Source organism: Cervus elaphus, chromosome 16 (assembly GCF_910594005.1).
Source record: "Cervus elaphus chromosome 16, mCerEla1.1, whole genome shotgun sequence".
In the NCBI taxonomy this organism is placed as follows: domain Eukaryota; kingdom Metazoa; phylum Chordata; class Mammalia; order Artiodactyla; family Cervidae; genus Cervus; species Cervus elaphus.
The window spans coordinates 23743624-23887802 of NC_057830.1; positions in this window are offsets into that span (position 1 = coordinate 23743624).

Genomic DNA, 144179 nt, shown 5'->3' on the forward strand with positions numbered 1-144179 from the left:
AGTAATTTTTTGGAGATGGATAAGTGGAGAAGACCCAACTATCAACCCTATGGGCCTGAATTAAAGGTTGTGGTTGGGAAAAACATATTCCTGGTTTAGGCTGCATGTTTATACAGTGGAGATAAAATAATTCAAGGTATTCACATACTTCTGGTTGATCCTGGGACTACACCAGGTGCACAGCGATTCCACGGGGCCCTCAAGGAAAGTAAAACCCTAGCAGACTTGAAAATTGCCTACAGTATTGGTGAGAATGTAAATTGGTACAGACACTAGGAATAAGAGTATAGAGATTCCTTTAAAAACTGGAGTTCCTTTAAAAAATAGAGTTATTATATCATCCTTCAATCCCCTGCTGACTGTATATTCAAAAAAAAACTACAATTTGAAAAGATATATGTACCTCAACGTTCACTGCAGTACTATTTACAATAGTGAGTACATGGAAGCAACCTAAATGGCCATTGACAGATGAATGGATAAAGAACATGTGGTATATATAAACAATGGAATATTACTAAGCCATTAAAAAGAATGATATAATGCCATTTGCAGCAACATGGATGTACCTAAAGATGATTATAGTAAGTGAAGTAAGGGTAAACTCTGGGAGTTGGTGATGGACAGGGAGGCTTGGCATGCTGTGGTTCACGGGGTCGCAAAGAGTCGGACACGACTAAGCGACTGAACTGAACTGAACTGAACTGAATCTATACAAGGACATATATATGATATTTCTTAAGTGTGGAATCTGAAAAAACAAGTTGCACATAAACTTACAAAACAGAAATAGACTCAGAGACATAGAAAACAAACTTGCAGTTACCAAAAAGGAAGTGGGTGGAAGAATAAATTAGGAGGATGGGATTAACATATACACAGTACTATATTTAAAATAGATAATCAACAAGAACCTACAGTGTAGCACAGGGAACTATACTCAATATTTTGTAAAAACCTATAAGGGAAAATAATCTGAAAAATCACTTTGTTGTACACCTGAAACTAACATGACATTGTAAATCAATATTCCAATTAAAAAAAGAAAATTCCTGAACTCTGAATGTTCTCCATTATCTATACTCACAAGGGCTGCACACCACAGGAAATGCAGATGATTTTGGCCCAGCCAAGATATTAAACAATAAACAAACAGCATAGACAACAAATTTCAGGGAAAAAATTAATGAGAACTTGGGTTGCTACAAAATGATGTCTAAAATGTCTTCTTTTCAACAAAAAATAATTGTAAGACAGGAAAAGAACTGAAATGTTTGATCAAGGTAATGGGGTTGGGGGCAGTCACAAAATTGCTCTCTGAAGGGACCCAATTGTTGGATTTAGTCATCAAAGACTTCAAAGTAGCTATGTTAAATATATTCACAGATGGAAGAAAACTAGCTTAAAAGAATTGAAGTATGTTAACAATGAATTGACAAATAGAGATTCTCATAAGAGATACATATTAGAAACTAGAACCAGGGATCAAGACCTTCTCCAAGAAAAAGAAATGCAAAAAAGCAAAATGGCTGTCTGAGGAGGCCTTACAAATAGCTGTGAAAAGAAGAGAAGCAAAAAGCAAAGAAAAAAAGGAAAGATATACCCGTTTGAATTCAGAGTTCCAAAGAATAGCAAGGAGAGACAAGAAAGCATTCCTCAGAAATCAATGCAAAGAAATAGAGGAAAACTATAAAGAAAGCTGAGCACATAAGAATTGACGCTTTTGAACTGTGATGTTGGAGAAGACTCTTGAGGTCCCTTGGACTGCAAGGAGATCCAACGAGTCCATCCTAAAGGAGATCTGTCCTGGGTGTTCATTGGAAAGACTGATGCTGAAGCTGAAACTCCAATACTTTGGCCACCTGATGCAAAGATCTGACTCATTTGAAAAGACCCTGATGCTGGGAAAGATTGAGGGCAGGATTAATATAAATTATTTAATATAAAGATCACAGATGAACAAAAGATTGAAAAAATGAATAATGTTTCAGTGACCAAAGGAGACATCAATTATGCCAACTTAAGTGTAATATGTGTCCCAGAGGAAAAGGAGAAAGGGGAAGAAAGGTATTTGAAGAAATAAGTGTTACCAAGTACAAGTTCACTCTGCTTGCTGCCTGATAGGCCAATGAATATAAGAGATGAGGTGTTGAGGCTAGGAAAATGACTTTTTTTGGAGGGAAAGATGACTGACAGAAAAGATGGAAAACTAATGTCTCAAAATAACTATCTTGTTGGGATCTCGATGTCAGATTCTTTTATGGATCAGAGATGGAGGTAGATGAGGAAATCAAGTAAAAAGGCCATTAATCTTGCAAGTATCTCCTAGAATGGCAAGCCTCAAGTAGAAGTGTTTATGTGTTAATTTCTTTCTTCCTGCCATCTACAGGTGGACAGGGTTATGAACAAAGGCACTTTAACAGTCAGGTAGAGGGGCACAGTTCTCTAAGGCAGGCTATTAAGTATGATTGTAATAACAAAACAGATAAAAATTAAGCAATAAAGTCAAGCAGATCTAGCATGGAGGAGTCAAAAGTGAGTCTTCACACAATGTCAGTTATGTAAGGACTGACCACTTCATAATTTTGATGAATGCATTTTCCCACATGTATAGGAAGCTCAGCAAACTTCAGTGAAAAAAAGCTGTATGCAAAAGTATACATATTGCATAGTTCTATTTACATGAAATGCTTGTAAAAGGTATATTTGTAGACACATAAAGCAGATTAGCTTTTGCTTAGGACTGAGGATGGGAGAAGAGATTAACTGAAACGGGCATGGGAAAATTTTTAGGGTGATGGAAATACCTAAAACTGGATTGTGATGATGACTATACAACTCAAAGCAATGAAAATCTTTCAGTACACATCTACAATGAGTGAATTTGGGAATATGCTTATATTTTGTTCATATTTTTTATTTTCTGTGTATTATGATATATGTATCAATATCTTCAGTTCAGTCACTCAGTCATGTTCAACTCTTTGTGACCCCATGGACTGCAGCATGCCAGGCTTCCCTTTCCTTCACCAACTCCTGGAACTTACTCAAACGTCTGTCTGTCGTCTGTGATGAAGATCCTTTTGGCTGAGGAGAGACTGCCTCTCTCTGGGCTAGTGAATTGTTAGAGCAAAGAGCACAGCCTGGAGCATGTCTTTGATGTGCAAGCCATCGAATCCCAGCCATACCTCCTCCATCTGACCTGAGCATCCCAGGAGGCAATATTCATCTGCTTTAATTATCCCAGATCCAGGTACCCAGTAATCAGGGACCATACCTATAGCTTAGATCCCACCAAAGTTACTCAAATTGGTCCATCCTAAGTTTTATACATTGCCCTGTCTTGCTTTTCCCATGATAATTTCATTAAGACCATGGCCTGGGCTCTCTCCTAAATCCTGCTCCTCTGCAATCTGACTGATGCTGGTGCTTCCCCATGTGTCCCTCTGTGTCATGTCATGCTTCCTGTTTCTAGGATCTGTGAATATTACAAATGTTTTCTAGAGAATTATATTTCATGGCTGCATCTGACTATCACACAACACAGAAAAGTAAACAAATTGTTTACATTTTTATTTTTTTTAATTTTTTTTTAAATTTTTATTTATTTATTTTTTTGTCATACATTGATATGAATCAGCCATAGATTTACACGTATTCCCCATCCCGATCCCCCCTCCCACCTCCCTCTCCACCCGATTCCTCTGGGTCTTCCCAGTGCACCAGGCCCGAGCATTTGTCTCATGCATCCCACCTGGGCTGGTGATCTGTTTCACCATAAATAGTATACATGCTGTTCTTTTGAAATATCCCACCCTCACATTCTCCCACAGAGTTCAAAAGTCTGTTCTGTATTTCTGTGTCTCTTTTTCCGTTTTGCATATAGGGTTATCATTACCTTCTTTCTAAATTCCATATATATGTGTTAGTATGCTGTAATGTTCTTTATCTTTCTGGCTTACTTCACTCTGTATAAGGGGCTCCAGTTTCATCCATCTCATTAGGACTGATTCAAATGAATTCTTTTTAACGGCTGAGTAATATTCCATGGTGTATATGTACCATAGCTTCCTTATCCATTCATCTGCTGATGGGCATCTAGGTTGCTTCCATGTCCTGGCTATTATAAACAGTGCTGTGATGAACATTGGGGTGCACGTGTCTCTTTCAGATCTGGTTTCCTCAGTGTGTATGCCCAGAAGTGGGATTGCTGGGTCATATGGCAGTTCTATTTCCAGTTTTTTAAGAAATCTCCACACTGTTTTCCATAGCGGCTGTACTAGTTTGCATTCCCACCAACAGTGTAAGAGGGTTCCCTTTTCTCCACACCCTCTCCAGCATTTATTGCTTGTAGACTTTTGGACAGCAGCCATCCTGACTGGCGAGTAATGGTACCTATACATAGAAAACTATAAAACACTGATGAAAGAAATCAAAGAGGACACAAACAGATGGAGAAATATACCGTGTTCATGGATTGGAAGAATCAATATTGTCAAAATGGCTATTCTACCTAAAGCAATCTATAGATTCAATGCAATCCCTATCAAGTTACCAATGGTATTTTTCACAGAACTAGACCAAAGAATTTCACAGTTTGTATGGAAATACAAAAAACCTCGAATAGCCAAAGTAATCTTGAGAAAGAAGAATGGAACTGGAGGAATCAACCTGCCTGACTTCAGACTCTACTACAAAGCCACAGTCATCAAGACAGTATGGTACTGGCACAAAGATAGAAATATAGATCAATGGAACAGAATAGAAAGCCCAGAGATAAATCCACGGACCTATGGACACCTCATCTTTGACAAAGGAGGCAAGGACATACAATGGAAAAAAGACAACCTCTTTAACAAGTGGTGCTGGGATAACTGGTCAACCACTTGTAAAAGAATGAAACTAGAACACTTTCTAACACCATACACAAAAATAAACTCAAAATGGATTAAAGATTTAAATGTAAGACCAGAAACTATAAAACTCCTAGAGGAGAACATAGGCAAAACACTCTCCGACATAAATCACAGCAAGATCCTCTATGACCCACCTCCCAGAATATTGGAAATAAAAGCAAAACTAAACAAATGGGACCTAATGAAACTTAAAAGCTTTTGCACAACAAAGGAAACTATAAGTAAGGTGAAAAGACAGCCCTCAGATTGGGAGAAAATAATAGCAAATGAAGCAACAGACAAAGGATTAATCTCAAAAGTATACAAGCAACTCCTGCAGCTCAATTCCAGAAAAATAAATGACCCAATCAAAAAATGGGCCAAAGAACTAAACAGACATTTCTTCAAAGAAGACATACAGATGGCTAACAAACACATGAAAAGATGCTCAACATCACTCATTATTAGAGAAATACATTTTTAAATACATTAGCATAAAACTCATGTATTACAAAAAAAAAAAAAAAAAAACCCAAAAACATTAGATTATAGCTTTCCAAGTCCTCTTACAGAGATTTTCTCATTTGAACACCAAAATAAATATGATCTAATACTATGGAATGAACTCTAGACTTGGACTCATAAATCATGAACTGAAATACTTATTTGATCATTTACTATTTTTATAACATGGGCTAAAACTCACTTAACCTCTTTGAATCATTTTTCTTGTCTTTATGAAAATAAACAAGAATATGCATAAAGCATCTGAAACAGTGCCTGACCCAGTGCTCAATAATAACAGTCTTTGCTTTTTCTTGTATTATGAAAGTTATCTTTCAAGGGCCTCTTTCATAGAATATGGGCTTCCCTGGTGACTCAGTGGTAAAGAATTAGCCTGTTAATGCAGGAAACAGAAGAGATCCATGTTCAATCCCTGGGTTCGGAAGTTCCACTGGAGAAAGAAATGGCAACCCACTCCAGTATTCTTGACTGGGAAATCCCATGGACAGAGGAGCCTGACGGACTATAGTCTATGGGCCACAAAAGAGTCAGACACGACTTAGTGACTGAACAACAATAAGCATAGAATATAAAAGTGGTAGCGATCAGTAGACAACACCTCACCCTTTTTATGGTCTTCCCTGATGGCTCAGATGGTGAAGAATCCACCTGCAGTGCACAAGACCTGGGTTCGATCCCTGGATTGGGAAGATCCCCTGGAGAAGGGGAAGACTACCCACACCCGTATTTTGGCCTGGAGAATTCCATGGACAGAGAAGTCTGGCAGACTATCGCCTATGGGGTCTCAAAGTCGGACACGACGGAGTGACTTTCACTTACTTAATTTATACACCCTTTTTACTTATCTGAAAAAATATGTAGTCTTTTTCACTTCTCTCAAGTATCTGCCTGCTCTCTCTAAGGAAAACTGCACCCATCATCCTATCACTCATCTTCTTCTCTGTTTAAACTCCTCAGATCTGTACTACTGCACAATTTGGTCCATGCATCTATACAGTATGGCCCTCACTACTCTACTTCCTGTTTCCATGTCTATCTCTACTACCAGATTTTAACCTCCTAGAGAGCAGAAGTCATGTTTTCATCTGTTCTGTGTGCTGAATACACAGCACTATGTCAGGCATATTATAAGAATTTACTAAATGTACAATTATCTAAGATGAACTGAAATACAGAGAAATGATGGGATTTTTATGGATGTGACACTCAAGGTCATGGTGACTGCAAGTAGCAACATTCACGGAATATGCAGGAATGGTATTCATAAGTCAACCATTGTTTTCTGAATAACAATCAAATGACACTTTATCATGTGGCACTGCACATCACATACTTTATTTCTCGAAATAACCCACTGAGAGAAGTATTGTTTTCACTATTTCATAAACTCAGAGAAATTATAGTTGTCTAATTAAGGTGACCTATCTAGGAAATGCTAAAGCCAAGATCTGACCCTAGAACTCCCTGATGTCAAAATCATTCTCTGCCATTATGCTGCTGCTGCTGCTAAGTCACTTCAGTTGTGTCTGACTGTGAGACCCCATAGACGGCAGCCCACCAGGCTCCTCTCTCCCTGGGATTCTCCAGGCAAGAACACTGGAGTGGGTTGCCATTTCCATCTCCATGCATGCATGTATGATACCGCTTCAGTCGTGTCCAACTCTGCGCGACCCTGTGGATAGCAGCCCACCAGGCTCCTCTGTCCACAGGATTCTCTAGGCAAGAATACTGGAGTGGGTTGCCATTTCCTTCTCCCCCCTGCCATTATATGCTTTCATTATTCCAAAAATATGCAAATTTTTATTTGATGTGAAGTACAGTTTTATGCTTCCCTTGTAGCTCAGTCGGTAAAGAATTTGCCTGCAGTACAGGAGATCCGGGTTTGCTCCCTGGATTGGGAAGATCCCCTGGAGAAGAAAATGGCCACCTACTCTAGTATCCTTGCCTGGAAAATTTCATGGACACAGGAGCCTGGTGGGCTGCAGTCCATGGGGTCCCAAAGAGTCGGGCATGACTGAGCGACTAACACTTACTTACTCACAGTTTTATGCTGTATCCTTCCCAAAGCACTATTTGGACAATTGAACTTCAGGTGACCAGGGTAGGTTAACTTGTCCCATATTGATTTAGTCATCAGAACACAGACAAAGTTCCAACCAACATAGACAGCATGGATGTGTTCATGAACTTGGAGGCTCCAATGCAACTTCCTCTCTGGGGCTGAAAATCTGTTCCTCATTTTGCTCCCAGTTACCTTTCTCAGTAAGTCCTTCAGGTGCTTTTCTGTCTCTGAATACTGTGTGCTAGGCATTTCATTTACATCAGATTTTAAAGGAAATCAAATATTGTCGAAGCCACCTATGGTGACATTTCTACCTCTGCCCCTTTAATACCATTTCTTTCTCACTGGCTTTGATATGTGATTGTTGAGTATGGCTGGTTCACCTGGCAGGACTTCACTGCCCTGTATGTTCAGGATTTGATCATACTTGATAATGCGCTATTTCTCTCAACCACCTCCATTAGCCTCTTTGCCTCAGTTGGCTCTCTCTCCCAATGCATGAGGGTCTGGCATAACAAACCTCTCTAAAGCATTGCCCACAGCTTTATTTTATTTAATTTATTTATTTTAATTGGAGGCTAATTACTTTACAATATTGTAGTGGTTTGTGCCCTACATTGACATGAATCAGCCATGAGTTTACATGTGTTCGCCATCCCATCCCTCTGGGTCATCCCAGTGCTCCAGCCCTGAGCACCCTGTCTCATGCATCGAACCTGGACTGGTGATCTGTTTCACATGTGATAATATACATGATTCAATGCTATTCTCTCAGATCATCCCATCCTCGTCTTCTCCCACAGAGTCCAAAAGACTGTTCTATACATCTGTGTCTCTTTTGCTGTATCACATATAGGGTTTTCATTACCATCTTTCTAAATTCCATATATATGTGTTAGTATACTGTATTGGTGTTTTTCTTTCTGGCTTACTTCACTCTGTATAATAGGCTCCAGGTTCATCCACCTCAATGGAACTGATTCAAATGTATTGTTTTTAATGGCTGAGTAATATTCCATTGTGTATACGTACCACAGCTTTCTTTTCCGTTCGTCTGCTGATGGAAGTGTAGGTTGCTTCCTTGTCCTGGCTATTATAAACAGTGCTGCGATGAACATTGGGATACTTGTATCACTTTCGATTCTGGTTTCCTCAATGTGTATGCCCAGGAATGGGATTGCTGGGTCATATGGCAGTTCTATTTCCAGTTTTTTAAGGAATCTCCACACTGTTCTCCATTGTGGCTGCACTAGTTTGCATTCCCACCAACAGTGTAAGAGGGTCCCCTTTTCTCCACACTCTCTCCAGCATTTATTGTTTGTAGATTTTTGGATAGCAGCCATTCTGACCAGTGTGAAATGGTACCTCATTGTGATTTTGATTTGCATTTCTCTGATAATGAGTGATGTTGAGCATCTTTTCATGTGTTTGTTAGCCATGTGTATGTCTTCTTTGAAGAAATGTCTGTTTAGATCTTTGGCCCATTTTTTTTATTGGGTCGTTTATTTTTCTGGAATTGAGCTGCAGGAGTTGCTTGTATATTTTTGAGATTAATTCTTTGTCAGTTGCTTTGTTTGCTATTATTTTCTCCCACTCTGAAGGCTGTCTTTTGCTTTGCTTATGGTTTCCTTCTTTGTGAAAAAACTTTTAAGTTTAATTAGGTCCCATTTACTTATTTTTGCTTTTGTTTCCATTACTCTGGGAGGTGGGTCATAGAGGATCCTGCTGTGATTTATGTCAGAGAGGGTTTTGCCTATGTTTTCCTCTAGGAGTTTGATAGTTTCTGGTCTTACATTTAGATCTCTAATCCATTTTGAATTTATTTTTGTGTATGGTGTTAGAAAGTGTTCTAGTTTGAATCTTTTACAAGTGGTTGACCAATTTTCCCAGCACCACTTGTAAAAGAGATGGTCTTTTTTCCATTGTATATTCTTGCTTCCTTTGTCAAAGATAAGGTGTCCATAGGTGCATGGATTTATCTCTGGGCTTTCTTTTTTGTTCCACTGATCTATATTTCTGCCTTTGTGCCAGTACCATACTGTCTTGATGACTGTAGCTTTGTAGTATAGCCTAAAGTCAGACAGGTTGATTCCTCCAGTTCCATTCTTCTTTCTCAAGATTGCTTTGACTATTCGAGGTTTTTTGTATTTCCATACAAATTGGGAAATTATTTGTTCTAGTTCTCTGAAAAATACTGTTGGTAGCTTGATAGGGATTGCATTGAATCCATAGATTGCTTTGCATAGTACACTCATTTTCACTATATTGATTCTTCCAATCCATGAACATGGTATATTTCTCCATCTGTTTGTGTCCTCTTCGATTTCTTTCATCAGTGTTTTATAGTTTTCTATATATAGGTCTTTTGTTTCTTTAGGTAGATATATTCCTACGTATTTTATTCTTTTTGTTGCAATGGTGAATAAAATTGTTTCCTTAATTTCTCTTTTTGTTTTCTCATTGTTAGTGTTTAGGGATGCAAGGGATTTCTGTGGGTTAATTTTATATCCTACAACTTTACTATGTTCATTGATTAGCTCTAGTAATTTTCTGGTAGACTCGGGTTTTCTATGTAGAGGATCATCTGCAAACAGTGAGAGTATTACTCCTTCTTTTCGAATCTGGATTCCTTTTATTCCTTTTTCTGCTCTGATCACTGTAGCCAAAACTTCCAAAACATAGTGGTAAAAGTGGGCACACTTGCCTTGTTCCTGACTTTAGGGGAAATGCTTTCAATTTTTCACCATTGAGGATAATGGTTGCTGTGGGTTTGTCATATATAGCTTTTATTATGTTGAGGTATGTTCCTTCTATTCCTGCTTTCTGGAGGGTTTTTAATCATAAATGGATGTTGAATTTTGTCAAAGGCTTTCTCTGCACCTATTGAGATAATTATATAGTTTTTATCTTTCAATTTGTTAATGTGGTGTATGCATTTACTGATTTGTGGATATTAAAGAATCCTTGCATTCCTGGGATAAAGTCCACTTGGTCATGATGTATGATCTTTTTAATATGTTGTTGGATTCTGTTTGCTAGAATTTTTAAAGAATGTTTGCATCTATGTTCATCAGCGATATTGGCCTGTAGTTTTGTGTGTGGGGTGGGGGGTGGGCATCTTTGTGTGGTTTTGGAATTAGGGTGATGGTGGCCTCACAGAATAAGTTTGGAAGCTTACCTTCCTCTGCAATTTCCTGGAAGAGTTTGAGTAAGATAGGTGTTAGCTCTTCTCTAAATTTTTGGTAGAATTCAGCTGTGAAGCCATCTGGTCCTGGGCTTTTGTTTGTTGGAAGATATCTGATTACAGTTTCAATTTCTATGCTTGTGATGGGTCTGTTAACATTTTTTATTTCTTCCTGGTTCAGTTTTGAAAAGTTATACTTTTCTAAGAATTTGTCCATTTCTTCCAAATTGTCCATTTTATTGGCATATAGTTGCTGACAGTAGTCTCTTATTATCCTTTGTATATCTGTGTTGTCTGTTGTGATTTCTCCATTTTCATTTCTAATTTTGTTGATTTGATTCTTCTCCCTTTGTTTCTTGATGAGTCTGGCTAATGCTTTGTCAATTTTAATTATCTTCTCAAAGAACCAGTTTTTGGCTTTGTTGATTTTTGCTATGGTCTCTTTTGTTTCTTTTGCATTTATTTCTGCCCTAATTTTTAAGATTTCTTTCCTTCTACTAACCCTGGGGTTCTTATTCTTCTTCTTTTTTTTTTTTTTTTTTCTAGTTGCTTTAGGTGTAGAGTTAGATTATTTAGTTGACTTTTTTCTTGTTTCTTGAGGTAAGCCTGTATTGCTATGAACCTTCCCCTTAGCACTGCTTTTACAGTGTCCCATAGGTTTTGGGTTGTTGTGTTTTCATTTTCATTCATTTCTGAGCATATTTTGATTTCTTTTTTGATTTCTTCTATGATTTGTTGGTTATTCAGAAGCGTGTTGTTTAGCCTCCATATGTTGGAATTTTTAATAGTTTTATTTCCTGTAATTGACATTTAATCTTACTGCATTGTGGTCAGAAAAGATGATTGGAATGATTTCAGTTTTTTTGAGTTTACCACGGCTGGATTTATGGCCCAGGATGTGGTCTATCCTGGAGGTTCCGTGTGCACTTGAAAAAAAGGTGAAATTGATTGTTTTGGGTGAAATGTCCTATAGATATTGATTAGGTCTAACTGGTCCATAGTGTCATTTAAAGTTTGTGTTTCCTTGTTAATTTTCTGTTTAGTTGACCTATCCATAGTTGTGAGTGGGGTATTAAAGTCTCCCACTATTATTGTGTTACTGTTAACTTCCCCTTTCATACTCATTAACATTTGCCTTACATATTGCGGTGCTCCTATGTTGGGTGCATATTTTATTTATAATTTTTATATCTTCTTCTTGGATTGATCCTTTGATCATTATGTAGTGTCCTTCTTTGTCTCTTTTCACAGCCTTTATTTTAAAGTCAAATTTATCTGATATGAGTATTGCTACTCCTGCTTTTTTTTTTTTTTTTTGGTCTCCATTTGCGTGAAATATCTTTCTTCAGCCCTTCACTTTCCATCTGCATGTGTCCCTTGTTTTGAGGTAGGTCTCTTGCAGACAGCATATATAGGGGTCTTGTTTTTGTATCCATTTAGCCAGTCTTTGTCTTTTGGTTGGGGCCTTCATCCCATTTACATTTAAGGTAATTATTGATAATATGATATGATACTGTTGCCATTTACTTTGTTGTTTTGGGTTCGAGTTTATACACCTTTTCTGTGTTTCCTGTCTAGAGAAGATCCTTTAGCCTTTGTTGAAGAGCTGGTTTGGGGGTGCTGAATTTTCTCAACTCTTGCTTGCCTGTAAAGCTTTTGATTTGTCCTTCATATTTGAATGAGATCCTTGCTAGGTACAGTAATCTGGGTTGTAGGTTTTTCTCTTTCATTACTTTAAATATGTCCTGCCATTCCTTTCTGGCCTGAAGAGTTTCTATTGAAAGATCAGCTGTTATCCTTATGAGAATCCCCCTGTGTGTTATTTGTTGTTTTTCCCTTGCTGGTTTTAATGATTGTTCTTTGTGTTTGATCTTTATTAATTTGATTGATATGTGTCTTGGGGTGTTTCACCTTGGGTTTATCCTGTTGGGGACTCTCTGGGTTTCTTGGACTTGTGTGACTATTTCCTTCCTCGTCTTAGGGAAGTTTTCAACTATTATCTCCTTGAGTATTTTCTCATGGCCTTTCTTTTTGTCTTCTTCTTCTGGGACTCCTATGATTCGAATGTTGGGGTGTTTCACATTGTCCCAGAGTTCCCTGAGGTTGTCTTCATTTCTTTTAATTCTTTTTTCTTTTTTTCTTCTCTGCTTCGTTTATTTCTACCATTCTATCTTCTACCTCACTTATCCTCTTCTGCCTCTGTTATTCTACTGTTTGTTCCCTCCAGAGTGTTTTTGATCTCATTTATTGCATTATTCATTATTGTTATTATTATTTTTTTTTAGGTCCTTGTTAAACATTTTGTTTTTATTTCTTCTAGGTCCTTGTTAAACATTTCTTGCATCTTCTCAATCCTTGTCTCCAGGCTATGTATCTGTAACTCCATTTTGTTTTCAAGATTTTGGATCATTTTTACTATCATTATTCTGAATTCTTTTTCAGGTAGATTCCCTATCTCCTCCACTTTGGTTTGGTTTGTTGGGCATTTATCATATTCCTTTACCTGCTGAGTATTTCTCTGCCTTTTCATCTTGTTTGGGGTGGCCTTTCTATATTCTGGCAGTTTGGTGGTTCCTCTTTATTGTGGAGGTTCCTCCCTGTGGGTTGGTTTAGACAAGTGGCTTGTCAAGGTTTCCTGGTTAGGGAAGCTTGTGTAAATGTTCTGGTGGGTGGCGCTGGATTTCTTCTCTCTGGAGTGCAATGAAGTGTCCAGTAGTGAGTTTTGAGATGTCTATGGGTCTAGTGTTACTTTGGGCAGCCTGTATATTGAAGCTTGGGGCTATGTTCCTGTGTTGCTGGAGAATTTGCATGGTATGTCTTGCTCTGGAGCTTGTTGGCTCTTGGGTGGTGCTTGGTTTCAGTGTAGGTACAGAAACTTTAGAATGATCTCTTATCAATTAATGTTCCCTGGAGTCAGGAGTTCTCTGGTATTCTCAGGTTTTGGGCTTAAGCCTCCTGCCTCGGTTTTCAGTCTTATTCTTACAGTAGCCTCAAGACTTCTCCATCTATACAGCACTGATGATTAAAACTTCTAGGTTAATGGTGAAAAGATTCTCCACAGTGAGGGACACCCAGAGAGGTTCACAGAGTTACATGGAGAAAAGAGGGAGGAGGGAGATAAAAGTGACCAGGAGGAGAAGAGGGGGAATCAAAAGGGGAGAGTGCAATCTAGCCGATAAACAATTCCCTATGTGCTCTCCACAGTCTGGAACCCTCAGAGAGGCTCATGGAGTTACATACAGAAGAGAAGAGGGAAGAAGGAGATAGAGGTAAGCAGGAGGAGAAAAGGGAGAATCAAAAGGAGAGAGAGAGATCTGGGCAGTACTCTGTTCCCTAAGCGTTCTCCACAGCCTGGAACACACACAGAGATTCACAGAGTTGGGTAGAGAAGAGAAGGGGGAGGGAGGGGATAGAGGTGACCTGGGAGAGCAAATGGAGAGTCAAAAGGGGGAGAGAGTAATCAAGCAAGTAATCACACTCCTAAGTAAAAATGGGTACTGAAGATTGGATTCTTAAATGTACAAAATTGATAACAAATACCAAAAGCAAAGATTAAAAATCTAGAGTAGAGGTTAGACTCTCAAAAGTACAATATAAAAAAAAAATCACAAAAAGTATAAGAAATATATATGAAGTTTGCTTTAAAAATAGGGTCTTTTTTTTTTTTTTTGCAAGGTAAAAGTAGGTTGTAAAAATGAAAATTAAGGGAGTAATAGAGGACTTAAAGAAAAGGAAAAAAAATAATTATAATAGTAAAACTATATTTAGCAATTTCTCTGGAGCTGTTGCAGGCAGTGTGGGATCAGTTCAGTTTCAGATAGTTCCTTCTTCCACCTTATACTTCTCAAGATCTATAGGCCCCTTCCAATGTAGTTGGTGTTAACTATAGGGATTTTAATCTGCTGGACCTGTCACTTCCAGAGGTTCCCTCTGTTTATTTGGCTTCTGTTTGCAGGTCTCTTCAGTGTCTAATTTCCACCCTGAGACAAGGGGGCAAAGGTGGTCTCTTGTTTAGGTTCACTTGTTCAGTGGTGCTGTGGAGAGGGAGGGGCACTGCAGACAAACATCACTGGCGTGTGTGGGGAGTGCTCACACAGCCTCAGCCACACTGGGTTTGCCCCGCTCACGGCCTGTGTGCTTTCCCAGTCTACACTGCTCAGGCTCCAGGTTGCTCTGCAGGGAGCGGGCTCTAGGTTGCATCCATTTCCCAGGTCTAAGCTGCTCAGGTTCAGGTTCTCAGGTACTCCACAAAGGTGCAGACTTGGTTGGGCCTGCATGTGTGCCCTTCCCCGATCTAAGCAGCCCAGGTGACCAGGTGCTTGGCGAGCGCGCTCTCCCCAGGTGGCGAGTACATCTTACCACGTCCCCGGTCCCAGCAGCTCTGATTCCTGGGTGGCAGCGGGCGTGCCCGTCTCCGGTGTGCTGTCTGTCTCTTCTGGGGAGCTGATCTCTGGCTGCGACCCTCCTGGCAGATGTCAACCGTCCAGAATACCAGGAAGTCTTGGTTAGAAACTGGAAGCCTGTTCGTAGTTTGGTAGGGCATGCCATCTCTGGGGCTGAGTTTGCCCCTTTCCGGCTCTGGCTGGCGCCCGCCTGCCCCCTGCCTCTGGTGGGGAATGGGCCGGTCCACAGCCTACTAGCTCTCCTCTGGTGTTCACTCAGTCCTTTGTCCTGTGAGTGGGCCTGATAGGGCCTTAGGTTAGGGCTTTTCACCAGATAGTTCTCTCTCTCTCTTCCCCCCACCCCACCCCTGACTATCCCATAGGTTAGGTTGCTATCTCAAGTTAGCTCCCTCAGATTGCCCTCAGGGCATTCAGGCCTGGTCCTTACCCTAAACAATGCAGCCCACTCCTCCCCCTTCAGCCCTCGCTTGCTGGTGGTGGATGCAAGTGTCTGGGGTACTTCTCTGCTGGGAGTTTCCATTAGGCAGATAATCTGTGGGTTTTATTTATTTATTTATTTATTTTTCCTCCCAGTTATGTTGCCCTCCAAGATTCCAAAACTCCCCACAGACCCGCAGGTGAGAGGGTTTCCTGGTGTTTGGAAGCTTCTCTTCTTTTATGACTCCCTTCCCAGGATGGATCTCCACCACTAACTCTTTTGTCTCCCTTTTTATCTTTTATATTTTGTCCTACCTCCCTTTGAAGACAATGGGCTGCTTTTCTGGGTCCCTGATGTCCTCTGCAAGCGTTCAGTTGTTTTGTGGAATTCACTTAGCATTCAAACGTTCTTTCAGTGAATTTGTAGGGGAGAAAGTGGTCTCCCTGTCCTATTCTGCCATCTTAGGACCACCCTCTCTGCCCACAGCTTTAAAATGTTTTGTTCTCACCAATTATCCATAAAGATCCCTCAGTTTTTTTTCTTAATTTATTTATTTTTAATTGAAGGATAATTGCTTTACAATATTGATTTCATTTCTGCCATACATCAACATGAATTAGCCATAGGTGTACACATGTCCCCTCCCAAAGCTGTGGTACATACAATGGGATATGTAATTCAGCCATAAAAGGAACACATGATTCAGTTCTAATGAGGTTCTAATGATGAATATAGAATCTATAACATGGAGTGAAGTAACTCAGGAAGAGAAAAATAAATATAGTATATTAACGTATATATATGGAATCTAGTGAAAGAGGAGAGTGAAAAAGTTGGCTTAAAGCTTAACATTCAGAAAACTAAGATCATGGCATCTGGTCCCATCACTTCATGGGAAATAGATGGGGAAACAGTGGAAACAGTGTCAGACTTTATTTTTTTGGGCTCCAAAATCACTGCAGATGGTGATTGCAGGCTTGAAATTAAAAGACGCTTACTCCTTGGAAGGAAAGTTAGATACAACCTAGATAGTATTTTAAAAAGCAGAGACATTACTTTGCCAGCAAAGGTCTGTCTAGTCAAGGCTATGGTTTTTCCAGTGGTCATGTATGGAAGTGAGAGTTGGACTGTGAAGAAAGCTGAGTGCCGAAAAATTGATGCTTTTGAACTGTGGTGTTGAAGACTCTTGAGAGTCCCTTGGACTGCAAGGAGATCCAATCAGTCCATCCTAAAGGAAATCAGTCCTGGGTGTTCATTGGAAGGACTGATACTGAAGCTGAAACTCCAATACTTTGGCCACCTCATGCAAAGAGTTGACTCACTGGAAAAGACCCTAATGCTGGGAGGGATTGGGCACAGGAGGAGAAGGGGACGACAGAGGATGAGATGGCTGGATGGCATCACCGACTCGATGGGCATGAGTTTGAGTAAACTCCGGGAGTTTGTGATGGACAGGGGGGCCTGGCGTGCTGTGATTCATGGGGTTGCAAAGAGTCAGACACGACTGAGCAACTGAACTGAACTGAACTGATGGAATCTAGAAAGATGATACTGATGAACCTATTTGCAGGGCAGCAATGGAGATGCAGATATAGAGAATAGATTTATGGATGTGGGGGGCAGGGAGGAAAGACCCCCTCAGTTTTTCACTTAATAAAACTCAGTTCCAACTTGCTCCTCATTCTTTCTCTCATTACTCACTCTCTAACTCGTATGGGTTATTCACTGTCTTGTGTATACACAAACATACACACACCTCTCATGTCCCATCCTCCTTGACAACTCCATTTTCCCTTAGTACAGCCTTGCCTGCCCTTTGAGAATGGATTTCTCTATAAAAGCATTTGCCTCATGAAAATCTCAGTCAGCAAAAGTCTGATGAATGAATTTCCCCAAAATTCATCAACGTCTCATCTATTTAGATGCAATGGAATCTGTATGCTTTTTGAGAGCAAGTGGTGTGCTGCCTTTTTATTAAGTCTTTATTGAATTTGTTACAATATTGCTTATGGATTTTTATATTTTGGCTTTTTGTCACAAGGCATGCGGGATCTTATCTCCTCAACCAGGGATTGAACTAGCACCCTAGTACATAAGAAGGTGAAGCTCTAACTACTGGACCTCCAGGGAAATCATGCAGTTGGTATGCTATGATCTGGGTTATTGTGTTGTTATTTAAGTGTTGAATCAAATGTTGTGTGAGAAAAGGTCCCCAAAGCACAGTCATCTTTTCTACTTCTGTGTATCACCTACTATTAAGAGTAGGAGGCCACACATACCAGAGGCCATCAAATAAATAGGGGGAAAAACAATGTTTAATACTCTGAACCACCAGTTAATCTGTTTGAAACAAGCTTTTCATATTCTCAAGGAAAGCTTTTTCTGCATATTCCTGGATTCCTGCCTCATCCCACAAAATAGGGATTTCTACTGACCCAGAAGTAGAAGGGAGCCAGGACTTGTCATTCTCTCCACAGATCTTTACTTCTGGGTGGAGGGTGCTGTGCGGTCACTGGGTCACTGTCCCTGATTTTGGTTTTTGATTGTTGAGTGTGGCTGATTCACCCGGCTGGACCTCTCTGCCCTGTATATCCAATACAGATGGGAAATAGAAAGTTTTTAAAAAATTATTGGATCTGAGATTAATTTTCCACTCCTCTTTATCAGCAGTGAAGGAGATATTTTAATCCTTGACATTTTGCACATATTTTTAAACTTGTTAGAAACTGGAAGGAGGAAGGAACCCCACACATGTCATAGAATCTTTCAACACATCTTGATTGTAGTGAGACAAGCAGACATTGTCTCAAAAATACTCTCAATGATATTTGTCTTTACAACTTGGAATTCTGCATGATTCTTTCTCAGCATCAACTACCACCTGAAGAGCTATTTTTGAATCCATAGCTAGGAAGAGCATTTTTTTTTTTTTTTTTTTTTTTACTGCTATAGCCTAACTAATCACAAATTGTCACTGCTAATTGCACAGATGCAGCTTCTCACATGTACATCATTTAGTTCCGTAGGATGTCACATTCAAGATTAGCTTGCCTCTCTCAAGTTTATGGCAAAGCAGAAATAACACTGGCTATAGATCAAAGAAATGCCCTTTCAAATAATATCTCACTTAAAAATCTCTTCATCTCTGACATGCAAACTGTGGGTTTTTGCAAAGTCCCCACTGTATGTAGTTAAGTCTTAAAGTGAAAAAAGTGAAAGTGTTAGTTGCTCAGTTATGTCTGATTCTTTACAACCCCATGGACTGTAGCCCACCAGGCTCCTCTGTCGATGGAATTCTCCAGACAAGAGTATTGGAGTGGGTAGCCATTCTCTTCTCTATGGGATCTTCCTTACCCAGGGATCAAATCCAGGTCTCCTGCATCGCAGGCAGATTCTTTACCATCTGAGCCACCAGGGAAGCCCATAAAGACAATGCTTTGTATCTTTGACAGACCAGCTATTCCCTCTTCCAAGCAAGGCTGTGACCTCTGACTTTGATAAATGTCTTCTGGACTGGTATTCTGAGTCCTCCTGATTACATCTGTTGAAGTGGTGCTTGCTTCAGGACACTGGAGGGACAGTAATTCTATACAAGTCTTTCTTGGGAAATGTATCTCTGGAATTGAATCCAAAATCTACTTCTTATTGTCTGTGTGAACTTGAACAAATTATTTTACTTTTCTGTGCCTCAGTGGCTTCATCTGTAGAATGGAAACAATGGAAGAAAAATTCTACATTTTTTTGTATTAAAAGCAAAATCCTGCAGATACTGCCTGCCTAACACACTGTACAGAGTGTTAATCATAGGTGCACTGCCTGCTGCTATTGTTGCTGATTGTTGTTATGAAATCCTCCTTCAGAAAGGGCATATCTTTTGATAGCTCTCTAGATGGGCACTCCTCAAATATTCATTGAGCCTTCATTCATCACTTTGTTAACATAAGATTATTCCCGAAATCTTAATTATGGCAGTCATAACAATGACAACTAATCTATCAACTAAAAGCTATTTTAATCACAATTGCAATTGTGGAAACTCTCATTGTTCTTACTTGTATTTTTTCATTGAATTATATTTGTTTTTCGTAAGTCTTACTTGTTGCAACCATTCTTTATCATCACTTCACTGTGTTACAGAACTCTGTGACAGCAGAATCCACGATATCAAGAAATAAAAACAGGAGAAGGGAAAGGACTGCACTGCTTTAATAAAGCCAGAAAAATAACAGTAATATTGAACCCAAAGAACCACCAGCCCAAATGAGCCCTGGGCCACGGGCTGGGAGGATTTGGGCCAGAAGGAGACGAGCACCAGGCAGCTCACTGATCTTACTCAGACTTCTGTTCCAGGTCATCTTCAGCAGAGAGTGGGTTTAGAACCGGCGGACCAGGCGTGGCTAGTCAATGACCTGATGCTCCTTCCCACTCTCCACTCCCACCTGCAAAGTCTGTGTGATTCAATCCCTACAGTAACCTGCATCAATAAACCCCACTCACCTGAAAGGGCTATGGAGAGGGACTTTTCTGGTGGCCCAGTGGTTAGGAATCTGCCTTCCAATGCAAAAGACATGGGCTCAATCCCTAGTTGGGAAACTAAGATCACACATGCCCTGGAACAACTAAGCTTCTGCACTACAGCTAGGGAAGTCTGCACATGGTAACTACTGAGGCTGCATGCTGTAAAGCCCAACAAGGAAGCCATTGCACCACAACAAGAGAAGCCCATGTGCTGCAACTAGAGAAGTCCTGCATGCCACAACTAGAGAGAAAGCCCGCACACTACAATGAAGACATAATGCAGACTTTTAAAAGGCTATGGTGGGTCTTAAATCATATAACATGCCTTAAAAACATTGGGATGACATCAATGATTTTTCCCCTTCAGATCTTCAATTTCCAGGAGGGTAGTAAAGTTAGATCCTGTAGCTGTGTGTGTACTGAAGAGCCAGCCAGTGCTCAATGGCCCACCGGGGAAGTTGTAATTTTGAGAAAAAAAATCACGAATATGAATTATTAATGAATTCCCAGGAAATCATCCCAGAGGGTTATTTCCTGCCTCTAAGGGTGGGTTTTAAATGTCTCTTGAACTCTTTAAATGTCTCTTCTTGAACTGTATAGGTTCTGACCAGTTTCAGTAAAGTCACCTTAAGTAAATCTGTAGCAGAATTCTTCTAAAGAGTGGTGAGTTTATGACCCAGCAATCCCACTCCTGGGCATACACACTGAGGAAACCAGATCTGAAAGAGACACGTGCACCCCAATGTTCATCGCAGCACTGTTTATAATAGCCAGGACATGGAAGCAACCTAGATGCCCATCAGCAGATGAATGGATAAGGAAGCTGTGGTACATATACACCATGGAATATTACTCAGCCATTAAAAAGAATTCATTTGAACCAGTCCTAATGAGATGGATGAAGCTGGAGCCCATTATACAGAGTGAAGTAAGCCAGAAAGATAAAGAACATTACAGCATACTAACACATATATATGGAATTTAGAAAGGTGATAACGATAACCCTATATGCAAAACAGAAAAAGAGAAACAGAAATACAGAACAGACTTTTGAACTCTGTGGGAGAATGTGAGGGTGGGATATTTCAAAAGAACAGCATGTATACTATCTATGGTGAAACAGATCACCAACCCAGGTGGGATGCATGAGACAAGTGCTCCGGCCTGGTGCACTGGGAAGACCCAGAGGAATCGGGTGGAGAGGGAGGTGGGAGGGGGGATCGGGATTGGGAATACATGTAAATCCATGGCTGATTCATATCAATGTATGACAAAACCCACTGGGAAAAAAAAAAAAATAATAATAATAAAAAAAAATTAAAAAAAAAAAAGAAAAGTGGAAAAAAAAAAAAAAGAGTGGTGAGGGTCCTTTTGAGAAATATAATAAAGCCCAAAACCAAAGTGGTGGTTTTAGACACATTATCTCTGTTTTTGCTGGGAATATTTCTGATACTTGCCTATTAAGACAAAGTTGTCCACATGCTTCTTTAAAATGTCTCTTTCTATCACCCTATTCATGTGTTTGTCATAAAAGGATGTTTAACTTTGCCAAATGGTTTTCACATTTCTGTGGAACTCACATGGCATTTTTTTTTTTTTTTTTTTAATTCCCACATGGAATTGGAGGTAGGGGAAAATACACGGAACAGTGACACAGACATCCATAGCCCCAGTTAGCCCAAAGCAAGATCTGCCAACATTGTGTCATATTGCTTCTGGGATTTTCTCTTAAAGATAGCACAATTACTGCTGGTAAATTTCCACTTAACCAATCCCCATCCCTGGTTCTCCACGCAGAGAACCACTGTCCAATGGATCTCTCCCCCCTTTATAACACTGTGAACTTTAACCACATTGACTGTTTCATATTTACATAAATCATATCATGTGTAGGGTTATTAAGTCATTTGTTCTATCTTTGAGTTAATTTTGACAGCACATTCTGCTAAAATTCAATATTTCCCCTGGATTTGAAGTTTTTGTCCAATAAGTATACAAAAATCTCTTTGCTTGAAAATTCTGTTATCCCATAAATAATAGCCTTTATTATTTCTGAAATGTGTTTCTGTTCATTTCTAAATGGCTTATCAAAGATTTCCTGTTTGTATTATTTCAAGCAAATAAAATCTGCATTTGTATTTTTTTAATTTAATTTTTTTAGAGTAGGAATTAGGGTCTATTGCTGGTTGACTTTTTTTTTTTTTAATTTTTATTGGAGTATAGTTGCTTTACAATGCTGTGCTAGTTTCTATGGTACAGCAAAGTGAATCAGTTATACATATCTGCATTTTAAAACAAGATTACCCTCGCTTTCTCTCCCATTTCATTATTTTGGCCTCTATCTATATTAAGTGTTAATTCTGCTTCTTTCTTTTCATGTTGCTCTGTTTGATTCCTCTTACTGGCTTTGTCCACTGTTAGAAGGCACATTTCAGTCCAAGTGTCCCTACAGTCAGAGGCCCTCCATGCAGGTAGAGACTGATGGGCTGTGAATACCTGTAACCCCATGGTCCTCTAGCATTAAAAAGGTCAGTGAGTGAAAATCTGAGTCCTATGGGCTACTCATGCCCAGAAAAATATAGATGAGAAATTTTAAATAGTAAATGGATACACTAAAGAGCAGCTCGCATATCCCTGAAGGAAACCTTAATGGAATAAAAAATAGAACTGTGAAAACTGCCCAAGAGGAATGGAACCAGGATCTCCTGCATTGCAGGCAGATTTTTTACCAGCTGAGCTACCAGGGAAGCCCAAACTTCATCACAGAGGTAACAAAGTATAAATAAAGAGAAGTTCGAAGGCATCTAGGATAGAATTTAAAAAGTGTGACATAGCTCTAACTGAGAAAAAAGCAATACTTGAAGCGATAACATCTAAGAATGTTCCAAAACTCATGAAAGAGGTGAATCCTCCAGTTTGAAAATTCTATATCATTTATCTGGATTTTAGTGGTAAAAGTGATTTTTTTTTTTGCTAGTATCTATGTTAGAACCAGTAAGTTTGCAATTTAAAAAAAAATTCTCCATGAGACCATAAAATTAAAAAGTTAGAACAAGTTTTCATTGTTCCTGAAAATAAACTTTTATGTTCATCCTCTTGGAGATCAACAGTTGTGCAGGTGAAGAGAAACCTAGATGGAACTTACATCTTACCACCTGGTGTCTTATTCTCAGTGCCTGATTTAGAGCAGCAGCAGGTTCCCTTGTTGAAAGCTTTATGTGTATTTTAGGGAGATATTTATAATTATCCAGTGTTAGGGCAACAGCAGCTCCATTCTGCATCATAAAAGTGTAGTGGGGCCAAGGTTTTATCAGGCTTCACTATTTTTGGCAGATTTCAATTTAGAACACTGAGAAACAAGGTTTATCCACTTGTAATTAAATTTATCTCCTAATTAACAGATATTTGTCAGTGAAAACTATAGAACTTTTTAAAGATATAGCTTTTATACATTAGTCACATTTAGAATTATTTGTATTTTCCCTTGTGACAATGCCTTGACTCCTTTCAAAATTATATTGAACCTTATTCTTTCTCAAAATAAGAGTTTCCTACTAAATATCTAAAAATGAAATTACAAACATGAATGAGCAAAGACAGCTAGGGAGAATAGGTTGAGCTGAGTATTATGGGGCAGAATTTTCTAATCTGTGGATCGTGTTACCAAGATTACTAAAGTGAACTCTTTTAGCCAGTGATTCCTAGACCCTGCCAGCCATCCTAATGTTCTCTGTCCACACTTCATATCATCTAAATCAGAACCTCTAAGTGGTGGGAATGAGTTATTTTTATTTTTATTAAGGTCCTGATGATTATCAAGGTTGGCAGTGGTTCTGAACCTTGACTCTCCACTGCAAAGCATTGAAAAATATCAATCTTTGTTGAGCAGCTTCAGCTGCATGCAACAAATTCCAGTAAGTTCTCTTTTCATTTTTATTCTGTTACAAATATTTTATAATTTTCCTTGATATGGCTTCTTAGATACATCCATCATTTAAAAGTGGACATTTAATTTCCAAAACATGGGGTTTTTTTTCTATGTGTCTTTGATATTAATCTCTCATTTGATATTAATCTCCCAGCGAAATGCTTTCTTCTCTGCAATCCCTCTGTGTTTTTGTCAGTCTTCTAACTTTACTGAGACTTTCAATGGCTGAGTCAAAGATCTCTCTTGGTAAATGTCACATTGTACTTGAAAATATGTGGGTTATTTTCAAATATCTTTTGATATTGATTTCTAACATAATTCCACAGTGATGAGAGAACAGACTCTGTATGATTTCAATACCTTTAGACCATGAAATTTTTGCACCCTGTTTTATATCCCTGGATATGTTTCAGTGTCTCCTAGTTTATAGTCTATGGGAAACTGAATAGAATTTGTATCCTACGGTTATGTGAAAATTGTATGAATCTTAATTATGTTGAATTGGTTCCTGGTGCTTCTCAGGCCTACTATATCCTTCTACTTTTCCATATATTCATTATATTAATTTTTGAGAATTTGATATTGAAGCTCCAACTAAAATTCTGAATTTATCTACTTAAAAAATAATTGTAATATATATATATAATGAAACTATATGAAACTTTGTTGTGTATTTTCCAAGTTTTCTGTAAGCGTGTTATCATATTTTTAGGACCTTTTAATATAAGGTCAAAAATAACAAAAGAAAGAGAAAAAAATAAACAAAAACATCAATGTTTGAACTACATGCCAAATCAATTAAAACAAAACTCTAGGGACTGGAACCCAGGCATCAAATGTTACTTCTTCAGGTGATTCCAGTCTCACAAGAGATGGAGAACCATTACGTAGAGTAGAGCTATTGGATCAAGAACACTTAAAACTTCCAAATATTGCTTGAGTGGCAATGAGAAGACTCATTTATATCCAAAAGTAAGACAAATATATTTCTGGAGCTAAAATATTTAAATTACATTTTTAAAAAATCATATGTGTAAATCTTTTTAGTCTATCTAACAATCCCACCAATGAGATGTTTCACCATTTCTTGTAAGGTTTATACACTCATCTATTAAAAAGCTACCATTTATTTTCTTTTATATGCACATTTATATCCTCCTAGAAGCAACGAAATTAAGTAAATTTTTCCAAGTCAATAATCATGCTTCAGCCGAAAAATTACTAAAATCATGAATAACTATCTAAGCATTTGCAGAATCTCTTTAAGTGAAGTTTTAAAAGAGATTCAGAGAAAAACACAAATATCCACAATTTGCTAACTTGTTCATGTTAAAGTGTAACTGTCAAAAGTAAAAACACAATTGACTTAATTAATGCAAAAACTAGTAAGATTATAAAGCAGATTCGAGTAGTATTTGAAAAGAAGTCTCATCATAGGCAATTTATTAAAAAAATGTTAGTCTATGGTGGTAAGTCATATATAAAACTGTCAAACATTCTTCTGGTTCTATAAAATTGTCTAATATACTGCTAGTTCATAAGCCATATCCTTGGGCATTATCTTCTCTGCCAGACTATCTACAAGTTAGCTGTGACTTCATCAAGTTGGCTGTGACTTCAAGTCTGGGAGCACTAGCTAGCTGTGAGTAAAGCCTGTTTCCCTAGGTAATCCAGCTGAGCTGTTTAAAACTGCCTCCAAGGGACATTGAGGAACAAGAGGCTCACATTTGTCTTATGTTCAAATTTTAAATAATTATTCTCATACCCGCCATACTTATCAGTCTCAATTTAATTTTAATCTCCTTAAGTTACTTTAAGTGGAAACGATATACAAAGTTAAAATAAAGATGCAGGCTGTCTTGGCACTAATGGTACTGTAAAACCCATGACACACGTTATAGATGGATGACCACATTCCCTGACTTGACCTTAAACTTCTCCACTTTGCTCAAGGCAGCTTCCACTTACCAATTGTTCAACTTGGTACAAACCTCCTTTCCGGTGAGTTTTAAAGTGTGCTTTACGTCCTGTGGGAGTTCACATTCTCTGGTGCTATGTGGAGCTAAAGATTATCCACTCAGCTTTCATCCTGTTGCCAACTCCATTTGAGAAATCTTGTATCTATAAGTGCTGAAGTCAGGAAGGTCAGACTCAGGCTTCTCTCTTCCCTCCTTTGTGAGCTAATGTGTGCTCAGTCATGTCTGACTCTTTGAGGCCCCATGGACTGTATGTACCCTGCCAGGTTCCTCTGTCAATGGAATTATCCAGGCAAGAATACTGGAGTGGGTTGCCATTTCCTACTCCAGGGGATCTTCCCAACCCAGGGACTGAGCCTGTGTCACCCACGTCTCGTGCATTGGCAGGCAGATTCTTTACTACTGAGCCACCTGGGAAGCCTGTTTCTGAGAGCTACCTCCTGTTTTATGTGGCTCAAATGACCAAAGAAGTCAAAGAGAACATGCAAGTGACTAAGAGGATGTAGCAAATCTTGTAGCAAATCAAGTGACTAAGAGCTAGTAGCAAATCTTCAAATCTACACTATTACATTTTTCTGTGTCATCCCTGGGTCAGGAAGATTCCCTGGAGAAGGAAATGGCAACCCACTCCAGTATTCTTGCCTGGGAAATCCTATGGGCAGAGGAGCCTGAAGGGCTACAGTCTAGGGGGTCGCAAAGAGGCAGACATGACATAGAAACTCACAGGGGGCAGTCTTTCTAATGGGTAAGCTGAATCCCAAACAATTAAGTTTATTAGTAACATTTTAGAGTAACTGATTAATATGCTTCTTTATTAAGTAATAGTTTGCATATATATTCCTTATGAATTAAACATAATGCCATTTCCTTTCCACTGATATTTTGCCTTCCTCCAGCCCTGGTATTCCCTCCCTTTGCTTACTCCAGTAATTCCTCCCTCTTCTATCCCCTTCAGATCAACCTTCCAGATCAGCCCCTACCTGGAACCTATTCCACTTCCCAGCGCCCCCTTCTGGCCATCCCCTTCCTTGCCCATTCTCCTATGCCTTCCCTAGCTTTGCCTGCAGGCAGAAGATCCACATAGATCTCTCATCCAGACTGGATTTACTCAGATATCCGATTGCTTAAGTGACTAAAGAGCACCTCAGAATCATTACTACTATAGGAAACTGTAAGTTTACACATTTCTCTATTAACAAAAAAGTAACATACTCTTATTACATATAAGAGTTCTTATTACATATAAGAGTTCGGTTTTGTATAACAGCAAGAAATTATCACAGATATGTAATAAAACTATTGTAAAGTCCATTAACCTAAAATCTCTGTGCTCTGTGTTAGTTGATCGGTTGTGTCCAACTCTGCAACCCCATGGACTGTAACCTGCCAGGCTCCTCCATCCACAGGATTTTCCAGGCCAGAATACTGGAGTGAGTAGCCACTCCCTTCTCCAGAGGACCTTCCCAACCCAGTGATCAAACCCAAGTCTCTCTCACTGTGGGCAGATTTTTTACTCTCCTAGCCACCAGAGCTTTTAACCTAAAATAGGCTATAGTAAAGATAATCATATTGCCATTGACTAAGAATTGGCCTAAGATTTCTAGGAAAGAGACCAGCATAAATGCCCATTTGCAAATATTTTTAAATGAGTTTTAAAGAGACAACTTCCTTTAGTTTAACTAGGAAATGACTATAATCTCATATTGACAACTTTCAAAGTACATTGCACCTGCTATAATAAACAGTTTGGAACAAATTGGAGGAAACTGGAGCTCATTAAATCCTCATGACGCCAAGCATGATTTGGTATCACAGGAATAAGCTTACTGAATCTCTGAAGGCACCACCGTCCGCCTTCAGTGGGAGCACAGATGCCATATGTGAGCAGGGAGCAGGCCCTGACAGAGGACACCCCTTAGCTCAGGCTGACAATGAGGGTGCTCAGCGGAGAGACCACACAAGGAGTATTTAAGTCTGCTATGCCTCCCTAAATTAACAAAAAATATAAGATTGATTCCAAGCCAAAATTCCAGAGGCTGATCAAAGGCAGCCATGTGGAAGAAAATACTCACTGACCCAGTAAGTAAAAGTTTTGTGAACTGTAAGCAATTGCTCTAAACCAAATTTACCAATTCAACCTGCTCAAATGGAAATGGGGAACAAAAGGTAACCCACATCCAAATGCGAATAAATTTATAAACAGTTGCTCAGACTCACTGGTGTTCATAGAAAAATGCAAACTAAAAAAGAAGAAAGCATTCTTCACTCATCCTTATTGGTAAAAAATAAAATCATTAATAAGCTCTGATAAAAGCAAGGATCAGACACTGGCACTCTCTTCAAAGACTATTGGTCACTCTATGCATGGTGGAAACCTCATGGGAAAGCAGTCTTACTCTATGCATCAAATTTTAAAATGGGCTTGCCTGTTAATTGAGCAGTTCAATTTCCAGAGTCAGCCTGAAAAATAATTGCATATACATGTTTAGAGCTGTATACCTGGATATTTTTTGCATAGATCAAAAAGCAAGTTCCAGTAGAGTAGGCACTACATCTTATCTTCTGCCATCTGCCAGGTGGGCTCCAAAATCACTGCAGATGGTGACTATAGCCATGAAATTAAAAGACGCTTGCTCTTTGGAAAAAAACCTATGACCAACCTAGACAGCATACTAAAAAGCAGAGATATTACTTTGCCAACAAAGGTCCATCTAGTCAAAGCTATGGTTTTTCCTATAGTCATGTATGGATGTGAGAGTTGTATTATAAAGAAAGCTGAGCCCTGAAGAACTGATGCTTTTGAAATGTGGTGTTGGAGAAGACTCTTGAGAGTCCCTTGGACTGCAAGGAGATCCCACCAGTTCATCCTAAAGGAATTCAGTCCTGAATATTCATTGGAAAGACTAATGCTAAAGCTGAAACTCCAATACTTTGGCCACCTGATGCGAAGAACTGACTCATTTGAAAAGACCTTGATGCTGGGAAAGATTTAAGGCAAGAGGAGAACAGACAACAGAGGATGAGATGGCTGGATGGCATCACTGACTAAATGAACATGACTTTGAGCAGGCTCTAGGAGTTGGTGAAGGACAGGGAAGCCTGGCGTGCTGCCGTCCATGGGGTTGCAGAGTCGGACATGACTGGGCAACTGAACTGAACTGACTTCTTATCTGAGGTGATTGAAAGAAAAAGATAGATCACTTTGTATTGAACTGAATATCTTGCTAAGACATACTGTAAAGTAAAATTAGTAAGTTGCAGAACAATTTATCTGTTAGAGTAAAACACACTTACGAATGTATGTGTGCACATGTATAAAAATGGAAGGGAGGCATGCAAGACAAATTCATGACTATGAAAGCCTCCAGGGAATAAGAGTGAAAGTTGAAGGGGGAATTTCTACTTTTCTCTTGTTGTTTTTTTTTTTTTTATAAGACTTGAATGCTTTCACAAATTTTATATATATATACATGTGTGTGTGTGTAAGAAGAAACAAAGTGGGAAAAAGTGTCAGGACTTCTTTTCCTGCAAACTTGATAATATAATTAAATGAAAATGAGTGTTAATCAGAATAAAACAGAGACGACATAGATATGCAAGTAAGTTCAATAAGAATTTTAAAGTAGCTAAAGGTCAGAAGCTATTAAACTAATTCAAACAGAATGCTTTGTAGAAAGTTGTAAGAGCAAACATGTTTCTTGCACCTATAATGTACAGGGACTATTTATGAGTTGTATAAATATGAATTTATAGAAACCATATGAGATAGGTGTCATTGTCTCCGTTTTACAGATGAGAAAAATGAGGCCAAAAGAGTTTACATAATTTCTGTTATGACTCAGATTTTTAAGTCACAGAGATTGTGACTTGTAAATATGGCTTCAGAGTCTATGATCTTAAGTTCTGCTGTGCAACACTTTCCACACTTAATAAAATAGAAATAGAAGAACACATCTGATTTTAAAACATGATTTTTAAATGATATCAGAACAAACCAACAGCCAGTACTATCCTTAATTATAAAACATCAAATGTTTTTCCACTGCCACCAGTTACAACAAAAATTCCCCAATCATATGTCAATTAAATCTAGCAAGATAATAAAATAAGATGGAATAATATTAGAAAGAAGATAGTAAAGTGGTCATTATTTGCAAATGACAGAATGAAATAACTTCAAGAATGCTCAAGACAAATAACTGAGACCATTGTAAACCAGCAGTTGGTTTATAACATGACAAAATTGATACATAAAATTCAGTTTTATTTGTATCATCAGCACAGCTAGAAGATAAAATAATATTCATTTAAAAAAAGAGTAAAACTAAAGAAAATATCTAGAAATAAATTTAACTATGTACTGAAACTATCAGCCATGTGAATATATGAATAAATGGTGATATAAATGCATAAACTACATGAAAAATTAATAAACATTAGTTTCCTTTTGATAGGAAGATTGACTATTCCAATGATGTCAATATTCTCTAAATTAGTCTAAAACTACAATCTAATCCCAAAGCCCCAAATCGATATTTTTGTCCCTTGGATAATATGCATTCTAAAGTTCATCCAAACAAAGAAGCATTAGAGTGGATGCAGAGGGCAGGATGAGGCTGGGGGAAAAAGAACATCTTAAAAATGGAGAGTAATGAGAGAAGATTTTTTCCCCTACTAGTTAGTAAAATATAATATGAACCTAGTGTGGTATTAGTGTAAGAATTTTCTGTCAAAATAATGAAACAGAATTAAAAACCAAAGGGAATAACAAAAGAAAAAGACAGACACAGACCCAGTTAAACACGATGATGAAAGTAATTCAAATACATTGGAAAAGATAACTCCATAAGTGAGTTTTAGACAACAGTCTAGCCATTACACTGGATTCTTAAATTTATTCTAACATCAACATAAATTCCAGATAAATCAGTATGTAAATGTTAAAAGAAAACCAAACATACAATAAGGAAACATGCATGCATGATTTTATCATTTAAATGGAAATGATTTTAAGTAGCATACTATAAAACTGATAAACTTTACACATAAAGATTTTCACGGATAGCAAATGTATAAATGGGAAACATCATATATGGTTGAAAGAAAATTATAAATGGGGAAAACAAAGTATACCATACATAAGAATTGAATGATTAACTTCTTTCACACGAAAATAGCTCTTCAAAATAAATGAGTGGAGTTTCTGCTTCTGGCCCTAATGGAAACAGAAAGGCTGGATTCCTCATGAATTAAACAGCAAAAGAAATCAAAACAGAATATCTGAAATGATGATTCTCAGATATTGAAAAATTGCATAGGCAGTGTTGCTTAAGAGAAGAGAAACAAATGAGGTGAGGACCGCAAGTGTTCCAGAACCCTGCCAAAGGTGTTTATAGGATGCAGAGCAAAGAGGGAGGTGAAACTCAGACCAGGGGTTCACTAAGCTGAGAAGACAAGAGCTCAAAGTTCAGGCAGGCCAGGTGGCTAGAATTGCAGATCAAAATACTGGAGAGTAAAGAGCTTCAGAGATAACTCCAAATATCTGCATGTTTTTGAACACTGAGCTGGGCATGAAAGTCAGGGAATTACCACATGTGGGGAAAAAACACCACAGAGAAACAGACAAAACTATCTCCAGTGCTCACAGGAGGTTGGGAAGAGTTCCAATTCCCATAACTCATGTGGTAAGGTCCCTAATAAGCAGGGCAGAAATAGAGGAAAACAAAAGAAATAGAGGAAAGCAATAGAATGAGAAAGACTAGAGATCTCATCAAGGAAGTCAGAAATACCAAAGGAACATTTCATGTAAAGATGAACACAATAAAGGATAGACATGGTATGGACCAAATAGAAGCAGAAGATATTAAGAAGAGGTGGCAAGAATACACAGCAGAACTTTACAAAAAAGGTCTTAATGACCCGGATATCCATAATGGTGTGATCACTCATCTACAGCCAGATAACCTGGAGTATGAAGTCAATTGGTTCTTAGGAAGCATTACTACCAACAAAGCTAGTGGAGGTGATGGAATTTCAGCTGAGCTATTTCAAATCCTAAAGGATGATGCTGTGAAAGTGCTGCACTCATTATGCCAGCAAATTTGGAAAACTCAGCAGTGGCCACAGGACTGGAAAAGGTCAGTTTTCATTCCAATCCCCAAAAAAGACACTGCAAAAGAATATTCAAAATAGCACACAGTTGCACTCATTTTACATGCTAGCTAGGTAATGCTCAAAATCTTTCAAGCTAGGCTTCAACAGTACATGAACCAAGAATTTCTAGATGTACAAGCTGGATTTTGAAAAGGCAGAAGAACCAGAGATCAAACTGCCAACATCTGCTGCATCATAGAAAAAGCAAAGGGAATTCCAAAATGAAACAAAACATCTACTTCTGCTAAATCCTTTCACTGTGTGAATAGCAACAAACTGGAAAGTTCTTCAAGGGATGGGATTACCAGACCATCTTACCCATCTCCTGAGAAACCTGTATGTATGTCAACAAGCTACAGTTAGAACCAAACATGGAACAATGGACTGGTCATGACTGTACATTATCACCCTGCTTATTTAATATTAGAGTACATCATGTGAAGTGCTGGATGAAGCTCAAGCTGGAATCAAGATTGCTGGGAGAAATATCAATAACCTCAGATATATAGATGACACCACCCTTATGGCAGAAAGTGAAGAGGAACTAAAGAGCCTCTTAACGAAGGTGAAAGAGGAGAGTGAAAGAGCTGGCTTAAAACTCAACATTCAAAATCTAAAATCATGGCATTTGGTCCCCATCATTTCATGGCAAATAGATGGGGAAACAGTGACAGATTTTATTTTATTGGACTCCAAAATCACTGTGGATGGTGACTGCAGCCATAAAATTAAAAGATGCTTGCTCCTTGAAAGAAAAGCTATGACAAACCTAGACAGTGTATTAAAAAGCAGAGACATCACTTTGCTGACAAAGGTCCATCTAGTCAGAGCTATGGTCTCTGTAGTCACCTCAGGATGTTAGAGTTGTACCATAAAGAAGGTTGAGTGCTGAAGAATTGATGTTTTCAAGCTGTGGTACTGGAGAAGACTCTGAAGAGTCAGTCCCTTGAACAGCAAGGAGATCAAGCCAGTCAATCCTAAAGGAAATCAACTCTTAATAGCCATTGGAAGGACTGCTGCTGAAGCTGAAACTCCAATACTTTGGCCACCTGATACAAAGAGCCTACACTTTGGAAAAGACCCTGGTGCTGGGAAAGATTGAAGGCAGGAGGAGAAGGGGGAAAACTTCTGGAGATGCTAAAATACAATATTTGAAATGAAAAAATCTACCAGATGAAATAGGGCATTGTAGACAAAAAGAGTAGTGAACTTGAAGACACAGGAATTGAAATTATCCAAAATGAGACACAGAGATGAAATTAAAAGACCAGAAAGAGATAAGAGATCTGTGGGACAAGAATAGGCAACAAAGCCTGTGAGTGCACAGTTGTACCAAAAACAGGAGAGAGTGAATATTTAATGAAATTAAGGGCAATTATTTTTCAAAATTTGAATAAAACTATAAACCCAGAGTTTCAAGTTGATCAAAAGCACTCAAACAGAAGATGCAAGAAGAAAGTTACATCAGGGCACATCATAATAAAATTGGTGAAAATTGGTGGAAAAGGGAAAACATTACAAGTAGCCAGAGAAAAAGGACATATTATGTAAAGAGATGAAAATAATCACAGATTAAAAAATTAAAATGTCTCTTAAGAAAAAAAATATAAGCCACAGAGTGGCAGGATTTACACCCAGTCCTGATCAGAAACTCAGGCCCTTACTCAGTGTACTATTTATTAGTTATACAGTGCTGGTACCTCACTGGCTATTTTATAGCTTCTTAAATAGTGGGCTTTTGTCACTGCTAATGTTAAACAGATTATATGATATACAGAGATCAGCTGCTATATTTCTATGAATGTATCCTTTTATTTTAGGAAATGCCTGCTCTCTGAACAATTTAATTTTTTCCACAAAATGATACTTGTTACTGATTCATGTAGCATATCCACCCATTTTCATTGTTGTTGCTGTGGTTATCTGCTTCCTTAGAGATGTTGCAACTCATCTTAGCTTTTGGACCAGGGTACTATTCTTAGTAAATTGTTAAGTAGCTGAAAAGTCTTTCTTTTTTAATCATTGAAAACAAAACAGAATGTTTCTTGGCCCAGTATCATTCAATTAACTCAAGTGGGATAGATTTGGGAACCCCTCCCACTGTTTCTTTAGCACCCAGATTTATGCTGTAAGAAAGGAAATGATTAAGTTTGCTTTTATGTTCTCTATTGTATACAAGAAGAAAACTCTAAGAGGCATTTTGGTTCCTAAAGTTTTCGGCACCAGGAACCAGTTTCATGGAAGACGTTTTTTCCATGACCCTGGAGGGGATGTTTTCAAAATGATTCAAGCACTTTTCATTTATTGTGCACTTTATTTTTTTTTTAAATTTAATTTGTATTGAAGGATAATTGCTTTACAGAATTTTGTTGTTTTCTGTCAAACCTCAACATGAATCAGCCGTAAGTATAGATATAACCCCTCCCTTTTGAACCTCGCTCCCCTTCCTAGTCTTCTAGGTTGATACAGAGCCCCTGTTGAGTTTCCTGAGCGATACAGCAAATTCCTGTTGGCTATCTATTTTACATATGGTAATGTAAGTTTCCATGTTACTCTTTCCATATACCTAACCCTCTCTTCCCCTCTCCCCATGTCCATAAGCCAATTCTCTGTCTATTTCTCCATTGTTGCCCCATAAATGAATTCTTCAGTAACATTTTTCTAGATTCTGTATACGTGCCTTACAATATGATATTTAATGTTCCCATTCTGATTCACTTCACTCTGTATAATAGGTTCTAGGTTAATCCATCTCATCAGAACTGACTCAAATGCTTTCCTTTTTATGGATGAGTAACATACAAGAGAAGACTCTACACTTGGACATTACCAGATGGTCAACACCAAAATCAGGTTGATTATATTCTCTGCAGCCAAAGATGGAGACGCTCTATACAGTCAGCAAAAACAAGACCGGGAGCTGACTGTGGCTCTGATCATGAAATCCTTATTGCCAAATTCAGACTTAAATTGAAGAAAATAGGGAAAACCACTAGACCATTCAGGTATGACCTAAATCAAATCCCTTATGACTATACAGTGGAAGTATAGAGAAATAGATTTAAGGGACTAGATCTGATAGACAGAGAGCCTGATGAACTATGGACGGAGGTTCATAACATTGTACAGGAGACAGGGATCAAGACCATCCCCATGGAAAAGAAATGCAAAAAGGCAAATGGTTGTCTGAGGAGGCCTTACAAATAGCTGTGAAAAGAAGAGAAGCAAAAAGCAAAGGAGAAAAGGAAAGATATTCCCATTTGAATGCAGAGTTCCAAAGAATAGCCAGGAGAGATAAGAAAGCCTTCCTCAGCGATCACTGCAAAGAAATAGAGGAAAACAACAGAATGGGAAAGACTCGAGATCTCTTCAAGAAAATTAGAGATACCAAGGGAACATTCCATGCAAAGATGGGTTCGATAAAGGACAGAAATGGTATGGACCTAACAGAAGCAGAAGATATTAAGAAGAGGTGGCAAGAATACATAGAAGAACTGTACAAAAAAGATCTTCGCGACCCAGATAATCACGGTGGTATGATCACTCACCTAGAGCCAGACATCCTGGAATATGAAGTCAAGTGGGCCTTAGAAAGCATCACTATGAACAAAGCTAGTGGAGGTGATGGCATTCCAGTTGAGCTATTTCAAATCCTGAAAGATGATGCTGTGAAGGTGCTGCACTCAATATGCCAGCAAATTTGGAAAACTCAGCAGTGCCACAGGACTGGAAAAGGTCAGTTTTCATTCCAATCCCTAAGAAAGGCAATCCCAAAGAATGCTCAAACTACTGCACAATTGCACTCATCTCACACGCTAGTAAAGTAATGCTCAAAATTCTCCAAGCCAGGATTCAGCAATACATGAACCATGAACTTCAAGATGTTCAAGCTGGTTTTAGAAAAGGCAGAGAAACCAGAGATCAAATTGCCAACAACCACTGGGTCATCAAAAAAGCAAGAGAGTTCCAGAAAAACATCTATTTCTACTTTATTGACTATGCCAAAGCCTTTGACTGTGTGGATCACAATAAACTGTGGAAAATTCTGAAAGAGATGGGCATACCAGACCACCTGACCTGCCTCTTGAGAAACCTATATGCAGGTCAGGAAGGAACAATTAGAACTGGACATGGAACAACAGACTGGTTCCAAATAGGAAAAGGAGTATGTTAAGGCTGTATATGGTCACCCTGCTTATTAAACTTACATGCAGACTACATCATGAGAAACACTGGGCTGGAGGAAGCACAAGCTGGAATCAAGATTGCCGGAAGAAATATCAATAACCTCAGATAGGCAGATGACACCACCCTTATGGCAGAAAGTGAAGAGGAATTAAAACGCCTCTTGATGAACGTGAAAGAGGAGAGCGAAAAAGTTGGCTTAAAACTCAGCCTTCAGAAAACTAAGATCATGGCATCTGGACCCATAACTTTATAGGAAATAGATGGGGAAACAGTGGAAACAGTATCAGACTTTATTTTGGGGGGCTCCAAATTCACTGCAGATGGTGATTGCAGCCGTGAAATTAAAAGACGCTTGCTCCTTGGAAGGAAAGTTATGACCAACCTAGATAGCATATTAAAAAGCAGAGACATTACTTTGCCAACAAAGGTCCATCTGGTCAAGTCTATGGTTTTTCCAGTGGTCATGTATGGATGTGAGAGTTGGACTGTGAAGAAAGCTGAGTGCCGAAAAATTGATGCTTTTGAACTGTGGTGTTGGAGAAGACTCTCAAGAGTCTTGAGAGTCCCTTGGACTGCAAGGAGATCCAACCAGTCCATCCTAAAGGAGATCAGTCCTGGGTGTTCACTGGAAGGACTGATGCTGAGACTGAAACTCCAGTACTTTGGCCACCTCATGCAAAGAGCTGACTCATTGGAATAGACCCTGACGCTGGGAGGGATTGGGGGCAGGAGGAGAAGGGGACGACAGAGGATGAGATGGCTGGATGGCATCACCGACTCGATGGGCATGAGTTTGAGTAAACTCCGGGAGTTGGTGATGGAGAGGGAGGCCTGGCGTGCTGTGATTCATGGGGTTGCAGAGTCGGACACGACTGAGCGACTGAGCTGAACTGAACTGAACTGAATATTTCATTGTGTATATGTATCACTACTTCTTTATCCATTCATCTGTCCATGGACATCTAGGTTGCTTCCATCTTCTAGCTGTTGTAAGCAGTGCTGCAGTGAACAAGGGGATACATGTGTCTTTTTCTATTTTGGTTTCCTCGGGGTGTATTTCTAGGAGTGGGATAGGTGGGTCATATGGTGGTTTTATTCCTAATTTTTTAAGGAATCTCCATACCATCTTCCATAGTGGTTGCATCAATTTACATTCCCTCCAATAGTGCAAGAATGTTCCTTTTTCTCCACACCCTCTCCAGCATTGACTGTTTGTAGACTTGTTGATGATGGATATTCTGATGGACAGAGAAGGCAATGACACCTCACTCCAGTACTCTTGCCTGGAAAATCCCATGGACGGAGGAGCCTGGTAGACTGCAGTCCATGGGGTCCCAAAGAGTTGGACATGACTGAGCAACTTCACTTTCACTTTTCACTTTCATGCATTGAAGAAGGAAATGGCAACCGACTCCAGTGTTCTTGCCTGGAGAATCCCAGGGATGGGGGTGCCTGGTGGGCTGCCATCTATGGGGTCGCACAGAGTCGGACACGACGGAAGCGACTTAGCAGCAGCAGCAGTAGCATTCTGATGAATGTGATATCTCATTGTGGTTTTGATTTGCATTTCTCTAATATGGTGTTGGAGGAGACTCTTGAGAGTCCCTTGGACTGCAAGGAGATCCAACCAGTCCATCCTAAAGGAGATCAGTCCTGGGTGTTCACTGGAAGGACTGATGCTGAAGCTGAAACTCCAGTACATTGGCCACCTCATGCAAAGAGTTGACTCATTGGAAAAGACCCTGACGCTGGGAGGGATTGTGGGCAGGAAGAGAAGGGGACGACAGAGGATGAGATGGCTGGATGGCATCACCAACTCGATGGACATGAGTTTGAGTAAACTCCGGGAGTTGGTGATGGACAGGGAGGCCTGGTGTGCTGTGATTCATGGGGTCGCAGAGTCGGACACGACTGAGTGACTGAACTGAACTGAACTGAACTGAACTGAATAATGAGCGATGTTGAGCATCTTTTAAGTGTTCATTAGCCATCTGTATGTCTTCTTTGGAGAAATGTCTGATTAGGTCTTTTCCCCACTTTTTGATTTAGCTGTTTGTTTTTCTGGCATTGAGTTGTATGAGCTGCTTGTATATTTTGGAAATTAATCCCTTGTCAGTTACTTCATCTGTTATTATTTCCTCCCCTTCTGAGGGTTTTCTTTTCACCTTGCTTATAGTTTCCTTTGTTGTGGAAAAGCTTTTAAGTTTAATCAGGTCCTACTTGCTTAGTTTGTTTTTATTTCCATCACTCTAGGTGGTGGGTCATAGAGGATCTTGCTTTGATTTATGACATCAAGTATTCTACTTATGTTTTCCTCTAAGAGTTTTATAGTTTCTGGTCTTACATTTAGGTCTTTAATCCATTTTGAGTTTATCTTTGTGTGTGGTGTTAGGAAGTGCTGTGATTTCATTCTTTTACCCGTAGCTGTCCAGTTTTCCAAGCACCATTTATTGAAGAGGCTGTCTTTGCCCCATTGTATATTCTTGCCTCCTTTGTAAAAAATAAGTTACCCATAGATGCATGGGTTTATTTATGGGCTTTCTATGTTGTTCCATTGGTCTATATATCTGTTTTTGTGCCAGTATCATACTGTCTTGATGACTGTAGCTTTGTAGTATCATTTGAAGTCAGAAAAGGGTGATTCCTCCAGCTCCATTCTTCTTTCTCAAGATTGCTTTGGCTGTTCAGGGTCATTTGTATTTCCATATGAATTGTGAAATTTTTTTTCTAGGTTTTGAGTTGTGTTTTCATTGTCATATGTTTCTAGAAGTTTTTTGATTTACCTTTTGATTTCTTCAGTAACCTGTTTGTTATTTAGAAACCTGTTGTTTAATCTCCATGTGTTTGTGTTTCTTACAGTTTTTTTTTTGTTTGTTTTTCCTTGCAATTGATATCTAGTCTAACAGCATTGTGGTTGGAGAAGACGTTTGGTATGATTTGAATTTTCTTAAAATTACTGAGGTTTGATTTGTGACACAAGATGTGGTCTATGCTGGAGAATGTATCATGTGCACTTGAGAAGAAGGTGTATTCTTCTGCATTTGGATGGAATGTCCTGAAGATATCAACGAGATCTGATTCATCTAATGTGTCATTTAAGAACCGTATTTCCTTAATAATTTTCTGTTTTGATGATCTGCCCATTGGTGTGAGTGGGGTGTTAAAGTCTCCTAGTATTATTGTGCTACTGTCAATTTCTCCTTTAATGTCTGTTAGTTTTGTCTTCTGTATTGAGGTGCTCCTATGTTGGGTGCATAGATATTTACAATTGTTGTCTTCCTCTTGGATTGATCCCTTTATCATTATGTAGTGTCCTTCCTTATCTCTTGTAATCCTCTTGATTTTAAGGCCTATTTATCTGATATGAGCATTACTCCCCAAGCTTTCTTTTCCTTCCTATTTGCATGGAATATAGTTTTCCATCCTCTCACTTTCAGTCTATATGTGTCTTGAGATCTGAAGTGAATTTCTTGTAAACGGCATATATATACGGGTCTTGTTTTGTATCCATTCATCCACTCTGTGTTTTTTTGGTTGGAGCATTTAATCCATTTACATTTTAAGTAGTTATTGACATATATTTTCCTCTTGCCATTTTCTTAATTGTTTGGGGTTGATTTTGTAGATCTGTTTTCTTCTCTTTTATTTCTTGACTATAAAAGTCTCTTTAACATTTGTGGTAAAGCTGGTTTGATGGTACTGAATTCTCTTAACTTTTTCTTGTCTGAAAATCTTTTTACGTCTCCATCAATTTTGATTGAGATCCTTGCCAATGAAAGGGTAATAAGCCAGAAGGCTAGGGGTCTCCAAACAGAGGAAATAGCCTGCAAGTGTCAGACATTTTTTCTCTCTCCCTTATGCAGTAGGAAGACACAAGCTACAAATGTCAGATTTTTTTTTTATCTCTATACAAACTTAAAAGTAGGTTTCTCTTAAAATTCTGTGTAGCCATTACAACACCTAGTTCCACCTGAACTCAACTTTTCTCAAACCTTGAGCTAACAAATGCATTTTTCTTATGAAAATGTTTTTCTTAAGCTATGTTAATGAAAGTATGTATTTGCTTTGGAATTTTCCTTTCTTCAAAATGGTTCCACCTAAGACTAACTTTTTCTTTTCTCAAACTTTGAGCTGATAATAGCTCAACAAACCAGTATTCATATCAATTGTTTTAAAGCTGGGGGATGACACATCTCGTGCCATCCCATCTCAAAAATGCGTATTGTGGGAGAGGGGCCTGGTGAAACTCCCTCAGCCTTGAGGTGTCTCTCTCATATGACTAATAGCTCTCTAGCAGACACAAAACATCCAGCTAAAGACTAGCAGGGAAGCACTCTTTTTGCTCCCTTCTGATGTGTATGTCAGAAACTTTGTCTATCTCTTTTATACTTTAATAAAATTTTATTGCACAAAAGCTCTCAGCAATCAAACCTCATCATCATTGGTCCAGGACTGAATTCCTCTCCTCCAGAGGCCAAGAATCCTGGCATCTATCATGGCTCAGTAACAACATTTCATCCAGTACAGCAATCTTGGTTTTACGTTTTTCCCTTTCAGTATTTTAAATATATATGCTGCCATTCCCTTCTGACCTTCAGAGTTTCTGCTGAAAGATAAGCTGTTAAGCCTATGGGGTTTCCCTTGTATGTTACTTGTTGCTTCTCTCTTTCTGCTTTTAATGTTCTTTCTTTGTATTTAGTCTTTGTTAATTCCATTAGTATGCGGCTTGTTTCTCTTTGGGTTTATCCTGTATGGGACTCTTTGTGCCTCTTAGACTTGATTAACTATTTCCTTTTTCATGTTGGGGAAACTGTCATCTATAATCTCTTCAACAATTTTCTCATACCCTTTCTTTTTCTCTTCTTCTTCTGGGACCCGTATTGTTTGAATGTTGGTGCATTTGATATTGTCCCAGAGGTCTCTGAGACTATCCTCAGTTCTTTTCATTCTTTTTACTTTATTCTGCTCTTCAGAAGTTATTTCCACCATTTTATCTTCCAGCTCATTGATTTGTTCTTCTCCTTCAGATATTTTGCTCTTAATTCCTTCCAGAGTGTCTTTAATTTCAGTAATTGTGTTGTTTGCCTCTGTGTGTTTATTCTTTAATTCTTCTAGGTTTTTGTTAATTGATTCTTGCATTTTCTCCATTTTGTTTTCAAGATTTTTGACCATCTTTGCTATCATTATTCTGAATTCTTTTCCAGGTAGTTTGCCTATTTCCTGTTCATTTATTTGGATTTCTGTGTTTCTAGTTTGTTCCTTCATTTGCGTAGTATTTCTCTGCATTTTCATTATTTTTTTTTTTAACTTATTGTGTTTGAGGTCTCCTTTTCCCAGACTTTCTTTCTTCCTTTCTTCCTTTTGGTTTCTGCCCTCCTAAGGTTGGTCCAGTGGTTTGTGTAAGCTTGTATAGTGTGAGATTTGTGCTGAGACTTTGTTAGTTTGTTTGTTTATTCTTCCTCTGATGGGCAAGGCTGAGTGAGGTGGTAATCCTATCTGCTGATGCTTGGGTTTGTATTTTTGTTTTGTTTGTTGTTTAGATGAGGCATCCTGCACAGGGTGCTGCTGGTGGTTTGATGATGTCCAGTCTTGTATTTAAATGGTTTCCTTTGTGTGAGTTCTCACTATTTGATACCCCTAGGGTTAGTTATCTGGTATTTCTAAGGTCTTGGAGTCAGTGCTTCCACTCTTGATCTCTGGTCAGGAACGAAGTTGTTTGTTATGGCATTAGGTGAGATTAAAACAAATATCCAAAAACAAGAAACCAAAGATGAACCACAGACAAATGGCTGTTACAAAATCAGGCAAATAATAATTAAAATAATGGAATATACCCATATACAGATACACCCATGAGTAAAGTCAAAATAGTGCAATAAAAATAAAGTACAATAGATTGACCTGGCAAACAAAGGAAATAAAAAATTATATTCACCAGTTAAGAATAAACTAACTAAAGCACAAACTGAAAAATGAAACTAAAGCAAGGTGCCAAGTGGAGAATGAAGCAATGAAAACAAAACTAACAAATATGTTGAGAGGAAAGTAAAGAAAAAGAAAGAAAGAATAGATATGCAAAGTTATATATAGGTAGATTAAGAAGATTTATATACATTAAGATTAACTGCAAGGGGACAAGAACAGTAGGAAAGGAATACATGTAGAAAAAATATAGCTTTAAAAAATTTTAAATAGTTATAAAAAAGAGGAGAAGAAAAGTGGAAGAAGAAAGAAAAAAGAAAATGTGCACAGAACTGCAAAAGCCCAACCTAGTGGCAGAGGTTTATAACAGCAATAAAAAGTGTGGTTGAATATACACATATACAGATAGACCTATAAGAAAAATCAAAACAGTCCAACAAAAATAAAGTACAGTAAATTGACCCAGCAAACAAAAGAAACTAAAAATTATGTCTACCAGAACCAAACAAATTAAAGCACAAACTGGAAAACAAAACTAAAACAAGGTGCCAAGTGGGGGAATAAAGAGATGAAAACAAAACTAACAAGTATGTTGAAAGGAAAGGAGAGAAAGAAAAGAAAGAAAGAATAGATATGTAAAGTTAAAAAGAGGTAGATAAAGAAGATTTATATACATTAAAGATTAACTGCAAAGGGGGAAGAACAGCAGGAAAAGCACACAAACAAATAAATGTAGAAAAAAATAATGATAAGTTAAAAAAAATTTAAATTAAAATTGAAATAGAGAAAAGAAGAGAAAAAAAGAAAAGGAAAACTGCCCAGAACTACAATAGCCCAATGTAGAGGCAGAGGTTTATAACAACAATAAAAAATGTGACTGAGAAAAAGAAGAAAAAAAAATGCTCAAAAGCTTAATTAGATTTCATAGTGCCAGTAAAATCGACAACTACAACAGAGTGGGGGAAAAAGGAAAAGAAAAAAGAAAAAATCTGAAAGAATCTACAGAACAAGTCAAAACATAAGAATAATAAATAATTTTCTTGAGTCACTGCTGTCAAAGTCGTTTACCTCGCTGGGAGTCGCAGTCCACCTCAGTCATTAGAATGCCCTCCAACACTGTGCTGATCTCTGGACCTGATGTGGGGGCAGCTCAGATTCTATGTGTTCTTGCCTCCAATGTTCATGGCTATCAGAACTAGTGTGTTTTCTTTTGTGGGAGCTCTCAATGACCTTTTATATATTCCACAGACACAGAATCTACCCAGTTGAACGTGTGGATTTAATCAGCAGCTTGTACAACTGGTAGGAAGGTTTTTGGTCTTCTTCCTTAGCCACACTGCCCCTGGGTTTCAATTGGGGTTTTATTTCCACCTCTACATGTGGGTCATCCATTGGGGTTTGCTCCTGAGGCTGCCCTGGAGGACCTGGGTCTGCCCCTGTGAGGGCCAGGTGTGGAGGCGGTGCAGCTGCTTGGGTCACAGGGGTTCTGGCAGCACCAGGTACTCAGGGAATTTGGTGGCTAAGAGAGCAGGAAATATAGTGCTCCAGAAGGGTATGGCAACCAGTACTGGCCAATAAACTCCAGTATTCTTGCCTGGAGAACCCCTCTCCCTGACAAAGAAGCCTGGCAGAACACAGTCTACAGGGTTGCAAAGAGTCAGACATGACCGAAGTGACCCTGTGCACATAGACGCAATAATTTTCTTTTTTGCCTGTGGTGGCTCTGCCCCAGCGAGAGTTGAGCATGAAGGTGGCACAGCTGCTTGGCTTGTGAGGATCCAGGTAGCACCAACTGTGCAGGGACATGGACTGCCTCCTCTGCAGAAGTTATGGTCCTATCAGAGTCTTTTTTCTAGAGCCTCTTGTAGCTGGCAATTAGAAGGCCTCTTTGGCCAGTCTTTCTCTGTAGCTCTGAACGTTCAGGCACTTAGAGGGCTTCCTTTCCTGGGGTCCTCCTCTGTTGTTCCATGTATCAGGCACATAGACAGGAACCCCTGATTGGGGTCCTACTCTGTAGATCAACGCTTCAGGCACTTAAAGGGGCACCCAGGGTGGGGTCCTACTCTGTAGTTCAGTTCCTCTGGTGTTTGATGGGACGGACAACCTATTGTTCAGCTGCCAATACTGGCATGGGGTGGGGGGGAGATAGACTATGGTGATGGCTCCACCCCTAAGCATGACTCAGCAGTATTGCCCTGCTTCCATGGCTGCCCAGCTTTCCTCCACAGGCATTTCCCACCACAATCTCCTCCGCCACATCCCCTCAATCCCTCTGTCCACAGTCAACAGCAGCCCTTGCCCTGGATTGCTCCACAATCCCTAACTCCAGCTCCCAGCTGCTGTGTCTTCCAGGGGACCTGCATCCCTGTCCAGGGTATGTATGGCTGCGGCAAGAATTGTCTGATTCTCATTCCATTTAGGCTGCCACAGATCACTGTTTCACTCTCAGCCTTAAATGTTTCTCCTCTGACTCAGATAGTTGCCCCAATGTGGGGATCTGACCCCTGCTTCAGTTCCCCCACCTGCCAAGGGCAGGTCCAGCCCTAATAACACTCCTGTTTTTCCCCCTAGTTCCTTCATCCTACTGAGTTTTGTGTGGTTCTATATATTCTTTTCCTCTGGTCAGGTACTCCTATCTGCTCTTAGCTGCTGTTCTGCCTGCACTTCTGGGTCTGAAGGTGTATTCCTGATGCATCCTTGGAGAGAGATGTACTCCATGTCCACCTACTCCTCCACCATCTTGTTCTCTCTATTGTGCACTTTATTACCATTATCATTTATTTCAGCTCCACCTCAGATCATCCTGAAGGTTGAGTACCCTTGGCCTAACCAATATCTTTTTTGCTAATCATTCTTGACTCTTCTTCACAATCAGATCATTCAAATTCTGTTTTTTAGTGGAAATTCTAAGCTGGGTATTGTGAAGCAAAAGCTTCAGATAGATTTCCCACTAGTACAAGTAAAATGTGTTAACTATGAGACTTTGATAGTTAGCACTTGGAGGAATGTGATACAAGAAGAAAATTATGTTTTTTTTTCCTCAAAAATATTACAGGATAATATGCAATAATTTTTAACTTGTATGAATGGAAAATCAGAGGAATAAGTGAGTCCTGACAAATAACCTATGTTTAAAGTAATCTATATTTAAAGATATTTCAAGGGACTGGAATTTACTTAAGGCTGTATGGACAGATGGTGTCATTAAATTAAGTCTTTAGCATTTGTTTAAACATGGTTACTGAATGCGTCATTAAAAAAAAAAAGTAGGTAACTACTTACACAGAAAACATTTGCCACTTTGTAAAGTGTGTATATAGTGTGTGTGTGTGTGTAGAGTAATTATCTTGGCTATTTTTTTTACAGAAAATATTTAAGTTCATCATCATCTGAATGCCATATTGATCTTATCCCACTGAAAATTTGAACAAGAACCCAAGAGACTTTGAAAAATGATTTTATTTAAGTGGTGTGATATCACCTAGTTATGCTAGGAATTTGAACAAAATAAGGCAAAGAGGGAAAATAATGTTTGAAATCATGATGCCTTACTTTTGTATGTCTTCTATAATCTCAAGTTATAAGAGGAAATGAGGATAATGAAATAGTGTACCTTTACTTAGACAATTAGCTATTTCATAAAACACTGATTTTCATCAAAATTTTGTTCTTTTAAAAGTTATTGTTAATTTTAGTCATTTTGCAGAAGTCAAATAGGGCTATAATAGAGTTACTTGCAGTAGAGCAACTCTCTCACTGAGAAAACTAGACAATTTGCATGAAAATATACAAAACTTCTGTTGTGAGGCAGCCAGGACCTAAGGAGTCAGATCCAGAGAGATGGGCATCTCGCCCAGCGTGAGCCAACTGCATACAATTTCCTTTTCTCTTTCAAGCATTTTCCAAGTCTTCACATTAAGCCAGAAGCTGAAAAGCCTAACAGAGAGAGACTATCAGGAGTTAGAGCAGCTGGCAGAGATATGCAGTCAGATGAGGGCAAAGGGCAACAATGCTTGAGAGTCAGTTAGCCAAAGCCACCTGGAAATAACAGCCATGGTCCCAAAGATAGGCAACACAGACATTTCCTCACTGAAGGTGCTGGATGGGTTGCACAGAACAAGAGGGCATAAAGACAAACAGAAAGAATCTAAAAAGCTAGAATAAGGGAAGTAAATGTAGAGATGAAGAAAATTAGATATGGATTCATGGGAAACACACTATGCTCTTGGTGTTTGTTTTTGTTTTTTTTTTTTTTCCTGAATAATAAATATTTTTTTCAGATTATGTTTTTGGCTTTACATTTTACATATAAATTTTTCTAGAAGAAATTTTTGAGTACTACATAATCAAGTTTATTTTCTTTTACATTATGGTTTCTAGGTTTAATTTATACATTGTGTCCAATCACAGATTTAAAAAAAGTCTCCACAGTTCCTTATATTAGTTATAATGAATGAAATCAGTCTTTGTGCCTTTCTCCAAAGTAGTTAAGCAATTATATCAGCACCATTTGTCAAAAAAATCATTTTCCTACCCATCCATGATTTGTAATGATACTTTTATCATATACTAAATTTCTGTATACATTTTTGTATTGAGTACTTCTGAATTTTAATTAGATTAATCTTTCAGATAATTTAGGTGTCTATACCATATGTTTCTTTTAATATTTTTTAAATTTTTAAATAGATTAAAATTTGCAAACATTTACAGAGATAATACAGAGTTCCCTCTACCATTCACTAGACTTCTCCCAATGATATATTTACAACCATAGCACATTGTTAAAATAAGTAACTTGATATTGGTGGAATACTATTAACTTCACTGCAGAGATTATTCACATTTTGACATTTGTTGGGAAGGAGAGTGTGTAACTCTATGAAATTTTATATGACATGCATAGATCACCAAAATGGGGATACTGTTCTATTCTATCAACAGAAGAAAGTGATCTTCATGTTACAACTTAACAGTCACACCTACTCCCAGTCCTAACACTGGGCAACCACTGATCTGGTCTCAATCACTGTAAGTGTGACCTCTAGAACATTGTGTACATGAATCACACATTATGCAACATGTTCTTTTATAATTAAACTTTTGAGATAATTGTAGATTCACATGGGTTTGTGAGAGAGAAATAATAGAGAATCCAGGCATTTTTTACCCAATTTCCCTCAATATTAGCATCTTACAAAATCAAAATACAATGTCTCCAAATAGGATATTGACAATGATTCAATACACTGATCTTATTCAGACTTCCTCAGTTTTACCTGTACTTATCTGTGTGTTCTGTGTTTGTTTCTATGCAATTTTGTAACATGCGAAGATTTGTGTATTCATAACCACAGTCAAGATACAATACAGTTTCATCAACACAAAGATTTCTTGTGTTGCCCTTTCATAATAATACTTACCTTCCCTATACCTGTGCCACCTCCTTCTCTAAAACCTTGGAAACCACTACTCTATTCTTCATTTATAAAATTTCAAAAATATTATATAAATTATGTAAATGAAATCATAAAGTATGTAACTTCTTGGGATTGTTTTTTCATTCAATATAATTCCCTAAAGATTCATCCAAGTTGTTACAGATAAAATAGTGTATTCTTTATCATTTCTGAGTAGAATTCCAAAGGATGGATGTATTATAATTTGAAGAACATCTGGGTTATTTCTAGTTTGGGACTAATACGAATAAAGCTTGTATGAACATTTGTGTACAGGTTTTTCTGTGAACATAAGTTTTCATTGCCCTGATATAAATGCCAACGTATGTAATTCTTAGGCCATATGATAATTGAGTGTTCAATTTTGTTAATATAAGAAATTGCCAACATGTTTTCAGAGTGGTTATGCCATTTTACCTTCCCATCAACAATTTATTGATTTTTCTGCATTCTTACCAGCATTAGATGTTGTTGCTTTTTATTCTCATAGGTATGCACTGATAACTTGATGTGGTTTTAATTTGCTTTTCCCTGACCGGTAATAATGTTGAACATCTCTTCACATGCTTATTTACCATGTGTATATCATTTTGTTGTTAGACTATTTTCTATTAAGATTGTTTTTACTGTTGAATTTTGAGAGGGCTATATGCATTCTTTCTATATATGCTGGTCCTTTGTCATATTTGTAGATTCTGAATATTTTCTTTCTGTTTATAACTTTTCTTTCTATTAGCATGAGCTATCTCAGAACAAATGTTTTTAAGTTGAAAGTAATACATTTATCATTTTTCTTTTTTTTTTTTCATTTTATTTATTTATTTATTTTTGTCATCCATTGATATGAATCAGCCATAGATTTACACGTATTCCCCATCCCGATCCCCCCCTCCCACCTCCCTCTCCACCCGATTCCTCTGGGTCTTCCCAGTGCACCAGGCCCGAGCACTTGTCTCATGCATCCCACCTGGGCTGGTGATCTGTTTCACCATAAATAGTATACATGCTGTTCTTTTGAAATATCCCACCCTCACATTCTCCCACAGAGTTCAAAAGTCTGTTCCGTATTTCTGTGTCTCTTTTTCCGTTTTGCATATAGGGTTATCGTTACCATCTTTCTAAATTCCATATATATGTGTTAGTTCATTTTTCTTTTTGTTACTCATGCATATATGTTCACATTTAAAAATTCTTTGCTAGCCTTATATTCCAGAAAAAATATCCTTATGCCTTTTTTGTAAACTTCTACAGTTTGACATTTTACATTTGAGTTTGTGATCTATCTTGATTTGATATTTGTATAATATAAAATGTTTAAGCCTAAGCTCTTTTTCTACCATGAATATTTAGTTTTGATTCCAATATCATTTGCTGAAAAGGTTACCCTTCTTCCGTTGCATTGTTTTTGAACCTGTGTCAATAATTAGTTGGGGGCACTCACTTTCCATCTAGATAAGACTCTATAAACTCCTTTTTCTTTCTCCTCCCCACTAGTTACAATGATGAGCTCTGGAAATAATGCAAGAGGCAACTACATGTGAACTCTGAGTGATGGAAAAAGAAAAGAGAACTGCTTTGGGGTACCAAGAAAAGGCACAACACAGCAGTAGAGTTCTTGCATCTCTCCACCCAATAGAAGAAGTTTGCTTAATCTTAGTGGGTGTTTTTTACCAAAAGAAGGCAGTTTCTACAGGCTATGTCTCCCCAAGATGGAATGGGAGTCCTGAACACAACAGGAGGTGCACCCATCATCCCTGGCAAGGTGAATGACAGTGACCCCTGCTAGTGTAAAGCAACCAGGGGTAGTGTTCTTCTTTACTGCCAGTCCCAAGACTCCCTCCACCTCTGAGAAGTACAAGGGAGTCCAGAGGCACAGTTGGAAGTGTTCAGCCCATGAAGCTGCCTTGTCTACATAGACCAAATACTTTACCCTGACATCCAGGGACAGAGTAGTCAAGGGCCACTGCCCAGAGTTATCCTACCAGAATAAAGAGCCCAAGACCTAACATGCATTCTCGACACTTCTTGAGTAGAGAGGATCCAACCACAGCAAGTTCCTTGTTAGGGGATCTCTTCATCTTTGTAGACTTGAAGATCTCCTTTCACACTAAAAGACACCAGGTGTTCTGGCTGGGGGAAATCCCATCTGATCCCTCATGCTTGATCAGCAGAGCTAAGAGGATGCCCTGTGACACCAAGCAACCCAAGGGGACTAAAATAGGACCACAGAGGTTCTGAAAACTCAATCAATTTTAGAATCATAACCCACAAAGTAGGCATGGAATTTCATGCTTAACTTTAAGAAGGTTAACTATCTGTTAAAGTAAAACCTCATTAGAGTTTTACCTTAGAGTTTTACTTAAAGAATACTCAAAATCTTCCAGCATCACATATAAAATTTCCAGGATATAATACAAAAAAAAAAAATCTCCCATCATATCAAGAACCAGAAAAAAATCTCAATTTGAATGTGAAAAGACAATCAACTGATGTTAACTCTGAGATCAATCAGATATTGGAATTATCTGACAAAGATTTTTAAGTAGTTATCACAAAAGTGCTAAAATAATCAATTACAAATATTCTATAATAAATAGAAAAACTCAGCAATGAAATAGAAGTGATAAATAATCACTTCTTGAATTACTCAATAGTGGAGCAAAAACCTCAAAACTCTGCTCCTCCATAAATATGAGAATATTGGCAAAAAATAGTTAAAATCAGTTTGTTCGATCTGTAGAATTTAACAACATGCTTGCAGCAATCTGAGATGTATTTATTCAAGAAATGGTGGAATTGCTGTGAGAACAATGAGCTTTATTGTTCTTTGTTTGATTCTAATTTCATTCTCCCTAGCTTTGTAGCCTTGAATGCCAACAGTTTTGTAATCATGAAAATAGGAAGCCTAGTAGCCCGTAGAAGGAGTAAATTTGGTTTGGTTTTTCCCAAAAGCCTATCCTCAGAAAATTCTCACCACTTGACCCATCAGGCATATACCTAGAAATTCCCACTCACAGGGCTTACCTTCATTTGACCTGACCCGGAGTCTACTCTGGTAGAATTGTCTTTTGCTCCAATACAGTTTGTGAAAACAGTCAGTGACAACTCCTTGATATCACAACTGCTAGTGGCATTGTTACTGTCGCTGCTGCTGCTAAGTTATTTCAGTCGTGTCCGACTCTGTGCGACCCCATAGACGGCAGCCCACCAGCTGCCCCCGTCCATGGGATTTTCTAGGCAAGAGTACCAGAGCGGGTTGCCATTACCTTCTCTGAGTGACATTGTTAGCCACAGGTAAAACAAGCAGCTGAATAAAAAACCTATAAGAAAAACCTGGGAATGGATGTTTTGAAAGGTTCCAACATACACCTGGGAATCTAGAAGGCCACATGCACATATAGTACTGTGTGCCTGCCCAAGAAAGATATGAGATGATCCTGAGATTTCACCTTGAATGACCTTGTTTCTCTACACAAGTGGAAAGTAAAAACTAAGTAAAGTTGTAACTGAAGGTATATTGGAGGCAGGCATACCCCAATACACACACACACAGCACCTCTCAGTAAAGTCCAAGAAACTTATTGTTGCAAGGTATTTAAGAAAATCAGTCCAATTATCAGCTTATCACTAAAGTAAATAAATAGAGATTTCAGCTGCCACACAAAACAAATGCAAGTTTTACAGTGTTTGTTCAGAAAAGTCATTAAACAAACAGCAGTGACAAGGAACACTGGGTAGGGAAGAGATCTTATTTTCAGAGTTGTCATGTTATATTATTTAGTATGTCCAATTTTTAACACACATTTTGAGCCATGCAAAGTATGACATATTCAGAAGCAAATTTCAGTAAGAAAAACTGTCCTTCAGGAAGCCCAGATATTGAACATACCAAAAACTTTGTCAGCTGTTTTATTTTCAAAGAATGGTGATGTCTAAAGAACTAAAGAAAAGTATGATAACAATCTTACATACAGAATATCAACAAAGGGAAATTAAACAAAAACCAGACATTCTATTGAGGCTCAATAGTAGATATCAGCTGATAGAAGAAAGAATAATCAAACTTAAAGACAAGGGAAATATGATTATCCAGCCTAGAAACAAAAAGAATAAAGAATAAAGAAAAATGAAGGAAATCTAAGGGACTGGTGGAGAACTTGCAAGCAGGCAAATATACATATATAACAGGGATCTCAAAATGAGAGGAGAGAGAAAAAAGGGGGCAGAAGGAATATCTGAAAAAATAATGACTGCAAACTTTGCAAATTACATGAGAAATGTCAATTGACATATCCAAGACACTCAATGAACTCTAAATATGAGAAACTCAAAGAGACTCATACCAAAACACATCACATTCAAACATTGAAAGACAAAAGAATCTTGAAGGCAGCAAGAGAGAAGTGGCTCATTACACAGAAGGAGCCTCAATAAAGGTAAAAGCTAATTATATGTTAGAAACTAAGGAAGCCAGAAAGGAATGGATGCATATGCAAAGCACTTAAAGAAAAAAAGTCAACCAAAAATTCTACATCCATAAAAATTATCTTTCAAAAGCAAATGAGGGAGCTTCCCTTGGTGGCTCAGTGGTAAAGAATCTGCCTGCCAATACAGGATATGGTTCAGTCCCTTCCAGGAAGACCCCACACACTGCCAAGCAACTAAGCCTGTGAGTCATAACTACTGAGCCTGTGTTCTAGAGTCTGAGAGATGCAACTACTGAGCCCATTTGCCACAACTACTGGAGCCCAGCACCTAGAGCCCATGTTCTGCAAGAGAAGCCACTGCAATGAGAAGCCTGTGCACCACCGCTGAAGAGTAGTCCCAACTCACCTCAATTAGAGAAAAAGCCCATGAAGTAACAAAGAGCTAGCACAGCCAAAAAGTGAACAAATTTTAAAAATTAAAAAGCAAAGGAAAAATTAAGGCATTCTCAGATACACAAGTACTAAGGGAGTTACTCACTAAATAAACTATTCTACAAGAAAATATCAAGGAAGTCCTTCAAGCTCAAAAGAAAGGGCAGAACCCAGTCATTGAAATCCACATGAAAAAATAAAGAACACTGTAACAGATAGGCAAAAACAAAAGAGAAAATAGAACTATTCTGTTTGTAAGTTTTTTCTTGCCTACATGATTTAAAAAACAGTTGAATAAAGCAATACAATAAAACTGTGCTGGTAAACTTGTGATGCATAAAGAGCTAATCTGTATGATGATAATAGTTAAAAAAAAAAACAATAGAATGAAATGATTTGCTAAAAAGTACCTATTTAGCACAAAAGGAGATAGTAGTAGAGTAATAAAAGAACAAAAAACAGTCATAAAGCATGAAGAAAATAAGTAACAAAACAGCAAATGTAAAACATAACTTAAAGTTAATTGCAGTAATTTTAAAACATATTGATTTTATAAAGTATGCTTAAGCTATATTTTTCCTACAAAGAAATAGGGATTTAAGCTCAAAATAAAATAAGGTAGGAGAAAATATAAACATTAACCATAAAAACGTTAGAGTGACTACACATATCAGAAAAACTAGATTTTAAAACAAAAAATGTTTTTGAGATAAGTAAAACATAATGGTAAGGTTTTTATAATGATAAAAGGATAAATTTATTGGAAAGATGTATCAATTATAAACACATATGAATCTAAAAATAGAGCCTTAAACTATATGAAGCAAAAATTAACAAAATCAAAGAAAGAGATATTTGAGTATTAATAACTGGAGACTTCAGTACTATATTTTTAAATAATAAGTACAATAATTAAACAGAAGAACTATAAAGAAATAAAATATTTGATCAATACTACACACCAATTAGATCTAACAAACATTTTTAGAATTCTCCTCCTAACAACAGAAGAATAGACATTCTCCCTAAGTGCACATGGAATATTCTCCAGGATAGACCATATATTAGGTCATGATATATGTATTAATAAATTTCAAAGATTGAAATCATACAAAGTATTTTCTCAGATCATAATGGAATGAAGCAAGAAATCAAAATGGAAAAGCGAAAATTTCAAAAATATGTGAAAATTAACAACCTGTTCCTAAATAGCCAATAAACCAAGAGGAAATAAAAATGAAAATGAAAAAATTCTTTGATATAAATGAAAAAGAAAATATAGCATGTTATAATCTGAAATGCAGCTAAAACAGTACATCAAAGAAAATTTACAGATGAAAACAGCTCTACTTTAAAAAGAAGGAATCTCTCAAGCCAATAACTTGGACTTTCACCTCAAGATAAGTAAAAAGTTGATGATAACTAAACTCTGCTAAGCAAAAAGAAGAACTACTAAAAATTAGAGCAGAAATAAATAACAAGAGAGACTAGAAACCAATATAGAAAATCCACAAAACTAAAAATTGCTTAATATCAACAAAACTGACAATATCTTAGATATGTTGACCTTGGAAAAAGAGTTTAATTGATTTGCAAGACAATTCAATAGAGAAAGAACAATTTCTTCCAGAAATAGTGCTGGGAAAACTGGGTATCTCCATGCAAAAGAATGAAGTTAAAGCCTTACCTTACAGCATGTTCATAAATTAACTCATAGGAGAAAAAAAGACCTAAAGAGCTGAAATAATAAAAGTCTTGGAAGAGAACATACAGGCAATCTTCATGACTTTGGGTTTAGCAATAGTTTTTTAAATATGACACTAAAATCACAGGTGACAAAAGAAGAATTAGAAAATTTTGGCTTCATTAAAATTAATTTTTTTGCATATCAAACATTACTATCAAAAGAGTGGAAAGACAAACCACAAGAGTGGGGTAAGATATGTGCAAATCACTTATCAGAGTATGCAAAATCTCTTATAATTCAATATAGAAAGACAGTTCAGCTAAAAGTCACACAAAGATCTTGAATAGAAATTTCCTCAAAGAAGACAGACAAATAGTCAATAAGCACACGCAATGTAATTAGTCATTAAGGAAATAAAAATTAAAACCACCATGCAATGCCACTTCACAACTTCAAAGATAGCTATGATGCTTTAAATTACAAAATAAAATTGCAAGCATTGTAGGGATTTAAAGAAATTAAAACCCTTATACATTGCTGACCTGAATGTAAAAATGGTGCTACCAATGTGGAAAAATTTGGCAGTTCCTCAAAATCTAAACATAGAGTTACAATATGACCCAGTAATTTCATTCCTAGTTATACCCAAAAGATCTGAAAACAGCAATCAGATAGATACATATATACCAGCATATTCACAAAAGTCAAAAGGTAGAAACAACTGAAGTAGCCATCAAGTGGATATATATATATATATATATATATATATATATATATATATATATAAAGTGGATAAGCACTGTTATATATGTACAGTGGAATATTATTCAGCTTTAAAAAGAAATGAAGTTCTATTGCATGCTACAATAGGAACAAACCTTGAAAACATTGTGCTAAGTAAAATAAGCCAGACATAGAAGGACAAATATTTAATGATTCCACTTGTATGAAGAATAGGCAAATTCATAGAGACATAAAGTAAATTAAAACTTATTAGGACCTTTGGGGAGAGAGAAAAGCAGTTATTGCTTAATATTGACAGAGTTTCTGTTTAGAGTGATGAAAAAGTTTTGGAAATTGAAGATGGTGATAGTTTCATAACATTGTGGATATACTTAATGCCAATGAAATGTGCATTTAAAAATGGTTTAAATGGCAAATTTCTTGCTTATGTATTTTGCAATAAAAAGATTCAGGTAGTGTGGTTCTTCCCCCTTTATTCTTTTACAAAAAATGATCTCTCTCATTTAATGTTAATTTTAGAATTAGATTGTCTATCTACAAATAATCTTTCTGGGATTTTGATAGGAGTTTCATTAAATCTATGGATTAATTTGAAGAGAATTGATATATTCACTATGAAGATGAATACAATATATCCCTTTATTTAGGTTGTCTTTGATTTACTTCATTTCTATTTTGTAGTTTTTATGCTAACAGAATCTGTGCCAGTTTTGCTAGATCTGCACTTTAGTTATTTCTTTTTAAATTTTTAAAAGATGTCATGTTTTTTATTTTTGTTCCCAATTTCCTATTGTTAGTATATTAAGAGATGATTGATATTTGTGTACTTTGTATTTTGCAACCGCAGGGGGGGTGGGCGGGGTGTTTGTTTTTGCTGTTCTTTATTTTTTAGGGAGGTTTTGGTTGAGACCTTGGAACTGTCTATGTAGATAATCGTGTCATCTATAAAGAAAGACAGTTCCTTTTCAGTCAATATACTTTTCATTTTATTTCTTTGCCTTATATCCCAAGCCAGAACAACCAGAACAAAGTTGAATAATAGATAGTGATGAGAGCAGACACTTGGGAGTTCACCTGGAGCTAAGGAGTTCACCTGGCGTCAAAATAGATGATCAAAGTGAAAAGTGAAAGTGAAGGCCGCTCCATCGTGTCTGACTCTGCGACCCCATGGACTATACAGTCCACATGTAAAACTACAGTGTATTTTTAATATACACTCTTTTTTAGATTCTTTTACCATATAGGCCACTACAGAGTATTGAGTAGAGTTTCCTGTGCTACACAATAGGTCCTTATTAGTTATCTGTTTTATATACAGTAGTTTGTATATGTCAATCCCAATTAAAAATGTCTTGTTTTGAGCCTTTTTTCTAGGTCCAAGGCATTAGTCCAGGCCCAGCTTAAGCTGGTCAGGAGGTTTGAACTGAAATGACTGTCCCCTCAGGGCTGACATGACATTATGACCATCACATACACACACACAGAGTCGACCCTAGAGGTCATATGAAGACCCTGTTTTTGGAAATAGAGTTTTAATATCAGGGCAGCCCAGGTAGAACAAATATTAATTAAGTAGTCACATTTACAGAGTTTTTAATGAACCTTTTTATCATGGGAACTCTTGTCCTGGGTTTTTTGGTCTGGTTTGAATAATTTAGACTCTAGTTTTAGAGGCATGTCCGAAGCAGTCAGTTTGAACCTGTGCTGTTAGTATGATATCAGTTTATCCACCTCATGAGTGTAGATGGCATTTGGAGGTGTTTCATGTGGCACATGCTAGGGCAGGTTCATCCTCAGCTGTCTCAGTCAGTGTTGTCAAGTTGACCATAGGTTCAGCAATCAGCCTGAATCAAAAGGACTCAGAGCAGTAGGGGGAGTTTAGTTTGACTGGGTTTGGTTTTAAAGAGGAATAAAGATAATTCAGGCTTCCCTGGTGGCTCAGACTATAGAGAATCTACCTACAATGCAGGAGACCCAGGTTTAATCCCCGGATTAAAGATCCCTTGGAGAAATGAATGGCTACCCACTCCAGTATTCTTGCCTGGAGAAATCCAAGGACAGAGGAGCCTGGCGGGCTTGGGACTTCCTGATGGCTTAGTTGGTAAAGAATCTGCCTGCAATGCAGGAGGCTGTCTCCTGCATTGCAATAGTCATGGATTAGATCTCTGGGTCAGGAAGGTCCCCTGGAGAAGGAAATGGAAACCCACTCTGTATTCTTGCCTGGAAAAATCTCATGGACATAGGAGCCTAGTAGGCTACCTGCCATGGTGGGACACGACTTAAGTGACTAAATCACCACTACCCAAAAGCTTTCAGGAGTAGTTTTGAAGAAACAAAGATCATGAAAGCCTTTGCTTATTCTCCACATCTAAGTGTCAGGGGTTTGTGTTTGAGTTGTTATTATCAGCATGTCTTATAGCAATGAAAACTTTTTATTAAAATAGTTTTAAAATTAATTTTTAATTTTTATTTAGTAATTTTGTTTGGAAGGATTGTGTGTAAGAGGGACAAAAGTGATTTCACAGAAAAACATTTTTATATAACAGAAAAACACATTGTGTTGAAGAATTAGCACACTATTTTGAATTTTTAAAAGGTTTTAAATGAGTTTCCATAACCTCTCATTCTTTGCTGTTTAAAAGCCATTTAGTGCCCTATATTTGAGCCCTCAGAAGAAGGTGGGAGGGAAAGGAAGGCCCTTGCAGGATTCTCACACTGAGACCAAGATGTCAGAGACTCTAAACGAAGGGCATAGAATAAAATGGGAGAATGGAAGGGAGAGGCAGTCTGATGAAGTGTGTGACACCAGCAAAAGTGTTTGGGAGGGAATTGTTGAGTACCCATTCTGGTCACCTGAGATGTGCAGTCTGGCTTGGGGTTGTTTTGTCTCCTTTCATTAGTCATTGAAGACAACCTTTACTTGTGTATGAAAACATTCAGGGCCTCAGGATCTTACAGATGACATGGAGCATGGAAAGTTTACATGTCTCATGACTGGACTGTTATCAGAAGCCATGTGTTCAGAAAACTTGAATAGGAAACACGCATGGTCTTGTAAGTCCTGAAGATATGTCAGAGCTCCTTTTGTTGGACAGCTGGGAGAGTGTTGCCCACTGTTCTGAGTGACCCTTCCCACACTCAGTTTTAGACAGCTCTCTCAAGTTGGAAGGGGGGCACCCATTGCAGTCAGATGGAAGTTAACCTGGAGTTAACTTCATGTTAACCAGGTTAGCCATCAGTGAACCAGGCTCATGTGTAGGAGGGGAGGTCTCTACACTCTGGCCCCCAGAGGGTCAGTAGGGGCAGCAGCTTGTGGGCAAGGCTCCAGGGAGGCAGAGAGGCACAGAAGTTCTTTTCATGGAATTGCAAGAACCTGGATAGGTGAGGTCTTGCCTGCTGCTGTAAATACTATTTTCACTTTATAGTGAAAAATTCTTGAGCCATATTCACACAGCAATCTGAGACTCATTCAGAACTACAACACGATTGAGGTTTTTTGTTTGTTTGTTAAATTTATTTTTTTAATGAAAGATAATTGCTTTACAGAATTTTATTGTTTTCTGTCAAACCTCAACATGAATCAGCCATAGGTATACATATATCCCCTCTCTTTTGAAGCTCCCTCCCATTTCCTGCCCCATCCCACCCTCTAGGTTGATACAGAGCCCCTGTTTGAGTTTCCTGAGCCACACAGTAAATTCCCGTTGGCTCTCTATTTTACACATGGTGATGTAAGTTTCCATGTTGCTCTTTCCATACATCTCATCCTCTCCTCCCCTCTCCCCATGTCCGTAAGTCTATTCTCTATGTCTGTTTCTCCATTGCTGCCCTGTAAATAAATTCTTTGCTAACATTTTTATAGATTCCATACATGTACATTAGAATATGATATTTATTTTTCTCTTTCTGAGTCACTTCACTATGTATAATAGGAACTAGGTTCATCCACCTCTTCAGAACTTTTTATGTCTTAGTAATATTCCACTGTGTATATGTACCACTACTTCTTTATCCATTCATCTGTCAATTGATATCTGGGTTGCTTTCATGTTCTAGCTGTTGTAAATAGTGCTGCAATGAGCAATGGGATACATGTGTCTTCAATTTTTGTTTCCTCAGGGTATATGCCTAGAGGTGGGATTGCTGGGTTGTATGGTGGCTTTATTCCTATTTTTTTAAGGAATCTCCATACCGTCTTCCATAGTGGCTGTATCAATTTACATTCCCTCCAATAGTGCAAGAGTGTTCTCTTTTATCCACACCCTCTCCAGCATTTATTGTTTGTAGACTTTTTGATGATGGCCACTCTGACCAGTGTGAGGTGATATCTCATTGTGGTTTTGATTTGCATTTCTCTAATAATGAGTGATGTTGAGCATCTTTTCATGTATTTGTTAGCCATCTGTATGTCTTCTCTGGAGAAATTCTGATTAGGTCTTTTTCCCACTTTTTGATTGAGTTGTTTGTTTTTCTGGCATTGAGTTGTATGAGTTGTTTATATATTTTGGAAATTAATCTTTTGTCAGTTGTTTTTAATTATTTTTAATTTTTTTAATTAATTTAAATAATTTTAATTATTTAAAAAATAATTTGCTATTATTTTTTCCCCTTCTGAGGGTTGTCTTTTCACCTTGCTTATAGTTTCCTTTGTTGTGGAAAAGCATTTAAGTTTAATCAGGTCCCACTTGTTTACTTTTGTTTTTATTTCCATTATTCTAGGAAGTGGGTCACAGAAGATTTGGCTTTGATTTATGTCATTGAGTGTTCAGGTTATGTTTTCCTCTAAGAGTTTTATAGCTTTTGGTCTTACATTTAGGCCTTTAATCCATTTTGAGTTTATCTTTGTGTATGGTGTTAGGAAGTGCTGTGATTTCATTCTTTACATGTAGTGTCCAGTTTTCACAGCACCATTTATTGAAGAAGCTGTCTTTGCCCCATTGTATATTCTTGCCTCTTTTGTCAAAAATAAGGTACCCATAGGTGCATGGGTTTATTTCTGGGCTTTCTAGCTTGTTCCATTGGTCTATATTTCTGTTTTTGTGCCAGTACCATACTGTCTTGATGACTGTAGCTTTGTAGTATCATTTGAAGTCAGAAAGGGTTGATTCCTCCAGCTCCATTCTTCTTTCTTAAGACTGCTTTGGCTATTCAGGGTCTTATGTGTTTCCATTTGAATTGTGATATTTTTGTTCTAGTTCTGTGAAAAAATGCCATTGGTAATTTGATAGGGATCTCATTGAATCTGTAGATTGCATTTGGTAGTATAGTCATTTTCACACTATTGATTCTTCCTACCCAGGAACATGGGATATCTCTCAGTCTGTTTATGTTGCCTTTGATTTCTTTAATTAGTGTCTTATAATTTTCTGTGTACAGTTCTTTTGTCTCCTTAGTTAAGTTTATTTCTAGATATTTAATTCTTTTTGTTGCAGTGCTGAATGGGATTGATTTCTTAATTTCTGTTTCTGATTTTTCATTGTTAGTATATGGAAATGCCTGGAGAAGGAAATGGCAACCCACTCCAGTACTCTTGCCTGGACAATTCCATGGAAGCAGGAGCCTGATAGCCTACAGTCCATGGGACTGCAAAGAGTCAGACACGACTGAGGGACTTCACTTTGTACTTTGTATTATAGAAATGCAAGTGATTTCTGTATATTGATTTTATATCCTGCAACTTTGCTAAATTCACTGATTAGCTCTAGTGATTTTCTGATGCTATCTTGATGGTTTTCTATGTACAGTATCATGTCATCTACAGTGAGAGCTTTATTTCTTCTTTTCTGATCTGAATTCCTTTTATTTATTTGTTTTCTCTGATTGCTGTAGCCTGGACTTGCAGATCTATGTTGAATAATAGTAGTGAAAGTGGACTCCTTTGTCTTGTTCCTGGTATTAGGGGGGACGCTTTCAGTTTTTCACCATTGAGAATAATGTTTGCTGTAGGCTTATCATTTATGGCCTTTACTATGTTGAGGTAGGCTACATCTATGCCCATTTTTTGAAGCGTTTTAATCATAAATGGGTGCTGAATTTTGTCAAAGGCTTTTTATGCATCTATTGAGATTGTCATATGGTTTTTAGCTTTCAATTTGTTAATATGATGTATCACATTGATTGATTTGTGTATATTGAAGAATTCTTGCATTCCTGGAATAAACCCAACTTGACCATAGTGTATGAGCTTTTTGATGTGTTGCTGAATTCTGTTTGCTAAAATTTTATTGAGGGATTTTTGCATCTATGTTCATCAGTGATATTGGCCTGTAGTTTTCTTTTTCTGGTTTGTCTTTGTCTGATTTTGGTATCAGGTTGATGGTGGCCTTGTAGAATGAGTTTGGAAGTGTTCTTCCTCTGCAAGTTTTTGAAAGAATTTTAGAAGCATAGGTATTAGTTCTTCTCTAAATGTTTGATAGAATTCTCCTGTGAAGCCATCTGGTCCTGGACTTTTGTTTTCTGGGAGATTTTGATCACAGCTTCAATTTCAGTGCTTGTAACTGGGTTGTTCATAATTTCTATTTCCTCCTGGTTCAGTCTTGGGAGATTGAACTTTTCTAAGAATCTGTCCATTTCTTCCAGGTTATCCATTTTATTGTCATATAGTTGTTCATAATAGGCTGTTTTAACCCTTTGTATGTCTTCATTGTTTGTTGTAACCTCTCTTTTTTCATTTCTATTTGGCTGATTTGATTCTCCTCTCTCTCTCTCTCTCTCTTTTGAATAGTCTGGGTAAGGGCTTGTCAAATTTGTTTATCTTCTCAAAGAACGAGCTTTTAGTTTTCTTAATCTTTACTATTGTTTCTTTCATTTCTTTTTCACTTATTTCTGCTCAGGTCTTCATTATTTCTTTCCTTCTACTAATTTTGGGGTTTTTTATTCTTTTTTTTTCCAGTCGTTTTAGGTGTAAAGTGTAAAGTTAGGTTGTCTATTCAATGTTTTTTTTTCTTTCTTGAGGTAGGATTGTGTTGCTGTAAATTTCCCTCTTAGAACTGCTTTTGCTGCATCCCATAGGTTTTCAGTTGTCATATTTTCATTTTCATTTGTTTCTAGAAATTTTTTTATTTCCCTTTTGATTTCTTCAGTAACCTGTTGGTTATTTAGAAATGTGTTGTTTAATCTCCATGTGTTTGTGTTTCTTACAGTTGTTTTTTCTTTTAATTGATATCTAGTCTCACAAGCATTGTGGTTAGAGAAGATGTTTGGTATGATTTCAATTTTCTTAAAATTACTGAGGTTTGATTTGTGACCCAAGATGTGGTCTATGCTGGAGAATGTATCATGTGCACTTGAGAAGAAGGTGTGTTCTTCTGCATTTGGATGGAATGCCCTGGAGATATCAATGAGATCCATTTCATCTAATGTATCATTTAAGACTTTTGTTTTCTCATTAATTTTCTGTTTTGATGATCTGTCCATTGGTGTGAGTCGGTTGTTAAAGTCTCCTATTAATGTGTTAATGTCAATTTCTCCTTTTATGTATACTAGAGTCCATCTTATGTATTGAGGTGCTCCTATGTTTGGTGCATAAATATTTACAATTGTTATGTTTTCCTAATGGATTGATCCCTTGATCATTATGTAGTGTCCTTCCTTATCTCTTGTAATCTTTATTTTAAGGTCTATTTTGTCTGATATGAGGATTGCCACTCCAGCTTTCTTTTGCTTCCCATTTGCATGAAATATCTTTTTCCATCCTCTCAGTCTATATGTGTCTTGAGATCTGAAGTGGGTTTCTTGTAAATAGCATATATATGGGTCTTGTTTTTGTATCCATTCAGCAATTCTGTGTCTTTTATTTGGAGCATTTAATCCATTTACATTTAAAGTAGTTATTGATATGTATGTTCCTCTTGTCATTTTCTTAATTGTTTGGGGTTGATTTTGTAGATCTTTTTTCTTCTCTTGTATTTCTTGACTATACAAGTCCCTTTACCATTTGTTGTAAACCTGGTTTGGTACTGAATTCTCATATGTTTTGCTTGTCTGAAAAGCTTTTTATTTCTCCATCAATGCTGAAGGAGATCCTTTCCAGGTCCAGTAATCTTGGTTGTAGATTTTTCCCTTGCAGTATTTTAAATATATCCTGCCATTTGTTTCTGGCCTGCAGAGTTTCTGCTGAAAGATCAGCTGTTGAGCCTATGGGGTTTCCCTTGTATGTTACTTGTTGCTTCTCCCTTGTTTGCTTTTAATGTTCTTTCTTTGTGTTTAGTCTTTGTTAGTTTCATTAGTATGTGTCTTGGCTTGTTTCTCTTTAGGTTTATCCTGTATGGGAGTCTCTGTGCCTCTTGGACTTTATTGACTATTTCATTTTCTATGTTGGGGAAATTGTCAGCTATAATCTTTTCAAAAATTTTCTCATACCCTTTCTTTTTCTCTTCTTCTTCTGGGACCCCTATTATTCGAATGTTTGTGTATTGATGTTGTCCCAGAGGTCTCTGAGACTATCTTCAGTTCTTTTCATTCTTTTTACTTTATTCTGCTCTTCAGAAGTTATTTCCACCATTTTATCTTCAGCTCACTGATTCGTTCTTCTGCTTAAGATATTCTGCTCTTAATTCCTTTCAGAGTGTTTTTAATTTCAGTAATTGTGTTGTTTGCCTCTCCATGTTTATTCTTTAATTCTTCTAGGTCTTTGTTAATTGATTCTTGCATTTTCTCCATTTTGTTTTCAAGATTTTTGACCATCTTTGCTATCATTATTCTGAATTCTTTTTCAGGTAGTTTGCCTATTTCCTGTTCATTTATTTGGATTTCTGTGTTTCTAGTTTGTTCCTTCATTTGCGTAGTATTTCTCTGCATTTTCATTATTTTTTTTTTTAACTTATTGTGTTTGAGGTCTCCTTTTCCCAGACTTTCTTTCTTCCTTTCTTCCTTTTGGTTTCTGCCCTCCTAAAGTTGGTCCAGTGAGTTGTGTAAGCTTGTATAGGGTGAGATTTGTGCTGAGACTTTGTTGGTTTGTTGTTTGTTCTTCCTTTGATGGGCAAGGTTGGGTGAAGTGGTAATTCTGTCTCCTGATGATTGGGTTTGTATTTTTGTTTTGTTTGTTGTTTAGATGAAGTGTCTTGCACAGGGTGTTACTGTTGTTTGGTTGATGCTGGGTCTTGTATTCAAGTGGTTTCCTTTGTGTGAGTTCTCATTATTTGACTCTCCCTAGGGTTAGTTTCTTACGTTGGATGTGGGGTATCTCTTCACGGCTACTACAGCAAAGCGCAGCCGCTGCTCCTTACCTTGGACGAGGAGTATCTTCTCACAGCTGCCCCTCCTGACCTTGAACGTGGAGTAGCTCCTCTCAGCCCTCTTGCGCCCACGCAGCAGCCGCTCCTTGGAGGTGGGGTAGCTCTTCTCTGGCAGGGACTCTGACCTCTGGGGTGAGGTAGTTCCTCTCCACCGCCACCCCTGATCTCGGGCATGGGGAAGCTCCTCTCGGCCGCTGCTCCTGCGCTGTTGCAGCCTGGCGCTCTCAGTCGCTACCCCTAACCTTGGGTGAGGGGAAGCTCCTCATGGCCACACTTCTGCATGGTCCGTCGCAGCCGGTGGTCTGATGAGGCCTTACAAATAGCTGTGAAACGAAGGGAAGCAAAAGGCAAAGGAGAAAAGGAAAGATATTCCCATTTGACTGCAGAGTTCCAAAGAATAGCCAGGAGAGATAAGAAAGCCTTCCTCAGTGATCAATGCAAAGAAATAGAGGAAAACAACAGAATGGGAAAGACTCAAGATCTCTTCAAGAAAACTAGAGATACCAAGGGAACATTTATGCAAAGATGGGTTCGATAAAGGACAGAAATGGTATGGACCTAACAGAAGCAGAAGATATTAAGAAGAGGTGGCAAGAATACATAGAAGAACTGTACAAAAAAGATCTTCACAACCCAGATAATCACAATAGTGTGATCACTCACCTGGAGCCAGACATCCCGGAATGTGAAGTCAAGTGGGCCTTAGAAAGCATCACTATGAGCAAAGTGAGTGGAGGTAATGCAATTCCAGTTGAGCTATTTCAAATCCTGAAAGATGATGCTGTGAAAGTGCTGCAGTCTATATGCCAGCAAATTTGGAAAACTCAGCAGTGGCCACAGGACTGGAAAAGGTCAGTTTTCATTCCAATCCCTAAGAAAGGCAATCCCAAAGAATGCTCAAACTACCGCACAATTGCACTCATCTCACACGCTAGTAAAGTAATGCTCAAAATTCTCCAAGCCAGGCTTCAGCAATACGTGAACGAGAACTTGCAGATGTTCAAGCTGGTTTTAGAAAAGGCAGAGGAACCAGAGATCAAATTGCCAACATCCTCTGGATCATCAAAAAAGCAAGAGAGTCTCAGAAAAACATCTATTTTTGCTTTATTGACTACGCCAAAGCCTTCGACTGTGGATCACAATAAACTGTGGAAAATTCTGAAAGAGATGGGAAGACCAGACCACCTGACCTACCGCTTGAGAAACCCATACGCAGGTCAGGAAGCAACAGTTAGAACTGGACATAGAACAATAGACTGGTTCCAAATAGGAAAAGGAGTATGTCAAGGCTGTATATTGTCACCCTGCTTATTTAACTTATATGCAGAGTACATCATGAGAAACGCTGGGCTGGAAGAAGCACAAGCTGGAATTAAGATTGCTGGGAGAAATATCAATAACCTCAGATATGCAGATGACACCACCCTTATGGCAGAAAGTGAAGAGGAACTAAAAAGCCTCTTGATGAAAGTGAAAGAGGAGAGTGGAAAAGTTGGCTTAAAGCTTAACATTCAGAAAACCAAGATCATGCATCTGGTCCCATCACCTCATGGGAAATAGATGGGGAGACAGTGGAAACAGTGTCAGACTTTATTTTTCTGGGCTCCAAAATCACTGCAGATGGTGACTGCAGCCATGAAATTAAAAGATGCTTACTCCTTGGAAAGAAAGTTATGACCAACCTAGATAGCATATTAAAAAGAAGAGACATTACTTTACCAACAAAGGTCTGACTAGTCAAGGCTATGGTTTTTCCAGTGGTCATGTATGGATGTGAGAGTTGGACTGTGAAGAAAGCTGAGCACCGAAAAATTGATGCTTTTGAACTGTGGTGTTGGAGAAGACTCTTGAGAGTCCCTTGGACTGCAAGGAGATCCAACCAGTCCATCCTGAAGGAGATTAGTCCTGGGTGTTCTTGGAAGGACTGATGCTGAAGCTGAAACTCCAATACTTTGGTCACCCCATGTGAAGTGTTGACTCGTTGGAAAAGACCCTGATGCTTGGAGGGATTAGGGGCAGGAGGAGAAGGGGACGACAGAGGATGAGATGGCTGCATGGCATCACCAACTCGATGGGCATGAGTTTGAGTATACTCCAGGAGTTTGTGATGGACAGGGAGGCCTGGCATGCTGCGATTCATGGGGTCGCAAAGAGTCGGACACAACTGAACGACTAAACTGAACTGAGGGTTAGTTTCAGAGTAGGCAACGGCACCCCACTCCTGTAGTCTTGCCTGGAAAATCCCATGGACGGAGGAGCCTGGTAGGCTGCAGTTCATGGGGTCGCTAAGGGTCGGACAGGACCGAGCGACTTCACTTTCACTTTTCACTTTCATGCATTGGAGAAGGAAATGGCAGCCCACTCCAATGTTCTTGCCTGGAGAATCCCAGGGACGGGGGAGCCTGGTGGGCTGCCGTCTATGGGGTCGCACAGAGTTGGACATGATTGAAGCAACTTAGCAGCAGCAACAGCAGCAGCAGCAGCAGGGTTAGTTCTCTGGTAGTCTAGGGTCTTTGAGTCACTGCTCCCACTCCAAAGGCTCAGGGCTTGATCTCTGGTCAGGAACAAAGATTCCATAAGTGGTTTGTTATGGCATTAAGTGAGATTAAAATAAATATCCTAAAACAAGAAACTAAAAATGAACCCCAGACAAATGGCATTAAAAAAGTCAGACAAATAATAATTAAAATAATGGAATATACACGTATATAGATATACCCATGAGCAAAGTCAAAACAGTCAAAGAAAAATAAAGTACAATTGATTGACCCAACAAACAAAGGAAATCAAAAATTATATTTACAGTTAAGAACAAAACTAACTAAAGCAGAAACTGGAAAACAAAACCAAAGCCAGGTGCCAAGTCAGGAATAAAGCAATGAAAAAGTTAAATTAAAAAAAAAAAGTTAACGAGAAAAGGAAAAGAAAGAAAAAACGGAAGAAGAAAGAAAAAAGGAAACAAAAAAAGGAAAACTCCACAGAACTGCAAAAGCCCAACATAGAGGCAGAGGTTTACAGCAACAGTAAAAATTGTGACTGAATATACACATATGCATATACACCCATAAGATAAATTAAAAGACTCCAACAAAAATAAAGTGTAACAGATTGACTTGGCAAACAAAGGAAACCAAAAATTGTATATACCAGAACAAAACTAACTAAAGCACAAACTGGAAAACAAAACTAAAGCAAGGTGCCAAGTGGGGAATAAAGCAATGAAAACAAAACTAACAAATTCGTTGAGAAGAAAGGAAAGAAAGAATAGATATGCAAAGTAGTTAGAGGTAGATAAAGAATATTTACATTCATTAAAGATTAACTGCAAGTGGAAAAGAACAGTAGGAAAAGCACATAAATAAATAAATGTAGAAACAATAGTAATAGGTTTAAGAAATTAAAAATTAAAAAAGAGAAAAGAAAAAAATAAAAAGGAAAACTGCACAGAACTGCAAAAGCCCAATGTAGAGGAAGGTTTCTAACAACAATAAAAAAGGTGAATGAGGAGGGAAAAAAAAAATGAAAAGCTTAGATTTCATAATGCCAATAAAATTGACAACTACAAGAGAAGGGGAATAAAAGGGAAAAAAAAAAAAAAGATGAAAAATCCAAAAGAATCTACAGAACAAGTCAAAACATAAGAATAATAAAAGTTTTTCTTGAGTCACTGCTGTCGGAGTTCTTTACCTTGCTGGGAGTCACAGTCCACCTCAATCACTAGGATGCCCTCCAACACTGTGCTGATCTCTGGACCTGCTGTGGGGGCAGCTCAGATTCTAATCTGGTCCTACTCCTATGTGTTCTTGCCTCCAATGTTCATGGCTATCAGAACTAGTGTGTTTTCTTTTGTGGGAGCTCTCAATGACCTTTTATATATTCTGTAGACAGAGTCTGCCTAATTGAATACGTGGATTTAATCTACAGCTTGTACAATTGGTAGGAAGGTTTTGGGTCTTCTTCCTTAGCCACACTGCCCCTGGGTTTCAGTTGTGGTTTTATTTCCACCTCTGCATGTGGGTCATCCACCGGGGTTTGCTCCTGAGGCTGCCCTGGAGGACCTGGGTTTGCCCCTGTGAGGGCCAGGTGTGGAGGCGGTGCAGCTGCTTGGGCTGCAGGGATTCTGGCAGCACCAGGTACTCACGGTATTTGGTGGCTAGGGCATCTGGAAATACAGTGCTCTAGAAGGGTATGACAACCAGTATTGGCCAATAAACTCCAGTATTCTTGCCTGGAGAACCCCTCTCCCTGACAGAGAAGCCTGGTAGGCCACAGTCTACAGGGTTGCAAAGAGTTGAACACGACTGAAGCGACCCTGCATGCATAGACAAAAGATTTTTTTTGCCTGTGGTGGCTCTGCCCCAGCGAGAGTTGAGCATGAAGGTGGCACAGCTGCTTGGCTTGTGAGGATCCGGGTAGCACCAAGCGTGCAGGGACACAAACTGCCTCTGCTGCAGGAGTTATGGCCCTATCAGAGTCTATTTTTCAAGCCTCTTATAGTTGGCAATTAGAAGGCCTCTTTGGCCAGTCTTTCTCCATAGCTCTGTCCATTGGGGCCCTTCTCTGTTGTTTGGTGCATCAGGCACATAGAAGGGCCCCCCTGGCTGAGTCCTACTCTGTAGATCAGCATTTCAGGCACTTAAAGGAGCCCTCTGGGTGGGGTCTGACTCTGTAGTTCAGTGCATCAGGCGTTTGATGGGCCATCCTTTCTATTCAGCTGCGGATGCGGGCATGTGAGGAGGAAGAGATTATGGTGATAGCGCCACCCCCTACACGTGACTCAGCAGTATCGCCTTGCTTCCATGGCTGCCCAGCTTTCCTCCACAGGCATTTCCCACCATAATCTCCTCCATCACATCCCCTCAATCCATCTCTCCACAGTCAACAGCAGCCCTTGCCCTGGATTGCTCCACAATCCCTAAACTCCAGCTCCCAGCTGCTGCGCCTTCCAGGGGACCTGCACCCTTGTCCAGGGTATGTATGGCTGCGGCAAGAATTGTCTGATTCTCATTCCGTTTAGGCTGCCACAGATCACTGTTTCACTCTCAGCCTTAAATGTTTCTCCTCTGACTCAGACAGTTGCCCCAGTGTGGGGATCTGACCCCTGCTTCAGTTCCCCCACCCACCAAGGGCAGGTCCAATCCTACTAACACTCCTGTTTTTCCCCCACTTCCTTCGTCCTACTGAGTTTTTTGTGGTTCTATATATTCTTTTCTTCTGGTCTGGTACTCCTGTCTGCTCTCAGCTGCTGTTCTGCATGCACTACTGTGTCTGAAGATGTATTCCTGAAGTATCTGTGGAGAGAGATCTACTCCACATCCACCTACTCCTTCGCCATCTTGTTCTTGCCTCGATTGGGGTTTTGATTTTAAAATTATTTCACAGCCATGGTCTTATGCTCAGCATTTGCTAAAGCCCACTTAATAGGCCAATAACTGTTTCTCAAAGGCAGTGATTATTTTTTAGCTGACTGCAGGAATATGAATAAAATTTCAGTGTGTGCCTCTGGCCTGGAGTGGTGTTTTTGCCATAAGCTCAGCTGACTTAGTGGTAAAGAATCTGCCTGCTAAGCAGGAGATGCAGGTTTGATTCCTGGGTCAGGGAGAACCCCTGGAGAAGGAAAATGTAACCCATTCCAGTATTCTTGCCCAGAAAATTCCACAGACATTGGAGCTTGGCGGGCTACAGTTCATGGGGTTGCAAAAGAGTTGGACACAACTTAGAGACTAAACAACAACTAAAAGGTGAACCAGGAGGTTGATAAGACTGTAGCCCAAATGGTAAAATAGGTCAGTGGGTCCTGAGGAAGTGTGGCCTGGGTGGCCCACTGAAGTGTTTCCAGAGCATTCTTTTGACTGGGACTTCACTCAAAGATAGTAGCTTATCTGAGACGCTGGTATCACTCATGTCTGGGCTTTATTCTGATTTTTGTTGGGGCAGAGAAGGCCAAATGCTTGGCAGCCACCTGTCCTGAAATAATATACTGTTTTCCTTTCAGATTATGCCCAGGAATTTTGTTTGGGTGTTTGATTCTTGTATATTGCCTATGCTAAAGTATTAACATATAAAGTTCTATTTCCCTGTGGTACTTTTTCATCTCATATTCAAAGAAGGGTTGTTCTTTCTGCTCCTGTGTTTTCAGATGTAGAGTAGAAAGCAGTGTGGAAAGAAAGACAAGGCATATCAGATGAAAGTGAAAGTGAAGTCGCTCAGTTGTGTCCGACTCTTTGCGACCCAATGGACTGTAGCCTACCAGGATCCTCAGTCCATGGGATTTTCCAGGCAATAATACTGGAGTGGGTTGCCATTTCCTTCTCCAGGGGATCTTCCTGACCCAGGGATCGAACCTGGTTCTCCCGCGTTGTAGGCAGACGCTTTACCGTCTGAGCTACTTAACAAAGTCAAGGCATATCACACAGTTCAGCTCAATATTGTTACAGCAGATGAGTTCTTAATCCATTCTACTGTGCAGAAGATCTAAGCACACTTGACATCCCTGATGTTCTGAGCACTTAGCAGTTTATCCTTCATGGATGAGTTGCAGCTTTCAGCCCCAGGAAAGTGCTATATACTTGTGAGTGATAATGCCAGCTGACCAGTGTCAGCAACAGCAGAACCGAGTGTCACCCATTCTCTCTTCCATCCCGTTCACACCAGTCTTCCTTAATTGTACATTTGTGTAATTACTCATTTGCCAGGGGACATTCAACTTTAAGGGATCCAATATGATTTCTTCCTTTGTGTGCCATTTCTCAAGGACTCTCTGTTCCTTATCAGTTCCTGGAAAACAGAAACGAGCAGAGCTGCATGCAGTTCTCAGGACCGAGATCATGGGAAAGAGCACCTGCTTGGATTCCCTTCAGTGACTCCCTTCAGTGACTCTCTTCAGTGACCTTTTACTTAAAGGACTATTCATTTTTTTTGTAACTGGTGGAATTTCATTCTTTTTAATGGCTGAGTAATCATTTTACTGAAGATATAGAAGCATGCATTTCTGCAAATAAAGTACCCTTGTTTCACTCGAAATTTGGGTCCCCTGCGTCCTTCTTCTTGTCGACTCCAGTCCCCAGGTCCCGGTCTACGAAGACCGTGACACTCATTCAGCCCATCTTCCTTGGTGTTTTGAAGTTCAAAGCTAAGAGATATTTTAGAGCCTGCATTTTCAATGAAGGGATCAAGGTTTGAGATGCTCAGATCTGGACAACCATTATTCCTGACATATGGAAATGCACCTACCAAGAGTGTAAACCTTAAATTTGGTTCAAATTTCAGATACTGCAGATATTCCTTATTGTTTATATTTGGGATTTCATTGTAATTATTTCTTACTTTATTGGATTTTTTTTTTTTTTGCTTCTTTGATTTGCTTATTTTAAATTGAAGTGTTTACTTATTAAATTTTAACAGCTTTATTGAGGTATAATTGGTATATGAAAAACTGCACATATTTAATGTATACAGTTGGATAGATTAAACATATGCTTGTACCCATTCAACTATCACTGCAAACATATTTATCACCTCTAAAGTTTCCTCTCATCTCCCTTTTTGATTTTTTAAATTTTTGTAGCAAGAACAGTTAACTTGAGATCGATTTTCTTAATATTTTCAATGTACAATAGGGTACTGGAAACTTATAGGCATTATGTTATATAGCAGATGTCAAGAAATTATTCATGTTGCATAACTGAAACTCTTCTGAATATGTAGATTTTACCCTCTCTTTTATGCTTTTGGGTTGTGAATTTTTGCTTTCCAGAAGTAGAATGGATGAGTTATTTCCACTGCCCATCTTAAATAAATGTATAAAACATCATATATTTTTAATCTTAGAAATACAATAATTACCTCAAAAGAAATACTGTTGAAGAACTTATCATTTTTCTTCATCCTTTGTTAATATTACCCTGGTAAAGAGAGATGCAAATAAAATTCTTTTTTTTTTGCAAAAAAAAAAAAAAAAACATGCTTAAATAACTCTTCAGAAATTTAAGAATGTCAGTGTTTTTAGTATCAAATTAGCTTTTAGAATCAAAATTGTGGTAACATTTATCAAATAATTAAGGGTAGGTCTAGTATTGTTTCTTAATACAATGCTTGAGTTAACAAAATAACTATTAATTTTCAACTCAAGTATATTTCCTTGTGAATTATTTTCCAGAATTAAACATTAGATGTGCTCATTATTGCAACTTCAAGTGAATAATGAGTTACTTCATCTTCTTTGTGTATTACTCACAAGAGCTCTAGGCTGTAGTTATTTGTATTCAAATTCTACAGATAAGGAAGCTGAAGCTCCAAGAATTTAAGTCACATGGCCAACTTCATATAAATAGTAGATTGAAACCATCATCCCTGCTCTGGGATATTGTTATGGCCTCCCAACTGATCTCTATACCCTCAGTCTATTCTTAACCAAGCATCTAAGTTACTTATGAAAAGTAAACCAAAACCACAGTGAGATATCACCTCACACCTATTAGAATGGCTATCATCAAAAAGTCAAAAGATAACAAGTACTGGAAAATGTGGAGAAATTGAAACTCACATATGTTTTCAGTGGAAATGTAAAATGGTGGTGCCATCATGGAAAACAGTATAGAAGTTTCTCAAAAACTTAAAAATAGAACCACATGGTCCAGCAATTTAATTTTGGGTATATAAAGCTAAAGGAAATGATTGTCTTGAGAGATCTATAGTCTCATATTCATTGTAGCATTAGTCACAATAACTAACATATGGAAGCAAAAGTCCATTGATGGATGAAAGGATAAATAATCTATGGTTATATACTTTTATTTTTGTTCTTCAGTTGTTACATCATGTCTGATTCTATGAAACTCCATGAACTGCAGCACACCAGACTTCTCTGTCCTCTACTGTTTCCCAGAATTTACTCAAATTCATGTCCACTGAGTTGGTGATGCTATCTAACCATCTCATCCTCTGCCACCCCCCCTCTCCTTTTGCCTTCAATCTGTCCCATTGTGTGGTCTTTTCCAGTGAGCATACACTGGAAATACAACAGAATGTTATTCAACCTTTAAAAAAGAAGAAAATCTTGCTATTTGTCATAGCATGGATAAATATAGAGGATGCTCAGTTCAGTTCAGTTCAGTCTCTCAGTCATGTCTGACTCTTGGCTATGTGAAATAAGACAGGCACAAAAAGGCAAATACTGCATCATTTTATTCATACATGAACTCAAATAATGTCAAACTTGTAGCAATGGAAAGCAAACTGGTGATTACTAGGGCCTAAGGTAAAGGAGTGAAATGGGGATATGTTAGTTAAAAGGTACAAACATGCATCTATAAGATAAATAAGTCCTGGAACTCTAATGTACTTCACAGTGATTAGTAATAATGAATTAATATAATGATGTTTACTAAAAGAGTTGATCCCATACACAAAAAAGTGTAACTATGTATGTTGATGGATGTGCTAATTAACTTGATTGTGGGAATCATTATAAAATGTCTCTATATATCAAAATATCACTTTGCATATCTTAAATATATACAGTTTTTGGTAACCATGCTGCAGTATAGCTGTGGAAAAAACCCAAACAATTAGCAGGTAAAAATTTATGTTATGTCACTATTGGGAGGCAATTCTCCATGTTTTTTTTATTCCTGCAAAATTTGGATCTTCTGAGCAAAGGACACATTTGAAGAATAAACAGTATTCTATAGGTTCCTCCAAAGATGTTTAGTAACCTACCATCTCAGAGACATCCTGTGGCATTTGAAATAAATTCCTACTACCCTCTTCCCAAAGATATCTGCTTTCTTTTCATGGTTATGAACAATCTCTCACTTCAAAAAGGAGAAAAAGAAAAAAACAGGATATATAGATCTCAAACAAAGAACCTCATCATGACTTGACAAGGCTCCATGTAACTCAGTCCCCATTAGCTGCGTATTTTCTCTTCTGCTTGCTCACTCTACTGCAGCAACTCTGGTTTCTTTGCTGATGGTTAAACACACCAGGCAGCATCTCACAAGTGTTTGTACTTCCTTTTTCTTCTGTCTGAAAAGCTGTTTGCCCATATATTTGCACGTCCCATTCTCACAACGGCTCAAGTCATTGTTCAAGCTTCATAATTTCAATAAGGCCCTTCTCTGACCAACTTTTACAGTTGCAAACTCTCTCAGTATTCCTCACCTCTGTTATCTGCTTTATTTCTCCACATCTCACCTATTCCATGTTTTATTTATTTATTTCCTTTATTGTCTGCTTCCTCTCTTCAGAATGGGAACTTGATGAAAACAGGTATTTCTGTCTTCTATACTAACTGCTGGGTGTAGCTACAATACCTAAAATAGTACCTGGCCAACAGCAAAATATTACAGGGAATTTTAAAAAGTATACAGAACTAAATGCTGTACATTTTGTACAAAACCGACAATTTGAAAAAAATGAAATCAATTCAAAGACACACTTGCTCTGGGCAGATCCTTTAATCACTTTCTAGGAGCTTCCTTTCCCAGATAGTTAGGTGACATTCTGAGTTCCAGAATATTTGATTCTAAGGTATTTCACTACAAGACAAGTTAATCATCTAGCCTCAGTGAATGGCTTAAAATTTGTTTTACTCATATTTTGGGGTCAAGCATGTCCAGGAACCCTTTCCTTTACAAAATATGTGATATGAGCCACTTGGATATGATTCTTTCAATTGTCCAAAGGAGCAATTTACTAGGATTAAAGCCTGACAGGTATGACCAAGTCATGAGTTGGTAGGTTCCAGTTGGTTCCATTGGTTTTTCGAAAAGGTAAGGATGGTGAAAAATGCCAAATAAAGTGAAATTAGTGTGTTTTGCACTCCTTCTATAAGAGGCTTGGGCCTTAACCTACCTTATCCTAGCTTTCTCACAAAATGAAGAGGGTAACATCTGTCTCTGAGGATAGACAAGAAATTTAGAGCTAAAGGTGGGACTTGACATATACACTCATTTCAGTTGCTCAGTTGTGTCCGACTCTTTGTGACCCCATGTACTGCAGCACGCCAGCCTTCCCTGTCCACTACCAACTCCTGGAGCTTGCTCAAACTCATGTCCATCAATTCTGTGATGCCATCCAAACATCTCATCCTCTGTCTTCCCCGTCTCCTCCTGCCTTCAGTCTTTCCCAGCATCAGGATCTTTTCCAATGAGTCATTTCTTCACATCTGGTAGCCAAAGTATTGTGGCTTCAGCTTCAGCATCAGTTTTTCCAATGAATATTCAGGACTGATTTCCTTTAGGATGGACTGATTTGATCTCCTTGCAGTTCAAGGGACTCTCAAGAGTCTTCTCCAACACCATAGTTCAAAACCATCAGTTCTTCAGCTCTCAACGTTTTTATGGTCCAACTCTTACATCCAAACATGACTACTGGAAAAACCATAGCTTTGACTAGACAGACCTTTGTTGGCAAAGTAATGTCTTTGCTTTTTATTTATTTATTTATTTTTTATGTCTTTGCTTTTTAATATGCTGTCTAGGTTGGTCATGGCTTTTCTTCCAAGGAGCAAGTGTCTTGTATTTTAATTTCGTGGCTGCAGTCACATCTGCAGTGATCTTGGAGCCCAAGAAAATAGTCTGTCACTGTTTCCATTGTTTCCCCATCTATTTTCCATGAAGTGATGGGACCAGATGCCATGGTCTTAGTTTTTTGAAAGTTGAGTTTTAACAACAATATCAACAAAACTCAAGAACAAAACTCGACATATATATGCACTACTATGCATTAAATAGATAACTAATGAAAACCTACTGTATAGCACAGGGGTGAAAAAAAGAAGGTATGATCTGTTTGTGGGGCCTATATTAAGTTAACCTTAAAAAGGCATTCTAGTATATGTTGTGTGTGTGTTAATTGTTCAGTTGTGTCTGACTCTTTACAACCCCATGGACTATAGCCTGCTAGGGTCCTCTGTCCATAGAATTTTCCAGGCAAGAATATTGGAGTGGGCAGCCATTCCCTTCTCCAGGGAATCTTCCTGAATCAAGGATCAAACCCAGGTCTTCTGCTTTGCAGTTAGATTTTTTTAACCATCTGAGCCACTAGGGAAGCCCCAATACATATTACCTGCAGACACATACTGTTTGGTTCTATTTATATGAGGTACCTAGAATAGTCAAATTCATAGAGTCAGAAGATACACTGGAAGATGCCCGAGGTGGTTGAACGGTGGAAGAGGGAAGGGAAGTTAGTGTTTAATGGGGACAGAATTTCAGTTTAGGAAGGTTAAAAATCCAGGATGATGGTGAGAGTTGTACAACAACTCTGAATATATACTAAGTGTCAGTGAACTGTAATGGTTAAAATAGTATATATTTTATTATGTGACTTTTACCACAACAACAACCAAAAAAAATTGTAAAGAATAAAAGTTCTACAATGTTATACAGATCCAAGGATTCAGTATGGCAGAAAGAGAGAGAGAAAAGATGACTGATAAAATACAGATGTCAATTTTTCATTCACACTGAGACACATTTTTCCATCCATACTGAGATACATTTTCCAAACCTCAGACAAAACCTGGATGTTTTCTATAATCTGTGTGATAGGAGGTGATTAGTGGTAAAACTAGGCACATTCTAGGAAGCACTTTTCATCACGACTAAAGGAATAATAATACCTACTCCTATGACTAACATTCTATAGTCAGAAGCACCTACCTGACTTGTGAAAACTTGTAATCTCCTGAATCTGAAATTTAATATGAATTCAAATTGGTGAGGCTCTCCTATATGTTTTTGAAAGTTCAACCTTCTGCTATTTAGGAGCAGTGTAGCCAAGGGATCATTGTATCTGAGTATGACTGTGTGTGTGTTTGTGTGTGTGTGTGTGATTGTGTGTGTGTAAGCATGGTCATGTGTGAATGTGAGTGTAGGTGAATGTGATTGTGTGTGTATACGTATCAGCATGTCTATGAGGAAGATGATGTGTGTGTGAGTGTGGTGTGTGTGTGAGTGTGTGTGTGTGTCCTCAACTCTCTGCCTCCTCTTTTCCTTCTGTCCTTTAACAGATATGGCAGAGGGAAGCAAAACCACTGCATGTATCCTCAGAGGAGAGAGTCTTTTTTCATAGATGAAAACATTTATTCTCTTACAAGTAAAACATAGTCTGTAAAATTATAAAATCAATGTGTGCTAAAAATGTTAAAAAGAATTATCCTTTCAACTTGGTGACACAAAAACAGCCTAACGCAACAGCTACAGCAACCTCAGTACTTCATCCAACTCTCCAAGTCTCATGACTTCAGATTTTCATCTCTAATCCTCTTCTCTCCTGAAAGAAATCAGAACTTGTTAATGAGTGTTTTACTCCAGAGTACATGGCAGTGAAAAGTTATGTTGTTTCCAGGAAAGATGGAGCGCTTACCCTTTAAGGCTGTTTGTCACTGTAAAAGCTGAAAGTACACAACCAAATTTTGACAATTTGAGTGAGCATCAAAATAATAATAATAATAAATGATAAGTTAAATTGATGAGATCATAAACTCATAATGATACAAAAAAGAAACAGTGTTATAATATGGAAACAGAGAAAGGCAAATCAAAAATACAATGAGTTATCACCTCACATGGGTCAGAATGGCCATTATCAAAAATTCTACAAGCAATAAATGCTAGAGAGGGTGTGGAGAAAAAGGAACCTTCATATACTCTTGGTGGGAATATTAACTGGTACAGCCACTATGGAGAACAATATGGAGGTTTCTTTAAAAACTAACAATAGAGTTACCATACAATCTAGGATCCCACTCCTGGGCATATATCTTTAGAAAACTATAATTTGAAAAGATGCATGCACTCTAGTAATCTCCACAACACTATTTGCAATAGCCAAGACATTGAAGCAACTAAGCAGTCAACAGATGAATGGATAAAGAAGATGTGATATACATCTACATAGAATATTACTCAGCCATGAAAAGAATGAAATAATGCCATTTGCAGCTTACCAGGTGATTCAATTGTAAAGAATCTGCCTGCCAACAAAGCAGGAGACACGGGTTTGACCCCTGGGTCAGCAAGATCCCCTGGAGAAGGAAACGGCAACAAACTCCAGGATGCTTGCCTGGAAGATTCCATGGACAGAGGAGCCTGGCAAGCTACAGTCCATGGGGTCGCAAAGAGTTGGACACAACTTAGCAACTAAACAACTGCAAACATGCCATTTGCAGCAATGCAGATGGACCTAAAAATTATCATGGACTTCCCAGGTGGTGCTAGTGATAAAGAACCTATCTGCCAATGCAGGAGACATAGGAGACCTGGGTTCAATCCTTGGAGGAGGGCATGGCAACCCACTACAATATTCTTGCCTGGAAAATCCAATGGGCTGAGGAGCCTGGTGGGCTACAGTCCTTAGGGTCACTAAGCATTGGACATGACTGAAGCAACTAAGCATGTGCATGTTCAGAGCTTATCATACTAAGTGAAGTAAGCTGAACAGAGACAGACAAATATCACATGATATCTCTTATACATGGACTCTAAAAACAGTGCTGCAAATGAGTTTATTTACAAATAGAAATAGACCTACAAACATAGAAAGCAAACTTATGGTTACCAACAGAGAAAGAGGAAGATAAATTAGGAATTTGGGATTAACATATATACATTAGTATGTCTGAGCTAGGTAACCAACAAGAACCTATTGCATAGCACAGGAAACTAAACTCAGTATTTTGTGGTAACTTATGAGGGAAACGAATCCAAAAAAGAACATATGTATATGTATATACTTCTCCATAACATTTTGTCCATGTTAATGCTCAATTGTGCCCAACTCTTTGTGACCCTTTGGACTTTAGACCACCAGACTCCTCTGTCTATGGGATTCTTCAGGCAAGAATACTAGAGTGGGTTGCCATTTCCTCCCCCAGGGGATCTTTCTGACCCAGGGAATGAACCCATGTCTTCTGCATCTCTTGCATTGGTAGGCAAATTCTTTACCACTGAGCTACCTGGGAAGACACTTATCTAATACTCAACATAATATTTACCTACATAGATTATATACATATATACTTAGTCAGTGGGAAGAAAATTCAGTCTTTAGCCTGTTTTGATTTGATAATTAGAAAGCAACTACATGTTTACAGATGAAATATGACCACAGAGTTACTTCAAAAGAATAGAGAGGAAGAAAATGGGGCCACAGTTGAGAGGAAATAAGATTGGCCAGGAGTTGATCATTGTTGACATTCAGTAGTGACTCTATGTGGGTTCATCATACTGTTTTGTCTACTTGCATTTGAAATTTTCCATAAGAAAAAGATTTCTTAAAATATAAGCAATTAATATAAAATAAGCAACAAGGACCTACTGTATAGAACAGGGAAATATATTCAATATTCTGTAGTAATCTATAATGGAAGAGAAGGTAAATAAAGAAAATATATATGTTATATATTTGTATAATTGAATCACTTTGCTGCACAGCAGAAACCAACACATTGTAAACTGAAAATACTTCAATATTTTTTTTAAAAATTAAGCAACTACAAAAATTATGCAATTACATTTTCTTTTGAATTACAATTCAAATACTAATCACAAAGAAAACTAAGAAAAGAAAAAGAGTATCAAGAAGCTTGTATGGCTCTACTATAAAACACAAAAGCCCAGACAAGCTACAGGTTAATCCAATATAAATGGTTTTTGAAAAATAAAATAGCAGTAACAAGGACAAACCTGGAGAAATCCACAGTGCTGGTATCTGTCAAGAAAGCATAATTGAACATATTGTCACTTTGTTACATAACTGGGGTAGAGATGTACTACTAGCATCACCACTGAAGAAGAGTTCAGTTCAGTTCAGTTCAGTTCAGTTCAGTTGCTCAGTTGTGTCCGACTCTTTGCGACCCCATGAATCGCAGCACGCCGGGCATCCCTGTCCCTCACCAGCTCCCAGGGTTTACTCAACTCATGTCCATAGAGTCGGTGATGCCATCCAACCATCTCATCCTTGGTCGTCCCCTTCTCCTCCTGCCCCTAATCCCTCCCAGCATTAAGGTCTTTTCCAATGAGTCAACTCTTCACACGAGGTGGCCAAAGTGTTGAAGTTTCAGCTTCAGCATCAGTCCTTCCAATGAACACCCAGGACTGATTTCCTTTAGGATGGACTGGTTGGATCTCCTTGCAGTCCAAGGGACTCTCAAGGGTCTTCTCCAACTACACAATTCAAAATCATCAATTTTTTCTGAGCTCAGCTTTCTCCACAGTCCAACTCTCACATCCATACATGACCACTGGAAAAACCATAGTCTTGACTAGATGGACTTCTTTTGACAATGTAATGTCTCTGCTTTTTAATATGCTGTCTAGGTGGGTCATAACTTTCCTTCCAAGCGCAAGTGTCTTTTAATTTCATGGCTGCAATCACCATCTGCAGTGATTTTGGAGCCCAGAAAAATAAAGTCTGACACTGTTTCCACTGTCTCCCCATCTATTTCCCATGAGGTGATGGGACCAGATGCCACAATCTTAGTTTTCTGAATGTGGAGCTTTAAGCCAACTTTTTCAATCTCCTCTTTCACTTTCATCAAGAGGCTCTGTAGTCTTCTTCACTTTCTGCCATAAGGGTGGTGTCATCTGCATATCTGAGGTTATTGATATTTCTCCTGGCAATCTTGATTCCAGCTTGTGCTTCTTCCAGCCCAGCGTTTCTCATGATGTACTCTGCATATAAGTTAAATAAGCAGGGTGACAATATACAGCCTTGACATACTCCTTTTCCTATTTGGAACCAGTCTATTGTTCCGTGTCCAGTTCTAACTGTTCCTTCCTGACCTGCATACAGATTTCTCAAGAGGCAGGTCAGGTGGTCTGGTCTTCCCATCTCTTTCAGGATTTTCCACAGTTTATTGTGTTCCACACAGTCAAAGACTTTGGCATAGCAAATAAAGCAGAAATAGATGTTTTTCTGGGACTCTCTTGCTTTTTCGATGATCCAGTGGTTGTTGGCAATTTGATCTCTGGTTTCTCTGCCTTTTCTAAAACCAGCTCAAGTATCTTGAAGTTCATGGTTCACATATTGCTGAAGCTTGGCTTGGAGAGTTTTGAGCATTACTTTACTAGCGTGTGAGATTAGTGCAATTGTGCGGTAGTTTGAGCATTCTTCGGTATTGCCTTTCTTTGGGGTTGGAATGAAAACTGACCTTTAGCAGTCCTGTGGCCACTGCTGAGTTTTCCAAATTTGCTGGCATATTGAGTGCAGCACTTTCACAGCATCATCTTTCAGGATTTGAAATAGCTCAACTGGAATTCCATCACCTCCACTCGCTTTGTTCATAGTGATGCTTTCTAAGGCCCACTTGACTTCACATTCCAGAATGTCTGGCTCTAGGTGAGTGATCACAGCATCGTGATTATCTGGGTCGTAAAGATCTTTTTTGTACAGTTCTTCTGTGTATTCTTGTCAGCTCTTCTTAATATCTTCTGCTTCTGTTAGGTCCATACCATTTCTGTCCTTTATCGAACCCATCTTTGCATGAATGTTCCCTTGGTATCTCTAATTTTCTTGAAGAGATCTTTAGTCATGTCCAAGGTAAGAGAAACTCAAGTAAGACGGTAGGTGTTCTGAGAGGGCGTCAAAGGGCAGACTCATTGAAAGCATAATCACAGAAAACTAGCCAATCTGATCACACAGACCACAACCTTGTCTAACTCAATGAAACTAAGCCATGCCATGTGGGGCCATCCAAGACGGACAGGTCATGGTGGAGAGGTCTGACAGAATATGGTCCACTGGAGAAGGGAATGGCAAACCACTTCAGTATTCTTGCCTTGAAAACCCCATGAACAGTATGAAAAGGCAAAATGATAGGACACTGAAAGAGGAACCCCCCAGGTCGGTAGGTGCCCAATATGCTACTGGAGATCAGTGGAGAAATAACTCCAGAAAGAATGAAGGGATGGAGCCAAAGCATAAACAATAGCCAGTTGTGGATGTGACTGGTGATAGAAGAAAGGTCCAATGCTGTAAAGAGCAATATTGCATAGGAACCTGGAATGTTAGGTCCATGAATCAAGGCAAATTGGAAGTGGTCAAACAGGAGATGGCAAGAGTGAATGTCGACATTCTAGGAATCAGCGAACTAAGATGGACAAGCATGGGTGAATTTAACTCAGATGACCATTATATCTACTACTGTGGGCAGGAATCCCTTAGAAGAAATGGAGTAGCCATCATGGTCAGCAAAAGAGTCCAAAATGCAGTATTTGGATGCAATCTCAAAAACAACAGAATGATCTCTGTTCATTTCTGAGGCAAGCCATTCAATATCATGGTAATCCAAGTCCATGCCCAACCAGTAATGCTGAAGAATCTGAAATTGAATGGTTCTATGAAGACCTACAAGACCTTTTAGAACTAACACCCAATAAAGATGTCCTTTTCATTATAGGGGACTGGAATTCAAAAGTAAGAAGTCAAGAAACACCTGGAGTAACAGGCAAATTAGGCCTTGGAGTACAGAATGAAGCAGAGCAAAGGCTAAGAGAGTTCTGCCAAGAGAACGCACTGGTCATAGCAAACACCCTCTTCCAACAACACAAGAGAAGACTCTACAGAAATCAGAGTGATTATATTCTTTGCAGCCAAAAATGGAGAAGCTCTATACACTCAGCAAAAACAAGACCGGGAGCTGACTATGGTTCAGATCATGAACTCTTAATTGCCAAATTCAGACTTAAATTGAAGAAAGTAGGGAAACCACTAGACCATTCAGGTATGACCTAAATCAAATCCCTTATCACGATACAATGGAAGTGAGAAATATATTTAAGGGACTAGATCTTATAGGCAGAGTGCCTGATGAACTGTGGATGGAGGTTCATGACATTGTACAGGAGATAGGGATCAAGACCATCCCTAGGGAAAAGAAATGCAAAAAGGCAAAATGGTTGTTTGAGGAGGCCTTATAAATAGCTGTGAAAAGCAAAGGAGAAAAGGAAAGATATTTCTATTTGAATGCAGAGTTCCAGAGAACAGCAAGGAGAGATAAGAAAGCCTTCCACAGCGATCAATGCAAAGGAATAGAGGAAAACAACAGAATGGGAAAGACTGAAGAAGAGAATCGTTCCAAATTGTTTTGAGTGTAAAATTCCAATGTTCTAGTAAGGTCTTCATCATACACCACTTTATCTGTATTGTACTCAACAAGGCGGCCATCCACAGAGAACCATTCTGTATTGATGGCCCCGACTCTAACTGTGGGTGGGAATTACTTTACCCACTCAATACTGTCTTGACTGAGTTCTTTCATTCTTTCTTCTACTTTGCTCAGAACACTCAACTTCTTTGCCTTGCATATCACCATCATAACTCTTAAGGTCCAGGAACACCAATCCATGCAGGTAAATTCTGAAATAGGCAAAGTTGCCTTTTGTGTTTAGGCAGGTCGCTAAATAGCCATGGTCCTGCTAGATGTGCCCTGACTCTGCCAACACTCTACTGCTGGGAAATGGACTGGAGGCATTTCAGGCTGGTCTCACTATCAGCTTTGGCACTGGGTGTGAACTCGAAGGTGCTGTGCAATGCTGCTTTTTCATTCTGGCTTTAGATAGTATATACATGTTTATAACATGTATACGTGTATGTGTACTTGCATTTATAAAAACTGTGTACATCTCCATATGGCTAAAATGTATTATATATGTAGCAGACTTATGGACTCATCTGGAGGTTGGAAGGAAGGTTGTACAGTAGGAGAAAGTCTTTTAATCTAGTTGTATTGTGTGTCACTCGATCGTGTCTGTCTCTTTCTGACCCCATGGTTTATCCATGGAATTCTCCAGGCAAGGATACTGGAATGGGTTGCCATTCTCTTCTCCAGGGTATCATCCTGACCTAGGGATCGAACCTAGGTCTCCTGCATTGCAGGCAGATTCTTTACCTTCTGAGCTACCATCATATCACTGTTGTATTAGAGTTCATTTAAATCACTATCCAGTCAATCAGACTCGCCTAACTTTGCAGAAGTCTCACACCTGGGCAGCCAGTGATGGCTGAATTATTTACTCTGAAGTATTTTTTTTAAATAATATTTGAAAGCAGATGGGAAACATATTTGACTTTGCTATGGGATGATATTCACAAATAAAACTGTTCTTTGATCTGTACTCAGTTCGGGGACCAGAACTTCAATCTGCTATTGGTTGACCAGCAGAGAGTCTTGAATTTTCTACTAGCTACTTTTCTTTCGTCAGTATGCTCTTTTTGAATAACGGTGAAAATTTATTCACAGTTTAGCCAAACACTCTTTCTTACATGTAGGGCAATTTATTCAAGTAACAGCAGCTCTCTTGGAGGCCTGCAATTCATTATTTGAATAAAAAAAAAAAAACCATACAAACCCTAAATGATACTTTATTGCACTAGTGTGGATGCAAATTTCTCTAAAATCAGAAATCAAAAAGTCCTAAGAAATAGCTGAAGAAAGAGTCTCCCTGTGTTCTCACAAGGGATTTGTGTCCTGACCAGAATCCTCTGTTCTCTGTTTTAATCTCCTAATAGGAAAAAATATGTCAGAGGCTGCTTTCTGACCTTATCCAGGTGGAACATTTGGGCTGAATATCTTTTCACAGTCTTTCACTCTTTTCATTTTCCAAAAGTTCTCTACAAAATATGGGTCCTTTGAAAATGTAAGACTTTTAAAAGTCAAATATATGTATGTATGTGTGTGTGTATATATATATATAAAGAAAAAGGAAAAAAAGATAGGGATCAAACCCAGCAGAACTCAAAAGCCCTAATTCTTCTTGTCAGTTTTCCACTGCTTTCTAAGCAATGGATTACCATAAATCCTCTGAGGAATGAACTGTTGTATAGGTTGTTCTACTTACCTAAAAGTTTAGCAAATAGTTCCTAAATAGTCAATGCAGTTAAGTGCACAGACTTTAGGATCAGGATGCCTGTATTCTAATCTTGCTCAGACATTTACTTGCTGTGTCATTTAGGGTAAATCAATTAACCTGTCTGTGCCCCAGTCTTTGTAAAAAACAAACAAAATGGCATCTATCTCACAGATTTTAGTCAAGATCAAATAAGTTCATACATGTGTCCATTTCTAATGGGATGTTTTTACAACAGTGAGTTTTAATTTCATTCACAGGTGATGGGATTGAATAGTGGTTTGAGGCCCAGGCAAGTGTAGAAACCCCAAATTGAGAGTAGCATCCATCAGCAGAACTGTGGATTTTTTTACAGGACTCAGCTGCTATGAGACAACAGATGACAGCACAGGTATCAAGTAGGATTTGTAGAACTGATGGCTGTGGAAAAACAAGGTACTGAGGGTATTAAGTGTTCTGGCAAGAGATGAGTTCAGTGCCTTTAACCAAGGCATGCAAGCTAGAGAGGAAATGTGGTTGCCCAAGGCCTTCAAACAAAAGGGTTGAGAGAATAGGTGACCTTAGGATTGGAAGACTGAGAGTTCTAAGAGATATTGTACTTAAAGCAGAGTAGTTCAGGAGGGAAATGGCTCAATGCGATGGTCCAAGATTCCTAGGGAACAGGAGTTAACTTCAAAATAAAGGTGGAGATTTATTTTTTGATAAATGACTTATAATTCAAATGGAGATTGCATCCAAGATGAGTTTTTTAAGTTAACCAATAAAATAGCTGTTTATTTTATTTTATTTTAGGGCATAGGAAAAATATTCATCATTTAAGTAATCTTTCTTTTGACCCAAAGAAGTATAATCATTTTTGATAAATATAGGTAGCAGATATGCAGATATGACTGCATAATAATGCAGATATGACTACAGCATGTGTTTTCAAGAGGGGCAATATTACTCCTAAAGGACTGAAAGCTTGATTTTTTGAGGGAGAAATTATTAGATATTACAATGATTTGTGGCTCTATGAAGCCAGGCTTGCCCAGTAAAATCTTATTCCTTAATATTTCATTTTTATCATTGGGTTTTCTTGGATAACACACAGCAATGTTGACACTAACTTAATGGCATTGATTCAAAACATATGCAAAGTCAGGGTACAAGACTGTGGCAAATAGATGCCTGTGAGTGGGAGACTTTCCATTAGCTGTTCCATATGAGTCACATGGTGCAAGAGTCAGCCTGTGCCCGCTGTCTCCTCTGTGAACCGTGTTTGATCTCAGCAATCTTATATGCCACTTTGGCTTTGACGGCATTGAGAATTCAATAAAAATGTTTAGATCTTATAATTTTATTCTAAAACTATTATTTTAATCCACAATTACTTATGTCAAGTGGTGAAAATAAAAAACAATTGGTAAATGTCTGAAAGAGAATTCAGTTATCCTCTCATATCAAATGAGAAGTTCATTTGATTTTTAAGAAATTAATTTAATTTTTAAATTATTTTACTCTTGCTGAGAAAATAAAGTTTTGAATGATTTTTAAAATGTGTACAATACTATTTCATGTATTTATATGTAACTAATACACATTGCAATTTATATAAATTACATTAAAACTTGTTCAGATAATCAAGTTAAGCAAAATGTTATAGCTTCTCAACAAGGATTTACTGTATAATGGGGAACTATAATCAGTATCTTTTAATAACCTATAATGGAAAATAATCTGAAAAATATATATACATATATATATATATATATATATAAATCACTTAACTGTGTACCTGAAACTAACACAATATTGTAAATCAACTATACTTCAATTAAAAATAAATAAAATTTTAAGATATAGATTTTAATTTTTATTTTAAATTTGAACTTAAAATTTGTGCTTAGTTATTTTTAAGATTCAGGTAATAAAATGAGTAAAATTTATGCTTAGTATTTTTGTGTAAAGCACAAAGGTATACAACACATAAGCAGATGTATATCACTTGTATTAAAATTTCTTGAAGGTGATGAATAGGAAAAAAGTAGCTAAACAGGCTTTTGACTTATGTTTCTGGAAGGAGGTGGAAGAAGTTGTTAATAGTAAGGGGAAAACATTAAAAAAATGCCCCACTAGAGAAAGATACTCAAACACCAGAGGTGTTTCCCCACCACCCATCCCAAGGTTCCAGGAGCCTGATGGCCATTTGTCTGGTGGTGCCTCCTGCAAAAACAGAACAAGACGAGAAAAAGATCAGGCTGACAGTCTGAGACTTGGTTTCAGCCACTTGCCAGTCTCCACCCCAACTCCAGCCAGCAACATCTTTCTCCTCAACAGGCAAGACCCTGGTTCCACTGCTCTGATGTTTGCTCTATGGCGGGTGCTCACTTCTTGGAGGTTGCAGTTTACTCTAGCATTTCAGTTCACCTGATATCTATTTTCTCTTCCCTGTATAGTAAGGTAATACTAAGGTAGTAATTCAGTAAGGTAATGTGATACCAGCATTAAGCAAAGCTCAGACTCTCAGTAACAGAATTTGAGACATTTGAGAAATCCTCCCTAAATTAAAAAGTTGGTGAACTTATCCAATCTGCCTCTCTTTCCCTGAGATGTCATGAATACACTGAAATTGACTTGGTTTCTCTTGGTCCATGATTTTTTTAATTTTTCTAAATATGAATGTACATACAGTGCATCAAGTAATGTGTTGCTAGAATGTGTTGCTAGAATTTTTGAATGAAGAGTCAGTGATATTTGTTCCCACAATCTGGACAAAATTAAGCTTCTGGGCTAGGTTCTTGATATAGGCTTGATTTCTCTGACCCAGTCTTGATGACCTGCTTGTAAAATCTCTCTTCTGTGTTCTAGTAGTTTGGTCATCAGGAAATGTAGGAATTCTAGTCATTTCTATCTTGAGATTGAAAACTCAGTTTTTCAAAAAAGGCTTCACTTTAAGATTTAAATTTTCCCTAGAAACTGAGTGGTTTGACCTGGGGAGCTGCCCTAAACATTCTTCTCTGCAAGCAAGTTGTCTCTGTAATATTTGGATTAACAAGATAGGCAATTGGTGGAGCAGAGCAGGACACATATTAAAGATAGCATCATCCCTCAATTTACACCCATGTGATTTAGACACACACAAATACATGCACACATGCACAGAACTTCATAGATGCAGAAGGACACATTTGTTTTGTCCTAATGGCAGAGTATCACCTGTGATCAAAGCCATCTCACAGAAAGAGCCTGTTGTAAAAACATTGTTTGTGAACACTATATTCACTGTGGAGCTACACAAGTTCATCTCCAATTTCTCTTATTGCCAATTCCCAAACTGTGTATCCTTTAGCAAAAGAAAACTCAGGGGACTTTTTTCTCCCCCTGAGATTCCTGTTTGCACCTTAGCTTGTGTCTGATAATTGCTTGCTTTCTTGACATGACATATATCAGTACACAGTCTCTCAGCATTCTCTTTGTCATAAAATATCAGAAATTGGTGCCTGTAACTCATGTCTGGCAAGTCTGAGATAGTTTTCCCTCATATTTAGGGCCCTCATATTTTGTCCACGGGGACTTGGGAGTGGTCCTACTGTGCTGAGAGGGTCTCCAAGGAAAGAGTCAGCTGTGACATATCCCCAAGACCGCTTAGGGTTTTGCTGGCATTCGCTGATGGATACGCCTCATGGTCAGCTTCTAGTTGTATAAGAATGTGCCACTTTTCACCTAAAGGATTTGTAGAAACATCTAGAAGCACTCTTTACCTTCTATATATATGCAGGCTAATGTCCACATTCTTAATTTTCTCTGCATATCAAGCTGTCCCTCCCATCAGGAAGTCTTTCAAGCCAAACACAAGCATTTACTGTTCCTTGAATGTCTCATACGCTTTAAGCTGTATTAGTTATCTATTGCTGCATAACAAAGTACTCCCTGAATTTAATAGCTTAAAACAATAGCCATTGTGTTTGCTTTCAATTCTGTGGATCTGAAGCCTGAACAGAGCATGAAGGAGGTAGTTCTCTGCTTCATATGGCACCAGCTGAGACAGTCGGCTATGCTGCAGACGGGTGGGCGCTGGGCTACCAGGATCCCACAGCTGATTCCTTGGTGCTGTCCGTTGGCTTCCTGACTCTCTTGAATGTGGCCTCTTCACGTGTTCTGCTTGGACTTTCTCACAGCACGAGGGTCGCAGGAAGTAGGATTTCTTACATGGTGACTGACTTCAGCCAGAATGCAAAAGCATTCTAAGCATTCTAACTTCAGCATGCTAAGTAGTAGATTTAGGCTTGGAACTGGCACAGTCTAGTGATTAAAGCAGGTCCCTGGGAAAGATCAGATTCTAGAGGAAGTGGGAATACCAGGAGATATGGTACATCAGATGTCCCCAAAGCGTCACTGGATTCCTTCTCCCTGGAATGGCTATGCCAGTTTCTCTGAAAGCTTATACTCTACCCAAATATCAAAAATGGCCTCACACAGTCTTTGCAGAGCTCAAATTCTACGATACAGGTTAGTACTGTGGATCAGTAACTGGTCTGAAAGGAACAGGTGTTTAAAAGGCAACACTACTTCCAAATTTAAAAATTATTTGAAAGGCCAATGTGTTATAAACCAAGTGTATACAATTCTCCATCTCCTTGGTATATTATTATATACCTATACACTCTTAAAAATTCACAACGTACTGATGAAAAATCATAAACATATAAGAATAGTAGGAAGAGAAGTAAAGACATCATTATAATTTGGAAAATAATAACTGTAGAACCAAATATAAAAAGATTCATCTTCACAAAACTAGATTTTAAACTTAGTTCTAATATTTGATATCTAAAATACTAAAAGCAATTAAATCATTAATGATAATCATTCCATTATTATTGCTGGTTTCCACACAAAGGTAGTAACTAATCAATTTGTGCTATACATGGTTACTATGGATATTACTTATGGGTATTACTTACTTGCAGATTTCTAACATAAATTTGTGTCATGACAAGATAATTTCTGAAAACTGCTCTGTCCATTGAAGATTTTTTAAATGAAAATGGAAGAAGAAAAAATTTCATTCTTCCCCTGGAGATCTAAGCCTATTGACAGGAAAAGCACCAAGCTTGTTATTTTGCTTCATGTGCACTAATGTCTGCTTTAGTGTGGTCCTTCTGATCTGCCTAAAATGAAGAATTCTGATGCACATATAAGGTCCTTTGGGATTTAAGAAAAACTTGCAGTGGGAAAGAACATTAAAAGATCAAGGCTGGTGTCAAGTAACTGAAAGAAATTCAAATTTTTTTTACATATCAATTTTGCCTTGGGGACATTTTGGATGGCATAATTCTTCCTTTAGAGGGATTATATTGCATCCTTAGCATGTTTCCCTGCTTCCAGGATGGTTAGCATCCTCCTAGTGTATGATACTTTTTCTTCTCCAGTCATTGTGAAAGCCAGACTCACCATGTACTCTCTGGGCAGGAATAACACTTTGGGATTGAGAACCATTGAGAGACACTGTGGATGATGCTCCTTAAAATGAAGACAAAAAAACAATGTAGCTTCTGATTACCTGTTTATTACTGTCTTGGTCAAGCAACACCCAGTGTCCTGCTCTCCACTCTCCAAAATATAGACCACCATAGTGCTAGGGGGCACAGCAACTTGAAGATTTTGGCTAAGTTTGTGCTTGCCTCCTAGAAGTGAATAAAGCCATGAAGAAAAACTTAGCCTTAACAGTTTCTTGGGGTTGCTGCAAGACCATTACTCTCATCCCAGGAGTGTATGAGTCCCCGTGGGGATGGTTGGGTGGAGGACAATGGTTCTGGGTCTCTCCACACAGTCAGTTGCTCTCCTGTGAATGCGAGGTACACAGGGAAGTGAGTCTACTTCTAACCTGATATAAAGTCCACCTGGCCTACTAGCAGACATGTAGAACTAAGCGCTGTCTTTTCTTAACAGGGTCTGACACTGACATACCACCGTCTAGGGAAAGGCCTACCAGAAAATAGAACATTATGAGCATGTTATATGCTGGAAAAAGATGGAGACTGAAGTTGGGTGAGGTTAATTATTTAATACAATGAAAACTCAAATCACAATATTTTGCTTGTTTAAAGTTTTAACTTCTTTGTATTATTTTCTTTTCTTCAAGTATTTATTTATTTGATCATATCAGGTCTTAGTTGAGGCATGCAGGTATCTCTCATGCGGCTTATAGGCTCTTCATTGTTGTGTGCTGGTTTCTCTCTCTAGTGGTGGCCCATGGTCTCTAGAGCTTTCAGGCTAATAGTTTCCTTGAGACATGTGGGACTTTATTTCCCTCATCAGGGATCAAACCTGTGTACCCTCTCTTGAAAGGCAGATTCTTAACCAGTGGACCATCAAGGAGTTCCTCTATTATTTTTTTTTTTTCAGCCCTGACCTCCTGCTTCACTTTTGCATTCAATAGTTATTCATGTTCACATTTTTAAAAAGAAAATGATGGAAGTTATCCTTTTATGTAAGATTTATCCCATCCTACCATGTCAGAAGTAGACAATTAACCCAAGGTTGCCTGTTTGCTAGGAAATCACTGGTAGCATGTTTTAAATGTAAAAGAGCCCTCCAAGCCAAGCAAGATTGGGTGCTTCTATTTAAGCCCAAGACCCTCCCTCAAAAGAGGCATTTATTTTCCAGGCTAATTTTAATCTTCATAATGATACTATGATAAAGATGTTTTTCATCATTTTATTTTTCTTTATACTTAGTTTTAGAAAGGGTGTGGATAACACCCAACTTAAGGCAGGGTATTTGAACCCAATCAGGCTGAATTCAAAGCCTGTGTCTTTAATCTGCACATTCTGCTGTCCTCTTCTCTATTGGATAATACTCCCCATCATCTAAGGGCTTGCCCGATGGCTCAGTGGTAAAGAATCTGCCCGTAATGCAATAGATGCAGGATACTCATTTTCAATCCCCGGGTCAGGAAGATCCCCTGGAGGAGGGCATGGCAATCCACTCCAGTATTCTTGCCTGGAGAATCACATGGACAGTGGAGCCTGGCCAGCTGCAGTCCATAGGGTTGCAAGGAGTCAGACATGAGTAACGCGACTTAGCACACACGTACCATCATCTAAACTGGTCTTGATAAGGTACTCAGTATGGGAGGAAATAGACACGAACATCAGACAGAAAAGACTATACAAAACAAAACCCTATAGTCCTGAACTTGAATTGAAAGTATTAGTATGAATTCAAGGTACATTTTATCTCATAAAGAAAAATCTTAGCTTTATTCACAGAAATGTTCTAAAATCCATTCCCTGGACTGTTGTCTTGAAATAGCATTGCCAACCCAAAGGACTAGGGCCTTATGGACACATGGCTGATTCCAAGACTAGGGCAGGAAATGTACAAGTTAAGCCCGAAACATCTTTTCATGTCAGAATGCAAGAATGTTGTCAAACATTACTAGGGTCATGTCAAGAGGGCTAGGAACCAACTCACAAAGACTCCCACTGGCCAAAGAAAAGAGGACTTGAACTTCAAAATGGATAGACATTGCATAACTGTTGTGACTGTTCATAGTTTTATCAGTTAGATCTGTATCCCAAGACACTACAGTTCAGTTTATTTCTTAGATCTCCTAATATTCTAAGTCTTTTTTTAAAACACAATTTTTCTTATTCTTACAATTAATCCACTGAAAAACTCAGGCCACTTGATCTGTAGTCTCTCACAGCCTGGATTTCATTGATTCAAACTCAAAATCCAGGTCAGAGTGTCTCTTTATCCTATATATTTCTTGGAAATTGGAAACTATATCGGAGGTTCAATTAAACTTGGATTCGATTCTTTTGAGTAAGACTACCATGTTGTCAGTGATGGCATTTCATTTCATCACGATGTATATGAACATCATTAAGGTATGTTTCCTCTCATTTATTCTTTACTTAACCAGCAGTACAGCTCATTAGGAAAGATAAACGCTAATTCTATTTTCCAATTTCCAACCTAGCAAATTGATTCTTCACCATCCTCAGGGAATCATCAATTATATTTCATAATATGATTATGAATTCATGGATTTAAACATATTTGAATATGTAATGTGCTGTAATTATATCTAAAAATAGTTAAAGCAATTTGTGAGTTCATATTGGTATTTCCAATTTAAATTCAGGACTACTGGATTTCACTTTACCTTCATTACAGTATGTCTGAATTTCCTTTCTTCCACAGTGAAAGTCTGGCATGCAAAAACAGGAAGTAATAGAATTAGATTATCTCATAATTGCTAGTTTGTTACTTCATACTACATGTACAGTAAACTCAGAATAACAATGTTGTCTATTGCTATTGATTATAATTGCTAATTACTGAAAACAGTTGATTTTTTAAAATATATACTTCCTTTCTCATTTTTAAAATGGTCATATCAGATCTACATTGTCAGATGACATACCTATTATATATCTAAATACTCACTTTTAACCCTCATTTATTCTTCTATAGGTAATTAAACATTTAATGTTCACCACTATTAATTGCTCTCTGAATAGTTTGTTTTTCTGGGGCTCTTTCTCTAGTAGAGTCCTCAGAAATATATTCCCTGGGTTCTTGTAGATTAATTATACTCTTTTTTCCCCTTAGTATCTTTAATATGCTAGTTTATTTTTCTTCTGGCTTTGTTGTCAACAAGTCTGATGATAGCCTAATTTACTTTTCTTACAAATCATAGACTGTTTTTACCTAGATTATTTTTAAGTTCAGTCATTTTACTAGAAACATCTTTATGTTGATCATTCTGGATCAATATTTGTAGATACACAATATTTCAAAATATAGATTAAAATCATTTTATTTAAACCTAAGGAAAAATTTATTAAATTATAGTTTTAACTATTTGTTTCTCTCACTTTGGTTTCCCCTTTAAGGATTCCTATTATTTCTGTGTTAGATCTCATTTGTCTACATTCAACAGTGTCACGTCTCAAATTTTTTTTTTTTTAACATCTTTAGTCATTACTTTTTTCTTTCTTTTTTTCCCTTAGTACTCTGTGGCTAAATGTGAGTCTTTATTTCTATTTAGTAATGATGGATGCCACCCTCTCTCAGAATTGTTCTCAAGTTTACCTGCTGCACTTTGCAGTCAGTACCTGCATCTACTGGGTCCTTCTCTCTGCAAGACTGGCAGATATTCTACTGCTTCCCTCCGCTTTCTTCTGCGCGGACATAGAAACATCTAGGTATTGTAGCCGTTTACGGTTTGAGGACCTTCAGAACAAACACCTGGTTATGTTCTTTCATTGTAAATGTTGTTCATAGATTGTAGTTTTCCTATCAAGTTTTACTATCTAATTTTTCTGCCTCTTCTTACTTGGCAATTTGGGAAGATTAAAAAACTAAACTAATTTCCAGTGCGGCCCATATTACCACAGAATCTCTTTGATTTCTGGCTTCTTTTCATTGAAAATGCTCTTTTAAGGCAAATATCTGGGTCTAGAGATGTTCTTTGCTACTGAATTGGCCATGGATTTTACTTTTACCATGCATAGAGCTAGTCCTTTACCAGGCATGGAGCTAAGAAATTACATAATACATTAAATTTGAGCATGATCAACTCTAAATCCAACGAATGATTAATAAGAAATAGTATACATACCACATGAAACAATCAGCAAAATGCACATTATGAGAAATTCTACAGGACAATGATTCAAGCCCTTGTCTTTTAATAGCATGCTTTTAAATTACTTAGTGGGACAGTTTATTATAAAACACAAAAAGCAAACAAAAAATAAAGAGAGATCAGCATGGGAGAAATCTATAAATTAAAATTAAAGGACACCAATCATGATGTATTCATCCTATGTTTATCCTGATTCAAACAGACATTTGCAACATGATATTCTTGAGACAATCAGAAATTTGAAAATTCAAAAGCATCATTTAGTAGATGATTAAAATATTTATGATGATGAAGTTTAAAGGACTAAAACTCATGGGTAACAAATAGTTACTTTAGAGGGGAAAAACAGTGACTTTCATATATAGTGATTGGTTATCATGTGCCAGGCATTATATTAAGCAATGTACATGTATTGCCATATATAATCCCCAAGACTCTGGGGTAGGGTTACATCAACCCATGTTACATATAAGAAGAAACTGATTTTCCAAGTTTCTAATTTGCCCAAGCTCACAAAGATTAGTATATGATGAAGTGGAGATTTAAGCTCAAGTGTGTTTCTTTAAAGCTCTACCAATGATCCTCTTTTACAAATTTGTAAACAGGGGGGAGAAAAAGTGAAATTAACAAAAGCCAGTAATGTACATGTCTCAAGTAAGTGTTGCTCATAAATTGTTCTTATCATCTGCACTGTAAACAGCTATCTGAGAGTTCAGGAACCTGGATCCTTGACTTGACACAAAGTCCCTTCACCCAATTTCCAAGAACAGTGTCCCATCATGTTTTGGAAAACAGTGTTCCATCACCTTTTCCTTAATGTGTGTTGTCTGGAAACTGTAAATTAAGTTGTTCTACGTTCTCTTAGAAAACAGTTGAGTCAGTGCCCTCAGTTAGCCTAGTGGAAAGGCATCCTGGAAATTTGAAACCTGAATGGATTGATGCCAGGACAAAAAATTGTTGTTCATGGATTTTGTCAAATGAACTCTAAGAAGATAACCAAGTTGTTGGCACCTGCCACTCAGACCCCTGGAATTGCCCTGTGACCTGTCCATGATCAGAGCTTAGAATTCCAGATTATGGTTCATTCTGTAAGGTATGATGTACACCCTTTGTACATTCTGTGATACTTCTGTACCCATTTTGCAATTATTAGCCAGAGATAACATCTGTAGTCTCTTAAAGGAAACAAATTTCAATGACATTTGTTATAGAGTGGCAAGGAAGATTTCATTCAAAGTGATGGGGATGTCACAATGGGTGCAAAGACCACTGCAATAGGGTCTTACAGTGAGGGAGACAGGTTGGAATCAACTCCAAATAAAATAAGGAGAAGTGGGGATTTATAACCAAGGAGCATGGAGGGAGTTGGTGAATAGAAAATTACTAAGAGCATCAGAGATAAGTGGGGTTCTGGCTAATGTGACCTAAGAGGATTCTTGCTGTGGACAGGCCAGGGTGAGGAACATCACCTGGAACATGGTGAGGGATGAGGAACCTCATTAGATATTGAGAGTGATCAGATATGAAGGATGGGAGGATTCTAGTTAAACTGATGATTCTTACTAAAATTGAATGATGCACATATTCCAAAAGTTATGCTTAGCTTAAAAAGAGTTCAGGGATGCTGAGTAGTTTGGTCAATGAGAGACCCTCATTGTCTACTAACAGAATAAATTGGCAAAGAATCACCTTGTCAAAACTTCAGTCAGGTTCCTCTGCATCCCCTAGGCCTTGACCTTGGCATCCATCCTTGCCTGGCCTTCATTGCCCAGTTGTGGCCAAAATCTTGCCAAGTCAGTTTATGGAGAATCTTTTACCCAGACACCAAGTTTGATCATCATTGACATTTGATCAAATTCCTCATCCCCACCTTTGATCTCTAAGGTATCGACCTTCCTTCCAGAAAAATTCTCTTAGGTTTGCCTAACCAGAGCCCCCAACTCCTACTGTTTCTGATAGTAATGTTTCATCTAATGATCACTCCCCATCCTGGGCTATACTAAGGTCTCTTTTCCACTTTTGCAATAGTTCCTGAATGAAATCTGTTTTTACCACTCTAACTACTGCCTGGCTCTAGTTTTTCTTTAACAAAATACAATGATTTTGTTGGTTATTTCAAAATGAAGACATAGGATATTGTACATGGTTTTCTCCTTTTATTTAAGTGGTGCTTCACTTCCCTGCTTCATGTGCAGGGGACATATCTTCCACATCCTTCCTTATCCCCATTACTCTTCTGACTTCCCTGTTAGGAGATAAATAGCTCTGTCACTCAACAGTCACCTTATGATTTAACATTTTCCTTCTTGTATATATTTATCAAAGAATAAGAGATTAAGCTAAGGTACTTTATAGAATCCAGTAATCTTTTGCAAAATCAAAGCTGCAGGCTGTACATCCTTGGTGCCCCAAAAGCTCTGGGCTATTTCAACATCAAATAGGCTTTGGGTTATTTTAAACAGACTCCTTCCTGGGTCTTAACTTTTTGTTTTTTTTTCTAATGGAAGGGCAATTTAACAGCTGACTGATTTAGAAAGAGAATAAAATAATGCTACAAAATATCTGATAACATCCACCAGAAAGCAACCCTAATGCTGAAGCTAAGGGGAGAATCTTTGGAAAGGGAGAGATTAAAGTGAATTGACTTCCAAAAAGAGTGGCTCTTACAAAATGGTAAGGCAGGCATGATTCTCAGTTTCTAACTCATACAGCAAGACATTGCCTCTTCTTTTTATCAATTACATCAGGTCCCATGTAACTGATGAAAAAATTCTACCTCCGTAGCAATTGAGGTCCATTCTTACTACCTTTCCATGGGGCTTAGAATCTTGATGGCTTCCTCAGTCCCTGCAAATGAGGAAAGAGCATCTAAACTCCAACATATCTTAGTTGCCTCTGGCATCAGCATTATGAAAGCTTTTCAGTGACAACTAAACACCAGAACTCTTTTTTGTGGGCCATTGTCGGGAGAGAGCAAATTAGCCTATATGGCGTGTTTAGGCTATCTGGCTCCATGTTTTGTAAATAATGACTATGTGACAGCTGAGATCATTTATAGCACTGTGCATGCAGGTCACGAGGTACTCGCTTGCTCACCACTACTTTGTGTGGTACGGATATGTGAGCTCCACCCAAAAAGCAGTGAGAATTATTGCTGCATCATGGCTGCGTCTATTGGTCAGCCAGTAGCGGAGAGAATATAGCATCTCTGCTGTTACAGTTGCTCTGTCAACCAGGAGAGAGGTTGTGTGCAGTTATGTGGTGGTATGTCATGTCTGCTGCTACGGCTGCTGTGCCAGCCGGAAGAGAATAAATGTGTCTGCAGTTCCTGTGGCTCCTCGTGACTTCTTTCAGCCTCTTAACTCACGCCATGTCTAACTTGGGTTCAGTGAACGGTGCAGACAGTGTGAGCAGCAAGACAACTGGCGCTGTGAACAGGATGAGGAGCAATACAGCTGTTTAAAAGAGGGCTCTTTGCTGAGCCTGGGAACCCCATTCTTGGTGCTCCTGACCCCCTGAGACCACCATAGCATCAGCTTCTCTGGGAGCTCACCTTCTCTCTCAAAAGATGCAGAAGAAATTGCAAATGCTGTTGATATTGTAGAATTCCTAGTCCCGTCTCTGCTTTTCAGCTGATCTCTCCCAAATGTCTTGCATGCATTATCTCCTCTGCAGCTGAGGCTTATGTATAAGCTAGGCTGCCAAAGGCTGCCTCTCTTTCAGGCCAAAATCCTTAAGGCAGTTTCAAAGCCTTGATATCTGCTAGAAATATGGGGCAGATACTTGAGGAAAATACAATAGATATTTAAAGTCAAAATGATGCCTCCAATTTCTCAGCACTTGTTCAGAGATGTATGTGACTAATAAACTAGGTTTTGGTTTTTTTTTTGTTTGATGGAAAACATCCACTTCCCCTCTTCTAGTTCCTGCATTAAACCACAGAATGCTTGGTCCATTGAAAATACAGTAGCCTTCCTCCACACCCCCAGGGGATCACTGGGGTTTCAGCTTGCTCCCGAGTCCCTGGAGGTAGAATACCTGTGTATGGAGGGCTGATGTAAGGCCAGGGCTGCCCTAGACAAAAAGGACTGAAAGATGGGTGTCCAGATTAGTGAGATGATGAGAGTGCTTACTCAGTTCTGTTAACTTAGTTTGGTTAGCTAAGTATAAAATTTAGATCCAAAGCACAATGTGTTAGTTAATCTATAGATCGTGGTGGAATTCAGTGGCCTCCTTTTCAAGGAAGCTACAAAGCCTCCATAACATCCAACACCTCTGCCGTCTCACACTTTGTAGCAATGGGCCTTTCAAGTCCCCAGAGCATCACTGCTTAGATGAAGAACACACAGCTCACTACCATTCTGCTTTGATTCAGGAAAACCTGAAGAGAAGCTTGTCAGATATAATTTCAATGAAATCAAGCAAATTGATGCCTCATGTGCTTTGGAAATGTAAAGAGAAGATCATCCCTGCAGTTCATTTTTCCTGATCAGACACTGAGGTAATTAAAAACCTAAAGATGCTATGGAGAAAATCAACCTCTGAGGTTCTTCTGAGTCTCTATTTTGAGCTTCTAAGATGTTGCTTGGCATGTAAACTCTCTGACTGCCAGTGCCTGCATTTCAAAGACCCCCACTGAAGTCCTGTGATGAATAAAGAAATTAGGGAATATAGAATCACAAATGCAAACCTGCCTTTGAAGAACTCTTGGACAAATGTTTCACTCAGAAATGTTGAATCAGCATTCTCTCTCTCTCTCTCTCTTTTTTTTTTCCCCTAGATTGTGAGTTGAGTTACCTGCTCAATATGTTATACACATTTGAAAAGCAATTTGAAAGCAATACTACAAAATGCTATAAGCCAACACTCTTTGTGGTCTCTAAAATTTAATTTCATGCCCTGGAGCTGTAAAGTAGAACTTCAGTGGATCCAGTCTGGTATAAAAATATTAAATTAATAGAGTCCCCCAAATTGCCAGGATATCCTCCCAGTCAATATAGTAGATTCATATTAGAATTATTTGTGAATTCAACTAAAATTGCACAATAACTAAACCCAAGGTCAGTGGAGAACACCCAGCAGGTTTGCTCTGTTCCTGTCCTACCCAGAGTGCCTCTGCCCGAGGAACAGCAGGCTAAATGAAAAGTGGATTTGTTGTAGAGAAGAAGCCAATTCTGACTCCATGTTGGAAGTTTCTTTGACTTGGTTTCCATTGCATTTGTTATTACAATCATACATAATAACCTGCCTCAAAGGACCCTGCCCCTCTGCCTGACTGTAAACTAAAGTGCCTTTGTTCAACTCATAGATAATTTGACCCTGCCCACCTATGAATAGAAGAGATTAACATATCCCTTCCAAAGGCTGATCCTTCCCAGCGATGTCTTGCAAGTCTGAAGACCCTTTGTACTTAACTTCCTCACTGACTCTCTGTATTCTGCCTTTTGACTCGAGTTCCTCATTGCTTCTCTTTCTCTCTGACTCTATGAAAGAATCTGGCATCCAGATCCAGACAAGATGGTTACTTTAAGATATTAGTCTGCCATCTTCTTGGTCAGCTGGCTTTCTGAATGGTTGTACTTTGCCTCAACATCTTGTCCCTTTGATTTAGTGGCCTCTTGTGAAGCAAGCAGAATGAGCTTGGATTTGGTAGCAAATTTACTGCTTATACCTCTCACTCCTGATGAATCTTGCATGAAATGAGCACATTTCCAGGTTAAAGGTGAATCTTAAATTTCATAGGACATCAGAACATGCCATTCTGAAATGCTTCACTTTGGCATTGTTATGCCCGATGTCCGAATCCCCGAGTGGGAAGAGAGAGAAGGCTTCCAAGACAATGCAACTCGCAAAAAGGGAAGTTTATTACTGTCTCGAGCCAGGGCCTTCTGCCACAAACATCACAGTGGTGCAGGGTCAGAAAGCGCCGAGCTCAAGCTTGTTACACAGATTTATAAGATATGCAAAAGCGGTTAGTAGCTGGCTTAAGCGGATTGGTTACATGTTTGCAAAGTAATTCTATCGGTACAGACTTTCACGGGCTTTTCAGCTCTCCCTTTGTTCTTACTGGGCGCATATTGATTGGCTGGCTCCAGGTTACCTGATGGGGGTAGGGAATCTTACCATTTCGGGGGAAGCTAAAACTTAGGTCCAGGCCGCCCGTCATGGTATTAACCCTGGCAGCCTCACAGGCATAAAGGTTATCTGGAGCTGGAGACAACTGAGAAACAGCAGACACCACAGGTCTCTGCCTACTCACGATCAGGCTTAGAGATTTACTTCATCAGAGAATCTTAACAGCTCAGAGACAGCAGGAGAGGACTCCAGGTGACAAAACTAAACAAACAGCTGTTTTCTTCCATTATTTCCCCTCATATATTTACTTTTCTGTATCTGCCACCCCTAAAAGTTGGATACTCTTTTCCTGTGTCTTTTCATTTCTGTACAAATATGTTCTTTTATGTAAGTCCAAGTTCAAATCAATCCTTTGAGTTACTCATCACTGAGTGCTCGCATCTAAGTGCGATGCACACATTCATAAATTCTGTTTGCTTCTCACTCTTTCATCTTCATTTGTCAATCTAATTTTCAAGGTCCCAGCTAAAAAGATAGGGCAAATGTTCTTTTTCATCCCTTATAATTTTAAAATGTATGGCTTCAGTTTAATTAACATTCAAAGTAAGAAGTTGGCCTGCATCCATAGGAGGGAAGAAAATCACTGTAAACCTGTATTGTGATCTGTGCACATGTTGGAAAAGAATTTCCAAATGAGGCAAAATGAGAGGGGAATAAAGTTGATTAGATTGGAGGATGCAGTTAGAACAGTGGGGCTGACTCAAGGGAGAGTTGAACACTTTCACAGGCTAATGGCCAATTTTTATAGCCTCAAGACAGAAAATTCCTACTGGAATGGTGGCATTAGGTGATAGGTTAGGATGCTATAGGGTGGATGATAGGTGGATGATTGGTTAGGATGCTATAGGGTGGATGATAGATTAGGTATTTTACCTAATATGGGGTCAGGAAATTGGCCAGTTTAGATCCTGAGGCTCATGGCAGCAATTGCTGTGGGAGTTGGTCAGTTCCAGAGATTTTTATCCTGTGACCTTGGTACAAGGCTCCACACCTGTGAGCTTGATATAGGGCTCCGCAAATCGGTAGAGAAAGTTTATCCTTCAAGTTTAACTTCCAAATTGTCCTTTTCCCAAGAAGTTAATCTTCTTGTGTAGTATCGCTTACATATGATTTTCCCTTATGCAGACTCTAAGCATGGATGGTGTGTGTGTGTGTGCTCACACGTGGTATATGTGTCACGCGTGCCTGTACGTACATGTGTGTGTGTATATGTGTAAATTCTAGAATGAAATTTCATTATCTACTAAATCTAATAAAAATTTCTACCTAGAGTGGGATCACATACTACACGGGAGCCCTACTTTTACATCATTAGAAATCCAAGGACCCTCAACCTTGCTCTCCTTTTCAGCTGCGAGAAAATCCTTCCTTCCATAGATGTCTGCACACGTTTCAGGATTCAGCAAGCTCTGCTCTGGCCTTCCTAATATCTGATTTGTAAGGTGGTAAAATTCCTCTCACTGAATTATCACTAAAATGTGGCTTATCTCGCTCTTGTGCTCCAAGTCATGGTAGTTAATTTGACTGAAACTCATTAATCAGGTGGAAGTTGAGCTCTGCAGATTCCTGTAACCTGAATCTCCTTTCCTGCCCTAAATCATCCAAGTGCCAAAGGGGTACATTCTCTGCTGCTTCCTCAGGTCAAAAATACGTCATCTTTTATTAAGGAAATTCCCAAGTCACTTGTGAATCTTAGCAACAGCGCCAAGACCCTTGGCCTGGAGGGCATAATTATCTTAATGGCCTTTTGACTGAGCATCAGTCTTCCATTGTTAAAAATGTGTTCACTGTTTGTGTGACAGGAAGCCCACCCACCCTGCCTTGCACAGCAAAAGATAATTAAAAGAGGGAGTTCTCTTGCAATAAAACTCAAGGCAGAGAGGTGAGCTTTCTGCATGATAATGAAAAAAAGCCATGATAATAAAAATAAACCTTTGCTAAGCAAAGGTTAATTGGGGGAACAGCAGAAAGACTGACTGTGTCTGAAGTTATCTGTGCTGAGGCAGTGGTCTCTGCTCCTCTGAAGTCCCTGAGCTCTGCTGGCATGAGGCTCTATGTTTCAGGGAGGTGCCAGGTTTTCATCCAGGACTACTGAATGGCAATGTGTTGCTCTCTGCTCCCCGACCAAGGAATGGTCCACACAGCTGGGTAAGAATGTTAAGAAAAGCAACAATAATGCCCTACTGATGCCCTGAGAAAAAAATAATGGGGCTTGAATTTTTCCTTGGGGAAGAATTGGGGAGTGTGGGGAGAGGATGGGGGAAAGATGTGTCGACTTAAAAATTACACTGCATGAGCGTTATGAGTTAAGTTTTATTTGGAGCAAAATGAGGGCTACAGCCTGGGAGACAGCACCTCAGTAGCTCTGAGAAACTGCTCCAAAGAGGTACAGGGGGAAAGTCAATATATGTGATTTTAGTGAACGGGGTGGGGGGTTTCATGCAATCAAGCACTTACCTTTACAAAAGGTTTTCTGCTGTCACCCTGAAGGGATTTAGTGCTTTTCTAGATATGGGGGGGGGGGGGGAATGTAAGGATTGGGCTAATAAAATCGGTTCCTGAAAATATCTATCTGAAGACTGATTCTGCCAGTTTTCCTGGAGCATGGAGTGCCTCATTCATGTCCTCCACCCTGAACTTCCTACAGGGTGTGTCAAAGGTCTACAACTGAAGCAGCACAGGCTCCAGTTCTCACAGAGGCAGATGGCAAATGCCCTTGGCAAATGCCAATCCATAGTTGACAGATGTGGGTCTCCGCCAGATGTGCTGGGTAAAGTGATGTTGGGGAACGTGTTTGCACAGCTGGACAAAGGAGCTTGGACTATGCATGATGTGAGTTTATTGGGTCAATTTCCAATGAAATTCCATGAGGAAGAAGCCCCTGCACAGTGGCCTCTAATCCCCCAGAGACCTATAGAGAAGGCTTAGAGAAAGCAATGTTGAAAGAAAAATCCATGATTAGCTGTACCCTGGCAGAGATGATGGCAGCTCTCAGGCCTTCACTGGATTCTGTGGTGGCTGCTCCCAAACCACGGTCAGGTGAAAGGTCAGGGAGGTAGTCCTGTTCCAAGCCATCAAGTACCATCAGCTCAGGCTACTTATGTGGAATGCACTTAGGTGTTTGGGAAGGAGGAGAAGTTGGAGGGGAAACTGAATACAGGATAGTGAAAGGACTCAGAGGCTGGCGGGTCAGGAAGAATTTTCCAGAGCCAAAGGAAACTTGGGCTAAAGATTAGGGATGAAACAACTATTTGCTGCATGATGGTTCTCATTTTCGGGCTTTCCTGGTGGCTCAGCTGGTAAAGAATCTGCTTGTAATGCAGGAGGCCTGGGTTCTATCCCTGGGTTGGGAAGATCCCTTGGAGAAGGGATAGGATACCCACTCCAGTATTCTGGCCTGGAAAATTCCAAAGGGGTTGCAAGGAGTTGGACATGACTGAGCAACTTTCACTTTCACTTTTTCTCATTTCTAGAGTATGAATTGATGAGGATATAGAGTGTCCAGGAAACATTCTCCATATTCATGGCCACTTGGCAGCTATAGGCCAATGTATTGAGGGCACCCCTCATGATCCTAGAGTATGGCCCAAGCATACTTTGATAGAGGTTAAGCTGCTACCAATTTTCAGTTGGTTAGTGATAGTGTTCTTGCTTGGAGAATCCCAGGGATGGGGGAACCTGGTGGGCTCCATCTATGGTGTCTCACAGAGTCGGACACGACTGAAGCAACTCAGCAGCAGCAGCAGCAGTGATCCTCACTTCTTTGCAGACTTACCATTGGGGTGCTTTAGGTATGCACCCAATGGCTTGAATATAGTGTTGCTATATCAAAGTGAGTTGTGTGATCCTGTAATCTCCAAGAAGCCAGAGCCTCCGTTCTGGTGCATGCACCAACTGAAGTTAAGTGCCTCTGGCTGTCCCTGTCTTCGAGTCTCCAGTAGCCCAAGGTACCAACTGGCCATTATTCTTCTGATATAAGCTCTTGTGTGAGTACAACCTGATGAGGGAAGCCACTTCAATGTGGGCTGTTTGTGATTTTTCAGCCCAATGCCCTTTGGGGAGATAAGTCAGCAGAAGTTTCAAGCTCTGTGAGCTTTTGAGAAATGAAAGGAGACACTGAAAGAAAACTATAAACTATGATTCATCCTTGGATAGTGACACAACCACCAGTGCTGCAAGGAGCCTCCTAGAAGTTTGCAGTCTAAGATGGATAATCATGTCAAAAATCTTGAACACCATCTCTGTTGGGCATGTAAGGTAGGAAGCTTTTAAAGTATGATGTATGTGAATTGTGAGCCTCTAAATCAAAGGCACATGGCACACCAATATCCTGTGTGTTTAATGTATCCTAGACTTTAGGGTGGGATTCACCCCATGGATCCATGCCATCATTTTGCAGGATAAAAATAGCAGACAGGAAAGTCTGTTGCTGATATATTTAAGGGCACCTGTTGGTGACAGAGCTTCCTTTCAGGCTTCTGAGGTTTGGCAGCCAGGCTCTGAGCAAAGGGGGATGCCACCTACTCTGATTCACATGGGAGAGGGTAGAAGAAGCCAATGAGCTTGCATCTTCATTAGTAGCGAAGTAGCTTGTCACTTGCAGAACTGACTTGTGTGTGAATCCAGCATTGAAGGCAAATGATTATTGCACACATTAGTGGTTTTGAACTTCACTGTGCAGCAGAGCCACCCAGAGGGCTTATGAAAACACACTTGCTGGACCCCCCAGCACCCAGGAAGTTTCCAACTCAGCAGGTCTGAGGTAAAGCTGAAGGATTTGATTTCCTAATAGGGTTCAGATAATGCCAATGATGTGGGTCAGTGGACCCCACTTTGAGAACTACTGCTGTCTATCGTAAGGATGTGGAAGAGCAAAAGTCACTGCTAGCTGGGGACCTCTCTAATAGAGCTGATATCTGTTTCATGAAATAGGTTCATCAGCTCTACAGAGGGCCCAGAAGCAGAGAAGGGGCATGAGTAGGACAGAGAGGACGTGACTCATGGCAACTCTCACTAATGGTAATGTGGATATTGCTGGGCTGGGGCACCTTGGTCAACAATGTTACAAAATGCAAGTTCACGTGCCTAATGCACAGTGAGGCCAAACAAAGCAAAACATTGGGGTTGAACGCAGAGAAAGATTCATTGCACAGCCATGCAAGGAGAATGGGGGGTTCATACCCCACAAAACCCTCAACTCCCCAAAGGGTTTCAGCAAACCATTTTTAAAGACAGGATGAGGGAGGAGCAGGGTTAGTGGTTGCAAACTTCTTAGCATCCGAAGTCTCTGTTCTTGCAGCTGTACACATAGGTTAGGTCACGATATTTCTGTAAACCTCCAAGACAAAAGTTATTCTCTGTTCTGTAACTTTTCTCTCTATATGAATGGAAAAGTGTTATAATATACCCTTGAGAATTATAACCTTTATTAATAGGTTATAATATACCTATTCTGTACATTTCAGGTTATTCACAACATTCTTAACTGAATGCTAAAGCAATAGAATACAAAGGTTAAAGTAAAAGAAACAGATCTAAGAAGGAGTCAGATTTGTTCTTCCCATTACAACAGCACAGTCCAGAACTAGAACTTTCCCCAGAAGCTATGCATCCTCTCACCCTGAGCCAATTCCTGTTGCCACAGATTGGGGGATAGCATGGACAAAGATAAGTCTTTGAAGAGAGATGGGCATAACCTATATTCATAGTCATAAGGCCTGGCCCAGAGAAGTTCCTGATAATAATGGAATACTATAGAGAGTATTGAAGCACCCCTAAAATATTTCTGGAAATAAAGAATACTTCCTGAGGTCAGCCACAATGCTGATAAATTTGGAAAACAGAAGGATTGATTTTAAGGATAACTGAGGTATAGGTTTTTTATTTTTTTTAATACAATGATAGATAGATGATATTTATTTAAAAAAAAAGAAAAGAAAGAAAAGAAAAACAAAACAAATCTAACCCCCTGCACCTGTTGTATTTGGCAGAAGGCATTGCTCACAAAAACCACCTGTCAAGATGATTCAGGCCAGGAATTCCTTGGAAATAGCATACCTTAATATACTGTCTTCAAAGCTAGACTTGAAACCAAGACATCGCATTCACTACAACGGATGACTTTACTTACCACTCTTAGAAAGAAATCTTCTAGCTCAGCACAGATGTTGTAGGAAAATCTTCTTGGGTTTTACTCTACCCAGATCTATCCAGAAAAAGTGGGTGCATTTGGGATACTGTCAAAATGGAATGCAAGCATTTGGTGGGAATAGAAGACAGAAGACTGAGGCCTTTGATGAAGAACTCAATGCAGAGAACAAGGTACACCTTATCATGTAATAGGGAAGAACAAATCTGACCCCATATTATATCTGTATTCTCTTGCTTTTGCTTCAAGTTAATAATTCTACCTATAGCCTAAATATACAGGATAGCTTATGCTCAAGACTCTGACTTTAAGGGTATAATACTCTTCCATTCATGCAGAGAGAAAACATTGTAGAACAGAGAATAACATTTGTCTTGTTCAGGGTTTACAGGGATATTGTGACCTGACCTATATGGATGGCTGCAAGAACAAAGAATTCTGAAACCAAGAACTCTGCAACAGCCAACCACACCCCCTCCCTTTTTTAGTACAAAGGAAGCCTGAATTTCACTTTGTCCACATGTGGCCAAAATCATTTACAGAGAAAACTTGAGTTTCTGAGGGTAAGATATTTTATTTCTGATAAGATCCTAATCATAGTAAATGGAGTGGAGGAAAAGTTAATTTTTAAGGTCACTCTAGGCCAATCAAGTTTACAAATATAAAATTATAAATACAAGTTATTTTTGTGCATTTGAATGTCTCTATAGTATTGTTTGTATTTATGTAAACATCTTTGCTAACATATGCTCTGCAGCTGAGAAGATTTACTACCCCTGATAGTAAATGTGATACTGTTGTATTATATAAGTGAACCTATAAAATTGAAGATATTCAAAAGTGTTTCTTTGAATAGCCAGATTTGCATTACTCTTGGGAACCTTTCACTAAAGTAAAACATTGGGTCAGAATATTAAGACCATTGCCACAGAGTTTGCATTTGAGTGAGGATAAATACATAGTCAGGGAGTAAGACGAGATTAAAATAGTAAACACGGCAGCACTGGTTCACTTATGCTGCTGCAGACCAGGCCATGCTAATATCTCTTTACAATAATATTCTGATCCTGTCTATGTCAGCTTTCAATTTTATTTGGGATTACACATTAAATGTCTAAGTCAGCACCCTAAAGCAAGAAGACTGATTATCATCCTACATTTCTAAGAAAAAAAGAGATGGTTAATATGAACAAGAAACAGTCATTTGACACAATTCTAACTTGTGTGTCTTTTTCCTTTCAGTTTATTATGTTTTGAAAATGTCCAAACACAGAAATGTTGAAAGAATGAGAAGGTGAGCATTTACATAACCACCACCCAGGTTCTACATTTTTCTATACCTGCTTGTGTGCTTATCTATTCATCCATCCTTCCTTCTATTCACTCTATTCCTCCATCAGGATGAATGAACATTTTTGATGCATTTCAAAATAAGCTACAGACATAATTTCCTTTCACTCTGAAATACTTCAGCATGCAGATCATCACCTTGAGTTCAATATTTGTTATCTGTTTTATATTATTTGTGGTTAAAAGTTCAAATCTGAAGAAGACCATTTAATGTTTTGACAAATGCACGCACCTGTATAGCCCAAATCCCTACCACCATATAGAACTTTGCATCCCTCCAGAGAATTCCACTGTGCCCCTTCCCAGTCAATTCCAGCCACCTCCATCCTACCAGCAGGACCACTACTTATATCTTTTCAACCATTGATTAGTTTGCCTACTGATTAGTTTGTTTTTGTCTCTCTTGCACAATTGAATAAAAAATAATTTTAAAGATTTTGCTTTCAGACTAATGAAACTTCAATATTTCATTGGATACTCATTTTTTTTTAATATTTAGGGACAATTTCTAATAACAATGAAGAAAAGTTCTCACAAACAATGTCAATAAAAATTTCTAATGTGTTTGAGGAAAATGCAGTCTTTTAAAGTAGGCAGATCTTGCCAACAGGGAGCAGGATTTATTGTGTTCCTTGAGGTAGCTTGACTGTTGCGGAGAGGAAAAAAAAGAAAAAAGAAAATTCATTTGTTGAATATTGCCTGAGGGAAAATCAAAACAACTCTATGTTTTCATTTGTCCATGACATGATGGTGTTTTCTTTCTCTCACATCACAGGGCAGCAGAGCATTTTTCTTCCCACGAGCTCTGCTTGAGTTCTTCTTCCCTGTTTTACTTTCAGAAGGCACTTGCCTGAGACAACAGGACTCTCTGCAGGCTGCATGATTTAATCTGCAAAGTGAGATATTTCAGAATCCAGAGGCTTCTGGGGCCTTGCCTCCTGGAGAACACAGAGGATTTACCATAGATTATTTCCAGTGGGCTGCCCTGGCAAGCCTAGAATAGAAACACAGTGGGAAAGTGGCAAAATACATGTCTCATCTCTCTTCTCTGTTCTTGTTCAGCAAGTCAGTTGAAATTAGAACATTGTGTTTGTCAAAACTCCAAACTATTCTGGCTGTGTAGAGCAGCACTCCCATACTTTAATCAATCCTTATTTTGCCATCAGCTACAAATATTAATTCACTTATTCACTCATTCATCCATTAATTTATCCATTCCTGGTATTGGTTGTCTCTCCCAATGGTTTTTCCATTTCCTTTCAACCATGATGCAAACCAGATTTGCCCTCAACCCTTTCCTCCATCACTGTAGTCAATCTATGACTTCTTTATGTTTTCCCTCCCCAAAAATCTCTAGAATCTGTTTGTCTCTATTCATTCATGAAATAAGTATCTTTGAGCATCTGTGTGTCCCAGGTGTCATTTGTTCAGCAGGAATACAGTGGCCCATGAAAAAGGAATGGCTCCTGTCTTGCTAGATAGTCCACTTTAGGGAGAAGAAATACCCAGAGAAACATGTTGAAATTTTAGATAATGCTGTGAATCAAAGAAATTCAAAACTAAGGCTCACATAACATGGCATGAAGAGAGAGAGAGAGCAACAATCTAGAGTGTAATCATGGGAAGCTTTTTTGAGGTGAAGTTGTTGCTACCAAGATTCTAATAATGAGAAGAGATGGTAGTGTGATGGTCTGGTTGGGACTTTCAGGCAGAGGGGACAGGAATTGGCAACACCTTACTTTTATCAACTTCCCTGTTGGCTCAGAGAGTAAAGAATCTGCCTGCAGCGTGGGAGACAAGGGTTCGATCCCTGCGTCAGGAAGATCCCCTGAAGAAGGGAACAACAACCCACTCCAGTATTCTGGCCTGGGAAATCCCATGAACAGAGTAGCCTAGTAGGCTACAGTCCATGGGATTGCAAAGAGTCAAACCTGACTTAGCGACTAACATTTCATTTACTTTTATCTACCATCACTTTTACCTTGGTCCAGCTAACGGGTCTATCATGATGTATGGGTGCTCTGACATACTATGTCTTTCATACTAAGCTTTCTGTAATTTAAATCATATTCCATCAGTTTCCCTACCCTCTTGTCATTCCCATTAAAATGTCCCATAGCTCTGTACTACTTTTTCGGGGATACAGTCCTTAACATAACAACAGGCAACCAGACCATCCAGAGCTCGCCTTGCATTCTTCTCCATCTACATGTTACAACACAATTTCCTGGTCCCACTGACCTTCTTTCAGTCTTCCGGTCCACTGGGCTTACATAGATGACATTTCCCCAGTGTCAGAGTGGCCCATTTATTCCCCTATTATTGAATTAATTCAATTTCATCCTGTAAATTGCAAATCATTCATCACTATCCCAAGAAAGCCTTCCCTGACCTACTTTTCAGAACCAAATATCCAAATTACATGTTTTTAGGGAACAATTGTCTCCCATGTATAGCACTTCTCACTCCAGTAATTTTCAATATAGTTTAGTTTATTTGGTTTATGTCTGTCCATAAGATTCTACATTTAGAAGAGGAGCCTCCCTGGAACATTACTTAGAACATAATTTTTCTTTTTTTAAATGTTAAATTGGTTAATCATGAATAACTACTGTGAATTTGAAAGTTGTCAGCATAGAGAAGACATTCTAAGACATTACAAAGGATGAGCTCACCTTGGGAGATGATAAGCAGAATCAGTACTGGGTACCTGAGCCATGGGCAAGTCTACCTTTACAGAACCAAAGAAGAAGGAGGGTCAACCAAGGAAATAGAAGTGGAGCAGCCAGAGGGGCACTCCCTGAAAAGGGAAAGGGGAGAACTCTGTCTCCCACATCAGGAAAGGAACTCTTCTAGTCTATTTGGGCTACTGTAACAAGCTGAAACTCCAATACTTTGGCCACCTCATGCAAAGAGTTGACTCATTGGAAAAGACCCTGAGGCTGGGAGGGATTGGGGGCAGGAGGAGAAGGGGATGACAGAGGATGAGATGGCTGGATGGCATCACCAACTCGATGGACATGAGTTTGAGTAGACTCCGGGAGTTGGTGATGGACAGGGAGGCCTGGCATGCTGTGATTCATGGGGTCACAAAGAGTCAGACACAACTGAGTGACTGAACTGAACTGAACTGAACAGACAATTATAAGCAACAGAAATTTACTTCTCACAGTTCTGGAGAATAAGTCCAAGATTAAGTGACCAGATTCAGTGTCTGATGAGAGCTCTCCATCTGGTTCAGAGATGGCCATCAGCTCACTGTGCCCTCATGAGGCAGACAGGGCAAGAGAGCTCCCTGGGGTCTCCTTATGAGGGTGTTAATTCCATTGTGAAGGCTCCAACCTCAAGACCTAATCACCTCCTAAAGGCCCTACCTCTGAATACCATTACATTGGAATTAGGTTTCAGTGTATGAATCTGGGGGAGACAAAACTTTCAGTCTATAGCAGAGAGTGTGCTGAAGAAGAGAGAGATCAACTCTTTGAAATGTTGCTGTGTATGACAGTGTTTTAGGAAATAAAGAAACAGAAAAAGAACATAAATGGAAATAATTCATATACACAAATACACACACATGCATGCATACTATGTTTGGGAAATGTTCTTAGAAGACTTTTAAGCACCTAACCAAACTGTGTTTGAGTGTGAATGTGTGTGTGTGTGTGTGTGTGTGTATTTGGGAGAGGGAAGTGATGAGCACTATTAAATAATCCTCAGGTCTCAGAATTATATGTTTTATCAGCTGCTAAAAGAAGACAGATTTTTGTTTTGCTTAGTTTTTAAAACATTTTTCTTTAGATTTTGTGACAGCACTGTTCTAACAAAGTATTCATTTTTTGCAAATAATAAATCATATTAAATAATCTTAAAGGAATCCTAAAATAGAACTGAATACAAATCAGGTAAGTTGCTATTTAATAAAGAAGGTATATAAGATAAACATAAGAGGACCCTTGGTAAATATTTTGAAAATAAGTTTTTTCTCCTGCAGAAATTGTTTGTTATATTTAATATAAAACGAGAAATCTAATTTTCTCAAAAATATGCAAACAGTTTTCACGACACAGCAGCTTGGTGTGTTGAAACAGTCACAGGCGATGTGTAGAAATAGTACTTCTCTGGCTCTGCCCTCAGGCTCTCTGAAGGAGAATTACTGACCCTTAGGTGGTCATGAAAATCCAAATCCTGAATCTAGGGTACTCGTAAGAGTCCTTGTGGTTACCTGCCAGTGACCAAAGAAGACTCCAGGGCTGGTGCTGGCTGCCTGATGTTTGCAGCAAAATCAGCATTTCTGCATGCCCCCAGACACTTTCCCTGGGCAATCTGCAGCCCCTCAAGGCTGCAGGCACCAGATTACTGCTCTCAGTATTCAGAACGATTTGATAAAAAGAGATATTTTGTTTACAAGTGATTACTCTTTCATTGAATTGATTACACTGGAAACAATCCATGCTTGGACTGTAAAACAATCTAAGCAAAAGTACCTTTTCTGTATTCCAAGTAACAACCTGCAAACGTCATTTGCCAAGTTAAATCATAATATAATCTTTGAAACCAAGAACTCAGATAAGCTCAAAACAATTCTCTCGATGAATCTGAGGCAAACAATTCCTGACCTGATCCTGAGTCACAGAGGGAAACTGTGAAACTGACTTCAGCTGGAGATAAAACCCCAAAGTAGCCCATGAGATATACATTGATCAGAAATCAATAGTTTATGTAAACAGGTCCAGGGTGGGTAGCTGGCTACACATTGGAGTGACAAGGGTCCTGAGACCTACTGTTTTTTCGCTTCTACCTTCAACAGCTTCCTCTGTAACCCTCTAAACTTATTACTACATATTTAGCAATAAACATAAAACAAAGATAAACTAGGAACTGATCATAACACTTTTCATCTCTCCACATTTATGCTAGCTTAAGTTACTATTGGGCTTCCCGGGTGGCTCAGTGGTAAAACATCTGCCTGCTGATGAAGGAGAGACAGGTTCGATCCCTGGGTCAGGAAGATCTCCTGGAGTAGGAAATGGCAACCCACTCCAGTATTCTTGCTGGGATAATCCCATGGACAGAGGAGCCTGGTGGGCTACAGTCCATGGGGTCGCAAAAGAGTTGGACACAACTAAAACAACAACATGACAAAATTACTAGGAATTTATCTTCATGCACTGACTGGCTATTTTCTGTGAGCCTCTGTGTGAAGATAATAGGCCTGTGTCTTTGGGGGAATAATAATTCTCTGAAAAAGAGAGTGAGCAGAAAACAAGAGGAGAGAGGCAGGGAAGCACTCTGTGTAGGTGATCACTTCTACTGAAATTGCAGAGCTGTAATTATCCGAAAGCTGAAAGGTTTAGATGGAACATTTTCAGGTCATTTCTACAGAACCTCAATGGCTAGAATTATTTACAATACTTAAATATTTAAGTAAAAAACTAAGGAAGAAAAAAAAATGTATCTTTCTTTCAGCATGACGAAGCCTAAGGCTTTTTAAAACCTCACATACAAGTGTCACTTAATTACTCTTAGGGAAAAGGTGAGTTCAGAAGGCTTTTTATTATAGTTCAGCTTTCTGGGAAGAAGTAAACTCATGTTTGTTATGCCCAATGTCCGAATCCCCGAGCGGAAAGAGAGAAGATCTCCAAGACAATGCAACTTGCAGGAAGGGAAGTTTATTACTGACTCGAGCCAGGACTCTCTGCCCGCAACCAACGCAGCGGTGCGAGTCAGAGAGCCCGAGCCCAAGCTGTTACACAAATTTATAGGGTGAGAAGCGGATTGGTTACACGTTTGCAAAGCAATTTCATTGGTCAATACTTTCGCGTGTGCGCGGGACTTTCCTGGGGGTTTCCGCCCCCGTTCCTAATTTCCTAATTGGCAAACAGCGGTCAGTATTAAGTGAAAGCTAATTGGTCCTAATTGGAAAACAGTGGTACCAAGTAGGAAGGTCTACTCCTAATCTAAGCTGCGTTACTTCTGCTCGCCTCACAATGTTAAGCAAATGATAGAAGAAAGTTCTCTATCTCAAAATAGAGAAACACCAGGAAAGCGGTGTTTCTGGCTTGGGATGCACTATATCAGAGCTACAGGAATTATATACTGTGTTCATCATTGGAAGAAACCTAACATTTCCCTAATGGGAAACAATTGCTGCAGAGTGGGCTCTGACGCCTTTATTTGTACTGAGGAGCATAGCTATGTTCACCCTGTAATTACAGTGACACAACAAACCTTGGCAAATGTTGGCACAGCAGAGCAACCTTCATCGTTGCGGAGTCCTGAGATGCGGGAGTTCTTGGAGTCAGGCCGTCTCTCTCAGTGGCTCGCATTGACCTTCCTTGGTGTTATTGCCAATACTTCTAGGGGGCTGTGGTCCATCACCGTGTCTTAAACTTTCCTGACAGAGAATCCAGAATCAGATTTGAGATAGAGGGATTGAACCTCCTCCACAAATCAACCACATCAAAATCTCCAGGTGTAATGCTGTAAAGAGCAATACTGCATAGGAACCTGGAATGTTAGGTCCATGAATCAAGGCAAATTGAAAGTGATCAAACAGAAGATGACAAGAGTGAACATCGACATTCTAGGAATCAGTGAACTAAGATGGATTGAAATGGGTGAATTTAAATCAGATGACCATTATTTTTACTACTGTGGGCAGGAATCCCTTAGAAGAAAAGGAGTAGCCATCATAGTCAACAAAAGAGTTCGAATTGCAGTACTTGGATGCAGTCTCAAAAATGACAGAATGATCTCTGTTTCTTTCCAAGGCAAACCATTCAATATCACAGTAATCCAAGTATGCCCTGACCAGTAATGCTGAAGAAGCTGAAGTTAAACAGTTCTATGAAGACCTACAAGACCTTCTAGAACTAACACCCAAAAAAAGATGTCCTTTTCATTATAGGGGACTGAATGCAAAAGTAGGAAGTCAAGAAACACCTGGAGTAACAGGCAAATTTGGCCTTGGAGTACAGAATGAATCAGGGAAAGGCTAATAGAGTTCTGCCAAGAGAACACACTGGTCATAGCAAACACTCTCTTCCAACAACACAAGTGAAGACTCTACACATGGACATCACCAGATGGTCAACATCGAAATCAGATTGACTGCATTCTTTGCAGCCAAAGATGGAGAAGCTCTATACACTCAGCAAAAACAAGACCGGGAGCTAACTGTGGTTCAGATCATGAACTCCTTATTGCCAAATGCAGACTGAAATTGAAGAAAGTGGAGAAAACCACTAGACCATTCAGGAATGATCTAAATCAAATCCCTTATCCCTTATCCACTTATCACTATACAGTGGAAATGAGAAATAGATTTAAGGGACTAGATCTGATAGACAGAGTGCCTGATGAACTATGGATGAAGGTTCGTGACATTGTACAGGAGACAGGGATCAAGACCATCCCAAAGAAAAAGAAATGAAAAAAGCAAAATGGCTGCCTGAGGAGGCCTTACAAAAAGCTGTGAAAAGAAGGGAAGTGAAAAGCAAAGGAGAAAAGGAAAGATATACCCATTTGAATGCCGAGTTCCAAAGAATAGCAAGGAGAGATAAGAAAGCCTTCCTCAGTGATCAATGCAAAGAAATAGAGGAAAACAATAGAAAGGGAAAGACTAGAGATCTCTTAAAGAAAATCAGAGATAGCAAGGGAACATTTCAGGTAAAGATGGCTTCAATAAAGGACAGAAATGGTATGAACCTAAGAGAAGCAGAAGATATTAAGAAGGGGTGGCAAGACTACACAGAAAAACTGTGCAAAAAAGATCTTCATGACTCAGATAATCATGATAGAAACTCACCTAGAGCCAGACATCCTGGAATATGAAGTCAAGTGGGCCTTAGGAAGCATCACTATGAACAAAGCTAGTGGATGTGATGGAATTCCAATTGAGCTATTTCAAATCCTGAAAGATGATGCTGTGAAAGTGCTGCACTCAATATGCCAGCAAATTTGGAAAACTCAGCAGTGGCCACAGGACTGGAAAAGGTCAGTTTTCATTCCAATCCCTAAGAAAAGCAATCCCCAAAAATGCTCAAACTACTGCACAATTGCACTCATCTCACATGCTAATAAAGTAATGCTCAAAATTCTCCAAGCCAGGCTTCAGCAATACGTGAACCATGAACTTCTAAATGTTCAAGCTGGTTTTAGAAAAGGCAGAGGAACTAGAGATCAAATTGCCAACATCTGCTGGATCATCAAACAAGCAAAAGAGTTCCAGAAAAACATCTATTTCTGCTTTATTTACTATGGGAAAGCCTTTGACTGTGTGGATCACAATAAACTGTGGAAAATTCTGAAAGACATGGGCATACCAGACCAGCTGACCTGTCTCTTGAGAAATCTGTATGCAGGTCAGGAAGCAACAGTTAGAACTGGACATGGAACAACAGACTGGTTCCAAATAGGAAAAGGAGTATGTCAAGGCTGTATATGGTCACCCTGCTTATTAAACTTAAATGCAGAGTACATCATGAGAAATGCTGGGCTGGAGGAAGCCCAAGCTGGAATCACGATTGCCAGGAGAAATATCAATAACCTCAGATATGCATTTGACACCACCCTTATGGCAGAAAGTGAAGAAGAACTAAAAAGCCTCTTGATGAAAGTGAAAGAGGAGAGTGAAAACATTGGCTTAAATCTCAACCTTCAGAAAACTAAGATCATGGCATCTGGTCCCATCACTTCATGGCAAATAGATGGAGAAACAGTCGAAACAGTGACAGACTTTATTTTGGGGGGCTCCAAAATCACTGCAGATGGTGACTGCAGCCATGAAATTAAAAGACACTTACTCCTTGGAAGGAAAGTTATGACCCACCTATACAGCATATAAAAAGCAGAGACATTACTTTGTCAACAAAGGTCCGTCTAGTCAAGGCTATGTGGTCATGTAGTGGTCATGTATGGATGTGAGAATTGGACTATAAGAAAGCTAAATGCCAAAGAATTGATGCCTTTGAACTGTGGTTTGGAGAAGACTCTTGAGAGTCCCTTGGACTGCAAGGAGATCCAACCAGTCCATCCTAAAGGAGATCAGTCCTGGGTGTTCATTGGAAGGACTGATGCTGAAGCTGAAACTCCAATACTTTGGCCACCTGATGCAAAGAACTGATTCATTGGAAAAGACCCTGATGCTGGGAAAGATTGAGGGTGGGAGGAGAAGGAGATGACAGAGGATGAGATGGTTGGATGGCATCACCGACTCAATGGACATGGGTTTGGGTGGACTCCGGGAGTTGGTGATGGACAGGGAGGCCTGGCATGCTAACGTTCATGGGGTTGCAAAGAATAAGACACAACTGAGCAACTGAACTGAACTGAACTGAAGAATTTGAATGTGGACACTCACTTTTTGGAAACACTGAGAGATCCCTGAAGCTCCTTCCAGGTATACGGACTATGAGGATCTCAGCTAGTCATTCTCAATAAAAACAGAGGTGCTTGCATTTGAGATCCAGCCAAGGAGCCTTGTCAGAACACAGATTCCTTTTTCTCCAACCCTCAGTTACACTGAAGTCTCCGACAGAGTTGGTTGTACATGTGTTTTGAAGCAACTTCCAAAGTAGTTACAGCCTTCCTAGGCAGCTGCTCATCTAGGACTTTGATATGTAGAATGCCAGTTCAGATACTGCTCATTCAGTCAGTGGTTTTTGTTTTTGTTTTTGTTTTACGGAGCACCCACCATTTACTTATTCAAAAAATTTTAGTGCTTATTGTTTCCTACCCCAACATGTTTCAAGTGAAATACAACCACCACGCACATCAAAGTGTTTTAAGCTCTGAAGAAAAAAACAAGAAAATACAAGTTTGGTGACACCATGACCCATGACACTTACAGTCTAGTTAAACAAGGAAAAGAAAAACAACAACAACAAGGAAAATGCTTCAAAGAAAAGTCTATGTCAAGCAATCAGGAGACTCCAGTTCCAAAGGGGAGTGTGGTTGAGGTTCAAGTAAAAATAAAGTCAGTAGTTGTCTTGAAGAGGAAGACTTCACTCTACTCCTTGAGAAAGCAACAGTGGGATAACAGCCGGTAGAGAGAAAGGGAAGGCAGCATAATGTATGGGGAAACTGTTCTCTTAAAAAAACACAAAAGTTAACAAAACTGTATTGTATTTTTTTCTGGAAAATTTAATTTACCTCTGGTTTTTGTCAAATGGCATGCATTTTTATTCTGTTTCTGAATCAGATTTGTGCATCCTTTGCATATACATCCTTTGCATGTACAATATTTGCATTCATGTCTACAACCTTGAATTACTATGCTGCTGCTGCTGCTGTCGCTTCAGTTGTGTCCGACTCTGTGCAACCCCATAGATGGCAGCCCACCAGGGTCCCCCGTCCCTGGGATTCTCCAGGCAAGAACACTGGAATGTGTTGCCATTTCCTTCTCCAATGCATGAAAGGGAAAAGGGAAAGTGAAGTTTCTCAGTTGTGTCTGATTCTTCATGACCCCATGGACTGCAGCCTACCAGGCTCCTCCATCCATGGAGTTACTATAAGTGCATGGAAATAATTATCCATCTTGAGAACTGAGAAATGCATATCCATGTGATGAAGATAACCATCCTAACCAGTTTGCTCTATTAGAAAGGAAGAGTAAGAAAGAGAAGAGGAGAAGGAGAAGAATGTGGAAGGAGAGAGGGGGAAGAGGTGGGGAAGGAGGAAAGAAATAGAAATAAAAGAGTAATAATAAAAATAATAATGGAAGATTTGAGAATAGATGACTACCATAAGCACCACCGAAATAAAAAACTGAAACAGAGGTGAGTCACCGGCCTGATGAATCTTGCATAAGTGAGAAAAATAAGGACTAGATTTGTCAAAGGCCACATGAAACTCAGGAGCATTGAGTAGAGAGTTGTCCTAGATTGTTTACTGTAGGAAACTGGGCTTGGCACATTCACATGTTTTTCATTTTAATTATATATGGAACTTTCTAGAAGTAACATTTGAAAGTAAGTGGCAAACTAATCTCACCTTAGGATAGCTAACCTTAAGGGATGACGTGCCAAGACTTTGTTTGTTCCATTCCCTAAAAGAAGTGGTAGGAAGCAGGAGGGGATAACCCCCAACAAAACTCCACCGCCATTGCTTTGAAAGTCATTGAAATTTATGAGACCTGACACCACAATGGTGGGATTCCTGGTGATTTTAAGATTCTAGTAATAGGAAGAGCAGCTAGTTGGGAGGCAGGCTCGAATGTGAAGGCTGCAAGGCTGCTTGCCTTCTCTCAGTTCTTTGCCATAATTGATAGGCGTACACTAACCTCATCAATAGCTGACTCCTGGCCCTCAAGTACCAGCCTTATACTCATGTTCCCACAGTGTCCTTGGCAGTACAGGCTTCATTCATGGTGAGGGAAACCTTTCAAAGTGAAATAACATATGTTTGCCTCCTTATGGGAAATATTTGAAATATACCTACTGATGTAAGTTGTAAGGAAATTGGCATATATTTTAATTGGTTACAGGTATTAAAGAGCCTCCTGATGAAAGTGAAAGAGGAGAGTGAAAAAGTTGGCTTGAAGCTCAACATTCAGTAAACTAAGATCATGGCATCTGGTCCCATCACTTCATGGGAAATAGATGGGGAAACAGTGGAAACAGTGGCTGACTTTATTTTTCTGGGCTCCAAAATCACTGCAGATGGTGATTGCAGCCATGAAATTAAAAGACGCTTAATCCTTGGAAGGAAAGTTATGACCGACATAGGCAGTATATTGAAAACCAGAGACATTGTCAACAAAGGTCCATCCAGTCAAAGCTGTTGTTTTTCCAGTGGTCATGTATGGATGTGAGAGTCGGACTATAAAGAAAACTGAGTGCCAAAGAATTGATGCTTTTGAACTGTGGTGTTGGAGAAGACTCTTGAGAGTCCCTTGGACTGCAAGGAGATCAAACTAGTCAGTTCTGAATATTCATTGGAAGGACTGATGTTGAAGTGGAAACTCCAATACTTTGGCCACCTGATGCAAAGAACTGACTCATTTGAAAAGACCCTGATGCCTGGAAAGATTGAGGGCAGGAGGAGAAGGGGACGACAGAGGATGAGATGGTTGGATGGCATCACCAACTCAATGGACATGGGTTTGGGTGGACTCCGGGAGTTGGTGATGGACAGGAAGGCCTGGCATGCTGCGGTTCATGGGGTCACAGAGTCGGACACGACTGAGGAACTGAACTGAACTGAACTGATTATTGCCTAGTCATATAATGATTCACTATGTTGTTATTAAAGGCAATTGTTTTAATTGCCATTAAAAGATTTCCTCAGTTAAAAGTTAAAAATCTATTAGAAGTATGCAATACAGTATGATCTTGTATTCACACATATAGACACACACAATACACACACATTTACATACACAACCACATACCATACATACATACACATTCTATAAATATTTTAAGTATGAACTTACACAAATTCATATGCTCTTACATTTTTGTATGACGATGTTAAAATTCTTCCTAGGAGTCAATAAACCAAAATGCTAAGACTTGACCTAAGGATACTGTGGTTATCAGTGATTTTTACTTTTTGCCATTTCTTAGCTTTTCAAAGATGTGAATTTTTTCTCCAATTCAAGTTGGATTATGAGTAAAGAACAAATGTTTCTCTGAGATATTCATAGTTTATATCATCACCCTTCATTTCAAAAAGTTACCAAGGGTGTATCACGTCCCTGTCAAAAGGAAGCATGAGCTGATGGGCACCTTCAGATGGAGAAGGAGGCTGCTGAGAGGAGAGAGAGGTGGTACAGATGCTGCAGGCTGACTGTGCTCCTCCCAGACGCAGCACACCACTCAGGTACCAGATCTCTCGTCATTTTGCTGCCCAGAGTTTGCCAGTGGCCCAAGACAATCAACAGTAATAGATGAAACTTACAGCACTTCTACCACCACAGTCCCCATCCCAAACCATCCTAGGGCAAAAAAGGGCACCGCAAACTCTCATGGATCCACATGGGGAAGGGGATTGTGCAGGGCCAGGAAGTAGGCTTGTACCATTGGAGTTGAAATTTCTAGGGTCCTGAGAACCTTGCAGAGGGAACTGAGAGGAGGACTATGCTGAGAAAGAACATGCCCTGTCAGTACCACCAACGCCTAACCCCATGGGGAATAAAAGACTGAAGGAAGGCTGGAGTAAGGACCCGTAGGGCATCAGGTCTAGAGTGAAGATGACAATTGCCCAGGTCCAGTGGTGTTAGCCAGAGAAGGCAATGGCACCCCACTCCAGTACTCTTGCCTGGAAAATCCCACAGACGGAGGAGCCTGGTAGGCTGCAGTCCATGGTGTCGCTAGGAGTTGGACACGACTGAGTGACTTCACTTTCATGCATTGGAGAAGGAAATGGCAGCCCATTCCAGTATTCTTGCCTGGAGAATCCCAGGGACGTGGGAGCCTGTTAGGCTGTGGTCTACGGGCTTGCACAGAGTTGGACACGACTGAAGCGACTTAGCAGCAGCAGCATCATCAGTGGTGTTATGGTAAATCACTTCTCTCCTGAAAAAATAAAAATTTAAAAGCACTAATTTGTAGGATTTTCAGATTTTAATGATGGAATTCTCTATGACCAACTTTAGGCTGCTAATAGCTATATGGTATAGGAAGGGAGAATTCAATAATGTTTAATACTAACCTTTAGCCAGCCAGCACAAGCTTACTCTCTTTCTTTGTTCCTAGTTTGGAAATCCCCATAAACAGACAAGTAAAAGAAATAAATGTCATTCCCATTACTCAGAGACTGAGATGATTCTGATGAAGATAATGCCCTAAGCCTTTGTAAACTGTCACGGCCCACCCCTATTTCCCACCCACAAAATAGTCAGCAAATGTGCCCCCTTTCTTAATAGCCTCATAAAAGATCCTCCTCCTCCAGGCACATCAGTCTAGTCTTTGAATTCCTTTTTCTTTTTTAAAATTGGAGTGTGGTTGATTTACAATGTTGTGTTAGTTTCTGCTGTATAATGAAGTGAATCACCTATTTGTTGTTGTTCAGTAACTGTCTTGTCTGACCCTTTGTGACCCCATGAACTGCGACTTGCCAGGTTTCCTGTCCTTCACTATCTCCCGGAGTTTTTTCAAATTCATGTCCATTGAATTGTTGATGCCATCCAACCCTCACATCCTCTGTTGCTCCTTTCTCTTCCTGCTCTCCACCTTCCCCATCATTAGGGTCTTTTCCTAATGTGCCTTCTCTTCACATCAGGTGGCCAAGAATTGAAGCTTCAGCTTCAACATCAGTCCTTCCAGTGAATATTCAGGATTAATTTCCTTTAGGATTGACTGGTTTGATCTTGTAGTCCCAAGGGATTCTCAAGAGTATTCTTCAGCAGCACAGTTCAAAAACATCAATTCTTTGATGCTCAGCTTTCTTTATGATTCAACTCTCACATCCATACATGACTACTGGAAAACCATAGCTTTGACTATACAGACCTTTGTCAGCAAAGTGATGTCTTTCATTTTTAATATGCTGTCTAGGTTTGTCATAGCTTTCCTTCCAAGGAGCAAGCCTCTTTTATGGCTGTAGTCACTGTCCACAGTGATTTTGGAACTCAAGAAAATAAACCTGTCACTGCTTCCACTTTTCCCCCCTTCTATTTGCCATGAAGTAATGGAACCAGATGTTGTGATCTTCATTTTTTGAATGTTGAGTTTTAAGCCAGCTTTTTCACTCTCCTCTTTCACCTTCATCAAGAGGCTCTTCAGTTCCTCTTCACTTCCTGCCATTAGGGTAGTATAATCTGCATATCTGAGCTTGTTGACATTTCTTCTGGCAATCTTGATTCCAGTTTCCAGTTTGTGATTCATCCAGCCTGGCATTTCACATGATGAACTCTGCATATAAGTTAAATAGGCAGAGTGACAAGATACAGCTTTGTACTCCTTTCCCAATTTGAACCAGTTAGTTGCTTCATGTAAGATTCTAACCGTTGCTTCTTATCCCACATCCAAGTTTCTCAGGAGACAAGTAAGGTGGTCTGGTATTCTCATCTGTTTAAGAATTTCCCACAGTTTGTTGTGATCCACACAGTCAAAGGCTATACACATACATATATACCCCCCTTCTTGAGCCTGCCTTCCCCCACCCCATCCCACTCCTCTAGGTCATCAGAGGACTGAGTTGAGCTCCCTGTGCTATATTGCAGGTTCACACTAGCCATCTATTTTTAAACATGGTAGTGTATATATGTCAGTCCTAATCTCCCAATTTGTCCCACCATCCCTTTCCCTTCCACCTTCCCCAACTGTGTCCACATGTCTCTTTTCTACATCTGTGTCTCTACTCCTGTGGTGGAACTAGGTTCATCTGTACTGTTTCTCTAGATTTTATATGTATGTGTTAGTATATGATATTTGTTTTTCTCTTTCCGACTTCACTCTGTTAATCTCTAGGTCCATCCTCATCTCTACAAATGACCCAATGTGTTCCTTTTAATGGCTGAGTAATATTCCATTATATATATATCAACCACTTCTTCTGTATCTACTCATCTGTCAGAGGACACTTAGGTTGTTTTCATGTTATTGTAAATAGTACTTCAGTGAACATTGGGGTGCATGTGTCTTTTAAAATTGTTTTTTTCTTAGGGTATATACCTAAGATAGTAGGATTGCTGAGTAGGTCTATTTTTAGTTTTGTAAGGAAGTTTCATACTGTTCTCCACAGTGCCTTTGTCATTTTACATCTCCACCAACAATACAAGAGGGTTCCCTTTTCTCTACACCCTCTCCAACATTTATTGTTTTCAGATATTTTGATGATGGCTGTTCTTACTGGTGTGAGGTGATACTTCACTTACAGCTTTCATTTGCATTTCTCTAATTAGTGAGATTGAGCATCTTTTCATGGACCCCTTGGCCATCTATATGTCTTCTTGGTACAAAACAGAAATATAGACCAATAGTACAGGACAGAAAGTCCAAGATAAACCCACCTATGGCAAACCAATGGTCACCTAATCTATGACAATTAGATTAGGTCACGTAATCTATGACAGTTAGATTGGGCACCTAATCTAGGTAACCTAATCTAACTCTCTGGTGGCTCAGATGGCGTAGAGTCTGCCTGTAATGCAAGAGACTCAGGTTTGATCCCTGGTTTGGGAAGATCCCCTGGAGAAGGAAATGGCAACTCACTCCAGTATTCTTGCCTGGAAAATCTCATGGATGGAGAAGCCTGGCAGGCTACAGTCCATGGGGCCACAAAGAGTTGGACATGACTGAGCAACTTCACTTTTTCACTTTCAGTCTAGGACAAAAGAGGCAAAAATACACAATGGAGAAAAGACTGCCTCTTTAGTATATTTTGCTGAGAAAACTGGACAGCTATATGTAAAAAAAAAAAAATGATATTAGAATACAACCTATCACAATACACAAACATAAACTCAAATGGATTATAGTCCTATATGTAAGACTGGAGACTATAAAATTGTCAGAGAAAAACATAGTTAAAAAAAAAACTCTCTGACATAAATCACAGAAAGATCATTCATGACCCACTTGTTAGAGCAACAAAAATAAAAACAATAAAAAATGGGTCTTCATTAAACTTAAAGAGCTTTTGCAAAGCAAAGAAAACCATAAAGAAGATGAAAAGAAGCCCTCAGAATGGGAGAAAATATTTACAAATGAAGCAACAGACAAAGGATTAATCTCCAAAATATGCAAACAGTTTATGCAGTGCTCTCTCTCTCTTTGTGTGTGTGTGTGTGTGTGTATATATATATATATATATATAAACTTGCAAAATGTCAGAATGGATGAAACACAATCTGGAATCAAGTTTGTTGGGAGAAATTTCAATAACCTCAGATATACAGATGACACCACCCTTATGGAAGAAAGTGAAGAAGAACTAAAGAGCCTCTTAATGAAAGTGAACAAGGGAGTGAAAAAGTTGGCTTAAAACTCAACACTCAGAAAACTAAGATCATGGCATCTGATCCCATCACTTCATGGCAAGTAGATGGGGAAACAATGGAAACAGTGAGAGACTTTAATTTTGAGGGCTCCAAAATCACTGCAGATGGTGACTGCAGCCATGAAATTAAAAGATGCTTGCTCCTTGGAGGAAAAGCTATGACCCATCTAGACAACATATTAAAAAGCAGATACATTACTTTGCCAACAAAGGTCCATCTAGTCAATATGGTTTTTCCAGAAGCCATGTATGAATGTGAGAGTTGGACCATAAAGGAAGCTGAGCGCTGAAGAATTGATGCTTTTGAACTGTGGTGTTGGAGGAGACTCTTGAGAGTCCCTTGGACTGCAGGGAGTCCATCCTAAAGGAAACCAGTCCAACCAGTCCATCTTAAAGGAAATCAGTCCTGAATATTCATTGGAAGGACTGATGCTGAAGCTGAAACTCCAATACTTTGGACACCTGATGTGAATAACTGACTCATTTGAAAAGACCCTGATGCTGGGCAAGATTGAAAGTGGGAGGAGACAGGGACGACAGAGGATCAGATGGTTGGATGGCATCACCGATTCAAAGGACATCAGTTTGAGCAAGCTCTGGAAGTTGGTGATGGGCAGGAAAGCCTGGCATGCTGCAGTCCATGAGGTCGAAAAGAGTTGGACACGACTGAGTGACAGAACTGAACTGATAAAAGAACTTAATCAAAAATGGATGAAAGACCTAAATAGACATTTCTCCAATGAATTCTTGAGATCATCTTAAGAGGGGTGGAACGGGTGTTGACTATAGGTTGAAAAGAGGTCATAAGATCCAAAGCACTTCTGAATTCCAGTGCAGAGTATGTCTTTAGATATGTGATTTTTGTCAAAGGATTAGAGCACTATAGTTGTTGTTTAGTCACTAAGTCATGTCCAACTCTTTTGTGACCCCATGGACTGTGACCCATCAGGCTCCTCTGTCCATGGGATTTCCCAGGAAAAAATACTGAAATGGGTTGTCATTTCCTTCTTCAGGGGATCTTCTTGACCTGGGGGTTGAACTCACATCTCCTGCATTAACAGGCAGATTCTTTACCACTGAACCACCTGGGAAGCTCTTAGAGCATTGTAGTCTTTGACATTTCAGTTGTAAATTGGTCCTTCTATTACCAACCTCAAAACTATGATTTTTCCAGTAGTCATATACAGATGTGAGAATTGGACCATAAAGAAGGCTGAGTGCTTAAGAACTGAATCTTTCAAATTGTGGTGTGGAGAAGACTCTTGAGAGTTCCTTGGACAGCAAGGAGATCAAACCAGTCAATCCTGAAGGATATCAACTCTGAATATTCATTGGAAGGACTGATGCTGAAGCTAAAACTCCAGTTCTTTGGCCGCTTGATGCAAAGAGCTGACTCTTTGGAAAATACCCTGATGCTGGGAAAGATTGAAGGCAGGAGGAAAAGGGGGTGACAGAGGATGAGATGGTTGGATGGGATTACAGACTCAATAGACATGAGTTTGAGTAAACTCCAGCAGATAGTGAAGGACAGAAAAGCCTGGTGTGCTGCAGTTCATGGGGTCTCAAAGAGTCAGACATGACTTAGAGACAACAACAGCAACATGACCAACCTCATAAGTTGCTGTAAAAATTTAAAGTGACACATGAACAGAATTTGTAAACTATGAAACACTTTTCAAATATTATATAGTAGTGGCAGTTTTACTTAGTTTGGGAATACAATCAATGGATCAAGAATTTCTGCCTAAAAAAGGCTTAGGGATAGCATGGGAGCCAGAAGAACTCTCTTGACACCATGTTTTCTTAGCAACTGCACTGTTTTCTCTTGATGATTTATTTGGAATGAGTAGAAGGATATGCTGAACACTAGAGGAGGAATAAAATCCTCTGAGAAGTTCCTTTGCACTCCTACTATATTCAGGGAGTACAAGAAGAAGAAAAAGTAACTGAAGAACTGAAGAGATTCACAACACGGGAAATGACAGAGGGATTTTCTTTATTTGAGCAGTTAGTTTTTAATGCATAGGATCCAAATGTAGAACTGTACACAAAAGTTGCAGCAGCCTTTTAGAATGCTATCCAGTGCTACTGTGTCATTTATGATGAGGAAAAAAAGAATTGCTACACAGGCATCTTTCGATCTTTTTTTTTTTTTTTTTTTTCAAGAGGGTAGATAGAATTGACTCCAGCAAGCAATCAGAACTGTGCCATCAATGTCAGGTGTGAGTGAAATTGCAACTTTCTCTCCATCTCCTATTGCTGACAGTCCTTCAGCTCTACCATCTCCGACCTCTTCTCCCTCCTCCTGTCAGTAACTCTTCTTGTCTGTTCACTTGATGCCAGCCTCTATATGCCAGTTGTTGCTATATTGTACTTTCAAGTTCAAGATCCTATACTATAAGATTAAAAATGTTATCTTTATAAAAAATTACAACAACAAAAAAACCAGCATAATTTTGCAACCTAAAAAACAAACATTTATGTGTGTACTTGTGTGGAATATGCACACACTCATAGCTATAAACACACACACACACATTACAGTGCTGTTTCTTCCTAAAATGAAAAGGTTAGAGCAGAATTACAAAGAAACCCTGATCATTCTGGGCACCTGAATCTCAAATAGGTTCTTCAATATTTGGAACTACTGTTTTTAAAAAATATAAAAAAGATTGAGAGTGACTGGAAGGAACCTATATTTTGTAGTAAGGACTTGTAAATGTACTTTACTAGAATGACAAAAGAAGTGTTAGCATCTATAAAACAAATTATATATAATGTCTTGTGTTTCACTGGGATTAACTTATTCTGGCTCACTAAAGACTGGGCATCAAGTGAAGTGCTAGATCTGACTATAACCAAAGGAAATTCCATCCCTGAGCCATTCACATCCTCTGGGTTTGATGTCAAGGAGTGTCACACTCATGTCTGTGTGGTTCTGTAGTGCATGGGGCACTTCATGGTATCAGGGCTCTCATATTTATTCTAATTTGGCCTTGATAGTCCCATCTGAAATTCCTAGAGGTCCATACAGTTTTTACAAAGCCCCTAAATATAGCTTTGATTATCTCTGATTAAATACTGCCTATGCCCCTGCAGTCAGAATCACAGAAAATATGACTTCATTGGGGCCCTCAATAGGCTGTCCAAGCTTATTTCTTGCCAGTGGCAGCTTGCTGTGTATTTCACCCTGGGGACTTTTCTTGACTTTACACACAATCAGTTCTATGCTCCATAGGGCTGAGGAGTTGTTTTGTGATTGGACATTCTCTCTGTTTGTTTTCCTTCCCTCTGGCTTTCATGAACACTCAAATAAGATAGAGGGAAAGGGAATGAGTCCACTTCCAAATGAGTATGATCTGAAAGGACTTCCTTGCACAGAAACCCTAGAACATGACACTTCATATATATTATTTGTGAGTATTCTTCCCATCCTCAGCTGAATATTATTTCAGTTTTCATAGTTCTCTGTGGGATTCTGCAGGTGAGACATTGAATTTTAACAAACATTTATTAATGTAACCTGATTGGCCTTCCATCCTTCCTGCGATGGAATCCCCTGGGCCAGAGGCTGAGTCAAGAGTTCCATTGATGAAGTCCTCAGTCAGTCCTGCCCTGATGTCCATCACACACATGCATGCAGGCTAAGTTGCTTTAGTCGTGTCTGACTCTTTGCAACTCCATGGAGCCTGCCAGGCTCCACTGTCCATGGGATTCTCCAGGCAAGAATATTGGAGTGGATTGCCATGCCCTCCTCCAGGGATCACACACACACACACACACCCTCTTAAAAATCACCAACCTGTGCCAGATCACTCTGGAAAACTTACAGAGCAAATGGAAAAATGGGGTAAGTAGCACAATGCTTAATAACTCTGTGACTGAAAAAAAAGAGAGAGATAAGAATCTAATAAAAATAGGGAGTTCCCTGGTGGTCCAGCAGTTAAGACTTTGTTTTCCAGTACAGGGGGTGCATGTTTGATTGCTGGTCAGGGAGCTAAGATCCCACATGTCTCATGACCAAAAAAATAAAACATAAAATAGAAACAATATTGTAACAATTCAATTAAGACTTTAAGAATGGTCCACATCAAAAAAAAAAAAATCTCACGAGAAAAGTAATCTAATGAAAATAATCCCACAATTTTTGCATATTAACTTGGTTAAGAAACATAGCAATAAATATGACACCTAACCTTGGAAAAGATATACTTGCTTATGGCACTATTGCTTCAGAACCCTGTGTGCAGAGGAAGAGAATAAAATAGAGACAGAAAAGGGGTGAGAGAAACAAGTAAAGAGCAATAGAGAAAAAGAACCAGAGGATGACTGCAAACTAGGATAGGTGGCCAGTGGGGGTTCAGGGCAGGGAGGAACAGACCTTGTGTTCTGTTTGGAGTAGTCATCTGGGGGCAGTTTTCTGTGGCCACATTGGGCTTCTTGCAGACAAAGTCATCAGTAAAGCAGCTGAGAAGCTTGGTGGTGCTCAGTTGATGCAAATACATCAGTTCCGTTGGTAAAAATTTGGAGATGGGCCAAGAAAACCCAGCAAAGGTGCCATCTGCCAGCTGCAAGAGAGTGAAGCCCATCCAAGGGCACATTCACAGGCAAGTTGACCTTAGGCTCTGAGGGTGGAAGGGTGCACGCAGGACTTTCCCTGCCAGGGCCCAGCACCTAGCACTGTCAACTTAAAAATGTTCACAACCTGAAGGTTGAGAGTTATGTCCTATTCAGTGGGAATTTTTAGGAAACCTCAAACCCGGTAGACAGCATCTCGGGTAGCCCTGAGAGAACTGCTCCAAGGAGGCAAGGGAAGGAGCCAGGTTATATAGAAGTTCTATAACAAAGGGCAGATAGTCTGTACATCAAAATATTATTGTTAATTAAGGAAAACCAGATATCCCAAGTTAAGGAATTTAGCGTTTTTCTATGTATGGGAAGATATGAGTTTGGGTTCACTGAAATCATTCCTTTCATACATATCTTGACTATCTGGGGCTATTATCTTGTGTTTTTCACATCCTGAGCTCCCTTGGAACTCACTGTAGGAAGTGGCTGCAGTCTGATAGCTGCTAGATTTTAGATACTCTCCTCCTTCTTCAGTGTCCTAAGAGCTCATCAGCTCACATTGGAGGGCTGCAATCACTGATGACTATGAAACCCTTGTTTACTGATACAGCAGGAAATATTCCATTTCTCAGCACCACAAAGTGTTTACTCATCCAGTGCCTACCCTACCTGGTTTAAGGTCATTTCTGGCTGCCACGAGAGAGACTGAGGCACATACTGGGTGCATGCTGTGGTGACTGGCCAGGGATGAGAACAAGAGGCTGTAGTGACCGCCCAGGGAGGAGAACAACCCCCAGGAGCCTGTATCAGTAAAAGCAGAGTGTGCAGCCAATGAGGATCTCCTCAACCTGTAGCAGAGTTTTGTTTCCAGCTGACCCTCTTGGGTTACATTGGTGAGGACTGCTTCAAAGCCCAGGCCAGGGTGCTGTGCTGGGTACTTCCAACAGTGAAGACTTCCATGGCCCAGGGCTGGTGCCAGCTCCCTCCACACCCATGCCCCATCTGATTACCTTTTCCAAGAAGCATGCTGGTTATCCTTACCAGTTATAGTTACTCTTTAAACTGACATTTGCTGAAGTTCTATGCACTTTTTTTCAGCTTAAATATGAATTATGTGTCAGTTCCAACCCTGGCAAATTTAGCTATAATTTGAAAGAATTGTGCTCCATCAAAATGGAGAGCCCAATGGGGTTCCTTTCAAGGATTTGCATTAAATAACAAAAAGAGCTTTTTAGAACTCTTCCAGCTGTTAAAATATTAAAATTCAAGAGCAGTAAAGAATGTATAAAGGCAAAAGCATCCAGTTTATATGAAATAAAAACTTTTCTTAAAGTTCCTTGAGCATTGTTTTTAAAGGAACTGAAGAGCTTTTTTTGCAACAAAATTAAAAAAAAAAAAAGTTAGAAAAAAATCTTCTCCCATGGCATCTTCAACTCATCAAGCTTCCCTCCCGATGCCTCAGTTCACCTTTGCAACAGAAACTGTGGATCAATTCTACCAGCATGTCCCTTATTAAATGAAACAACTGCTGCTGAAAACTTTAGCACTACTTACATGGAGAGGACTTGAAACAGTCTTCTCCACAGAACAATAGTTTGAAAAGATACAGGCACTGCTGTCTTCATAGCAGCACTATTCACAATAACCAAGACATAGAAACAACCTAAATGTCCATTGACAGAGGAATGGATAAAGAAGATGTGGTACACATATACAATGAAATATTACTCAGTCATAAAAAAGAACTAAATAATGCTATTTGCAGCAACATGGGTTGCTGCAACTAAGTGAAGTCAGAAAGAGAAATCACTTATATGTGATTTCTTATATGTGATCACTTATGTGATACCACTAGGGCTTCCCTGGTGGCTCAGAGGTTAAAGCATCTGCCTGCAATGCGGGAGACCTGGGTTCGATCCCTGGGTCAGGAAGATCCCCTGGAGAAGGAAATGGCAACCCACTCGGTATTCTTGGCTGGAGAATCCCATGGAAGGAGGAGCCTGGTGGGCTACAGTCCACAGGTTCACAAAGAGTCGGACATGACTGAGCGACTTCACTTTCACTTTTCACTTTCATATGATACCACTTATATGTGGAATCTAAAATATGACACAAGTGAAACTATATAGCAAGCAGAAACAAAATCATAAACTTAGAAAACAGGCTTGTGGCTGCCAAGGGGTAGGGGTGGGGGAGGGATGGATTGGGAGTTTGGGAATAGCAGATGCAAATTATTATCTGTAGGATGGATGATCAACAAGGTCCCACTGTATAGCACAGGGAACTATATTCAACATTCTCTGATAAATCATAATGGAAAAGAATATGAAAAGTATATGTATGTATGTGTATATATCTGAATCACTTTGCTGTACAGCAGAAACTAACATAACACTGTAAATCAACTATACTTCAAATAAACAAACAGCCATCTTGAAATGTCATTTGAGTAAGTTCAGGTTTAACAAGCTTATAAACCTTGAAATCAACCACAAAGTGTTGAGGCGATGATGTGCGCTGCAACACTGCTGTCTGACGCAGACAGATCTTAGCGTTCAGAAGCTACTAGCTCCCCCAGAGCCCTGTTAATGGAGCACCCAAGATGATCTTCAGGAGCTCTCCTATTACTGTGGGGAATTAGGAAATGCTGAACTATTTTAACACCACCAAATACCTCACGTCTCTGAGCTGAAAACCAGTTTGCATTGCAATCCAAATTGTCAGAATTAAACAGTGAAGCACAAAAATCTCCACCTGACAATTTTTTATCTATCTAGATTTGGGAATATTTTCATAAATGCTTAATGCAACAGGCAAAAGACCTAAAATATATTGAACATGTCTTTAAAGCAAATACACTTTCTGACAAGTGGAAATATAAACATAAATTGTAGCCTGGAGGAGCAGTCAGCTGTGTACATTGTTTATGCTAGAAGACCTGAACTATAAGGCCAAGGGAACAAGACAAAGGAGAAGCAGAATCTGGGAGCCCATTTCTGCAGATGGTTGAGTTGCAGAGGCCTTTGTACAAGATGATTCATACAATGGTCACAAATCCTACTTCTAGATCCTTTTAAAAGATCCTTCTAAAAGATCCTTCTTTGTTTCATTTACCTTCATACTTTCAGAAGTGTTCCATAGTTATTTTTACTCGCGTAAGTGTCTTTAATCTTGAGATTATTTTCTTTTCTCACTATGCTAGATAAGGGCACATTTCTTACCTCAAAACTAATTTCAAAGATGTGCTTCACATGATGAATAAAGGTTTTCCAATGAAACACGGCTTTTGCTGTAGACTTAAGCATGCTTGAATAATGCAGATGAAAGCACAGGGAGTGTTCATGTCCCACCAGTCCTTTCATTAACTGCTGGGACAGGCTGATGTGAGGCTCCCAGACCTAGACAGACATAGACAGCACTGCAGCAAAGAGAATCGACCGGTGAAGAAAAGATTTGTGTAGGAGAGGTCCAGAGTGATTGGTTAAAGCTTCTTAACTATAATGATGTTGACTCTAATAATTTAAATAGCCTTCCCTCTTTTTTGTCCCTAAGTTAATCTAGCTAAGTATGCATCAGTTTTGCTGATCTTTTCAAAGATTTCAAAACCCTAGAAGTAGTGTAAGAGATATTATAAGAAAACTATGGAATGTAGGAAGAGGAAGAAAAATACTTTGTGGCTCCAGGCTTGAAGGAACAGCATAAGCATCTTCTATGAGATAAAAGCCCCCTTAGATCTGGTATATCCTGGAGCTCACACAGCAGGAGAACACCACCTGGGTATTCCTACTACCTTGAGCAACAGTCCATCTGACAACATGCAGGACCACACCATCAGGAAGGTGGATTGGAAGCCCTGTCAGAAATCATCTTTTTCTACTCTGGACCTGAAATTTCCCTGTCTGCAGAAAGATACCTAGGTGGGCAGTTTGCATAAGAGAAACAGACACAGTCAGAGCACATGGCTGATTTGGAAAGATGCCTTGTCTCCTTGGGCCTTCAGATCCTCATCCATCATCCAGAGATGATGGATTGCCTGGAGGTTTTGCAGCAGGGGAAATACCACCACCATCATGCTAAGATCCTAGTGGTGATGTGCTCTAATCTTTCTAAATGTGACCATTTAGGGGAAAAAATGTATGTGGTATCTCTCTGTATTATTTCTTACAGTTGCATATGAATCAATGATTTTTTTCAAAACATGCAATAAAAAAATTAGGGAGTAACCAGAATCCAAGAGCAAGAAAAGAATGGAGAAAAACCAGGAAATAACATACTCATTCTTTTTAAGTTAGCACAGAAGATGTACAAAATTGACCTTACGCTGTGTTGTAAAGAAAGTCTAACAAATGTCAAAGATTTGAAATTAGACCAAGTATGATTCTGTGACTACAGTAAACCTAGTTGTCAATAAAGAAACAAAACTGGGAAACCTCTAAATGTAGCAATAATATTTTAAGTAGCCAATGAGTCAAGAAAATAATAATAGATGTTAGAAAATGTTTGTATTAATTAATAGTGAAAACACAACAGATCAAATTATCAAGTTCATGAAACACTTTTTTCTAAATCTGTGCCTAGAGGAAAATAGCTTTAAATACACAGGTTAGAAAAGAAGAAAGGCTGCAAAATCAGTGAGTACTAAGGAGTTAAAAACTAATAATTATAAAAATTAAGTGAAAAGACATAGTTAAAACAAGAATAGAAAAGGTTTTATTTCTAGATAATAAAATAGGAAGAATATTTAGTGGAGAAGGATAATGTTTTCATCAGAATCTTCAGAAGATTAAAAATATGAGAAACTACTGACAATGATGATCACAAAAAAGAAAGATACAAACAATATTAAGAATCAAAAGGGAACAGAGCTACAGTTATAATAGAAATGAAAATGATAATCAGGATATTATTAAAAAATTCATGGCAATAATTTTGGATTCATTTCTAGAAAAATACATCTAACCAAAATTCAAACAATAACAAGTAAAATTTTCAAGTATCCTATAAAAAAGCTTATTCCACAAAGAAAACTTTGGTATCAGAGACCTTCATTAGAGAACTGTTAAAAAACATTAATAAAGAAGTAACATGAATGTTACACATATTTTTTTCAGAGTATAGAAAAATAGAGGAAAATTTGCCAACTTTATTAATGACAACAAAATAACCTGCACACCAAAACTTGTACTGAAGATTAAAGAAGAGAGAATTTTAGATCAATTATTCTCATGAATATAGATACAAAATTCTAAAAATAGTGGCAAAATGAATAAATAAATATATGAAAATGATACTAAATCATAAAGAAGTTTATGTTTATTCCTGTTTACTTCAGGAATGTAAAGTTGGTTTAAAATTGAAAAATTAATCAATATAAATCACTACATTTACAGAAAAAGGAGACAAAATGCATAACTTTCCCAAGAAATACATGAAAAGAATTACGTAAAATCTAGCCCCTATTTAGGAGTGCAACTTGCAGCTGAGATGTAACAGAAAGGAACATCTTTAATCTGAGAAAAGATACTTAATATCAAATTTAATCAAGCATCATACTTTTTAATATATAAAACACTGGAAAATTTGCTCAAAGCCCAGTGGTAAGATAAGAATGTCCATTATCGATATGCATAGTCAACTTTTTACTTGAATTCAGCTGTTCAGTCATTGTCTGACTCTTTGTGATCTTACGGACTACAGCACGCCAGGCTTCCCTGTCCATCACCAACTGTAGGACCTTGCTCAAACTCATGTCCATCAAGTCAGGGATGCCATCCAACCATCTCTTCCTCTGTCATCCCCGTATCCTCCTGCCTTCAATCTTTCCCAACATCAGAGTCTTTTCCAGTGAGTCAATTATTCACATCAGGTGGCCAAAGTATTGGAGTTTCAGCTTCAGCATCAGTCCTTCCAATGAATATTCAGGACTGATTTCCTTTAGAGTTGTCTGGCTTGATCTACTTGCAGTCCAAGGGAATCTCGAGTCTTCTCCAACACCACACAGTTCAAAAGCATCAATTCTTCAGCTTTCTTTATAGTCCAACTCTCACATCCATACATGACTACTGGAAAAACCATAGCTTTGACTAGACGAACTTTTGTTGGCAAAGTAATGTCTCTGCTTTTTAATATGCTGTCTAGGTTGGTCATAGCTTTTCTTGCAAAGATCAAGCGTCTTTAATTTCATGGCTGCAGTCACCATCTGCAGTGATTTCGGAGCCCAGGAAAATAAAGTTTCTCACTGTTTCCATTGTTTGCCCATCTATTTGCCATGAAGTCATGGGACTGGATGCCATGATCTTGGTATTCTGAATGTTGAGTTAAATGTAAAAGTGCTGCACTCAATATACCAGCAAATTTGGAAAACTCAGCAGTGACCACAGGACTGGAAAATGTCAGTTTTCATTCCAATCCCAAAGAAAGAAAATGCCAAAGAATGCTCAAACTATTGCACAATTGCTCTCATCTCACATGCTAGCAAAGTAATGCTAAAAATTCTCCAAGCCATATTTCAACAGTACGTGAACTGTGAACTTCCAGATGTTCAAATTGGATTTAGAAAAGGCAGAAGAACCAGATAAAAATTGGCAATGTCTGTTGGGTTATTGAAAAAGCAAGAGAGTTCCAGAAAAACATATACTTCTGCTTTATTGACTATGCCAAAGCCTTTGACTGCATGGATCACAACAAACTGTGGAAAATTCTTCAAGAGATGGGAATGTCAGACTGCCTGACCTGCCTCCTGAGAAATCTGTATGCAGGTTAAGAAGCAGCAGTTAGAACTGGACATGGAACAAAAGACTGGTTCCAAATCATGAAAGGAATACATCAAGGATGTATATTGTCTCCCTGTTTATTTAACTTATATGCTGAGTACATCATGAGACATGCTGAACTGGATGAAGCACAAACTGGAATCAAAATTGCCAGGAGAAATATCAATAACCTCAGATATGTAGATGATACTACCCTTATGGCAGAAAGTGAAGAAGAACTAAAGAGCCTCTTGATGAAAGTGAAAAAGGAGGGTGAAAAAATTGGCTTAAAGCTCAACCTTCAGAAAACTAAGATCATGGCATCTGGTCCCATCACTTCATGGCAAATAGATGGGGAAACAGTGGAAACAGTGACAGACTTTATTTTCTTGGGCTCCAAAATCACTGCAGATGGTGACTGCAGCCATGAAATTAAAAGATGCTTGCTCCTTGGAAGAAAAGCTACGACCAACCTAGACAGCATATTAAAAAGCAGAGACATTATTTTGTCAACAAAGGTCCATCTAGAAAAAGCTATGGTTTTTCTAGTAGTCATGTATGGATGTGAGAGTTGGACTATAAAGAAAGCTGAGCAGCGAAGAACTGATACTTTTGGACTGTGGTGTTGGAGAAGACTCTTGATAGTCCCTTGCAGAGTAAGGGGATCCAACCAGTTCATCCTAAAGGAAATCAGTCCTGAATATTCATTGGAAGGACTGATGCTGAAGCTGAAACTCCAATACTTTGGCCACCTGATGCAAAGAACTAACTCATTTGAAAAAACCCTGATGCTGGGCAAGATTGAAGTTGGGAAGAGACAGGGACGACAGAGGATGAGATGGTTGGTGATATCACTGACTCAATGGAGATGAGTTTGAATAAACTCCAGGAGTTGGTGATGGGTAGTGAGGCCTGGTATGCTCCAGTCCATGGGGTCATAAAGACTCGGACAGGACTGAGCGACTGAACTGAACTGAACTGAACTGTAGCTTTAAGCCAGCTTTTCCACTTTTCTCTTTCACTTTCATCAAGAGACTCTTTAGTTCTTCTTTGCTTTTACTTGAGGTTCTGACTAATGTGATTAAGTCAAGAAGAAAGAAAAGGTACGAATATTGAATAAAAGAAAAGAAATTATCCATGGATGGCATGAACATGTATGAGAAACATCCAAAAGAATCCACCACTACATCAGGATATCATTTACTGAAATTATCAAAATCTCTGGGCACAAATTTATCATTTAAAAATAAATTGTGTTCATATCTACTAGTCACAGAAAATTACAAAAAGCAATTTTAAGTGATAATTGCTACATAGCAAATAAAACAAATCAAATACTTAAGTATAAAGCCATCTAGACATTATAAGACTTCACAAAACCTACAAAACTGTATTGAAAGTGATATTATTTAAGCAAACCCAAATAAAGAGAAGGATACATCATCTTTAAGGATAAGAATAATCAGCACTGTGGGGGTGTCAGTTTTCCTCAAACTGAGTCTACAGTTCCAGTTTTCATCCCACATAAATCCTCCCTGGATTTTGTTTTTACTTTCTGCTAAAGTTGACAAGCTCATTCTTAAAAATTGTATATGGAATACAATGTCCAGGAATAACCTTAATAATCTATTTTTTTTTAAAGAGCAATGTTTGAGCACTCAGACTATCTGACATCAGTATTTATTGTAAAGGCATATTATATTACTTAAAGAAAAGCATTATGGTATTGGCACAAGGACAGATAAATAGTGCAATGAAAAGTTCCTAAACAGACCCAAACACAAATGAGCTCTTGAATTTTTGACAGAGATGACACTATGAAACATGGGAAACAAAAGTCTAGGTAAACAGTACTGAGTAAATTGAGTATACATATTAGACCTGAATGTGAAAGTTAAATGGAGCAAGCTTCTGGAAAATTACATGGTACAAAGCTATCTCTCAAACAGGATAAACTACATGAAGATTATCAGAAAAATTTGAGCAGTTAGACTTCTTAAAAATCTTCTGTTCATCCAAAATTATTAAGAAGACATTGCAGAGTGGGGGTAGAAGAAGAACTCTGCAATACACGTAAGTAGCAAAAGACTCGTATTCAGAATATATTTTTCAAATCATTAAGAAAAAAGTGATATAATAGTCCAGTTTTTAAGTGAGGAAAAGTCATAGATAAGCACTTAACAAAAGATAGTACCAAAATGGCCAACAGCAATAAGAAAATATACTCAAAAATTAAGCCACAATGATTTACCATTCTACTATTTTGTTATCATTTAAATTCTGAAATTAAGAAAACTAGAAATACTGAATATAACTGAGGGTGTGGGACACCTGCAACTCTTTTGTGTTGGGTGTGTAAATAGATAAAACCATTTGAAAAGCTGCTGACAGTATTTATCAAAGCTAAACACACACATTTGTTCATCAGTTCCATGCCCCTGTATCTACTAATAATCAACAGAAATCTTACATTTGTCCCAGAGATACAAAAGAAGGGCCGTTTCACTGTTACTCTGAACAATGAATAGTGTAATGATAAAACTGGGATGAATACAATCCTTCCTCAATAGCAGAATGGAAACACAAACTGTAAATCATACAATCATGAATGGAACATTGTGCATCAGTGCAAATGGATTGAGCTGCCCTCCATACACAACATGGGCACACCTGATAGACACACCTGGTGCTTGCAAACCAAACACAACTCCAGCATACTGGATGACCACATCGATCTCAACACCAGGCAAGAGGACTCTGAGGTCTTGAGGGGAGGAGCTTGGTCCCCTTGCTGAGGATAGAGACTCTGTGACTGAGTGGCCATGGGAGAGACATCTGGGCTGGGATGACCTCCTACTTCTCCGCTACTGTGGCGAGAACATGCCACATTCAGGGTACAATAAGTTAGAATGTTAAAATTCCAGTAAAGCATATTGAAAAAGTGGAGTTGAACAGATTGATTAATAAGGAGTTGATGTGTTTGACTGCTGAAAGCTTCTAAGCCTTATCTCTCCCTCCTCCCCTTGTGCCCACCTCTGGTCAGTAGGCCAAGCAGCCAGAGACTTTCTCCTTTAGAGAGGACAGGAGATTAAAGTTTCTAAAGTCCCTGAGTGTATGGGGGAACCCTGGAAAGCCCCAGCTCTAACCACAATAGAAATTCAGTCTGATCTCCTTTCCTGGCTGTCCTAGGCTATTTGAGGCCTAAATTTTGAGTAATATAATGAACTGAATGATTGTAAGTGAAAGCCACTTAGTTGTGACCCCATGGAAGTAGCCTGCCAGGCTCCTCTGTCCATGGAATTCTCCAGGCAAGAATACTGGAGTAGGTAGCCATTCCCTTCTCCAGGAGATCTTCCCCACCCAGGGATCAAACCTGGGTCTCCTGCATTGCACTTAGATTCTTTACCATCTGAGCCACTTGAATGTTTGTGCCTCCCCCAAATTCAAATGTTCTTGGAGTTGGCGCCTTTGGGAGGGGATTAGGTATAGTTGAGGCCATCAGAGGGCCCTCGTTATGGGGTTAGAGTCCTTATAATATCTTTCTCTCTTCATGTTCACACACCAGGGGAAATCCATGTGAAGATACAACCAGAAGGTGGCCATCTGCACACCAAGAATAGAGCCCTGACCAGTAACTGTATCTTCTGGTGCCTTCATCTTGGATTTCCAGCGCCCAGAACTGTGAGAAATAAATGTCTGCTATTTCAGCTGCCCACGGTGGTATTTTGTTATGGTAACACATGAACTTATTGAGAAGGGAGGGCAATCCTCCTGCTTTTCCATAGTATCTGTGATAATGTATTGAATGCTATCTAACAAGCATTAAAACAAACAAACAAACAAAGGTCAGTTTGCATAACTGTGTGTATTTCCCTCTATCTGGTCTTCATATTTATAGAAAAATAATTGGAGACACACAAACATATTTGTATAGGGTCTAGATACAAAACAGAGACTACACCTGCCTTTTTAGAGGACTCACAAGAAATTGGAAAGTATAGTTAACACTGAGCTATTTGCAAGGCCTCCTCAGACAACCATTTTACCTTTTTGCATTTCTTTTTCTTGGAGATGGTCTTGATCACTGCCTCCTATACAATCTCACGAACGTCTGTCCATAGTTCTTCAGGCACTCTGTGTATCACATCTAGGCCCTTAAATCTATTTCTCACATCCACTGTATAATGGTAAGGGATTTGATTTAGGTGATACCTGAATGGTCTAGAGGTTTTTTCTACTTTATTCAATTTAAGTCTGAATTTGGCAGTAAGAGTTTTTGATTTGAGCCACAGTCATCTCTCTGTCTTGTTTTTGCTGACTGTATAGAGCTTCTCCATCTTTGACTGAAAAGAATATAACAAGTATGATTTCAGTATTGACCATCTGGTGATGTCCATGTGTAGAGTCTTCTCTTGTGTTGTTGGAAGAGGGTGTTTGCTATGACCAGTGTGTTCTCTTGGCAGAACTCTGTTAGTCTTTGTCCTGCTTCATTCTGTACTCCAAGACCAAATTTTCCTGTTACTCCAGTTATCTCTTGACTTCCTACTTTTGCATTCCAGTCCCCCAAGAGGAAAAGGACATCTTTTGGGGTGTTAGTTTTAGAAGGTCTTATAGGTCTTCATAGAACCATTCATCTTCAGCTTCTTTAGCATTACTGGTTAGGGCATAGACTTGGATTACTGTCATATTGAATGTCTTGCCTTGGAAACGAACAGTGATCATTCTAGAGACCTAGAGATCTCTTGAGGAAAATGAGAAATACCAAGGGAATGTTTTATGCAAAGATGGGCATGATAAAGGACAGAAATTGTATGGACCTAACAGAAGCAGAAGATATTAAGAAGAGGTGGCAAGAATACACAGAAGAACTATACAAAAAGCATCTTCATGACCCACATAACCACAGTGGTGTGACCACTCACCTAGAGCAAGACATCCTAGAATGTGAAGTCAAGTGGGCCTTAAGAAGCATCACTACGAACAAAGCTAGTGGAGGTGATGGAATTCCAGTTGAGCTATTTCAAATCCTGAAAGATGATGCTGTGAAGGTGTTACACTCAATATGCCAGCAAATTTGGAAAACTCAGCAGTGGCCACAGGACTGGAAAAGGTCAGCTTTCATTCCAATCCCAAAGAAAGGCATTGCCAAAGAATGCTCAAGCTACCACACAATTGCACTCATCTCACATGCTAGCAAAGTAATGCTCAAAATTCTCCAAGCCAGGTGTCAACAATACACAAACCATGAAATTCCAGATGTTCAAGCTGGATTTAGAAAAGGCAGATGAACCAGAGACCAAATACCAGACCACCTGACGTGCCTCCTGAGAAATCTGTATGCAGGTCAAGAAGGAATAGTAGAACTGGACATGAAACAAAAGACTGGTTCCAATCAGGAAAAGAGTACGTCCAAAGATGTATATTGTCACCCTGCTTATTTAAGTTATATGCAGAGTACATCATGTGAAATGCCAGGCTGGATGAAGCACAAGCTGGAATCAAGATTGTCAGGAGAAATATCAATAACCTCAGGCATGTAGATGAGACTATCCTTTTGGCAGATAGCAAAGAAGAACTAAAGAGCCTCTTGATGAAAGTGAACAAAGAGATTGAAAAAGTTGGCTGAAAACTCAACATTCAGCAAACTAAGATCATGGCATCTGGTCCCATCACTTCACGACAAATAGATGGAGAAACAGTGGAAATAGTGACAGACTTTATTTTGTTGGGCTCCAAAATCACTGCAGTCATGAAATTAAAAGACACTTGCTCCTTGGAAGAAAAGTTATGATCAACCTAAACAGCATATTGAAAAGCAGAGACATTACTTTGCCAACAAAAGTCTGTCTAGTCAATGTTATGGTTTTTCCAGTAGTCATATGTGGATATGAGAGTTGGACTTTAAAGAAACTTGCACACCAAAGAATTGAGCTTTTAAAAATGTGGTGTTGGAGAAGACTCTTGAGAGTCCCTTGGACTGCAAGGAGATCCAACCAGTCTATCCTAAAGGAGATCAGTACTGAATATTCATTGGAAAGATTAATATTGAAGCTGAAATCCCAATACTTTGGCCACCTGATGCAAAGAGCTGACTCATTGGAAAAGACCCTGATGCTGGGAAAGACTGAAGGCAGGAGCAGAAAGAGACAACAGAGGATGAGATGGTTGGATGGCATCACAGACTCGATGGACATGAGTTTGAGCAAGGTCCTAGAGTTAGTGATGGACATGGAAGCCTGGCATACTGCAGTCCATGGGATCGCAAATTGAGCAACTGAACTGAACTGAATTGTGTTAACTCTGAGGAGTGATGAAATTATTTTATCACAGTAAAAATTTTGGTAACATTGTTTATTATTTCTCAAGTTAAAAAAATTTTAAAAAAGCAAATGCAGTTTAGTTCACTCTTAAAAAGGAAAAGAAATAGAAAGAAAGGTCATTTGCAGTAAATAAATAAAAGCACAAGCGAAATGAGTGCAGCATTTTAGAATACATGACACATAATACTTTCACTTTTGCAGGTGCTACAGAAAAGGCATTCCCCTGAGGTGTTAAACATGCAATGAGTCAAAGTGAGAATGAAAATTCTTATGTAGCAAATGGCCAATTTTTATCTCTTTTTATCATCCTTTGGAAAATATATTTTTAGGATGTATACTGCTAATGGTACTGCTACTTTCTTCCTTCTGTGTGCTTGAAAACTCAAATACTGAAGAAGTAAACAAAATAAGTAGAAACCATTGAGCTTGAGCTTCTCCAGACAGTATGTTCTTTCATGGAGCACATTTAGGCAAGATTTCTCTTTGTAGTACTATGCTTCATCGTTTAAGTAACAAGCTAATCCAACCAAGACTTACACAATGGCTGGAGTTAGTGGAATGATGCTCTCTTATTTCTGAAATAATGTGGCTAGAGCAGATGATCTTCAAGACCACTTCCAGATGAAATAGTTCAGCATCCAAGGGATACACACACCTATATAATTATCCTGTGTATGTCTCAATACTTGCAGAATTACAAGTGTTGAACTTAGAATCATTTTGAGATAAAATATTAGAGAAACTTCACAAGGGAACGTAGGTGTCACCTCTAGTCATGTCTGGTCCTCTATCCACTTCAGTAAATGTACTTTACTGAATTTAAAAGGAGTGCATCCATCTAAAACTTTGGATGTCAACTACTTTCAAAGCAGAAATTAGCTCTATTTTCTCTCTGAAGAATTTGGGCAAAGCAATGTTTGGAACCCTCACATTTGGAGGTTAAGTTTCTGCCAAATACAGAAGTTCCCATTTATATTATCAATGGAATTTATTCAAATAAATCTTACTTATTCAAGGATCAATGCTGCATTTATAGATTATGTCCCTAACTAAGGACTCAGTACCAAAGTAAATTATACTTTGATACTTTATATACATATATATATATATATATGGCATCAGTATATCATGAAAGTTTAAATAAAATTTAAAATTGCCAAAATTAAAAGGACAAGTCCATTCCAGAGTGGTTAACAACCCAATTAAATATCTCACCAAATAATCAGACAGGTCAAGGTTCAGCCTGGATGCTCAATCTTTTCCCACGAACTTCCTTGGTATGGCTTTTCACAGTGCT